Raw genomic sequence first — 132,007 nt, 5'->3', positions numbered from 1 at the left:
AGCAAATTTAATCTGATAAAAAATTACAGCAGATATTTGTGAACATAGCATTTTCCTCTTGACCCTAGAAGCAGAAAGGATGCTGTCACATAAAAGTTCATCCATTCCCCCTTGGCTTTGCAGACTATAGATATCGATCCAGACGAGTAGAATATTCTACCCACATGAATATTAATAAACTTGTGTGATTTTGGTTAAAGCTTTGACTTTCTGGTTACAGAATTCTGAATCGCTGCACAGTTTAAGAGGTCATCGCTGGTGGGTGGCTATCATCTCCTATTCACGGCTCTGTAAGTTTGCTCGGGGGTATTGTCGACCTCTGCGCTGACACAAACTTATTGCTGGTGTAAATCACGCTCTCGCCACACACACACACACACACACACACACACACACACACACACACACACACCACTCCTGCGCTCTCTCCATGAATATTTAAACAAGTGTACATACCACACTGCTATACATTTGTCTGCAATATCATTGCTTGCCTGCAGTTGTATCTGAATTACACCTTTTTGTCTAAAGACTTGCAACGCTGGACAGCTTTTATTTATATTTTCTCTACATTCCAGGCACATTTTTGCCCCCCGCGTACTGACAATATAGAGCATAACCAAAAGACACACCTGCATGTGCACTTAATGCCATTTTCTCTGTGAGGTTACTGGGGACACAGAAGTGACGGGGTGTATCCACACTAATGCATCTCTGCTCGCAGACAGATGACACACCTCCAGACCTATCTGTTCAGTTACCTCCACAATCAAGATTCACGGCTCTATTTTCCGCTGCCCTGTTTGCCAGGGGTGCTCTGTTTTTTTCAATGTTAAATGAATTAAATGGGCGGGCTGCCAAAAGTGCTGCTCATTTCACATACCAGATATAGCAGCATGTCCGGGTCTTGGGTATGTATAGAAAGAAATTTGGAGGGCGCTTTTGCCTGCGGCGGGTTCCAGGTGATGGATTTTGGTCTCACAGCTGCACACTGTGACCTCTATTTTTAAAGGTCAAGCTGTGGTAATGTCATGATAATAAGAAAAATTATTAATACCAGCTTTAAGTTATAATTACCAAAAGGATTACCTTTAAATGCCAGCGCAGATTCCACACTTGAGTGCACAGGAAAAGTTGCTAAAGAATGTCACTGCGATGAGCACAGTTGCTCTCACAAATGAGCTGCACTAAGCCTCGTGTCTGAGAAACAGCGAGCGGCAGACAGCCGAGCCTCTGCTCTGCATGACTGGCTCTGTCAACTGCAGCATACGGAGACCTGGCGCAGGCCAGGTGGCTCTTACATCTGGCCCATTAGCTCTCGACCACTGCAATGACTCTCCACGCCATTGAGGGCCTGTTGAAATAATGTCATCAGGACCTGTAAGTGCTGAAGGCCGCCTTGCCCATTGCCTGCTCAGAATAGCAAGCCATAGGCACACTATGAATCTGTCCTGTCAGCTCTAAGACTGAATCCACTCATGAGGAGAATATGGCAAAACTATTTGAGACATGCACTGCAAAACTTAACTCTGTTTTTTTTTTTTTTTTTACAAGTGCCTTTTAACTGTGTTACCATTTGTATGGGCTCAAAATGTGGTCATAAATATTTTGTACTTGTAAAAAAGATTTGTATGTGTAAAAAAGATTTGTGTGTGCGTAAAAAAGATTTGTATGTGTAAAAAGAATTTGTGTGTGCGTAAAAAAGATTTGTATGTGTAAAAAAGATGTGTAAAAAGAATTTGTGTGTGCGTAAAAAAGATTTGTATGTGTAAAAAAAATTTGTGTGTGCGTAAAAAAGATTTGTGTGTGCGTAAAAAAGATTTGTATGTGTAAAAAAGATTTGTGTGTGGACTTAGAAAAAAAACCCCTGCAAGTTACAAGTACGGATTTTTGACCCTATTTTTCTACCCTTCATCTGATTGGTCAATGTCATGTCAATCACAAATGTAACAATCCAATCAGAGAACAGATGGGTTTGGCTGTCGAGGGGCGCTTTTTTTGAACTGCAGGTCTTTGAAGGGAATAAATGCCCTTTTACATGCCAACCCAGCGTTTTCCTTCATCACCACGAAGGAAAACAGTCTGTGGTTGTCCGAGTTTGGTGATTTTTATGTCACAGGTCTACGTGTTTAATACAGGGACTTCCGCAGCCTTTTCAACAGCGCTGCGGACCGCGGGGTGGGGGCGGGCAGTGTTTTGGAAATGACAGTCTTCATTACAAAGCTTTCTTCGTTATGAATTAGCATACATGTTTTTATTGAACATTTGAAGAACTAGCAAAAAAAAACAAACTCTTGTAGAGGACATAAAGTCAGAGATAGAAAAGACAAGGAGCAGGTGCATCTAGTACAGGTAGAGCAGCTGCAAAAACCCACAGAGCCCAGCAGCCAGCGTAACAAATTCTGGATCCTTTGCTTTTAGTTAGCAGTTAGCATTAGCAGCGTATCCTGCATCCGATGTGAAAGGACTTTTATGCTGCCCACTGTGACTCACAGTAATGGTCCTGGGTCAGCCCTGACTTTGTGTTAAACTAATCCTAAAGTAATAATGTTATTTCTAACCACTGATATACCACAACTTTTTCCTTTCAACAGCTACTGAAAGTTAGGGGACCTAGCTGCTATCGGATATTTATATAGCGATCCTCCAGCTTCAAACGGTATCACCCTTCAAGGACCTGCAGTTCAAAAAAGCGCCCCTCTGACAGCCTAACCCATCTGTTCTCTGATTGGATTGTTACATGTGTGATTGACATGACATTGACCAATCAGATGAAGGGTAGAAAAATAGGGTCAAAAATCCGTACTTGTAACTTGCAGGGGTTTTTTTTCTAAGTCCACACACAAATCTTTTTTACGCACACACAAATCTTTTTTACGCACACACAAATCTTTTTTACGCACACACACAAATCTTTTTTACACATACAAATCTTTTTTACGCACACACAAATTCTTTTTACACATACAAATCTTTTTTACACATACAAATTCTTTTTACACATACAAATCTTTTTTACGCACACACAAATCTTTTTTACAAGTACAAAATATTTATGACCACATTTTGAGCCCATACATTTGTGCTAGAGACGAAATTCTAATGGTTTCAAGGAGAAGAGAAGACAAGCTTTAAGGGGATATTCAATGTATCATGGTGGCATAAAGCCTTCACAAGGTACTGCTGTCTGAACACAGATAGAGGTGGGCAGATTGATCCAAATTGACAATACTGATACCGACACTGGTGTTGTAATAGTAGCTCAGTAGAATCAACACCTCAGTTATTTCTATCCTCCAAATTCAGTACGTTGCTCCTGTAAAAGTGTTATTGATCTATGACTCACAGACTGAATATGTACTATATTCAGTATATATTATAGATTATATATAGACATTAAAATAAAAATATTCAGAACACTGAATTGTTGTTAGTAACATGAAAAAATATACCAGAAACATGAAAGATGAAAAATGCTTTGTGTTACTGTCAGGTTTATTTAATGACCCAAAGTGCTTTAGAGACAAACACATTAACACATTAATGCTCCAGGTCTCGAAAAAAAGAAAAAAAGAAAGAAAATCTATTTCAAATACCGTATTTTCTGCAGCATAATTTTCTCCTTTAATTTTCTCAAAAATCAACAGTGCACCTTATAATCCAGTGCACCCTATTTATTAATTCTGGTTGTGCTTACTGGCCTCCAACCAATTTTATTTGGTATGCGCTCAAAAATCTGTCAAAATGTTTTAGTAATACTTTGGTAAGCTACAAAGCCGGATTGTCGGAGCATTATGGCTACCGTAGTCAGGAGCATTGTGGAGTAATACGTACTGTGCTTCAACATAATATTATGGGTGTGTATAAGGACCCCAAAAATGGCACCTGTTAAGAGACATGCTTACGAAGCGGATTTCAAACTCAAGGCTATCAGTAGAACATGGGAATAGAGCAGCTGCGAGAGAATTCAACATTAATGGTACGGAAATGGAGGAAGCAAGAAGATGACCTGCGAAGTTATTGTGAATGAGTTTAATAAAGTTTGACTTATCTGTTTTGTTTGGCTTTATGTGACTTGTAATCCAAAAAAATGCGGTATATGAAAAGCTGAAACCTGCGTTTTCTCGTGTTAACTAATTATTATTGAAAGTACAAATCAATCACAATAAAATTCAGTGATTTAGTAGTTATTAAAATGTGTTGAGAATTTGCAAACTGACGAAGAGTCATCTCATAAATCTCTCCCCTATATAACCTGCCTTTATAAGTTATGAGTATCAGCACTGGTTTTTATATCGGTGATGCTGGCTATATTATATGCTTGGTATGGGATCAATGGAAATTTGCAGTATTGCACACCACTACCGCCTACATTTTACCATGTGAACTTCACATTGTGAAAAAGCGGTTAACATCAATGTGACTTTACACTACAGATTTACACTGATCAATGTACCATTTGTAGCTTGGGCCACAGAACGTGAAATGAATTTGACTATTTACTTTTATTCAAACAGAAATGACAGTTTCGGCTTCTTGTGTGAGAAGATAAGCAGTTTCTGAGAAACAGAACCAAATGTCTTTAAACTGAACCCTGATTTTCTTGGAAAGGTTTTTAGCTTTACAACATATATGAATTAATATAAATAGGTAACCTTTTTTTTTTCTAAATTTCAGCATTAATATAACCTACATCACATCATTCATACACTAGCCCTAAAGCCCTACTCTTGTAATTTAAATCACTAACAACACAACTTTGAAATGCACACTGTTGGTGTCCTCTTGAGACTGCACTGTAAGAAATGTACGTAAAAATTACCCTAAATAACTGTAAAATGGCAACGGTAAATTACCATTAAATCAAAAAGAGTAAATGATTGTAATATCTATATTAAATTTCTGTATATTGACAAACGGTGATTTGCTTTTATTTTTACACTGCTAATACGTTGAAAATATATAAATTTACAGTAATATGGCACATTGTCATTCATACAGAATTATTATGTACATTTTAGAGTGATGAATCTGTAAAAATATCTACAATTAATCACTCTAAAATGTACATAATAATTCTGTATGAATGACAATCTTTCCTGCTTTTTTCATTTGAATTTACAATTTACAACTGTATATTAATTACTCAAAACATACCGTTCTTTTAAATTTAACAAAATGTCAAAACATTGTTAGAATTATTGTGAAAATTACAGTGAATTTTTTTTTAAATATTAACAAGCTCAGACTGTTTGATAAAACATTATATCTTAACAGTAAATACGAGCAATTACTAAAAATAAAAAATATGCTTATTTCTTTAAGTTCTCCAGTCTCACCAAGTATATAAGACAGCTATTTACAATGAAAAAATATTTTGTGGCATAATTAATGGCAAAAGGCCATTTTCTATTGGAGAACCAATTACCCTAAAATCTTAACCTTCCATATCATTGTAAAAAATTACATTCAAATTTAGAATCTCAGGGATTCATCAGTTAACTTGGTTTGATCATTAAACATAATTTTTCTTATTAGTTAATTGCTTACTCCTCTCCTCGAACTTCCACCATTCATGTCTATCCGTTTATGACCACTGTGTACCCATCTTCTGATGACTACTTCCAGAGGGATGATGCACCATATCACGAAACTGTGATCATGTTAAACATCACAATGACTTAACTCCATCAACCTCCACATTCACCAGATCCCAAACCAAGGGCACCTTTGGGATGTGGTGGAACAGGAGATTTAAATCATGGATTTACCACTGTTCAATCTGTTTGAGTGTGATACCACCTGCTGAAATTAAAATTAATTGATAAAAATGAAATACCCCAAAAAAATAATGAAATATTGTTAATAAAATAATTGGTGTAGCTTGCAAGGTCAAAGAATGTATTATAAAAGCTGTAACAATCAGTTTCTTTAAAAAGTCTCATTTATATGCACGTTTTGGAGAGATTGCGTCACGTGTCTAAACCGTTACCTCTATATTACAAAAAAAACAAAACAAAAAAAAACAAACAAACAAAACTTAGACGAGACAGATAGCAGTCTGACTGTGAGGTACTGCAAGAGGGCACCAATACTCCTTGGTGGCGTGTAGTCCGCCAAACCAACGAAGAAGAAGATAGGGCCACTTCTAGTGGTGTGCGATACTGCATATTTTGGTATCGATCCGATACCAAGTAAATACGGGCCAGTATCGCAGATACCGATACCTTTCAATAAATAAGGTGGATGCCTCATTGAATTGCTAAATCGCAATTAATTTTCATGACCTTAATTGTTTTTTGTGATTTTTCCTTTTGTATTATTAATTACTTAAAACCCAGGACATAATTAGGAGAAATAATTTATTTATAATTAAATAAAAACTGCTTTATTATTGTGGCGGGCCTGGTCTGCGATGCTGCTGCAGATGAGATGGACTCACCTTCACTGCATCTACATCTACCCCTAACCCTATACTATCGATATTTGGATCGATCCGCCCACCACTATCCAGACTTACTCAGCTCAGCAAGGGAGTGCCAGCAGCACCCTGCACTGAACCAACAACCTTATATTTCAATGTAAGTATATCATTAGACATGAAACATATCAGCTATAACCATAGTTCGCTTGGGCAGTTTTCTTGTTGCGTTGAAAGCGTTCCTCTGTCACAGGCTTTGCCTTCAGTCCTGTTTAGTTTTCTGGAAAGTTCATGCTAATGCAGCAGGTTGAAGATTTTAGCTAGCTTTACTGTGAAACAAAAGCCAGTTTAATTTACCAGGAGCAGCTAAAGACAATGTTCCTTTTTGATTTATTTAGGGTTATTATTTCATTGCGACCTGCTTCTGCCATCCTTACCATTGTAGAGGAAATATAAAAAAATACATGAGTTGGGTCAGTCATATACTCTGAATAAGCTCACTACACTCCTAAAAACTGAAACAGCATTATCTGATAAGGGTATTGCCAAGCTTTGTGAGGCGGTCAAGGGGTCCAGGCTGTTTTCTGCATGTCATAAAGGGCCAGTGAGGACAAAATACTCCAGAACAAAGTTCTTCATACACATGTTGAACTATGTGGAGCCCAAGGAAATGTTTTTAGAACAAAGTAAGAATAGAACAGATCAGTTTGCATACTATGTACCTCTAAGAGAGACTTTGAAATATTTGTTAGACTCTGATTTGTGGCAGAGTTGTGTAACAGGTGAGCAATCGGCTGAGTCTTCATCAGATGTACTGTGACATTAGTGATGGTAAGATATTCAAAAGTTGTACTTTTTTTTAATCAAAATCCATCATGTTTCAAACTACTGCTATACCAAGATGCCTTTGAAGTTGTTAATCCTTTAGGTTATGGAAATAAATAGATAAAACTGTAGTTAAAGGAAGCTTGTTTTGCATGCTGGAGATAATTTGGGCTCACATTGCACTGGTGGCTTCTGCTTTAGTCGTACACATCATTTCTGTAGATACTGTTTAATGACGCAATCTGTTTTTCAGGGTGGTGATCCCAATCAGTGTGGAGCAGAATGCACCATAGAGATGTACTACTACTGTTGAACACCTCAAGACTGAAGGTACACCAGATATAGGAGGAGTAAAGTTTGAGTCAGTTTTCAACTGTTTAAAATATTTTCACATCTGTCAGTCAGGTCAAACCATTTTGATTAGGACACAACATTTTTAGGGCATTTTGTCATATGATGTTGCGCTGTTTCTTAAATTTTTTGTGGAAAAAAAAAAAAAAGAATGGTTCACCTACTCCATTCTGAATCGGAGCATTAAACAGTTTAAATACTCTGACTCTGATACCTCTTCAAAGCTATGTGAGGTCAGTCCTCAAACAAACTCTCAGGACAGTTAATACAAAACTGGAACTTTTTAAGGCTGTTGCCTCTCATAATTGCCTCTCAAAGATGGAACAGATGATTTTTACCCCACTGCATCCAGACTGCAAATGAATCGCACAGAAGAAAAGGACCTGTGAGGCTCAGTAACAGAGATTTAATTAGAAAAGTACAGAAATTTTGCTCCAAAAAATATTATTTTTTTCTGTATCGATACCTACTGAATGTTTTCAGTCGGTACTAAAAAGGTATCGTGTTTTGGTACCCAGCCCTACTTGCATTCAATTGCAATTTTCATGTCAACGATACAATTCAATATCCCAATACATCACGCTAACTTCATTTCAGTTTGTTTGTTTTCATCAACAAATAAAGGAGGTTACATATAAGCTACTTTTTTTATTGCTCAAAACTTGCCTGAACACAGGCTGCACTTGTTGGTCCACTGTGACGTATGTCGCTGAGGAAAACAAATTGCTGTTATTTTTAGGTTTTACAGTCCTGATCAAAAGTTTAAGACCATTTGAAAAATGGCAAAAAAAAAACCAAACATATTTTGCATGGTTGGATCTTAACAAGGTTCCAAGTAGAGCTTCAAGAGGCAACAAGAAGAAATGGGAGTGAGGCAAAACATTTTTTTTGAGTATGTAATTTATTAAAAAGAAAGATTAAACTGAAACAGGCTGTTTTACAGCTGATCAAAAGTTTAGGACCACACCTCCAAAAAACAGAAATCAAAGTTCCAAACTTGAACTCAGTAATGAATAGGTTCGCTGTTATTATTGATCACTTCATGCGAACGCTTCCATGAGGTGAGTGGGAACATTTCTCCAAGTGGTGAAGATGGCCACACGAAGGGCGTCTACTGTTTGGAACTGTTGTCCATTCTCAGTTGGATTTAGATCAGGGAAAGACACAGTTTGGTCCAATAGAGTGATGTTATTCTCCTGGAAGAAGTCCTTTGTCGTACGGTCATTGTGTACTGTAGCATTGTCCTGTTGAAAAACCCAGTCGTTACCACACAGAAGAGGGCCCTCAGTCATGAGGGATGCTCTCTGCATCATCTGGACATAGCCAGCAGCCGTTTGACGCCCCTGCACCTCTTGAAGCTCCATTGTTCCACTGAAGGAAAAAGCACCCCAGACCATTATGGTGCCCCCTCCACTGTGGCGCGCAGACAACATCTCAGGTGGGATCTGCTTGTCATGCCAGTAACGTTGGAAACCATCAGGACCATCAAGGTTACATTTTTTTCCTCATCAGAGAATTTGTTTTTGAAGCCCTTTAGGTTGAGGATTTTTTGGGGTCTTCCACTTGACTTTTTTGTTCCATAACCCTCAGAATCATTTAAGAAACTCCAAATGACTGTCTTACTGCGTCCCACCTCAGCAGCGATGGCACGCTGTGAGAGACCGTGCGTATGCAGTTCAACAAGCCGACCACGTTCAAAAAGGAACGGTTTTTTTTTTGCTTCTGCCATCAGAACGTCATGACAGTGTGACTACCTGACAGAAAATGACAATGAATCCACATTTTTGCACAGATTAGGCCTTTTAAAGGCATGTGGTCCTAAACTTTTAATCAGCTGTAAAACAGCCTGTCTCAGTTTAAGTTTGTCAAATGTAAGTTAAATGTTGTCTACCTCCCATTTTTGCTTGTTGCATGTTGTTGGAACCTTGTTAAGAACCAACCATGCAAAAGATGATTTTTTGACATTTTTCAAGTGGTCATAACTTTTGATCGGGACTGTATTAATAATAGATTAGTTTCTTCTGAATGGATTAAAAATGCTTTATGTCTGCACTGCAATGCATCACAATTGTAAATCATTATACGATTAATTGTGTCAGCTCTATTAAATGTAAGATTGTATATTTGCTTGATACATGTCCATTTGTTTTGGAAATGGGCAGTTTGCTTTATTGTGCTTTGTATTTGCTTTCAGACTGCAAGGAAAGAACACTAATCTACACCGAGCATCTGAAGAACAACATGCAAGTCCTCAACACATTGGATCCAAGACCTGTTCCAGTTCCTCAGACACCATCATACACCGTTTTGAAAGCCCTCTACTATCAAGTCTGGATAAAAAGAAACTTTGTCATCCACTGCAAGTATCAAGTGTTTTAAATTTGAGGGGGTAGGGACAAATAAGTAAATACTTCTGCCTACTCATTTTCAAACAAATGGAATGATATTTTGTAATGATTGTGAAGGCACATGTTTGAAATGTTTGAAATAAAAATGAACTGAACTGAAATTTTGTTTGACTGTTTATTATGTACTTATTTGTTTTTGGTTGTATTAAGTTTAATATTAATTAGATCAGTGCCTTTTTAGTCATTAATTTGGTTATTTAATAATTTAATCATTGTCTCTACTGGTTTTTCATTAATGTTTCTAGCAAATTATAACAAAAAGTCATAGAATGTAAATTTTATGCCAATTGGCCTTATGAGGTTTATTGCCTCATTTGTTGGAGCTTAATTTTTTAGACGACATTCTGGCTAAAACAGCTGCCAATATCCATCCAACCATCCATCTTCATCCGCTTTATCCGAGGCCGGGTCGCGGGGGCAGCAGCCTAAGCAAAGAGGCCCTCTCCTCCTTGAATCACTACCTTATCGTGGTGGAGGGGTTTGTGTGTCCCAGGGATTCCAGGGGCTATGCTGTCTGGGGGCTTTTGCCCCCTGGTAGGGTCTCCCGTGGCAAATTGGTCCTGGGTGAGGGACCAGACAAAGAGCGATTCAGAAGACCCTTATGAAAAGAATATCGAGGGAACAGTTTACCCTGCCCGGAATAGGGTTACCGGGGCCCCGCCCTGGAGCCAGGCCCGGGGAGGGTGCCCGAGGGCGAGCGTCTGGTGGCCGGGCCTTAGTCCATGGGGCCCGGCCGGGCACAGCCCGAAGAGGAGACATGGGCCCATCCTCCCGCAGGCCCACCACCCGCAGGAGGCGCCATAGGGGTTGGGTGCATTGTGTGCCGGGTGGCGGCCAGGAGCGGAGGCCCTGGCAGACTGACCCCCAGCTGCCAAGACTGGCAATAGGGACAGCTGCCAATAATTTACTGTAAATATGAACTTTTGAATAAAAAAAAACATGTTTTGTATTACACAGCTCTTCTGTGGTTTGTCAATAGGAGACGATAATCAAGCTTATTAAAAATGTATTTTAACAGGTTTAGATTATATTAGATTTTTATTTCAATGTAACTATTGTGCAAAAACCAAAGTTTACTGTAATTTTACATTTCTCAACAAAGTATACCGTTATGTTTTCTGCATTATCACTATATTTTCCACAGTGAAATTCTGGCAATCACAGCTGCCAGTACTTTACCGTAATATTCAACTTTTTACTATGATACCGTATTATTTTATACAGTTTCACTATATTTAACAAAGTAAGACTGTAATCAGGTTAACGGAATGTCTGTTGTTTTCACATGAATTACCCATAAACAATTTTACAATTTATTTTTGAATTCATAGTCATTTACTGTAAAAAATTATTTACTGTGAAATTTATGGTTATCAAAATAGTATACTGTTTTGTGTTCTACATTTACAGTTTATTTTTCACGGCAACCACAGCGGCCAGTAATTCACCGTAAATTCTACAACTTTTTTTATTTATTTTTTTTTTTTTACAGTGTGGTTTAGTTCTTTACAGATGATGTAGACTTCTACAGTGAATGTCTGTAAAGCTTATCATGCCTCTGCCAGCATTCCTGCTTATTCCTGCTTAGTGCCTTACAGCAGCGGTCCCCAACCTTTTTTGCGCCACGGACCGGCCTGTAAGGTGTCGCGGACAAATACAACAAAATAAAACTAGTACCGGTTAGAGATGGACCGATCCGATATTACGTATCGGTATCGGTCCGATACTGACCTAAATTACTGGATCGGATATCGGAGAAAAATAAAAAATGTAATCCGATCCATTAAATATCAGGAAAGCACCTCACAAAACTTGCAACACGCCGTAACTCACCTCAGAACGTTAGCACGTCGGAGCAGTATGCATCACGTGATAGAGCGGCTGTGGCATGCGGGACCTGTCGGTGGTCTGGATAGCATTTGGAGCTTCGCTAGCAACCCGGCATTTCATCTCCGACAAAGTTATCCCGAGAGAAGTAAAGCAAGTGTGTAAGTCCATCTCTGAATGTTTGTAAAGCATTCCTGCGTTAAGCTTAACAAGCGACTGCCTCTCCTGCTGCTACTTCAATCATGAAACTGCTTAACGATCAGCTGATCGGCTTTTCTGTCGCGAGTCCGTGTCTCTTGTTTGCTTTTGGCCCACTTTGCACCAGAAAGAGAAAACCAGCGGCTGAACAACAGCAGCACGTTTAAGCTTGATCAGCTGTTGTTAGAATGTATTTAATATTACTTTCTACTCGAGGATCTTTTTCTACGTAGCTGACGCTGATAACTGTGCAGGGGCGGATCTAGCAAAGTTTAGCCAGGGGGGGCGATAGGGCATGAACAGGGAAAAGGGGCACAAAGACATACTTTTCTTTCTTATTCTCATTTAAAATGTCGAGCTTTTAATAAATAATTATCTGACACCCAAAGTTTTAATTTGATGTAAAATGAATAGAAGTCAATTACTGTATATAGTAACTATTAAGTCTAATATATATACACCCTAGTAAGCTATAGTACTTTTTCCTTTGGGAAGGTACCATCTGTGCAGTCTGCAATTTTGTTGAAGAAAGATGTTGAATCTATTTAATATTTCTTGAAAAATAATTGATTTCTGTGCATTTTTTTTCACACTGCATCAAATTAAGGTTGATTACGTCGAGTAAGCATCATGAGGTGGAGCGTGAGGGGTGGTTCCCTATTTTTTATTTATTTATTTTTGTTGTTGCTGGGAGTTGGAACCCTATTAGTTAGGTTGCTTAATATTTATGCTAAGTACTCTTTAAAATACCAGAATAGGGAGGATGGTGTAGGTTTAAGTTTATTAGATTGATCAGTATTGCTGAACTATGAAATTTTTTTTTTGCATACAGGTATAACAGAATAGCTTTAGTGTAGTTGTTGTTTTAAACTTGAGTATGAACTTATACAAAATGCAGCAAGATATTTAAAAAACAGTTTTGTTGATTAAAAAACACTATATCGGATTCATATCGGTATCGGCAGATATCCAAATTTATGATATCGGTATCGGACATAAAAAAGTGGTATCGTGCCATCTCTAGTACCGGTACCGAAAATAAGAAGATTTATTCGCACACGTGAAAAGACCCAGGAAAACCGAGTTAACGATAAAAACGATAACAAAATAACGCTGAAAACCGATAAAAACGCTGAAAACCATACATTTCACACCTGAGCCTCAACTCTCGCGGCCCGGTACCAAACGACTCACGGACCGGTACCGGTCCGAGGCTCGGGGGTTGGGGACCGCTGCCTTACAGTATGTGTTAATTACCACGTTGTCGTCAGTGCCAGCTTTGATAGAAACAGATAAAATGACGAGCCTTTTTTCCCCTCCTCATTCTCATTTTATTACCACAAATCCATTCTAATAGTTTCAGCAGGACTATTGCTAACATCTGTGAGTCCTTAAATTGAGGCTAACGTTGTTATTCTCTTACTGATTCATTTAAAAACTGATATGAAAAAGTAGCTGGAAATGCACAGGAGGACTTTACTCTTCTGAAGAGGCCAATTATGTAATTGCATTTACACATTTACCTCTTGGGAGGTGTACATCAGGTACAAAGCATACCCACATGGAAAAGAAATAGAAAAAAAATTATAAAAGACTTGCATCAGATGTGGCCTACTTCATATAGTGAATCATATAAGGCTTGTATGATACTCATGAAAGTGGCCACTTTTATATATTGTTTTAGTAAGTATCCAAAACATACAAGTTTCATTTATATAATTTTTCCAGGGATCTTATATCTTTTTCCACTCTTGTATGCTTTTCATACAAGTTTCACACAAGACGATACAAACTTTATAAGATTTATATACATCTTTTCCATATGGGTAGGCTTTCAGGAGGATTTGCAACACACCTATAGTATAGATTTAAATCCCATGTCGCCAGGGCTTCTTTCTCACCTCTAACTCCTGGAGTCATCTTTGTTGATTGATCAGGTAAGGTAGAGGGTAAACATAATTTCTGGATTTCTTCCATTTGTGCACAGTTTATTTGACCGTGGATTGGTGTAATCTTTAGAGATGGTAATGTAATCTTTTCCAGCTTGATGAACATCAACAACTCTTGTCTCAGGACCTCAAGTGTCCCTTTTTTCACGCACTGATTCACTTCGTCAAATGTGAAGTGAAAAGAGGGGTATCACTCACCACTCATGTACATATTTTTTCCTTATCTACACTATCCAGTGTCAGAGCAGCTTGTGGTATAGTCACGACCTTTAGTCTATTAAATTGTGTGATCACGAATTTCCTATTTCTTTATGTTCCCCAACACGAAAAAAAGAGATGGAGGAAAAATCTAGGAAAGGACACGAAATGAAGGATAGATTATTAATATCATAATACCGTGTAGTTTAGTGGTTAGTCTGCGGTACTGTGATGAAGTTTACAGTGATGCACTGTGTTGGACTAGTGCAGACTGGCTGTGGTGCTCATAGTTCAATGCTAGGTTAAGTCAAGGATAGCAGACAGCTTGAATTCACCAATAACAGATATTTAGGCTGAACACATTCATTAGAATGAGAATTTAAACTAAATTTAAACTTGTATTCTCTTGTAATAACACTATTTTATTATTACATTGTTAACATTGCATGGGGTTCAGTTTCCTTTGCATAAAAATAGAAGGTAGAAATGTCTTCCAAAGAGCTACATTTTAACTTTATACTCTGAGGAGTGCTACTTTTTCCACTCTTACTTAAGTAAAGAACTTGAATTAGTGCTTTTACCTCTGCTGCTCTCATGCGTAGTCTACTCATTATTAAAAACCAAAAAGGTTGCACTTGTTGGATGAAGAGATCGTGGAGGAGTAACTCGTCTTGACTTTCATCTCAGAGACCCACTTCGAGTCAAATGCATCGATCCTATAGCAAGTAAATACAGGACCATTACTGTCAATACCAATACGACGAGATGAATAATCACCAATTTGCAAATTCTGAGCACTTTTATTCTAACGACTACTAAATCACAGATTTTTACTCATGTGATTTATTTATTATAATTAGTTAATACAACAAAAACACCTTTAAGTGTTTCATGCATTTTTAAACCATTCTTAGAAAAGTATTCACCCTACTGTTCTAGTATCGATACAATATTTTTACTTCCAACCCACCTCTTCTTCAGGTATTAAAAATGACTGGCTCAGCTTTATAAAATATAGGATTTTGTTTAAAATACAGCAATTGTCACATCTTTTAAAACTTTTGTTTGTATGTTTGACACAAGATGTTTCCTGTTTAAATGCATTCCTTGCAATGGCTAAGTGGCAAATTTTTCGTATTTCATGAACTGTCATGAGACGTGGCTGACCTACACGCATGCAATAATGGGTAATTTTCCTACTGGATAATTAAACATGGGTTATCCTTGTGTACTTTTTGGCAGATTTTTGTGAAAACCTGATATTTTAGGTCATATTTGTGCAGAAACATTAAAAGAAAACAAAACCCAAGCTGGTCACACACCATCAAACACGCCATTGTAGTGAATATAATATGCTAATGGTTTAATACGGCCCCTTAAATCTCTCAAATAAACCCCATAAAAGCAGCACCTGTGCAGACAAAAAAAAAAAAAGATTTTTAATTTTACAACTGAACTGCTGAAGCTTAGCATAAACACTTTACCATCAATCAGCCACAAAGCGAAGGCCTCATCTCTGGTCCTTGCATTTTCCACTCAGGTGAGCTTTTTGGGACCTCATTCGAGATAATCTACAAACATGTGCAGAGTTGTGTGCCCCTGTCAAGTCATGGTAGTTAACGCGAACAAAGCGGCCAGGTCTTTGGCCTTTGCTTTCCGGTCTCCTGACTCTCAGGGACAAACTCTGCCCCCCTCCACCTTCAAAAGCTTGCCTCTTGCCCTGAGCAATGCACTAGGTGACACATTCTATCCATCAACTGCTGTGCCGCAACATACGAGGCAAAAAAGTGCAGGGATGGCAAATTTTTCATGCATATGATATTCGGGCTACAGCGCATCCACCCACGATAACCCAGGAGAGCGAGAGAGGAGGGGGGAGAAGCTTTGAAGATGGATTACCAGATCACGTCATAAGAGAAGCTGCTACGAGCGAGCAGCAATTTCACAAGAAAGCACGCAGAGTGAGTGGAGAGTGTGGGGAGAGGAATACGGATACTCATTTGCTGCGAAGAGTTTATTTTCATGTCAACAGAAGAATACCGTGTATCAGCGGTGTCAGACACTTTAGTTCGCAGCTAACGGCGCTCTCCCGAAGACTAAAAATAAAGGCTACTCCTTTAAATCTGAAGTTGTAAAGGCACTCACATATTCAAAGATAAGTGGCGATAACGCAGATGAATTTTTGCTTTCCTGTATTTGGTTTTGGCAATCAATTTTCTTGCAGCTGGGCTGCATTTGGCATGTTAAAAATCTTCACTTCAGCACTGTGTTTTATGACTGTAATTCTATTGAGCGAGAAATTAAATGCATAATTCAGGGCTGAACAGGCTGCCCAATTCATTTTACAAAAGGGGATACAAGCCAAAGGAAGAAGGGGGGAAAAAAGGCAATTTGTGGACTGTTTCTTAATATATCATGACTGAAACCACAGTGACGAAGACGGCAAACTTCAGATGTTGCTCAGTTTATCTCCTGCTGGCAACTAGTCTTTAAAAAGCAAATAAAATTTAAGAGGGAAAAAAATACTTTTGTGCCCTTAAATGACAAGGCTATGCTGATGAAGTTGCTACTAAATAAAGAGGGACCAATATAATGAATGCACAGGTCTCCATCTTGCCAAAAGCTGCATTACAGTGCTCCTAATGCTTTCCCCTTGTCTGAATCCAACTATGTGCAGACGTGCTCTGAGCAAGAGCGATTTTAACTCCCATTGAGGAATTGTGGGAGGGAACTGGAGAAGGGGAGGGAAAAAAAGTCCAAGATACATGGCCCCATTCACAAACCATGGGCAGGGGCATTAATTATTATAAGCTCTCGGAAATGAATGACAGTCCATCAAATCCAAGGTCAGCAGCGCTCACTCAGCAGTGCTTTTTTTCATCGCAAGGACATCATGTGCTTAGATGGTTGTAACACCAGTACTATTATGTAACTTCATAATTTCACTACAGCTGATGCTTCACCTTCATGTCCTTTCAAACTGCATAAATTAAACACATAAATAGGGGGATACAGAAACACGTCACCATAACAGGCAGTTTCTAAGAAAGAAAAAAACCAAGTGGGTTATACGTCCATGTGTCGTGGGCACAAATAATCCCGACTATTAATGCGAGTGAAAATTACACCACTTAAACCTTAATGTTGCATAAATTAAAATTCAGTTATTCTTATCTAATACAGGCACAGACGAGGTTGAAGCCAGATAGTGACTAAAACACATTGATTCAACATATTAACAGCCAGAGGGCCTTTAGAGAGTAGGATGACCAACTAATGCTGGTTTTCTGGGCAGCCGAAAGTGAATTTCAGCAGTTGTGAGTTGCATAACTAACATCTACACAAACCATATGGAAATATGCTTTTGTTAATGTGAATTCCGTTTTTTTTTAAACCTGCTTTAGACAAGCCTTTTATGGCACATACACACACAAAGGCACAAAAATCCACCTGCAGCGGACTCTCTTAAGCATAAAGTATTGCTATGTTCTATTAGGAGTTGGCAGAACCCCGGTTTTCTACTGGAGTTTTGCATTAACAGACAAGTGGATGAAAAAGCTGAATTCAGTTTCACAAGCTACTGGTTTGGTGAGAAACTTCGCTAAATTTGAGGAAACACTGAGATTGTCCCTCAAGAGGATACAAAAGTATTAGTTCAGGCAGGCCACAAACTCATGATCAGCCTGCACTCCCATCACATCAGCTAAACACTGCTGATATCTATACCAGCCCAAATCAGCTGACCTTCCTACCAGTTTGTATATAGGATGCACTTTAAGCTGCTTTAACCTGCCTACATTTAATGATGCTTCTTAAAGCTGCTTTGCAACCCACGTCCACATGCTACTTTCACTGATGCCTGCTCTGCTCTGTATACTGGGGTTACTTACTGTAGAGTGGTCAGGTTACCTGCTCAATCCAGATCCCAACGGTTGTCATTGGTTTAGCTTGTATTAGAATTAAGCTAAGACCTGTAATGACCTCTTATCATGTTGTAGTGCTGAGCAAGGGCAGGAAAGTTGTCAGGTTTTATATTGAGACCCCTCAAGAATTTCTGACCTTAAACTGTTACCCAATGCCTCCAGTTTGAAGTGCTAACACTCATTTTTAACATCAACTAACATTCTAATTTAAAGAGTCCAATGTTTAGTTGTTTTCATTTGGAATTTAGTGTAAATATACTCAAGCCACTAAAGCCAGAGATTTAACTCAGAATGTTTTAGAAATATATACAGTCATTGTAAAAAGAAAGTGCCCCCTCTTTCAGTTCCAAGCTTCTTAGTCATTTGGTCCTTAGTAGCTCTAGAAATTAGGGAACTACAACCTCAGATGTACTATTAAAAAAAATAATGCAGTGTGTCTAGGGCTGCCACAAACGATTATTTTGATAGTCGACTAGTCACCGATTAATTTTGTGATTAGTCGACTAATCAGATCATGCATCCATTGGATGTAAAACGTACAGTTTATTGCACCAGCATGCATCTCTAACTATCATTAGCTTACAGCTTTAAGTGTTTCAGGTATGTGCTAACTAAAAATAAAGACAAGATGATAGTTTATTACATTTTAATGAAATTTGCAAATTGTTTCAGTGAAGTTTAATAAACTCCTTGCTATCTAAAATATAACGGGACACCGGAGTAAATTCTCGAGCATCTCACACTTCTGATAATCAGTTGTCTGCTTGACGTTTATTCAGCTGTGTAAAAACTATAACTTTGATCTCAGCCAAACCGATTTACTCAGGAACAATTAAAATACAAAAAAAAAACAAACAAACAATAACATTTGTAAGTTATCTAAGTGACTAATACATGTTTAACCTGAGTAGCGAAAGACGGCGGTGGGTTTGAAAATGATTTGCCGGGAGTCCGGTGTTCTCACGGGCTCTAGTGAGCCTTGCCCCCGGCTAGCTATCGTGCTAGTGGGTAACAGACGTCTCCGAAAAAGTCGGAGCGCTTTTGAAAATATGTGGTGTCTTGATAAACTGAGCAGATATTTGAGGTTTACACGGTTACATTCTCACCTGAACATATGTTAAATGTTTATTTTGTGACCCAGAAAGAATAATACGGGTAACATTAAAACTAACTAGCTGCCGCCATTGTTGGAAACTGAGCTGGGCTGCGCTATGAATTCTGAGACAGAGCTACTTCTTCTTCGGGGTTTAACGGCAGCTGGCATCCTTGTACATGCAGTGCTGCCATCTTCTGTTTCAGTCCGTTATTACACTCTTAAATCCTACTACTTATTCCTGCGTCTTTTGTGATCTTACAAAGCTTCAAACGACGCATAGACTATTAAATCAGTCGTCAACGATTTTGATAGTCAACGTAATCGTGACTAGTCGACTAATCGTGGCAGCCGTAAGTGTGTCATTATTCAAGAAAACCTAAGCCAAAATGCAGAAGCAGTGTGTTTAAGTACACACTGTCATACACATCAGCATAGTTATCAGCAATAACTTGAAATAATTGTTTTCTGTATGACTTTATCAATCTGTCACTTCATTGCAGTGGAATGTTGGTCCATTCTTTGCAGATTTGTGGGTATCAGTTTATGCACATTTCAATTTGGTTGAGGTCTGGACTTTGTCTAGGCCATTACAAAACCTCGATTCTTTCCTTTTTTCAGCCATTCTGGTAAAGACTGGCTGCGGTGCTTTGGATCTTTGTCCTTTTGCGTGACCTAATTCTATCCAGGCTTTAGCTGTCAAAAACAAGGGCTCACATTTTACCCTAGCATACTTTGGTTGACTCAGTGACTGTGAGGTGGCCAGATTCTGAGGCTCCAAAACAAGAACCAAGTCGTCATCCCTACAACACAGCTCTTAACAGGTGGTATGAGGCTGTGATTGCTTTTCACCAGCATGGCGCCGTGAATTATGGTCAAACATTTCCATTTTCATTATTGGAAGGACATTGTTCAGATCTGACTTGCAAACCGAAGCTATACTGCCGTGTAACTTTTAGAGAGAAAAGGCTTTGTCCTGGCAGGCCACATTTGATTGTCTTTTTCTAATTGTACTGTCATGAATTTAAACATTTAACATGCTGACTGAGGCTGTAGCTCCTGGGGGGGTTTATTTTACAGTTTCTCTTAGCATTGCTCAATCTAATCTTGGGGTGAATTTACTGGGGATGTCCACTCCCGGGAAGACTGGCAACTGTCTTGAATGTTTTCCACTTCTGAATAATATTTCTAACTTTTGGCAGTTTGGAGATTGTAAGACCTTTTCCAAACAATTTAGACTTTAGGCTCAATCAACCTTTGACTCATCACTATTTGATTTGCAGCAGATTGTTGCTACGTACCCTGTTAATTTATATGGAAGCAGTAAAGATATCCTTAGTTTTCCTCACACTGATTGTTCATTTTGGCTCCGTTTTTGTTAAATAAATAATTAAACAGTGGTAATATGACACGGTTATTGTTTATCTGAGGTTGTGTTTACGTAATTTTAAGAACCGCTAAGGACCAGAATATTTTTATTATGAACCAATACATAAAAGGGTGCACTTTTTCTTTTACCATGACTCTAAAGTATGCATTTATTGCTAATATTAGAAGTCGCTTTCCTGAGAACTACTAAGCTCTTCAATATATGACCCAAGATCAGGCGGCAGACTGTCTGGGACACTGACCTTACAACTTATTTTCAAGCAGGGCTTGAGCTGTATAAAGGAAGGATCAGTTTAAATCTGTGGGCTCATTTTAAATTGGGCGATATGAGAGATTTTTATATGTATATAACCTTGTGTGGCCTTGGTGTTGCTTTCTGGCTGCCTCTGGTTCTATCGTCATTCATGCTTCTGTCCTTTTTCCTATTGTGTGATAACAATGTGCCTGACATTTACATTTTGCCCTGCTGATGGAGCCTGGATATAGCCCACACTTCATTGGCGCCACTTTATTAAAGTTAAACTTCAATATAGCTCTTCCTCTCTGTTTCAAACATCAGCTTTTACAATTTTTGCATTTTTTCAGGATGACATTGTATGAGCCGTCTGATGCCAAAGATGAGAGTGGATGCCACAGAGCAATGACATCAAGGGAGATTTAACCTGACGAGTGGGAAGAGTTGGTAGAAGAAGACAATGTATTTGAAGGCCACCTCTGCCAGAGCCCAGCGGTTTGTCATTTGAGTTAGACAACCGCTGCAAGCTCAGCAAGTCAAGTCAAACCCCGCAGCTCATTATGGCACACCAGACCACTGTAGTTTGTCCACTGACTCAGACTGCTGTAACTCATTCTTTAAAATTGGCCTTTTGTTTTAAAAAAATGTCACCTGAAAATACACTTGAGTCAATACAGAGATCCAGAGAACTGAACATGCCTTTCTTTTGGGTCCTTTGGGACTTTGATCACTCATACCCCATCTCCCACGTTCTACATCCATTTCATTAGATTACCTCTATATACCCATCTGACTAATATAGCCCCATGGGAGCTTCAAGTGAGTTTGGGACTCACTGGCTGCACATCGTTCCCTCAGGTGAAATGCTGAAACAGCAGAGGTGGAGAGAGTCTTCTTTCCTTGCCTGCACCATCATCATTTCTATTCCCTGAGATGGACAAGAAGAGTATAATTAATGCTATGCTTGTCTTAATGCCTTTTCTTCATATTTTCTGAACAGCTCCATTAAAAATACCACAGGATATATATTGTAGTCCATGTTTCCATTTTAAAATCTTGCCTTTTAGATACCGGACTGCTTGAACAGCCAAAAATGTAACCATCTACACACACATACACATTTAACCCATATTCTGATTATTATAGCCTAACCCATTAATAGAGATCTGCACACGGCAGGCTGGCTTTTCCCCTCCATCAGACCAGCAACAGATGTTGGTAAAAATCTGTGTAATGTGAACCGCAAAAGCATCCAAATGCCATTTGTAAATGCCTCGCCGACAAACATAGCTCATAGTATTCACAAAGTACACTTTTAACATTTATTTTAGACTTACAGTTGATGTTTGCAAGTATTTATAACAGTTAGCTTGAGAGACAGAATAAAACGTTAAAAGACTGCTTACCTGATCATTAGGTAAGCTTACAGCTGGCAACATGAGTGCGGGATCAGACAGGCTGTTGTCAGACAAACGAGAAGGCAGATGCACCATCGGAAATAAGCTGGTAAACAGCCCTTCAAGGTAAAAGAGGTGGTTCAGCTGTCTGATAAGAGTTCTGTAGAGCTCTCCATCTACTAGTGAAGCTAAAGAGCAAATGAGGAACAGCTGTGGAGGCAGGTGCCATTCATGATGTGCAAATATAAAGTCAATGAGGGCACACAGTGGACAGGTGACATAATATTTACTGAAATTAAAGATGTGGACCCCCCGATATTGATTTGTTTCACCTGTTGGAAACACTTCTCCGGACGACATCAACGTGTATTCTTCTTTGGCAAACCTGCCAGGATCGGACAATTTAAGCTCGTCACAAAATTGTCTGGAACAAGTTGTTTTCCAGCAGTCTATTAAACTGGAATATGTCAAAACCCCTGCTTGTGTGCAGGGCCTTTTCATAAATAGCTCCACTCTTTCTCAGGGCCAAGGTTTTAGTCATTATCTGAGCTATTCTTCTGCTATGGGTCATTCAATCCAGCATTTAGAAGATCATCTAACACACAATTAGAGATATTGATAGAAATAATTGTTTTATTTCTCCATCTTGTGTACACATCTTGTGTAGCACTCCCCAATTGCGTCTTTCATGAAATGAATGAAATAATATACAATTATTGACATTTTATTCTAACATTCAGAGGATAATCATTTCCATCACACCACAAAGTGGTGATTTTTTTTTATTAAACACTGCGTGGAGAGAAGTCTACCAACAACTAGACAGAAACAGTAACAGCGTACATTACCAACTCAAACTGATCGGTAAAGAAATTATGAAGAAGCACAAGAAGCACAGCACCACCTCAGGCAACCTAAAAAAACCTGTTGTCTTTTTTATTTTTTTGCCATATCCAAGAAAATTTTAAAACATTTGTCATATAGTTGGGTTTTTTACACTACTTCTGATGTATAAAACAGTGTTGCCATTGACGTTTATCATAATTTCTCTTTATTTTTGGTCATTTTTTTTCCCTCGTGGTATCGAAAATAGTATTTAGCATGTTCCTGGTATCGTTGGATGTGCTATTTAACAAGCAATCAGAGTACAGCAGTTTAACTCGGGATTTAATCAATTGTATTTATACAGCTTGAAATTAATAACAAACACACTAAAATCTAACATTTCAGTGTGTTTGAAATTAAATTTTATTGCCTTGAGTGCTACTTATAAAAGAAGGGAGGGTGTAACTCTTAACTCCTGTAATAGAAAATTCTGAGTTCACTGGATATAAATTAAATATGATATAAGTTAGGTGACAAAGTAATGTGTGAAGTTTTTATCCCTTTTTTTACCAGCCATAGAAAAAGTCCACAAGAAAATTGGAAATTTTTCAGTTTTACATGCTGTATTGCAACTTTTTGGAGTATTTTAACTTCCTGTGCATTAATACAACCTTTATAGCCCAAATTTTATTAACATGTGTGTAATCAGGCTGATCCGATCGGATAGCATGTTCTGGGACATGTTGATTGCATGATAAGTAAGTATAACTCCTCCGATTTTCTATACAAAAAGAGTTATTGCTCTATCTTTGCTAGGTTGGAATTCTACCGCCATTTAAAAATAGATATGCAAATGGAAGTGTGGGCGCTCCCGTCGATCATAAACAGTTAATTTATTATACAATATTTTCAGTCATATGAGTGAAAAGCATTTACAACACTGGCACTGTCATTTCCATCACAGTATGTCGTTTCCTTCAAAACTGATGGAAAATGTCATGACACATTAGCCTGCTAATGCTCCTTTTAGAGTTAGCATTAAATATATACAAAATAAACAGTAAAAATGGTTTTTTTCTTCTTACTTGTACATTCAAAGAAAATATGAGCCGTTTGGAAATAACATCCAATAAACACATTACCTTAATTTTTTTTTAATTTCAGTTACTTTAGTGGAAGTAACTCTGTCCTCCAGCTATGTGTTCTGCATTTTAACGTTGGAATCTATAGGGACTGGCTCCCTTTTACAGCCAGATGGTTTTGCTTTTTAGCTCTTCAGCGTGTACAAGATTATAGCTGCAGTCCAAAAACTGAAAACTTACATGTAGATTATAACTATAACAAACACTTTCGCAATTAATTATGAAAAACCAACCCCCTTGTTGAGCTTTATGCAAAATTTAAAATGAGGTGCATCATTTCATCCCAAACTAGTGTACAACTAGCCTTAATAACATTTAGAGAAGAATCCAATCTAGTCTGATTACAGTTTTTCTGAAGGCTGAAGCTGGCAACAGAAAACAACAATGTACAGTTGACAACAACTATTGTAAAACAACTCTTGAATATATATAGACTATATATGTGTAAATGTCTTATCTAGTACATGTCACAGGCCTAAACCTGGCAATGTAAACTACTGTGTGGAAAGTTTCATTAACAAATGTATTTTTCCTGCAGATTATAGGTCTACAGGTCTACCCATAGTAAGTTCAGATCTTCTAAAATTCATGGTACACATAAATAAACTCTTTTGGGTTTAATAATAGTAGTAGAGTAGTCCAGCTTGTACCTTTCTCCTATAATAACTGTAATAATAAAAACACCTGGGGGAAAAATCTTTCACTTTGAGTACTAATTTTATCAGTTTCTCTGTTTTATGCCGCAGCAGATTCCACCACATTCGACGAAGGCAGATGTCAGAGTAATCATTAAATGTGGCGTGTACTCAAAACACAGCCTAATTTGGAGAGGATCTTTACTGTTATGCAATTCTCAGTGATCTAGTGTCATAATCAGACACCCCGAAAAAGCAGCGTGAAGCTGGTATATCTAGCTCCCAACAGAACATATCTAATCAAGTTTGCTCTGTCTGTTTGTCTCTGCATTGTTTTGCCAAAACAATAGAGCAGCGGGGCGTCATGGTGATTAAGAAGTGGTGGATGCTGTGCTCAGGCCCTCATGTTGGCAAGCATCTGTCCCACTTTTGTGCTCGCGCGTGTGTCTGAACGACACGGCGAACACCCCCCCCTCCCCAGCAAGCTCAAGGAGAGGTCTGTTGTCGTTACCACCTGGGGAGAATTTCCATCAGAGTCTTGCTAACTTTGAGGAAATGAGCTGGAATGTAGATTATGTGCAGCATTTTCTGTAAACACCATGCAGGAAAATCTCAATATATGCAGACTAGTCAGGGGGTTGTACCATATGCTAAAAACGTCACCAACAAATAAACTTTTATTGTGTGACATTTGGTGACTAATTAGCCACAATTTTCTTTCTGCTATCATCACGTGAAACTGCACCAGCATCGTCACGCCCAAATGATCCACCTGAGGCCGCTTGGCCTGCAAAATTAGACGCTTACTTTGAGTGATGAAATCATAAAAACAGATGGAAAAAAATCAGGCTGATTTGACAAGCAAAAGAGTGATGGTGGCTTGTTAATTCATAATCACCCTGAATTAATGATTGAGTGAGACTGAGAGGCGCGGGGCATATGGAAAAGAGAGGGCTGCAGATGCTCCCTGGCGCCTGGGGGAGCTTCGAGGAATGGGAGCAACTCAGTGCCGTGTCACACACAAACGCGCCTGTGTGCGTGCCCATAAGCACAAACACACATGGATTATCTCAACATGCAAACATCTCTGATATTGTTGCAGTTTTAGTCTGCATTCAGAGCACATCAGACATCTTTTTTTTAGTTTAAATCTTAGTGATTTGGATGCTGATAGCCTGAGGGAACTTGAATGATGAAAGAGAGATATTTTCTCATCCCTGGACAGTAAACTGCAGAGGGAATGTTTGACACAGGGTTGCTTTCCTTTTCCGTTCATCAATTAAACTAATTAAAAGAGAAGAAAGTTCATCCTTGAATATCATTTCCGCAGATTTACCTCAAGTGCCTTCTCTACTTGAGCTCCCCAGCCGTTCATCGCATATCTGTAAACTGGATCGCGGCGCGGTAAACAGACGCCACGAGTATAGGCCACAATTGAAATGAAAACCGCCTCCTTCGTGAATCCCCCTCTACCCACACGCCTCGAGCGAAAAGCAGAAGGTTTCTTTTTCTTTGACCAAAAGGATTATCTGGACAAGCCACAAAGAAAATCTCGGTGGATTCATTTCTTGGTCTGAGAATATTGCACATCCTATCTTCTGACGTACAATATAGCCAAGGGATGCTGGAATAAGTGTCCAGACTGTGGCACTGTGAGCAGCATCTAACTGTCTGCTATCAATATGTACAGCTGGCGTTAAAAAAGGCAGAAGAAAACCCTTCATCCCTTGACAATAAAGCAGGGGATGGATGCCGTGCTGGTATTTTGTAAAAATGAAAGATTGCAACCCAGAAGAAGCTGCCAGCATTTTTTCATGTTCATAAAATCAGCTATGCATAGGGATATAGGAATGACTGCTAGCTAGTTTTACTTCTTTTATTTCTAACTTGTTCTCCAGCATCAAAGAGTGGCCATATCATTAGAGTATCAGCTCATCTAAAAAAGAAAGAAAGAAAAGATGAATGGAATTCATAGCTTCCCACTTGAATGGAGGAGCTTATTTTAAAAGTATATTAAAGTTACCAATACATATCTTACGGATATGCTAGCTTAAAATCTCAATTTTACAGAGCATGTAAAGGAATAGTAGAAAGCTACTAAAGAACTGTGATGTTATTTTCAGTTGTTTTAATGCAGGTTTCATTTATGTAAGAATAACAGACATTTGTTTAAGAACTTAAAGGGAAAAAAATACATAGATTTCTGCCAAACACCTAGTTTTTGACTTTATTGTACAAGGCACATAAAGTACATAGTCATCCCTGAGTTTCCATACTGAACCTGGAAAATCCCTGATTTGGCACAGCAACTGGGTCCAAACGCCTAATTACCCATGATTCCACTGTTCTCCACTATCTCTACTCAATTCAAGGAATAAACTGGAAGCCTGGATGCCTGATTTCAGATTCTTTCCATTTGTATAAATTATCTAGTTTTAAACAGAGTTGGGTGTAACACGTTACAGTACTAAATTTAGTCATCAAACGATCACACTTTTTGCCTTCCTGTACACTTGCGCTGCAGTCTGCTGATTTCAGTTTATGTGCAAGAGGAGGAAAATGTTGTACTGGTCTACAACTTTTTATGAACATCAACATACTTTGAAAAAAATGCACAAAAGGACAAAAGCACAATGGTAGGGCACAAACTGCTTCCAAGACTGAAACTACCGCATTCAGGGGTAGGCAACTCCAGGCCTCGAGTGCCGGTGTCCCGCAGGTTTTAGATGTGTCCTTGATCCATCAACTTGCAGGATACCGGCACTAGAGGCCTGGAGTTGCACACCCGTAATGTCAAAGATGTCAACAAGTTTTATGTTTATTAATTATTTTTTTATATGTGGGTCCTTATTTGTCCCTTACATCATACACAGTCCTTTAAAGGGTTATAAACAGTCCTCTTATACAATGAATGGCTTTTTCCTTTGCTAATGAGGCGGAGGAAAAAGCCATTCAGTTTTGTTTTTGAGACATACTGTATCTGGCATGAATTCACAATATCTCCAAACTGCAAGTACAAAAAAATCAGGCATTACTACGGTAGCCCTGAGAGGTCAAATACACTGCAACTTAAGAAATACAAGCAAACAGGAAAATGCTCCAAAAGCACACAAAGCTAACCACCAGCAAAAGAAAGTTGAATGAAACAATAAAAATAGAAACAATATCAGATAAGCTCACAAAATAACTCCTTTTCACACCTTGACTCGTGTTATTAGGCAGAGGAACAATAGGGGGAACACAACCCTCTTAGTGACACTCCCAATAGGGCTTAAAAATCTGGGACTCTCCACCAATTGCTCTTAGAACTGAAGAAGCTTTTTGGATGAGAGGAGAAACATATAACACAATAACGTGACAGACTAGCTAGCTGTGACAAACTAACAGTCAAAGGCTACTTTTAGCTTTTATAACATGAAATATGCGATTAAAACTCTCCTTACCTTACATCATTTTCTCCATCATAACACAGATGGATCCTACGCTTCTTCTGAGTGTGTCTCAGTGAAATCCTCGGTTTTGGTTTCTGTTACTTGTTTCCGTACATTATCTTCTCTCCAAAAAAATGTCAGTTGCGTTTTGTGAAATTTTGTTTTATTTTTTCTTCTGTTGGATTTATTTAACATCTATTGCGTTTTCTGTGCTTTTGCTGTGTTTTTCTATTTGTTGGTGTTTTCTTAAGTCACAGCTTGTTTGACCTATCAGGGCCACCATACGCTAAGACAGGATACGTCCCATAAGAATCCGACCGGAGAAACTAAAACTCAGAAAATAAAACTGGACTTATGAACAGAATGTTACCTGACAAGAAAATAAAAGACCGGACTAAAAACACACTGAAAACTAAATGCCTAATAGAACATAGGTGGAAAAGGACAGGAAAAAGACAAAGACAGGAAGTAAAGAAACAACAAAAACAGTACAATGAAAACAATTACCAAAATAAAACACAAAAAGCATAGCTAGATATACAGAGGGAGAAACAAACAAGGAAGCACAGGAGACACTAAGGAAACAATCCTACCAAATGAAACTTTTGACAAAAATTGCTAAATTTACAAAAACCCCGACACACTCCTTCTCTTCACCACGTTCAGAAACCCATATTCTGACTTTTTTCCACTTGCACAGGAGCAGAGAGACGGTGGAGAGTTTGTTAATTCTACATCTCTGACTCGGACTTGCTGCTGTGCAGATATTAGGATCACGCTTTAAATAACTTTGACTTTTTTCTGGGCTAGGTCATGCTGATTAAAATAGGATGGCCTTCATCTTAATAGAATAAAGTCTCAGATGTTGCCTTAGACTATTAGCTACTGCCTGTGCTGCTCTAGTCTTGTAGGAAATGTCCCCCACCCTCAAACCTTTCCGTTTGATGATGACTTCTCTTACCATATTGCAATGTATATATTTGCAAAAATCTCTGCTCACCAGTGTGGACAGGGCTTCTTTTTATTTTTAGCTGGTTACTTTTTTATTTTCTAGTTGCACTCTTAAGTTATAATGAATTCAGTCAGTTACAATATTCTTTTACATGGTCTTTTCTGTGATGTGAATGCAATGAAGTATAAATCACATTATGCACAGCTAAGTCTTGGTTCAGTCTTCGTGTTGATTTAATATTAACAGCAATGGGAAGTCATATGTAGAGCATAAGAAACAGAAAAAAGTCTGGGCCTTTGTTATTTTGCCTCAGATGTCATAAAACAATTGTTTCAGGTTAAGGTATATTACATTTTACACTAAAACTCGCCTTTAAAAAAACAAATTCTATTGCTCCATTTCATATGAAGCAACCCATATAAAAGCCTGGTAAATACTGTCTAAAAAGGCCAAGAATAAAGCATAAATATTGACTTGTAATTTTAGAGTAGGTAGCAGCTCGCGCTATTTCTTTTATTATTTCTTCTTTGTTTTTGCTTTGGGGAGGCAATAACACTCCAGGTCCAATACAGTAATAATAGGTGGTTCTATAATTCATATTATATTACAAACAAACACCCACATCACTGTATAAGCACCATTTTTCATGAGCCAATTCCATCTCCAGCTTGGTCTTAGGCAGAAAAGCCACTTAACCCAAAACAGGCTGTGGGAATAACAGATAGGGCTCTGTCAATCTGGGAGGTATTTGTATTTGGATTCATTCACGGATCCCGTTGTATTACTGGAGGGATTTTATTACGTTTGCTTAAAGACCAGTTTTACTGCACTACCTATCTCTTGATACACACCGCAAGATGGAGCGTGGGGCACTCTGTCAGTCGAACTTGCATTAGACCAAAGTGTTTTAGAAGATTAAAAGGATGGTCAGGAGTATTAGCAGAAGTGTCTTCAGACATCAGAAGCTTGAGATTCCCTAATGCAGCATGTACACAGGCTGAGGTAAAGCTACTGGATCTTGAAAGCACAAGAGTAATTGCTATAGTTACGCCAGATAATGGAAATACATACAAATTTGTAACACTGTGTCAGAGATAGATGCAGAGAAAACCTGCCATTCCCAACAGCAGAATTGAGATTTTTACAATAGTGGGTGGATTCCTGAGGGTTTGCCCACTCGGACTTTGAAAAACAAATTACATGGCACTACATATAAGTGGAATGTATACTTTCTGGTGCCAGGGATGATGACATGAGGATATATTCTGTTCTTCCACCATTATACTCAAAGTCATTTTTCAGGTTTAAATACACTTTTACAACGTTGAACACATGTCAGACCATTCAATTCTCACATATGTCTTTTGCAATGATGTTGTTCCACTACTGGTGCCCAATTCTGAAGTGCTTTTCCCTGGAAGTCTTTTGAGAACCAGCCTACATTCAGGCAAATTTGAGAACTCAAAGTTACATCCATATGTAGACAGATATAGATATGCATATGTAGAGTTACTAGTGTTTGCAAAGGTTGGGGCCATTTGCTCTCAAAGCTGCAGCTATAAATTATCCATAACTTTTGGAAGGCAGCTCCATCCATAAACACTAACATAAGTGGTCTAAGTCTTAGGATCAGTAAGTTGGTATAATTGCATATTGGAAGTCGTTCTTGGCACCAGCATCATTATTTTCCTATTTTTTTTTAAATGAAAAATGAATTAAACCAGCTGTACACTGGGCACCAGCAAACATGAGGTTTCCTGTGTGCCAAGATTTGCCAGTTCTTAAGGTAACAACGCCATTGTAAATTTCAAGATTTGAACTTATTCACACAGTTCAATCATTTTGATATCCGGCTGTAACAATAAAAGCTCATGAGGCTATTTTCTGGGCAATGTCTGTCTTCAGTAATATATATGATTATCTAGTAGCAGCTGCAGTTTTACTGGCTTTTCAATGAGTCAATGACTGATTTTTTAAATTTATTTTATTGATTAAATATACACTTTCCAAACCGGTTCTACGACCGCAGTTGCTGTCATTGGTCTCGAATTCTCAACAGCTGAGCGAGTGCGCTGATCCCAGCTCATTATTACAGGAGTATGCTCTCCTCTGCTGAAGGGGTAAATATCAAACTGCTCGTTGGCGTTCCTTCGGAGAGGTAAACCCACAAGAGGTATGAGACCAAAGCTGCACCTCAGTGGTCATTTGGCTTGTTTTTTCACTGCCATTCCTGTTTGCCTCTGAACACAGATGGAGATTCATCTGTTGCCTGTTCCCTCTTGACTTGTTTTCCTTTTCTGTTCCCATCTTCTCCCCAGCCCCCAGTCCCCCCCTTCTCTCTCAAGAGCCCGCCTGCCAGCAGAAGCCCTGTACCTCACCGTGCGCTTATCAGACAGTTTATCCTTTTCCTGTGGGCGCCGTCCTCCATCTGTGGCTGTGACAGCCAATCGCCACACCGAGGGTCCATTCCAAACCGTGATTTAGACGCTCAGCCTTGCCAGCACTGCTCTATCAACACCCCCCCCCCCCCCCCCCCCCCCGTCTCTCATGTGAATTTTTCACACGCAAGGCACTCTGTCTTTACAATCCTCCATTGCCTGACTTGCACAAAGTTTACCAAATGCGCGAAAACAGACAATTAGCAGCCCTTCCTGTGTTTCCATACCTGTAGACAGATAGGTGGTTACAGCATGTACGTCTACTACATCTTTTCACAGATAGGAAACACGGATATACCGTATTAAATTCAAAGTGGAGGAATGATAGGAAGGGCCTAATGAATAGGCCCTGTGTTTACATCCCTCCAAGCTTAGGCTCTCACTCCCTTAATAGCCTAGCAACAGTTGTACCGCTCAGCACTTGCAAACATCCTCAAGAGGTATCTTCGTTAATATTTTACTCAGTAGAGATAGTAAATAACAAGCAAGGCACTTCCAGAGAGCGCGAGCAAACAGGACATGTCGAGAGAGGGAGAGAGAGCGAGCGAGGAAGAGACAGAGAGAGGGAGAGAGAGGATGGCTGTCTCCAGGGTGTCAGCCACAATTGCTTTCTCATTTTTAACTTGTCAGGAAGGCTTTATCTGTTTTATCGCCAGTGGAACTCCAAATGCACCAAAAGGCTAAGGCAGCTTGACAGAGCAAATATGGCTATTACAAATTTCAATGGGACGGAGGAAGGGGGAGGGGGGGGGGCACCAAACAACTGTTCTTTCAAAGAAATACAGTAAAATTCAAAACAGACACTAAACAAAGGACAGGTTGCTGTCTGCAATGTTTCATAATGTTTCATAGTGTCTCTCAGAAAAGTGTGTAAAATAAAAAGTATCATCGAGCATTCCCAAGATGCTAGAAAGCAAATTTAAAAGTGAGAGCTCCCTGTGACGAGCAAACAGAACTATATAAATAAAGTAAAACTCGAGCCAAGGTTGAAGTGCACCACCAATCCCCGCACAGCAGGTGAGTGAGAGAGAAACATTTGTGCAAAGTCGGCCGGGTCTAGTCAAGCGGCTGCTACTCCTGGTTCATTTGCAGTTGCCAGCGAAGTGTTAAATGGCCATCTGTGACGGGGTGAGAGCCCCTGTAATGACTTCCTGTCTGGGAAGGAAGACTGGCGTGTAGGGAGGGCTGAAAAACACAGTCCGTTTGAAAACATGAAAGGTGTGGTTGGAAGTGGCAAAACAGTGAATGTTCATGCTTTTTTAGGTGGTAAAAGTCCTGTCACTGTGGCTCTTTGAAGTAAAAATGGACAAATTTGTCAGAGTGAGCTGCTGAAAGTTTAAAAAGGGGAGGATGCTGATAAAAGGAATGAGTTATCGCCGGGACAATACAGCCAAAATGTTTCACATTATACTCCTAATGGACAAACAATGTTAAAGTAATTCTGTAGCTAAAGCGCTGGCTGCTGCTAATATAAAATATGCAAGCATAGCAATGCTGAAAACCCCCCACAATTATAGCACATTTTAATTATGATTAGTCTGTGTTTGCCAAGTACATCTTGATCAAAATATTATACACATTTCTCATCCAAGTATATAATATGTAATAAAAATTGTACACCACCTACAATTAAATGAGAGTGCCACTGCTCATGTTGAAGCTATATAGAGAATTTATTTTCCAGATTTCTTCGTTTTTTGTATATTTGTCACACTTAAATGTTTCTGATCACCAACCAAACTTTAACATTAGACAAAGATAACCCATAAGAATACAAAATGCAGTTTTCAAATGATGATTTCATTTATTAAGAGGCAAAAACACCATGTAAACCTACTTGGCCCTTTATCAAAAATGTGCTTAATCACAGTTAATTCATGATTTAACAAGGGGGGCAGTTGCTTTTTCACAAAGTGCAGTAAGATTTGAAAAAAGAAAATCTCAAAAAGCATCACGCAATGATCTAAAGAAAGTCACTGACATTTATCAGTCTGGAAAGACTCACAAAGCCATTTTTAAGAATTTAAGACTCCAGTGAACCACAGTGAGAGCACTCTAGGAGGCTCGTCCCACTTGGGTAAAAAAACATCTTGATGATCCCCAAGACGTTTGGGAATATATGCTGTGGAATGACGAGACAAAAGTTGAACTTTTTGGAAGGTTTGAGTCCTGTTACATCTGATGTAAAACTAACAACATTTTATAAAAAGATCATCATAGCAACAGGCAAACATGGTGGTGGTAGTGTGATGCTCTGGGGCTGTGTTGCTGCTGTGATTGATGGAACCATGAATTCTGCTCTCTACTGCAAAATCCTGAAGGAGAACGTACGACCATCAGTTCATGTCGTGAAGCTCAAGAGCGCTTTTAATTATGATGAAACAGATCCAAAACACAGCAGCTAGTCCACCTCTGATTAGAAGGTGGACTTGCTTATTAGAAAAAAAACACTAAAGGTTTTGGAGTGGCCTTGGCAAAGTCCAGACTTAAATCTGATGGCATGACCTTAAACAGCCTGTTCATGCTTGAAACCCCTCCAGTGTGGCTGAATTAAAATGCCTCTATAAAAAAGAGTGGGCCAGAATTCCTCCACAGTGAAAGATTGAATGAAAGTTCTTCAGTTCTGAAGAAGCTTCTCGGATGAAAGGTGAAACGTCTTCAAGCAACTTAAAGAAGTCCAGACGCTTTTCTTTGCAAGCTCCTTTGATGACCAGGAAGGTTTGTATGAACACTGGACTGCATTTTATATTTACTCAGGTTATCTTTGACTAAAAATAAAATTTCTTTGATGATTTAAAACATGTAAGTGTGACAAATATCCAAATATAACAAAGAAATCAGGAAAGGAACTTTCCTGAACACATTTTCATGAAACTGTATATGATAATACAGCTAACAAAACTAGCAACAAACAAAGCTATAACACTTCTCCAGCATATAACCCTGTCCTTCATCCCTTTTTATTGTTTACTGATTTCATTTGTTCATTTTTGGCCTTTTTTCTTAACATATCTATGAAAAATTCCCAGTTGATTACTAACATAAAAGCTATTTTTGTACAATGATATGAGGTAGGATTTTAAAGAAGGATACCAGGATAGCACATACATCCAAGTGAAGTCGGGTAAACGAGTAAATAAACAACTACCTACAGATTAATCTTTGTTCATAATTTTTCCTGATATAATAAAGTGATCAACATGATGCATTCATATATAACCACTCTGCTAGCACACACATGAAAATATTTAATTGGTCCATTTTAAGCTTAATGCCCTCAGTGAGCAACTGACATGCAATTGCATTCACACACATGAGACCGCACAGTTGTCATGAACAAACACAGCAGACGCTCAGCTGTATTGCTGTTTGTATGTCCATCCCATCCAACCTTTGAAATGCGGAAGGTCTCCCCTTGGAGGGCATTTGCGGCTGCATAATTGCCCGTAATCATCTTTTCACCCAGCTTGCTGTGTAATTTTATAGCTTGGCAGCTCTCTACTTTTGTGTTCCACTTTCAGCACCATCAACACTTCTGTGTTCAGGTTCTGTGGCAGTAATTTAGCTTTCACTCCAGATCTTGCACGCCTATCAGCGTGACTCATGATCTAAATTTAAATAGTATCGTCGCTACGACTGAGAAAAGACGGACAGCAGATGTAAACTCCATCTCCGATTGTGCTCTTTATTTACAAATCGGTTCAGCCGTCTTCAGCCTTTGTGCTGCTGATGTACAGTAGCTTAGATATGTTGAACGAACTCTAATAGGAGCAGATTAATGTAAACACTGATTGTTTTTATGCCTGAAAATTAAATTACCGCTGCCAGTTTTCCACACAACAACATGAAATTGTCAAAATAAGGTAATATGCACTCGTAATATGCATCTGGCAGTGCAGCTGAGGGAGTGGGAGGAATCTTCTGCTCGCCTGACACTGCCTGCGTGGAGCTTATTCCCTTGGAAAGAGGCAAAGTGAGGACAGGCGATGGCCGCGAGCGCTTTCCACTCAGCCATGAAAACAGCATCGCCGTCCCCGCTGCTTGGCTGTCCCGTAGTCTGCCACCAATTCAGACTGAGCTAATGACACATGACCCCAGGATGGGACCCCTCGGGGTTGATCAGCAGCTCGTCTCTGTCATTTTAAGACCCCACCACCCACCATTATACTTTCCATCGCAGTTGCCTCTCGCTCACTCTGTCACACACACAGCATTACCTCGGTGAACCCAGGTGCTCACCTGTCTAGCTGCTGCTATTAGAGCACTGCTCTGGATAACGTGTTGTCAGAGTTTTTAGGATTTTTGATGGGTTTTCTGATTTCGCTCTTTAATCATGCTTACAGTTTCTCTGGAAAGTAGGCGGAGTTCAAACTTTTCTCATTTATCGCACACCAAAAATTTGATTTGACTTCATTTAAAAGGGCAATTAGACGGTAACCGCTGCAGCTGAATTTTAACAACCTCCGTGTGATGCGTGTTCAAAATGGGGACCCAGATGCAGGACACAAAGTAGGAGTTGGGTTCAGCTTTAATATAACGCTGATTAAACTTTGAAACACAAGGCGAGTTTAGGCATGAGGAACACGAGGAGAATGGATGAGTAAATCGACAGACTAGAAATACACAAGCAACAGAGCTGAAATCATGAGACTGGGTCCTGTAATCCCAAACACTGGAAACATATAGTCTGCATACAAGGCATAACATACATTTATGCTCACTTTTCACTCTTATTTACAAAATAACCATCTCGTTATATTTAATGTGGTTTAAAACTAATGGCTGAGACCATCACCTACAAAGGTGACAAGCACTTGAACTTCAACACAACAAACTGGCTTCACTATTCAGACCTGGAGGCTATCCATCCATCTTTTATATGCAATCAACAGACAAAGATAAGGAAAAACAAAGTGAAACAGGAAATTATTATTAGGGAGACAAACATGGAAAGTCAGGAACCACTGAGAAAAGGTAAGGCTGAATAGTTTTCAGCCAATACAGTGGGGCAAAAAAGTATTTAGTCAGCCACCGATTGTGCAAGTTCCCCCACTTAAAATGATGACAGAGGTCAGTAATTTGCACCAGAGGTACACTTCAACTGTGAGAGACAGAATGTGAAAAAAAAATCCATGAATCCACATGGTAGGATTTGTAAAGAATTTATTCGTAAATTAGGGTGGAAAATAAGTATTTGGTCACCTCAAACATGGAAAATCTCTGGCTCTCACAGACCTGTAACGTCTTCTGTAAGACGCTTTTCTGTCCCCCACTCGTTACCTGTATGAATGGCACCTGTTTGAACTCATCATTTGTATAAAAGACACCTGTCCACAGCCTCAAACAGTCAGACTCCAAACTCCGCCATGGCCAAGACCAAAGAGCTTTCGAAGGACACCAGGAAAAGTATTGTAGACCTGCACCAGACTGGGAAGAGTGAATCTACAATAGGCAAGCAGCTTGGTGTGAAAAAATCAACTGTGGGAGCGATCATCAGAAAATGGAAGACATACAAGACCACTGATAATCTCCCTCGATCTGGGGCTCCACGCAAGATCTCATCCCGTGGGGTCAAAATGATCATGAGAACGGTGAGCAAAGATCCCAGAACCACACGGGGGGACCTGGTGAATGACCTGCAGAGAGCTGGGACCAAAGTAACAAAGGTCACCATCAGTAACACACTACAACGGCAGGGAATCAAATCCCGCAGTGCCAGACGTGTTCCGCTGCTGAAGCCAGTGCATGTCCAGGCCCGTCTGAAGTTTGCCAGAGAGCACATGGATGATACAGCAGAGGATTGGGAGAATGTCATGTGGTCAGATGAAACCAAAGTAGAACTTTTTGGTATGAACTCAACTCGTCGTGTTTGGAGGAAGAAGAATACTGAGTTGCATCCCAAGAACACCATACCTACTGTGAAGCATGGGGGTGGAAAGATCATGCTATGGGGCTGTTTTTCTGCCAAGGGGACAGGACGACTGATCCGTGTTAAGGACAGAATGAATGGGGCCATGTATCGTGAGATTTTGAGCCAAAACCTCCTTCCATCAGTGAGAACTTTGAAGATGAAACGAGGCTGGGTCTTCCAACATGACAATGATCCAAAACACACCGCCCGGGCAACAAAGGAGTGGCTCCGTAAGAAGCATTTGAAAGTCCTGGAGTGGCCTAGCCAGTCTCCAGACCTCAACCCCATAGAAAATCTGTGGCGGGAGTTGAAAGTCCATGTTGCTCAGCGACAGCCCCAAAACATCACTGCTCTCGAGAAGATCTGCATGGAGGAATGGGCAAAAATACCAGCTACTGTGTGTGCAAACCTGGTAAAGACCTATAGTAAACGTTTGACCTCTGTTATTGCCAACAAAGGTTATGTTACAAAGTATTGAGTTGTATTTTTGTTATTGACCAAATACTTATTTTCCACCCTGATTTACGAATAAATTCTTTACAAATCCTACCATGTGGATTCATGGATTTTTTTTTCACATTCTGTCTCTCACAGTTGAAGTGTACCTCTGGTGCAAATTACTGACCTCTGTCATCATTTTAGGTGGGGGAACTTGCACAATCGGTGGCTGACTAAATACTTTTTTGCCCCACTGTAAATAAAAAAAAACACAAAATAAAGACAAACCCAATGGGAGATGCTACACCTGAATTCGTGTAATTTAATAATGGAAGCTCTGATTCATTCCAAACCAGGTGAGACAGAGGACAGTGGACTCCTCTACATGTCTGAAAAAACAGAATGTCACTATCTTGATGTATTGAGGAAATACAGCTCTACAAACACACATGTACAATAGGCTAACATTTCAAATACTATGTGAATAAGTGATGAATTGATTCATATACTTTTGACAGTTTTTTGCAGAGATTTTCCCAGAAGCACCAACCTAGATTTGCTGGAAAGGTCTGACCGTGCTGAATCAAGCACCACATGATATGTGACTGTAACAGATGTGGTCGATTTTTTTTACATTAAAAAGACTGAAGAAGAAGAAAGAAGTGCATGTATCCAATGAGCCATTTAATGTACCCATTTAATCATTAGCTATTATTCATCCACAGCTGTCTTCCGTAGTGTCTTTTGTCCTGTCTCCCTCCTGTTGCCCCTAATCAGTCGCAGTAGACTGCCTGTGGCTGAGCTTGATTGTGGTGGTTTCTTCCTGTTAAAAGGGAGTTTTTCTTTTCCACTGTTGCCATGTGCTCATGGGCAATGTTCCCTCTAAGCTGCACACGTGCGCAATTGCGCACTGTTAGCACGGTCTCTGCGCAGAGAGATTCTGCGTTGGGCACACAACAAAAAAATCTAACCTGAATTGAAATTAAAGTAAATATGTGCTGACACCAGTGATTTAGCTAGCAAAGCGGCATGGCTGATGTGGAGTGAAGCCACGTTAATGACAACATGTACAACCACTGGAGATGTGAGCAGGACAGACGGAACAAGTGTGGACTTCATACCAGTTTTTAAATTGTGTTGATAGGCCACCAAAAACCAGAGTTATGATAAAAATATTTGCAATGTTTGGTTTTCTTCCTGAATACTATTGTTGTTCATATTTACTGCGGGAAGAAACGGTAATAACTGTGTTTTATAAGGAAAACGCTCAAAAGCACTCTCCGCCTGTGAGCAAAGACGAAAACAAAAAACCCCACCACACTTTCCCATTGGTCGAAAAAAATGTACCATGTCGACCAATCAACACATGGCATTTAGTTGTTAAGAAACGGGAGGAAGTTTTAGGAGTGACGGCGGTGTTTTGAGATGTGAGAGATTTACAACGTTTAGCGCAAATCTTGTGTAGTTAGTGTGTAGTGTAGTCAATAGTTTTGTTGTGTGTGTCACTGCTGAATGTTACAGGTGATACAGCAGTGATACAGCAGTGATACATCTCCTGTTGTCAGGCCTGCATGTATCAGGCTGTTGTTCTCCTTCATCTCATAGTGGACAGAAATTATTTTTTTGGAGTGGCACAAATAATTTGTGTGGCATCAGATTTGATGCAGAACAGCTGATTGTTCTGTAAATAGTTTGAAATGTTTATTTAAAAACGCCTTGGCTGCATTTTTAGGTAAACAGCTGCAGAAAACTTTGTTGTTTGCATAACTCAGTAACTTTTTTGAGTAACTATAGAATTAATTGCCTAACATTGGTCATTATATACTGTATTTTGTAGACAGAGAAACGTATAGTCTGCATACAAGGCATAACATACATTTATGTTACAGGACTCTCTCCCAGACCACAGACTCATAATACAAGTCAGTTTTATTTTAAAAAAATTTGGAGTTCAAGTTTTTTTTACTTCCAATAGTGTTGACATACTACACAGGTCATGAACAAGATTTTAAATTTTTTATTGTAAGTGGGCTAAAGCAGTTAATTAAAAGTAGTCTAACATAAATGTAAATGCTGTAATTTGATTATTTTAATAAACCATGTAACTTCGTCAGACGTGTGACCACAGTGCACACGTCTGATGTCGCTCACAGTGGTCCATGAGATCGCTCAGGGAGTTTGTGTGTTTGCTCAGACACATGAAAAATTAGAGGGAACATTGCTCATGCGAGTGTCTGATTGTTGTGTCTTTGCCTTATAATTGAAAGTACCACGAGGTGACTGTTATTGTGATTTGGTGCTATATAAGTAAAACTGAATTTTCCTTCTGTGGGCCAGTTCTGGCCTCCAGGCCTTATGTTCGACACTTCTGATTTAAAATATTCCAAAAGCAACAACATCAATCTAAATGCTATTATCAGGATATTTTCTATGGAAATGAAATCAGCATCCTGGTGTGTTGTGTTTTGTGCTCATGTCGTTACAATTATTCAGTATTATCATTACAGCCACATCTAACGCAACTTAGGACAGCAACCCAGCCTCACATTTATTAGTCAACTATAGCTGACCACACGATGAAATGTTAGACAGACTTTGAATAGTTCAGAAAGTTCTTTGTCTTTCTGGCCACATCTCTATCTCTGCTGTCACACCACCTTCAAATCCCAGTGTCCTGCCTTCTTCTGTTCCACTGGGATAGTTACATGTTCTCTCCCCTCTTTTGACGCCTTTTTATCTTTCAAAATTAACATATAGGCAAGAGATTTTAAAAAAGCAAGGTGTAGCTTTTAAGGTGGAATGTCTTCTTTTGTTTTACTCAGTGCAGGAGTTGGGGTTGTTAATCAATCAAAACACCTTAAAAATCATCAGCTTTGATCATTCCATTTAGTTGCTGTGGTGGTGAATGAATTTAAACCACATTAACCTTTTATTGAGTGAATATTCCATTTCTTGAGAAAAAAATGGTGGAGCATTTTTGTAGTGCGCTACAGCAACACCACACCAATGATTAGCATTATTGTCATCCTTCATTGAAAGTGAGCATTGACTCTTTAGGTCAGTACTGATAATTGTGACTGAGACATGCAGCAAAATATACTCACTTATCCAGTAAATCATGGACATAAATGTCGGCTAAACAGAGGAAATGCGAGAAACTTTGTTCAATGTCTTAAACAAAGGTCAGTAAAGAAAACCCTGACAATCCTTGGTGCAGCTGTTTTGAATGTGTCGTGGTGCATTTGCATCCTCATCTTATCATTTTAGCTTCAGGCACTAAACAAATGCTCCTCACTGACCGGCGCTGCATAAAACAGGAATAAGCTAAAACAGATTTTACAAAAATAATCACAGTTTGTGCCAAAGGAAAAGTCTGAGTGCCACTTTAGCACTGGGACATTGCATCTTTGTAGACCTGACAGCAGGCTGTAACCAGCTTCAAAAAGAAAAGGTGAGGGAGGAAGACAAGCCACACAAAAGGCACGAGAAGAAGAACTGTATTGACAACCGTGCCCGACTGGCCCAGGTGAAAATACAGAGACGCCTTGTAAAAATATCAGGCTTGTAATTAATAACTTCACGCATATTTACCATCCTCTTTATTCATGAGCACCTGCTTCCTTTGACCTGAGGGCTGCGCAGAATCAACCTGCATTTTAAACATTTGCAGTCGAGAGACTAGATGCGGGAGTCAAACATTTTAGAGATCTAAAACAGCTTGACATGATTCGTTTTGACAGTGCCATTACGTGGTCATTTATGCTCTCTGAAACACATCCTGCCAAATGATGCTCACTCTTTGTCAGTAGTCAAAGACATTTTAATATGCTTAGTGTTCGAGTCACGTAACCATCCGAGTCTTACATATAAGCCAAGTAAGCCTGAGCCTGAGCCTTACTACAAACAAGACTTTTGACCTTTGTTACATTCTTCATCCTCCTTTTTTTTGGTCTGCTTCTCTCTGCTGTGCAGACTCTTTAAAAGAAGAAATGTCAGAAAAACAATGTAAAACACAGCAGCAGATCTCTTTGTGAAGCTACATATTATTGCACATTCTTTCATTCCAAGTAGACTAATTTCTTTTGACCTTTTGCCACAAAAAAATTCTTCTCTAAAAAAAAATCGCATCGCATAAATACTGGGTTTACTATCTGGAAATAAAATAAATTGAATGCTTTGTACATGTGAGAAGAAAAAAAAGAACAAAAAATTTGACACCAAACACTTCAACAACAATAAAATCAAAATTAGCGTATTGCTTAAAAAAAAGAGTGATTCAAGTGCTCCATTGTGCTTTGAAGTGCAGTTGACAGAGAGGCTGCTGATTACATTTGCATGTTAATCTCAATGTTTGGACACCACACTGCAGTACCATTGGAAAAGATAAAAAAATGATGATATCTTTTTTTTTAAACGTGAAGTCATGATATTGTCATTCTATGGTAATTCTGACTTGATTAAAGAGGGAGTTTCATTCATTTTAAAGAAAAAAATGCTTGTTCACTCTCCTGTCATGAGTTAAACAAGGAGACTGATTCCATTATTATGTGTGTGTTTAGCCAGACACAAAGCTGGATAGCTTATCTTAGCAAGGACGTGTAAATAAAGGGGCTGTCTTGTGTAGCGACCTTAACGCATTCAGTGTTTCCCTAGTTTATGTGAGCTTGATTAATTTAACCACAGTTTGAAAGTCATCATTTGCAGATTCTAACTGATCTGAAATGACTGCAACCTGGGGGGCAGGGAAGTCAGTCCTGGCAAGAGTACTAGAAACTCTGGAAATCGACCTCTTTGATGCCATAATACACACCGTGTTTGGAGGTCAAAAGGCACTGCCTGTCACTCCAAAAGCACCACACCAAATATAAAAGCTGCTTCCATCAACTAGGATGATGAAGATGAAATGAGAGTGGACGTTTCAGCGAGAAGACGATCCTGAACACAGCCAAGGAAACTCAACTAGTTTCAGATAAAAAATAAAGCTGGCCGGGCCAATCATCTGACCAGAATCCAGCCAACGAGCTACAGAAGGAACTAAAGCTCGGAGTTCACAAAAGGGACCAATGAAAGACTGTTTGTGTGGAAGAACACCTGAACAATGCATTCAGCATTCTCAAAGCTGTCATCAGCAAAGGCTTTTGTACTAAGTAATAAATAAATCTCAGTAAGCGTGTTCTATACTATTTCCCTTATAGACATTTATGGTTTGATTTTTTTTTTTTTTTTGCATGTGTGGATTGGATGGGCTGTTACCAACGTTGCCTTTAAAATATATATTTACTTAGAAATTTGGTGACGTGTTCAATACTTTTTTTTACCTTCTGTAACTACACATTGCATCAACACAGCTCACACCAAGCTGACTGATTCTTCTGACTCCATGTTTCTAATTGACTGGAAGAGAATAAATTAACTCAAGCAGACAAAATCTACCAACAACTAGTGTTTTGGCAACAAAATTAATGAACAACAGAGGCGCACATCGTGTGAATGCTGGCAACAGTGTCAGCCACTTGTGTGAAGGCACATCTCATAATGATAAATTCAGCTTTATATCATAATCCAGGGCATGACGGCACACACGCTAAAGGACATCCTATATGTAAATGTGCCTTGTCAGTTGGTTTGACTATGTGGTGCTCATTTATGCCCCAGGGTTGAGCATGGTGCGGGATAATGGAATCCGAAGGGGTGTTATAGTGGGAGATTGATCCCGTATGTTGTAAAGAAGTGACTCATTAAGTCTGATCTCAGCTACCTGTAAAGTTTCATGACTGTATCCTTAACCGTTGCTATACTCTCCGACTGAAGTTACACCTAGTAGAAAGCTTTGCGACAGCAATGCTCTGTCTAGCATCAAAAAAGGTTGCTGTTGACAGCAATGGCAATAGGTCAACAATCAAGGATGTTGTTTTCTTCAAACAATTATTGATCATATTATTATGCTTTTTATGAAAACTGAGATGAAGCTGAGGGTAAGGTACATCAGAGATTGTTAGTTGTGAAGGATATTTTACAAACATTACGAGATGTCTAAAAATGGACAATCGCCCAAGAGATATTCACTGCCTAAATCTCTGATAGCTACAAACACGTGCCGAAGAACTCCACCAACAACCACCTTTGATGTAGTTCCCCTACAGTAGGTGTGCTCAGTTTTTGCTATGCTCACACATATACACGCACACACACACAGCAGTGTATGAAACTGCTTAAGTCTGCAAGCAAATTCTTCACCTGTCAGACTTGATGTTTCTCTTAGACCAGAAAGGGCATGTTTTTACTATCAGGTTAGTTTTTGATGCACTTGTATGTAGTTTAATTCTAAGCTACTTACCACCAAAGCACACACACACAAACTGACAAGGTAAGAAAATCAATACAAGCTTGACTCCAAAGGTAGCAAAACCTACTGGCAACTGTAATAAGCTCACTAATTCTCATACAGAATTTCATTTTTTTATTTTGTGTGCACACACAGACATCATGTACCACTGGCAGATAAAAGGAGTGGGTGATGTTGAAAAATCCTACTAGTGGCTTGGCAAAGCTGGACTGAAAGCCAGAACAAAGGCCCCAAACGTGGCAGCAAAGGATCAAGGTCCAAACACAAGTTCGATAGACACGGGGTCTAGATCTCAGATGCAGGCTGTGCAAAGATCCCTCTGAGACAGTCCGGACATAACAACAGGGTGCAAGATGCTAGCAGGCAGGGAACGCCATAACCAAGCAGCTGGCATAGTGTACAGGAACATTTGTACCGAGTATGGCCTGGAAGTTAAGATCCTGTGGGACTTCGAGATACAGACGGACAAACTGGTGATGGCTAACCAACCAGATACATTAAGAAGTAGGAACATGAGAAGCTTTAGAGATACCAAGGGTTGAGAGAGGAGCTAGAGAAGATGTATAGGCTGGAGGCAACAATGGTAATTAGAGTAGTCAGAGTACTCAGGGCTCCTAAGCTAGGCGAGTGGCTCCAGCAGATTCCAGGAACAACATCCAAGATCTCTGTCCAGAAGAGCTCAGTCCTAGAAACAGCTAAGATACTTCACAGGACCCTCCACGGGCCTCTCGTGGAGGAGCCAAGGTTAAAGACTATAGATATTTTTAATATATATCAGAACCCCATTTAGAATTATGTGTTATGCAACACAACAATATGTCATATGAAATCAGAGTAACACAGCAGGCATTGTCTTAAAAAAGACTTAACATTGCTGGAAAAGCACAATTAGCTTCCTGGGTAACTTCAATGGAATGAAACCCTGTTGTTGTTACCTGCACGTTCTCCTGCTGTGACATGTCAAAATATTTGCTGGGAGAAAGGTTTACCAGATAATTTAGACCAAAGATGAAAAAATAAATGTTTCAGGTGTCAGGATTCAGAGTTCACGCCATTTATAGAAAACGGTTTCGCTTATTTTTGTTCTATTTCAAACACCTTTGCCTGTGAGCGCTGCAGCCTCAGCGCTTTAAATCTTATCAGACAGAAATGATTAGCTTCAAATCCAAATCAACATTCAGTAAGAATTTCATTAAAATTCCGACAATCAATAATATTCCCCTGCAAACAGTAATTAGCGGCGATCTGTATTATACAATGCCAGATGACTTTTTAAATAGTTAAAGCAACAACTCATAGTTTCAAAAAAACTAAGAGAAAGAATTGACTGCCCCTGCCGGCCATGATAAAACCTTGATCTTGCATGTTTTGAGGTAGCCCATGGAAGATTCCAGGCTCTGTTTTGGATCATTATCACAATGAGATCCTTCCAGAATTTTGCTGGTTTTTAACTGAATCTATCCTTCTCTCTACCATTGCCACAGGCTGCAACTCAAGCCAGCAGCCCGACTGATTCAACCCCATGCTTAAACCTAGGAAAGATAATCTTTTCGTGACATTCGGCACCACTTGCTTTGAAACTTTCATAGCTTGGCCTTTCCTTATAATGATTGTTAACAAGCCATAGCCCTAACAGGCTAATTAGGGTCTGAAAACTTATCTTAAAGCTCAATTCTCATAGGGTTCTCAAAATTGTACATGGTGTTCCTTCCTTTTTTTCTTTTTTACCCATTGAGTTATTAACTTTTATCCCTTTCAGAGATTACTAGCAACAGGAAAAACTAGCTCATAGCTCTGCTAGCACGAAGAGAAAAAAAGACAATGTTTATTGTTTTGAAGGAGACTACACTTATACAGCATTATTAAAGTTGAACGGTGTAAGACTGTAAAGGGCATCTCTAGGACTGAGGCAGCAGGTTTTGTCCTTGCTTTTCTTATCACCGTCCTTGGTACCTGCTCAGGTCTTTGAAGCCATGTAGCTGGAATTATAATGATAAATCCAAAGTGCTCTTTCTCCCCCCCTTCCAGCTCTATTTGCCCAAGCTGAAGTGACAGATGTTTGAATGCGAGTGCAGATGTCTATGAGAGGAATTTAGCTATGTTAGGACTATTGAAGTCATGTGCAAACACTCTGTCACTGTGTTCGCTCATTCTGAGCCCCTTCTGTAACTCCTTGGGACTCACGGGTGTTGGTTTTCCATCCTCACAGCTAGTTAATTACTGTTAATTACACTCACCTGGCATCCCAGGTGTAAATCAGTCCCATATTAGACGGCTAGAGAGGAATGAAAAGAAGCTCTGCAAGAAGATAAAACCCACCAATGCAAACCTGACATTCTAGCAGCGGGAATTAGTCATTCCTTGGGTGCACAATCCATCTGTGATGTCCAGGGCATTGCAGGAGCTATTTTAGGATGAAGTGTTGTAGCTTTTTTTTCTTTTGGTACATTCAGTTTTCTTTATCCTGCGTATTTATTTTATGCTGCATTTCTTTTTATGGTTTACAAATTTGCTACTTGTTTTTCTAATTCAGGCGCTACATATAGCAAAAAGGTGTTAATCCTTAATAGGGATGGGTATCGTTTAGGTTTTATCCGATACCGGTGCCAAATCGGTACTTTTGAAACGGTGCCGGTGCTTAAACGGTGCTCGAACCGGTGCTTAAAGAATGGAGAACACAAACTTTGTCCAAAAACCTCTCATGTTCAGCTGTTTGTTTGTTTTTTGTAAAAAGATAACAATGTTAGCCTTTTCTGCAGCTATGGGGCATATATGGTATCACTCTTGGCTGGAAGCAGTGCTTAAACAATGGTAAAAAAACACAAACTTTGTCCAAAAACCTCTCATGTTCAGCTGTTTCCCACTTTTTCTTTGGTCATTTTAGCCTTTTTGTCCAGGGTGAAGGGAGTATCTGCCATCAAACAAGAGGACAGCCGCATGTAGCTATGATGATGTTTGCTAGTTCACCTCACATGCATTAATGTAATAACGTGGTTAGCCTACTCAACGTAAATTACACTCGAACAACATTAAGCGACTCACGCAGAGAAGAACGGCTGCTGCTGCATCAATATCCTCATCATTTCTGCTACACTGGCAGGGCTAGGGGCCAGGACTCTATTCTTCGGGTTTTTGGGGGATGTTGCTCCGGGTCCGATAACTGGCAACCCACCCAACGTGCACAGTGTGAGGTCTCGCAGCAAGCTATCAAATACGGCGCATTTCTCGGCTTTTAAAAAAAACGCTATGCGTCGCCAGGTGTTTCATCGGATTCGAGGTGTTACCTCCTTTGACAGTATCACAGTAGCAGCTTAAAGCACTTGTTGCAGGCTGCTGAGTTTGCATATTTTGCTGTGAAGTACAACCAGACTTTTGACCGCTTCGCCTTGGACATTTTTAATCTGTAGCTCTGCTCTAACAGAACGTACGTACCTGGCCCCGCCTACTATCCTGGGAAACGTAAAATGATTGGCTAGAAGTGTATCACAGCTCAGGAAAAAAAAAGCACCGGTTACTACCGTTTATGTCAGAACCGGTGCCATCATGGCACCGGACACCGGTACCCATCCCTAATCCTTAAGCTAATGAATGGTCCGTATTTAAAGGTCAGTTCAGGTAAATGTTGCTATCTAAAAATTTAAATAGCATATGGGTATCTTATTTCCAGATTGGCTACAAGTATGTGCTAGTATAAACAACAAGCCTTCCAATTTAAATAACAAATTGTGCTAGTACCTGCCATCCAGGATAACACGTTTATGCCACTCGGAGACCTGGAGCCTCACAGCTTTGGTTTGAATGTGCAGGTGGAAAGAACAAAAGTAGCAGCAATACTGGAGGAACTGCCTCTTCCATCTCATAAGCAGACACACTGTTTATTATGGCTCTATTATGTTTGAGCAGGTACTGTAAGAATTTTCTGTGTTAAATTACAACATTACATCTTTTTAATGTTAAAACAGTTACAGTACTCTGTTGTACAATACTGTTAGCTGTTTGTTAGCAGTGCTACTCCTACTTTAGTGTTGCTACCGTAGCCTCCATAAACGTTTTTTTATTTTAAAATATAACTGCACATCTTAACTCCTGTTACCTGATGGCCTGTACACACATACATGGGTATTTTTGTTAGCTTAGCTTTTCTGTGTGTTTTACACCTTTAACCTACATGGAAACATTTCTGTACAGTTAGGGATAAAAGACTTTTCTTTGTCAAGTTCTTGACATCATTATGGATGAAGATGGGTTTTTTTTTAAAGGAAAACTTCCTGTTTAAAAGACACCCATGCATGTGTAGAAATAAATTTATACACTAATTTGTGCTTCTTTTAAGACAGATATTTCAATATTTCACTGTTTTGTTTTAGCTTTATTATCTTTTGTAAGATGAGACACCAGAACCATGAAGACTAGGTACAGATAGTGTTTCAGGGTGGATGTTTCCTTTGCTGTGGAAAACAAAGTACTCTGCATTTCCAATTTGATATAAGAGACACACTGGAAACAGTTCAACATAAACATAAAAATCTTAGCTCCGTAGAGTAATGCGACTCCTTAAGCCCGAATTCGAAGGCAATAATTGAAAATGTGAAATATTCTTTCATTCCCTCTCGGACTAACCTCGAGTGACAGAATCTATTGGGGATATAAGCGGGCACTGTTTGGGGTGTTTATAGTGTGGAGATAAAATACAGAATTTACTGCTATGCAGAGAGGCAAGCAAACAGGGAGGTCTTTCTTTGTAGCTCAAACCTCTGTGATGCTGGCACTGTAGTGAAGACAACCTCAAAAACACATCCAAGGCACAGGGGAGCTGTAATGCACTGATAGTTGTTTTTGTGTGTGTGTGCACTGCATCGGTGTGGACTTCTTTAAACAATATTTCCTCTACAAGATCACAGAATATTACACACATTCAACATTGTGCATTTGATTCCAAGTTTCTGATCTCGCTAAGGATTTCATGGTGGCTTCTCCAGAGATCCTTTGAGACCCATTTTCTTGTAGTGCTAGTGAAAGGTGAGAACCCCATCATGCCTTTAGGGTATTTGTGAAAAAGCTCAACGCTTACAGATTGAACAAAATGCACAACATGAAATTTCTGTATTACTGCTAAGCTTTTCTTTTTTCTATCAGTGCAGTCTCTGAAAGCTAAATTGTTGGGATGGCACTGTTCTCTTCTTTGGTATTATTTGTTTTGTAGGTTGGAGGTCTGTATGTGGGCTATGTTAACAGAACCAGGACTATCGTGAGCCTAGCCATTTCACTTCCAGCCTACGGATAATAAATTAACACCAAAGTTACGTGAGTGGGTTAGCCACATTTGCATGAGTTGCCATAGGCAGTAATATTAATAGGTTCCACTCTGCAACACCATGGAGACAAATAATTGTATTAATCTTGGATTTTGTGATATCCTCTTACAAAAGCTGAAGATATAACAGGAGATCCAACTCTCCAAACAGAAATAACATTGCTGCAGCAGGAAGTCTGCTTGTCATCCAGCAGCCTCTCACCCTATCATCCGCCCATTCATTATCTCAAACCGTAAATAGCATTTAAAATTATTTAATATTCACTTTACAGAGTGCCATGGCAACAGCTGTTTCTCCAGTGGCATTAATATTGCCTCTCCTCTGAAGTCACAAGCCTGACTCTGGAAACACAAACACCTGTGGAGAATCGTGCTACATGGGCTCCACCTAGTGGTACAAAATGGGAACTCAAAGAGCACGACAACTCTGACACTGCCAAGATAGACTTACGATCAACTTATTGGTCAATTAATTCTATAATGGCCTATCTTTGAGAAACTGTTTCCAATCAACTTTACAAACTGAACAATACAAATCAACTCTCGGAGCCTACAAGCCACAGCCTATGATCCATTTCAGATAAAACTGTGGGCATAGAAACAGAGAGGTTGGGGGGGGGGGGAACCCCCAAAACAAAACAAAACAAAAAAAAAAAACCAAAAGAAACAAAAAAAACAAAACACACCACACTTAGAAACTTTAGAGTTCCTACATGAAAACAGCACTGTCCTCAGATCGTCTAGGTTCACAGTGCTTGGCATGCATGCAAAGCACTCGCACAAAACAAAGACACATGAGTGCAGTTTAAAGAACGTCTTTAATTAAATTAGGAGTCTTATCAAAATTGTTCAAGTTTTCAGGACAAACAACAGTGCAATCATTGACAGATGAGTATCTGTACACACAAGATAGATTACTATAGTCTAAGACAAAGGCCACAGCTTCAAGTAATGTAAACAGTAACAAGAACATATATACACTACCCTGCAAAAACAACAAGCAGGGGAAATTTCATACTTTTTATATTTAAGCCCTCGACACAGATGAAACTATATGATGTCTAAAAGTATACAAACATTTTAACAGTAAGCACCAAGTGGATGCTTTTCAGAATGTAAATGCTCCTTCTCCATTTTCATATAGGCTGGTAATGTATGAACAAACTGTTACATTAATTAATACTCTGCCATTGTGCAGTGCAACAACTCTTAAAATAACACTTTCCACATGCTGTTAAAATGCCATTTTCAGCCATTTAGGAAGTATTATTTATTACCCTTTGAAACCGGCATTATTCATTTTGTTCATTTTGCACTTGCCACCGTGCCCTTTGGAAGAATATTGTAGTGGTTTAACACAAACACTAATGTGTTCAATGTTTCTGGCCCATCACCACACATAAAGCACTTTTTTTTTTTTGGTCATCCACAGTTTGCACTCTTTTGCCGGTTTCTCCTTTCATTTTGTATCCATGGATGAGTCATCGAGACATTCCATTATCCTCTGCAACTCCTGTATGCAGGGAACAATTGACTGGCTATACAGCTGAGCCATCTTCATTCTAGAGACAAAAAGATTAGAGCCATCTGTTAGGGTTGATTGAAAAACATCTAGTCACACTTGCACTAATAACTCCCTGTTATATATTATTTTTTGCTCTTAAATAATCTTAAATCTATAAATAAAAGCTTTTTTGCACCAAGTTTATTTAGAGTCTACACAGTGCCAACAGAACATTAGCAAATGTTAGCAACAACCTCAGAACACAAAGTGAAGCTCAATTCACTTTAGCTGCTAAAATGACTGACAGGCGCATGGAAGAAAGTGGAGAGGCAAACACATTCGTGATCTGTGAATCGGTGTTGAAAGGTGTGTAAACTTGCACTCAACAGGTGACAGACTTCAGTAGGATGTCCATGATGCTTTGCTTAAACTTGATATTCAAGTCAATAGTTTGTTGCCAGCCCATCAGCAGAGAGGTTGCGGAAAGCCGTTGGTGTATATAAACACCACCCACATGCATGTACAAGTATTATGTTCTAACCAAACTGAGGTGTTTATAGTGCAATCCTCTGCCTAAACCTCACTACAAGGAAGGGGGCGGGTGGGTGCCGTGGCATCCCGCATCAGAGCAAAATGAGTGTTACCTTCTGAGCAGCTCGCGTCCTCTGTTGGGTTCGGGGGAATAGTGCTGGAGAGCGGTGAGGCTGTGAGCCACCAGGATGCTGTAACACTGCTCTCGAAGGGCGTTGTGGCTCGCAGTGTCCCACTGCGGCAGCTCACTGGTGTAACGCCACGCCATCAGTGAGTGCTCCAACACGGCGTCCCAATCTTTGTTCCTCAGCAGAACTTGGCCCCACTCCTGACACGAAACCTGAGGTGGAAGACGAGGAGGTGTTTAATGTGACATAAATGTACTTAAGAATAGCAAAAGGAGATCTCCACTGGACACAAATAGCAGCCTTAAAGAACCTACTTTTAAAGGCCTAAAAACACAACTGTGCATGACAAAGACTCACTTTGAATGCCACCAGGTGAGGGTATGCCTTTCTGTAACAGTGAGCGTCCCTGTTGGATCCAAACCGTGAGTAAGGTATGGACCTGTAAACATTGGCCTTCTTTAGCTGCAGGTCTTCCTGTAGATACTTCAGGTCTGATGCCATGACCCTGGGCTCTTGGCTCTAGGGTACAACAGGAATGCACGCCTTGTTAAATTATGTCAATCGCAGCGTTTCTTCAAAAACACTGCCGCATTAGCTTTACTATAAGCTCAATTGTCCACTGATGAATACCTGTTCGACCAAGATGAGGGATCTAATGAGCTGCACAAGCTGCTGTTTGGAGAGCGGTGTGTGGTGCTCATCCATCTTCTCACACTGCTCCTCTAGCCTTCCTCGCCACGCTCCACCAACTGCCAAGTCCACTGCAAAACCAGGGAACACCAAGCAAAGTTAGCCCTTAACTCCCTTTCTAATATCAAGCGCGTTTTGTTTTTTGCCATGTAGCTTCCAATAAGGTCAGATCACAAAATCAACCGCATATCAGCTCAGCAAGTATAGCTACAATTAACTTAAGGTTAACAGCGTAACTTACATGACTGCATACGCTTTGTGCTTGCGGCTGTGTTTCTTCCTCTTGGAAGTGGGGACGGGGTCGGGACCATACGTGAACTTAATATTTCCAAGTAGGACCTCCTCATTCGAGCTGTAAAGAATTTAATATTTTTAAAAGTTGCATTGTTAAAATATTTAACATAATTTTACACTCACAGCATGATACGAAACTACCAGAAATACTTTTAATTGTTTTTTTTGTTTTTTCAAATTTGGCGCTGTTATCGACATGTAGTGGGCGCGAGCGCCTCGATAGCTCGAGCAGGGTGGCGCCTCTCTCCAAACAACAAGTTACACATGTTAAATGAAAAGCTAAAAACTCACCGGCAATTTTGGGCTGTGGAGCAGGTATTTCCGCCAAGGCCCGTCGTGGCTGGCACACAGCTGCCATTGCGACTTAACTTACGGTTTATAACACTCGGGGCTTACAACCTGCTTCGGCCTGGGGCGCTTCTGTTAGCCGAAATTTAAACCCCACGGAGTGGCGAACAATAACTTCTCCACGCTGGTAGCAGTTTAAACTCGGCAGCCACGAGCTTGTTCCGAAGACGTCCTCGCAGTTCTTTGAGCTCTGCCTGAGTTTAACTTGCTACACAAAAAGTCCTCCTGTCAGGTAAACCTGCTGAAACGATGACAAAAAGACGCTTGTAACTTTTGGTTCTTTCACTTGCACACTAGTACAATGCTGATTGTGAAGCGCGCGACACGAGTTACCGCGCGGGCGTGGTTTGTGGGATTCGCTGACCTGATTGGTTAGACGTCACGACATGCTCAGAACAGGCGCCCAGTATGCAAATTAAACATACTTCTCCGTCCTGCACGTACTCTTCTCTACTTCTCTTTGGCTCTTGGGGAAAACATCACGTGAACGAACAGCCAGCTGTGGCTGAACCCAGAGCCCTTTAGGTAGTAAACTGCATGGCTTGAGACCCGCGTGCATGATACATCTCTACCATGGACGGAGAGAGGAAGTGCAGTACATATAGCATATGTGAGGCAATGCTTACTTGTAGGCCTGTAAGAATCTTGCAGATTCGAACATTTGATATGGGGATAGTTTTGCATGGCGACCCCGAACTTCCATTTGGTTATTATTATTATTGGTATTTTTAAATGTCATATCTCTTCTCTTACACACAGACATAGGGTTACAGAGACTATAGTACAAACAAAATAGGGTTTTTAAGGCTGACATCAATGCCGATATTTGGTGATTTAAAAATTGGATACTCCCATATATTGGCCGATTTTCTTTTTCTTTCCAATACACAAAACACAAGTAGATTTCCCGACTGTTCTTTATCTGTAGTTATTTACATACTGATCGCCTGGTTGTTGTTTTTGTAGTATTACAAACTTGTATTACCAACTAGGAAGTTGCAGAGTGACCTCTGGTGGACAAACTATGCAACAATTGGGGTCAACGCTCACCATATGTTTGACGGGTGTTTCTCCTGTCTCTTCTTTACTTTTTAATTTCCATTTATGGGTCAGTACCGATAACACCAGCTGCTGCTATGGGGTTCTAATAGAGACACTTGGTTAGCAGAGATCTCTTCATTTAGGATTGTGTATGATTGTCAGAAGTAGTTAGATACTTAATTTCTTACCTTACAGTTACAGTTACAAATCGCCAGATTTGTAGTTTTAAAACTAGCTAAACTATACTTGGATATCTTTTCATTTTAATGCTACTAGGCTGCTTTTGACCAAAGTCAAAGTGGACTAGAAGGATACTGCAGGCACATTAACCTGGGTTCTCTGCTGGAAGGTCCGTCTGTCTCAGCAGGATGACACTATCTCTCCTCTTCTCCCGAGTTGATTCTATTCATCTGGATGTAGTGTTTTCAGTGGGAGAAACGTTTCGTCACTCATCCAAGTGACTTCGTCAGTCTCAGCTGACTGCAGGTTTCCCCAATCTTATAAACAGTACATTTGCATAATGACTGAAACTAGCACCACTGAAGGAACAATGGGCAAATTCTCATGACCATTGATAAACAACCACTGATCAAAGCCCACTGATCAAAGCCCACTGATCAATGGCCATGAATACCATTCACAGAGAGTGGGGGAATTGCTGCAATCACAGCATTGCAAGATGGCAAAAGATGTACTCTTAAGCCCCCTCCTCGATTCAGAGATGGTCTTTCCCTTTTCACGTAAATGGCCTCTTTGACTCCCTGCTCAAACCAGCGTTCCTACCTGGAACAGAATCAACTTTTGGAGATTTACTTACCTGGATGATTGAGCATGCATTAAGATAACACTCCTCTTCTTCTTTTGGCTCCTCCCCTTAAGGGTAAACACAGCAAGCCATCTGCATCCATTCACCCTATCCCTAGCATCCTCTCCTGTCTGTACCAGTTGATTGTTGATGCATGTATGTCAAATTACCTGTAATATATAGCAATGTGCTTTAACACCCAATCCATACCTCCTCAACTGATATAAAGACTGAAATATTACTGTGAAAAGACAACTTAAAATTTCCACTGTGTGAGAGAAATATCAGGAAAATGAGTAGTTTTACACTAGACATTAGTTTAAATAGATTCACATTTCACTGTCAGTTTAAAAAGGGGGGTATTTTAATATATCCCCCAATAAATCGCATGTAAACTGACAGACAGTACCTTTTATGAAACAGACATTAAAATAAATGGCTGTTGATTTTAGGATGGCAAACTTTACAAAACAAATCACAGCATGATTGCATGTTGTAGTAACTCATTCAAACCAAAGCTGCATGGAATAAGACAAGTTTTTCTGCAAAATATCTTTTAATAGGTTGGTTGGTGGGTTGCTGAAAAAAAGCAGTGATTTCTTCTTTGTTGAGAGACATAACCACATCTTGATACACAGCGTGGTTTAGTAAATCATTCACGCACAAAACTCATTCCAAAAGCGATGGTAATAAAAAAACAAACTAAAAAAGTAATCGGATATAATCCACACAGTGTGTTCAATCTGAAATATGCCTTTAAACTTTGCTAAGTTATATATATATATATATATATATATATATATATATATATATATATATATATATATATATATATATATATATATATATGTTGATGTTGATGTTCCCCCAACATCAAATATAAGTCAAATATAAATTTATATTTGATGTTGGGGGAAATTATATATTTCTTTTTTTAAATATATATATAGCAAAATAATCTAAGTGGTAGTAGATTAGTGGTAGAATACAAAGTGGTTGTGTGAATGAAGTGCAATGTTTAGTGTAACCTGTATGTTCAACACTTTTACTGAATTTTCCAGTCATCTTGTAAAATAAACAAAAACCAAAGAAAGAAAAACAAGCATCATAATGTAATCTGTTAAAATCAGCTCACTGTTACACAGTCATTTTAGAGCATTTAAATATAACTATACCGCTTCCTCACTGGACTGACAATGAAACTTGTTTTTTTACTTACATGTCTAGAGGTACATTTTCTTTTAAAATAAATACAGTTATTGTAAAACTGCTGCTCGTGAACTGATTGAACTGAAAGTGAAGTCACCCCTAGCCCTGCACAGTATCAAAGCAAATTAACCCTCTCCAGGCAGGCGTTGCTGATTTGCAACATTTAAAAACTAACAACCTGATTACCCCACATACATATTTTATGAGTTTTTTTTTTTACTCAGATGTACCACTGCAGGACTTGGTTGTGCATTAGCAACAAAAAGTTTAATCTGAGCCTGAGAGGGTTAAACTGAATACTCGATGGCTTCTTGAAACTGCTACAGTAAATTTGATAATTAATTATGTACATTATATACACATTTTCTAAATAACTTACATAATGCACACTTAAAAGGGTATAATTTCTATTAGGTACATATCATATTACAAAGGTCTGTGACAGTATGGCTTTGTAAATATGCATTACAATATTGTCATCAGAAAAAAAGCAAGTGCAGTCAGAGGACTCTTTAAGCATCTTATACATCTATTCATTGTAAATGTTATGTAACTTTAATGTTTAGTCTAACTCCTGCCTTTTGCTTTTTAAACTTTGATATGGAGACAGCTCTAAACCTTTATGAAAAATACATGACTCTTACAGCTGACTCAAAGACGACAAGACGCTTAAAGACATACTCCCGCTGACAGCAGAGGCCACACTATAAATTATAAGGAGTAGCCTCTACTTGCTAAGCAGCGTTTTAAGGGAGCGGGTGAGTGCGTTAGCAATGGCTGACATGGTACTAGAGTGGCGGACCAGGGCTTTCATGCTGTGCTCCCCTGGCGCTCCAACAGTGGCAGCCTCAGCTGCTTTGAGCAAACAGATATAGTTCATAACAACCTCGTCAACCTTTGCCACGACTTCTCTCTGTTGGTGTGAGGCTGAGGCTCCGAGTCCCCTAACCAGACACATGCAAGCTTCGCAGAGACAACAAAGCACCTGAAAGCTACAAGTCACGGCTAGCAGCATTTCCTCTGGACTGCTGTGGGCCTGTGCCATCCTCCGGCACGCCCGGCCTAATTCTTTTGACTCAACGGAGAGGAGCTGTTTATACTGTGATACATCCTGGTTAGGCATCTGGATGCCGCGCTCACAGCGACCTATGCTGGATCTCACTAATGCGATGAGCTCGCTGGCATCACGGCGGGCATCAGTGAAGCCGGAAGGGAAACCGTACATGTGGTCTTTGAGGGCGTTGATTCGTGCCAGTCGGTCACTGAAGCTCATGTTATTAAGGACCTCGCCATACAGCTGCTCGCCAGCAGCGTCCAGTGCGGAACCGCAGGGGAATATGGCTGAAGCAGCACCGTTATCCTCGAAATCAGGTCCACTGCGACTTCGTCTGGGCCTCTCCCATTCGATCTCATCCTCTTCGCCCTCACTCTTACGTTTAAAGAAACAGTAACTAAAGGGCCCATTACATCTCCAGGGACTTGTGTCCAGTTTTTGAGAGCCCTTCATTTGTTTCGCATCTTTCTGCAATGGAAAAGCCACAGATGCCCTTCTACTGTCTACCCTACTGCCTGTGGACCAGCACGTGGTGTGGGAAGACACAGAGCCTTGGGAGTAGCTCTTGGAGAGCCTCTTCCTAGTTGGTCTCCGCTGGACTTTGGTGTCACCTTGCGGGGGCAGAGACAGTGACAGGGGCTGCTGGCTCCGGCTTCGGGTGGGCTTCTCAAATAGAGCTTCAACACTACCAGAACTTGCAGTTACATTGCTAGAGCTCCGTTTAAGCTCCCGGCCCCGTTGCAGGCTACTGAAGGGATCTGTGTGTGGTAGCGTCGGGGTGACAGCCTGAATGTGGTTCTGACTCGGCCGGGACTGGACAGAATGATTGGGGTCCTGTGTGCATCCTGAATTGCTGGAACTAGTGTTGACTTGAACAGGCTGGGAAAAAGAAGGAGGTGGTGGGGGAGGTGGTGGGGGAGGTGGATTCTGAGGATTGGGTGTTGGAGATGTAATGCAAGCTCTTGGACCAGCTGATGCCTGCCTGACAAAAGCAGAAGGGTGGTCTCCCCTTCCTAGTGAGATAGTGTTGAGGTCTGCTCTTTGACCACCGGGGGCAGCAGAGAAACAAAGAGAATCGTTAGGGCGGGACTGACGAACTGCATGCTTTGACTTCAGGTCTGATCTGAACCATTCCTCTTTGCTGCTAACTTGGCTTCTTGATCGAGGTGGATGACGGCTAGTGGTACCTCCCCCCTCACGGTTTCCGCCTGTAGCAAGTCCTCCGTCGCGGCTGTTACAGCCCTCTCTCTTATAGAGGGACAGAAAGTGCTCTGGGTCCAGACCACTCCTCTCTAGCTCACTTTCTAGGCCAGAAAAGGAGCTCCTCCTCTCAGAAGTAGCTTTCCTGAAATCTAAAGTCTCATTCCTTCTCTGAGCATGCATATCAGGACTTCTCTTGAGTTTGGTAGGAAGTGTTGCAGAATAGTATGACCGTGCATTTTTGTTTGCTGCCTGCATGGCAGCAGCATTAGGGTTAACTACATTTGGGCTGAGGAATGGAGATGATATGGATGAAGGCATACACGGGCAGCGAGCGATGGTGTTTCCCCTATTTTTAACCATTTCAACAAGCTGGGGGTTGCTAGTAATAAAACGCCTTGTGTCCTTTTTAACTCCTCCTCCCATGCCCGCACTCTGCAACTTCCCTCCCTGATGCATCTGGCTGACTGTTAGATAGTTAATCAATTGCCTGTAGGCCTCGCTGCCTTCCTTCTGGTTCAGCCCTTTCAGACAGGCCTGTTGTTTAGCATGCTGATCATTCTGGAGTCGCTTGTTTCCTAAAGGGTCTTTATGCTTAGATGGTGTGGCTGAGGACGGCCGGCCCGGTTCTGACCCAGGGGAAGGTTGGTGAATATTGGGCAGCATTTTCCGAAGGAGGGCAGGATCTGCATGAGGGTGGAGGTCTTTTCCCTGAGTACTCTGGGCAGGGGTGCCAAAGGGGGTTCCGGGTTTGTTATCTTCATAGTTTAACACCCTGAGTAACGAGGAGGAGGAACTAGAAAGCGGGTGCCTTTGCAGATGGTGGTGTTTTGATTCAATGGCACCAGGGCCAAGAGGTGAATCATTTGGGGTAGCACAAACGCTACTGTTCGTGCTGCCACCAGCATCCAGTGATGAGCACAGAGAGCCCTGCAGTGAACTGTGTGCTTCTCCTTGCAGATTTGAAATCCTTTTTGCTAGATGGTATTCACACAGCCGGGCCACACTCTGTTGTCTCGAAATGGGCTGATGGTCACTCTGTAGGTCTGATCCCTGGTCTGATCCCCCTGATCTAGATTTTTTGGTTGGGGATAGCAACGATGCTACAACTAGATGTTCATCTTGCTCAGCAGCTGAAGCTCCGTTATCTGCATCACAGCCCCCCAAGTTGACAACATCTGAGAAGCGGTCAGAGATAACGGAGGAAGGGCGGGGACTTCTATGATGATCACGAGGGAGGCTGTTGACTCCATGGCTCTCGGCTACAGAGTTTTCTGCTAAAAAAGAATCCTGCCTTCTTTGGCTGTCTTCTCGTTCGCAGAATGAGGTGCGCTGGTCCAAGTCAAGATGGCTGCGGCTCCCAATGCTCTCTCCTCGATATCCTTCCCTTGTGCTGAAGGTGTTATACTTTCCGCTGGAGTCTGCTGATTTTTTATGGTGCTTGCCTCCTGGTGTGGTGGAGCTTGGGCGCTGAAGAGTGGCTGAGAGATTAGTCTGGGGCCTTACTTCTGAGCTGTCCGGCCGTGATGATGTGGTGCTTAATTGAGGGCTCCGTCTTGGAGGAACTGCTGGAGGATGAAGGTGTCGTGTTGGACTGCGAGGTTTCTTTTGAATTGTTCCTCCGGTACTGGGGGAGACAGGAAATTCAGTTTTTTCTTCAATTAAAGGTTGGTATCCTTCCCTTGTGGCCACCAGAAGACGCATGTGGCTCTCGCTCAGTCGGTGAGTAGCAGCTAGTTCAGAGATCTCAGTCATCTCTGAGGAGTTGGTCTCATTACCAGAGTCTGAGGATGACTCTGGACTAAAGCCATGAGATATATAAACACCTAGGTGATAAGAGATACAAAGTTAAATGTAGATCATTCAATCTCAATTTATCTGCTGCTGAAAGCTTTGACAGTTAGAACTCTGAACATCTTTGGGGTTTTTTTCCATAGCTTATAGTGAATCCCAAATGAACTTGTGAATCTACACCAAAACAATTTTGTGCAGAAGTAGCAGTTAATATGAAATCTTAGACAGTAGTGACAGAGAACCAAGCTAAACATATTGTTAATTCTATTTAGCAGGCACAATGCACAACACATGTACCTGATATGGCTAACAGCTAACTCTGCTCCATAGACTCCTAAACAAAGGCCCTGACTGGCAGGTAGCATTAAAAGTTAGCAATTAATTGTCGTAAATCTAAATATGAAAGAAAAAAAAAGCAAGCAAATGGTAAAACATTTAAAATAGTTTGCACTGATATATGATGTAAATAGATACATAGTGGTCAAAAAGTAAGGAAAATGGTTGAAGTAGTTTGATGTAGTAGCTAAAAGTATAGTTAAAAAAATAAAATGCAAGCTAAATATACTAGAAATTGACATAGATGTCTGAAAATAGGAATATGATTGATTTTTAATTTTTAAGCCAAGGTATGGCTAACTGTCGAAATTCCTAGCTAAAAGTCTTGAGAGCTTGAAAAAGAAGGCAAGTGTACTTCTACAAGATGTTTCACCTCTCATCCCAGAACCTTTCTGAGTTCTATAAAATGGTGTAGAGTCTCAGGTATTTAACCCCTAGTGGGAGTTGTCCCCTTTGGAAGTAGTCCTGAGCACTGTAGATCATATGAGTCATCACATGAGCTGAGGTATGAAAAAGGGCATGAGTATCATCACATGGGGTTATGGGTGAAACCACTGCAAGACCTTGCCCCAATCCATCATGTGGCCTATGGAGATCACTGAGGCAACATATTGGGGTCGCTGAAGGTTGACACTCCATCATTTTTAAGAACTAATGAAACTGTCCAGTTGTCTTCTTTTTCAAGCTCTCAAGACTACTATGCCCTAGATGACTGGGAACCTAGAAAGACATAACTAGATATTTGTTTTTGCCAACTGGTTAGGGAATATGCATTTTTCCTTAGTGACAGGTGGATGCCAAGAGGTCATTGATCAGTCTTTAGGCTTGCGTGACTAGTACTTTAGCAATAATTTTCTCAGAGACTGCCATTAACTTCCAGCCGCTCCTTGTGACCAGTTGAGAATATAAACTTTTTCCTCATAATCGGTGGTTTTCAGAGGGTTGGACCAGTCTTTAGACCTTTGCGACTGTCTTACATGCTTGATCCCACAGTGTCATCATGGTTGTCACACATCCAAAATGGTGGGCAAGTTAATGTCACGTGGTCACTTGTCTGCAAAACCTTAATTAGCAAATGTGTAGCCAGCAGTTGAAACTGAGCTAAAACGGAAGATGAACATATGAAACTTTTAGCAACAAGTAATAGTTACACTTTTGAAAGTATCAGTAAACATAATTAACAGCTTAAATGGATGTTGAAGGTTAGGGTGGAACTGTAACTAAAACTAGTGGATTAATGTTTGAATTACTCCACTAGTTGCTACTCAATGTTGACCAAGCTAGTAGTTATGGTTAATGATTGAGGCAGTTTACAGACCATAGCTGCTAAATATGTAATTGTTAAGACTAAATTGTAAGCTGAAAGCAATTCAGATCTAGTTTAAAATGAGTTTAAAGTCCATTTGACAGAGCTAGGGAGGGAGAATTTAAGACAAAGAAAAGTTGGTAACCACTGGCTCAGTCAAGTTAAAGTGCTGTAAAATCAGTGCTAAATAAAGGCATCAACATTACTTTGCTGCATTAGTATTCAACAGACCTGGATTGTTACCGCTGGGTGGTGGCGGTGGTGGAGGCTTCTGTTCAGAGACAGAGAGAGCTTGCAGCGCTTGCAGTGTATTTATGACCGCATTTTCCAGTCCTCTCTCCCCTCCCCTGCTCCCTTCCCCCTCCCCATGCGTTGGAATGGCATCGATTAGTGAAACCGGAATATCGTCATTTTCACGTGTGCTTAGAGGCCTTCCCTCGGGTGCAACGTCCTCATCCAAACTGTCGCGAAAGCCTGGTGGTGGTGCTGCGATCGCAAGGTTGAGTGTCTGCAGCAGGGTGTCGTCTTCATCATCGTCAACACCATCATCGCCCTCGGGAGGAGGCAGCGACGTCAGGTCGATAATGTCGTCCGTAGAACCGGAAAGTGTGAGAAAGGTAGCTTTGCCGGCTGCTGTGGGTAGGCCCTCCCCTTGGATACCATCATGTGTCTCATCACCCACTGGCGTCCCCCCAGTGGAATCTTCTTCACAAGAATCCTCGTCTGGATCGCTTGTATTGCCACGATAAACTAGTTCCCTTAGCTCCTCACTACTTTCCTCGCTTATGATGTTACTATAGACGTGCTGAAATGGCTCTCTGTCCTGTTGCTGAAAGTATGTGTTGTTGTGCAAGTAGGGCGGTCCGTAGTTGGGTACCTCCGGGCTCTCTAACAGTCTTTCATAGCGTAAGTTCTTAAATTTATTGAGGGGTGGGTTCCCCTCAAAAATAAATGACACTTTGGCGCTCCGAGGTGAGTCTTGAGTTTTGTGTCTGGTAGCTGGAGGCAGAGGAGGGGGCAACGGACTCCTTCGGTTCTCAAGGTCTCTGTCAGGGTTTGGTGGTTCGTGGAAGTAAGGAGAAATGCTGTTTTCCCTTTGCCCATTGTCTGAGTACTCAGAGCCTCTGCTGTAGATCTCTACTTGACCAGGCTCCTCATTGTCCCCAAAAGATGTGCTGTAAGGCCACTCCAGGACACGTTCCTGACCTGCAAGGAACACAAGATTTTATCGCTTTACCTGTTTTGTATTTGATTTTGATTCAACTTTAAAGACCTGTTTCAGTTAAGCACTCTATTTCAAAGCAGGGTTTATGCAGCACTGTAAAACGTCAATTTTTAAATGTGTGACCTCGCAACAAGTTTTCATAGTTTCATGTGGAGTATTTTTCCAGACCATCAACATCTACTACTCAAGTGAAACTTTAGATATCCACCAATTTGTCCTAAACAGATGGCTTGTAATCCATATTATGTCACATACACACAGACAGGGCTGGGCCATATCATACCATACCATATCCTATTCACGGTAATACCGGTATAATGTTAGGCGATAAGAAAATGAAATATCGCAATGGAATATGGTTAAAACGCGCCTGCGCAGTGCCTTTGTTTTCAGACGCACATGGCAGAAAAAGCATGGCGGCAACGGAGAATGGTAAATGGCCTGTATTTATATAGCGCTTTACTAGTCCCTAAGGACCCCAAAGCGCTTTACATATCCAGTCATCCACCCATTCACACACACATTCACACACTGGTGATGGTAAGCTACATTGTAGCCACAGCCACCCTGGGGCGCACTGACAGAGGCGAGGCTGCCGGACACTGGCGCCACCGGGCCCTCTGACCACCACCAGTAGGCAACAGGTGAAGTGTCTTGCCCAAGGACACAACGACCGAGACTGTCCAAGAGAACCGGCAACCTTCCGATTACAAGGCGAACTCCCAACTCTTGAGCCACGATCGCTCAGAATGGGAAGGACAGAAGCGGTTTGTTGAACGAAACAGATGAACCAGGATTGGTTTGTTAAAATGGTGCAACTTCAGTGGTGTGGAACTGGTTTGGCTTTCGTCCATTAGATACACACCAAAGCACAATTTTTGGTAGCGCATGCAAGCGGGCCGTTGTTATCAGTGTTGGTACTAACGCGTTATTAAGTAACGCGTTACAGTAACTACGTTATTATTGTGGTAACGAGCACGGTAACTAGTTATTATGCCAAAACCAGGAACGCGTTACTCGTTACTGGGATTTAGATAGGGTCGTTACTCGTTACTTCGTGTGGTGGCTATCGCGGAGCTTCCACAGATTCAGTAACATTAGCAAGTGGTGGAGGCCAGCAGGTGGATGAAGGAAAGGGGACGCAGAAGGAAAAGAGACCCGAGGCGGCCGCCGGTCCAAGTGTGAACTGAACTTCAGGTAAGAAGTTATGACCTGCAGTCTATCTGGGTCAGATATAAACCAAGTTTAGGTGGAGTTTATTTTCGTTATTCTGACTTTTTCCGTACTGCGTGCTAGCTAGCATGACGGAGTTTCTATACAGCTGGGTGGGTGCTATGAAGTTAATGATGTTGAACTTTATTTTGTTCATAAGTTATTAGAGTTGCCAACCGTCCCGTCTGGTATTCAGAGAAAATATTACGCGTTTCGTATTGAGGTGAAAAGGAACAGTTTGTCCCGTAATTCAGCTACAATGAAAAAGGCACAAAGCTGGAGTTATTCTGTGTCTTTGCTGCACAGCTGCCTCTTCTTTCATTCTCCCCCTCCCTCTCCCGTTTCTACTTCAATCATGAAAACTGATCAATGATCAGCTGATCGTCTTTTCTCTCTTGTTTGTTTATCGCTCACTTTGCGCCGAAAGAGGAAACCAGCGGATGTCGCGCTAAACAACAGCAGCACGTTTAAGCTTGATCAGCTGTTGTTAGAATTTATTTAATATTAATTTCTAGTATCAGCTGATGTTTGCTGGAGCAACAGCTGCACAAAAGCTGCTGGTCATGATATGGTTTGGTTATCTGGTGAGAGGGAAACATGAAGATGAAACCAGGAGATGTCCTTACTGAATCATGAGAGCTGAACAGGTGATGGAGAAACAGGTTTACCTTTTAGGTGACATGAATGAGTTGAAGGGAAGTTATGAACTGTTTCTGAGAGACAAATAACCCCAGGATCCTTTTTTAGGTAGCTGACAGCTGGTAACTGTGCAGGTGCGGATCTAGTGAAGTGTTGCCAGGGGGGCAGGTAGGGCATTAACGGGGAAAGGGGGGCACAAAGAAATACTTTTCTTTCTTATTCTCATTTAAAATGTCTAGCTTTTAAAAAATAATTATCTGAATCTTACAACAAACGATTGATAGATTGATGCATACAGTGGGGCAAAAAAGTATTTAGTCAGCCACCGATTGTGTTAGTTCCCCCACTTAAAATGATGACAGAGGTCAGTAATTTGCACCAGAGGTACACTTCAACTGTGAGAGACAGAATGTGAAAAAAAAATCCATGAATCCACATGGTAGGATTTGTAAAGAATTTATTCGTAAATTAGGGTGGAAAATAAGTATTTGGTCACCTCAAACAAGGAAAATCTCTGGCTCTCACAGACCTGTAACGTCTTCTGTAAGAAGCTTTTCTGTCCCCCACTCGTTACCTGTATGAATGGCACCTGTTTGAACTCATCATCTGTATAAAAGACACCTGTCCACAGCCTCAAACAGTCAGACTCCAAACTCCGCCATGGCCAAGACCAAAGAGCTTTCGAAGGACACCAGGAAAAGTATTGTAGACCTGCACCAGACTGGGAAGAGTGAATCTACAATAGGCAAGCAGCTTGGTGTGAAAAAATCAACTGTGGGAGCAATCATCAGAAAATGGAAGACATACAAGACCACTGATAATCTCCCTCGATCTGGGGCTCCACGCAAGATCTCATCCCGTGGGGTCAAAATGATCATGAGAACGGTGAGCAAAGATCCCAGAACCACACGGGGGGACCTGGTGAATGACCTGCAGAGAGCTGGGACCAAAGTAACAAAGGTCACCATCAGTAACACACTACAACGGCAGGGAATCAAATCCCGCAGTGCCAGACGTGTTCCGCTGCTGAAGCCAGTGCATGTCCAGGCCCGTCTGAAGTTTGCCAGAGAGCACATGGATGATACAGCAGAGGATTGGGAGAATGTCATGTGGTCAGATGAAACCAAAGTAGAACTTTTTGGTATAAACTCAACTCGTCGTGTTTGGAGGAAGAAGAATACTGAGTTGCATCCCAAGAACACCATACCTACTGTGAAGCATGGGGGTGGAAACATCATGCTATGGGGCTGTTTTTCTGCCAAGGGGACAGGACGACTGATCCGTGTTAAGGACAGAATGAATGGGGCCGTGTATCGTGAGCTTTTGAGCCAAAACCTCCTTCCATCAGTGAGAACTTTGAAGATGAAACGAGGCTGGGTCTTCCAACATGACAATGATCCAAAACACACCGCCCGGGCAACAAAGGAGTGGCTCCGTAAGAAGCATTTGAAAGTCCTGGAGTGGCCTAGCCAGTCTCCAGACCTCAACCCCATAGAAAATCTGTGGCGGGAGTTGAAAGTCCGTGTTTCTCGGCGACAGCCCCAAAACATCACTGCTCTCGAGAAGATCTGCATGGAGGAATGGGCCAAAATACCAGCTACTGTGTGTGCAAACCTGGTAAAGACCTATAGTAAACGTTTGACCTCTGTTATTGCCAACAAAGGTTATGTTACAAAGTATTGAGTTGTATTTTTGTTATTGACCAAATACTTATTTTCCACCCTGATTTACGAATAAATTCTTTACAAATCCTACCATGTGGATTCATGGATTTTTTTTTCACATTCTGTCTCTCACAGTTGAAGTGTACCTCTGGTGCAAATTACTGACCTCTGTCATCATTTTAGGTGGGGGAACTTGCACAATCGGTGGCTGACTAAATACTTTTTTGCCCCACTGTATATACCATCAAAACAGTGTACATCACTGTCACAACAGTGTTTATTTTCATTCAAAGGCTTTATGATTTTTCCTATAATGGTGGGCTGGTCTCTAGTCAAAATGCCCGGGACGATTTTTTTGTCCCAGTCCAGCTCTGTATGCAGCTCATCTGCAGTCTGGTGTTACCTACATCTTCCTATTCAGAAGGCAGAATTTCCGAGTTCTGAGTACAATCGAAAGCACCACGACTGCAGTTTTTGTGTTGGATGTAAAAGGCGCACATGATGCTGTGACGTAGGCTAGAATCATGGCAGCAGTCAATGACGGTCCAGGCGTGGGATTTCTCTCGTGGAAATATGCACATTATCTTTTCCTTTCTATTGGTAGGTGGCACAGTGCACTTGTGGCAAGTAAGCAAGCTAGAAGACTGGCAAAGTTATGGAAGCAACACATTAACAAGAGAATTCTGAGTAAAACCAAAGTTACTTTCCCTAGTAACTAGTTACTTTGAAAGTAACGAGTAACTTGAAGTAACTGAGTTACTTTTGAGAGAAGTAACTAGTAATGTAACTAAGTTACTATTTTAAAGTAACTTACCCAACACTGGTTGTTATTACCGTATTTTTCGGAAAATAAGTTGCTCTTAAAATCCTTTGATTTTCTGAAAAAATCGACAGTGCCCCTTATAATTCTTCTGTATGAATTCTGGTTGTACTTACTGACCTCGAACCGATTTGTGGTACACGGCGCTCAAAAATCTGTAAAAAAATGTTTTAGTACGACTTTGCTAAGCTACGAAGCCACACCGCTTGATGGATTGTCGGAGCATTACAGCTATCGTAGTCGGGAACCTTGCAGAGTGATACGTACTGTGCTTCAATATTACCGTATTGTGTGTGTATAACCTCATTTTTAAGTTTTGTGGATATTATCCATGGTTATGCTGAGGATACGTCGGCCAATTTCCACTGGAAATGCCTTTTGGCTAAACTGCCAGCAAGGAATTTGCATTTTCACTGTTAAATTTTTATGTAGCTTTAATGCACATTAAAAAACAGCTGCTTGCTTTTTTTGTTGTTGTTGTTTTTTTGCACTAATAAAGTTGCAGAGTTGCAAAGTATTGTGTCTAGTGTCAATTATATCGTCAGTTATAAAGTTATCGCAAATTTTCAAATATATATCGTGATAAATATTTTTGGCCATATTGCCCTGCCCTACACACAGACATGGATCATACTTACTAAGGTCATCCACTCCTGTGCTATTGCAGTGGGCCATGCTGAAAATAGATCTTCTCGAGTCCACTAGGAGGCGATAGTATCCTGCTGTTAGACAAGCCAGGTTCATTGCATCACTTGACTCCATGATCAGTGTGATGGGCTGTGAAAACAAAAAAGGGAGGATGTGCAGAAAAAAAATAGTTAAAGAAAACAACAGATGCTAAAATTAATGCAAGGCATTTTTGGGGTGGGGGGAGACTTGTTTTCAAAGACAGCTGTGCTCTGCTCTCACCCTGACGTCCAGAACATGCAGCTCCAGCCGGACATTGGTCTCATCCTCAGTGAGGATCTCAATGCGATTCACATGGCTGAAGTCAGCCAATAGGGCCACCAGGTTTGTGCGGGCATTGATGACGTGGCTGATGCCGTAACGTGGGCCCACTAACAGCGTCACCTCTGTCTGTTTCTCACCTTGCTACGGATTTCAAAACAAACAAACAAATTAAAATCAGCGAAAAGCTCAAGAAGAACTGACATTTACTCTCAAATTTTTCACAAGGCTTCCTGGATCAAATGGGCTTACCAACAGTATTGATTTGAACTCCCTCCCTCCAAAGAGTCTGAGTTCACTGAGGTACCTCAGGTAATGCACCTTGGCCTGCAAAGCGGTCAACTGTGCAGAGAGGAGCAAGGACATTAGTAAGAATCTGAAAAGGAAATAGCTTCCACCACAAGCAAATGCAATTTGTCTTCTAATGTCAGGATGTAAAGCACTCTCAAAACTATTTTGATCTGGCCCGCTGATTTTCCATTATATCCCATCATGTCATTTATATCTGATAAGGTTCCAAAGAGCTGCTCCACAGCAGTGCCACTCTTTACACCCTGCTTTTGTGGAGTTGTGCCTCTCCTGTGAGTGTGATTTAAACTCGAGATGCCAAACATTACAGCTGCTTTCATTTTACTCCAGTGTTCATTCATTCATGACCTGAGGTTTTATCCCTTCACTCTTAATTCCAAAGTGTAGTCCAGCAATATTTTACTGTGCAGTCAGCCTCACATAGAAAATGCTAATGGGAACGTCTGATCTCTGTGAATACATTTGATTAGCTAGTGCCAATCGAGCCGCTTGGCCTTATGCACATGGGCTGAAGCTTTGGTGTGTTTCAACTGATATACATTCATCACCTACAACATAAAGCTGCATTACTTTGATTAAACTGGACAATTAAACTGGAGTAATATCAGTTTGCCTGCTGATAATTGATGTCGCCAGCATTCAGGTTCTTTGCCCACTTCTGCTTTAGAGTGGCTCTTTGTATATTATGATGTATAGACGTGTTATAAATCAAATAAGCACAGGCACTGTGCCTGGCTTGGTGCTTTTTGAGACCCAGCCCATGTTTCAACATGCTCGGGAAGTTGTACATGAGCTTATGATGTGTTCTGGAGTGGAGAATGGGGGTCATTTGAAAAAAAAAAAAATCATGGTGGACATAGCCTTTGCACCTTACTGTTGGTTCTTGATGGATTAGGTCAAGGGTGGTAAACATATGACCCAGGGGCTAAAATCAGCCCAGCAAAGACTCCAATCCAGGCCACTGGATAGCTTTAGGAAAATTTTTGTATTTGCTTAATTGAAGTTTTAAAGCATTTCCTGCTGATAAAGGTGGCCCACATCACCATTCATATTACAACAAAGTACCAGGACCTTTTCTACAATTTTACACATTTAGTTATTGCACTTTAAGCCCAAAGCTGTCAGAGTGCTTTCATTTACTACAGCATTTCTTTATCATGTAGAAAAACTGAGACATGCTGTTAAAATTGTACTTTTTTAGTTAAACTTCTGGAAAATGGGAGTTTCAGTGGTCTCACCCACTTAAGATCACATTGGGCTCCATACAGCCCATCGTGTAAAATGAGTTTGACATCCCTGGATTAAATGACGGATCCAGACAGATGACGCACTATTCTTCTAGGTATTGCCTCACTTTGTGTTTAGATAATGACAGTTGGGCCTAAAACGTTAGCACAAAATGATCCCATAGCACAAGACAGCCATTAAATCCCCTTCCTATAGGAGTCAAAGGCTCAGGTTTTGCTTTGATTTGTCTGTCAGATGCAAATGGTTTCATTTATTAGTTTAGAAAACTGAGAATCTGACTCTAAATATGCATCATATTTCATAGCAAATAACAGAAATGAATGATCAAGAGCTCGGCTGCAATATGAGACTTGTTTTGTGGGGTCGTAAAATGGTATGAAATATGTGTATCCTCGAGGAGAAACTTGCGCATACATAATATTCAGTCGGAATGAATACATGTTTGGTGCTCCAGTGAGCATTTGTGGAGACTCGACTATGCATGTGAGATCAGCTGTGAGCATTAGGGATATATGTTCATCGCAATAAATGAAAATTTCCATCAGTGCAATGCTGTGGTTCATCCATGTGTTTTTAATTGAATACATTTAGCTTTTGTTATTTATAGAAATGAGCTACAGCATGGCCTAGTTCAGTGTAACTTAAATGCTGCACACTATGTGAGATTTGTCCATTCTATGTGTAGAAGAGAAGCCATAGCCTGATATGGGTTAGTATCGAAATCAGCTGATCTGCTGGGATTGTGGCTGAACTTGAGCTGGTGGTCTGTCTGAACTAATGCCATGCTCAATTTGCTGTTTCACAGCATTGTTTTGGAGCTTTTTTAGAATTTAAGAAATAATATCTACTTCCTACATCATGCATCAAATACAACATGTCCAGAGTTGATTTACGCAGCGAGGCTCAGAAATGTGAGCCCATGGCCTATCCCATGACTCTATGGGACATTAAAGTCCGCAAGAACTCACAAACAAGTGCCGATGGCTTACCATGAATACACTCTATCTAACTCTGATTCACTAACAGAATTTGCATGACAGCTGATTGTAAATCACTGGGTGCCGCTGAAACTCTTGCAAGGGTCGGCTGCTGATTTGTACTTGTCAAAGTTAATATGGGTGCTGGAGAATGAGAAGACTGGCAGCTGCTTGCATCATTGAAACAGTTTTTGTTTGTTTGTTTGTTTTTTTAAAAAGCTAAAAAGTTCAGCCCAAGTTTGATTAGCTTCCCCTGACTGGAACATGTGTGCGCTTTTAAATTTAAATATCTTATTATGCATAAAGTTTGACAATCCATTGTTATTCACATTAGCATTCAAGGTCTAGCTTGACAAAGGGTCTTAGGTTGACAAGGGTGAGAACCTTTACAAGGTGGAGTATGGCAGCGATGCTATTTTAGGATATTGCGTCAGAAAACGGAGAGGCAGTGTGTTTGCGTGCATGTGTGTGTGTCAGAGTGTGTCAGCTTATTAACAAGGGCAAGGAAAGACAAAGAGAGCTGGTTACTTTTTTCCCTGGAGGCACGAGGTTCTGGTTGGTTTTGAGGATGTGTGTCAGAGCCTTCTTGACGTTTTTCTCCTTCATGCTGGACAGCACAGCAGGAGGCAGAAACAGTGACAAACCCCACTCTTTTCTGTCGAGAGAAGATTGATTTCAGCATAAAGCAGCCCTTAGAAAAAAAAATCCTTCCACAGTGGTTAAAAAACAGCTACAAATTGGGAGGGAAGCTGTTAGTAACAACAAAACGATGAATTGACTTTCAGGTGGACAGCTTTGTCAAAGGGGAAAGTGTTTCCTCAACAGGACCTTAAAAATGTGAGAGAGCTATATGCGCTGAGACCCTAATATTTACAGTGCTTTACTCAGTGCTGGAGGACAAGTTAAATAAGGGCAGCCAGGTGGATTCCCTTACTTACACTGGGACTGCACAGAAACAGATGTGTCAACATTATATTGCCATATAAAAGTACAATAACAGCATTTTCTTGTAACTCTCAATTGATTAAAAAACAAACAAACATCCTGACTGTTTGCTAAAGTCATGCTTCTTCTAAAGGTGACCGGTTATGCTCATTTACAACTCTATTTTTTTGTACTTAGACTCTACAAGGGTAGCTTTGCATATTTCATAATTCGAAGTACTCTTCATTTTTCTCATACTGAGCCACTGTCTCCTGTTTTAGCTCCTCTCCCTTTAATAATAATAATAATAATAATAATAATAATAATAATAATAATAATGATAATAATAATAATAATGGATTGGATTTATATGGCGCTTTTCAAGGCACCTAAAGTGCTTTACAATGCCACTATTCATTCACTCTCACATTCACACACTGGTGGCCTTTAAGGCCACCCTGCCTCTAACCCAGGTTTCTCTTAATTGGCTTTCTAATTGATGGGTGGGGCTTCCTTAAAACATTCATATTAGGGATATCCACACTGAGTGACATTAAATAAAGTGTGAAACAGAGTGAAAGGGCATATAAAATCCAGCCGCAACCTGACTTCAGCCCATTTGGGCAATATGATGATTTTATTATTTAATCCTTTGGCCATCTTTAATATGAGCATCCACCACTAAAAATAACGGTTTAACTGTTGTCAAAAAACAGGAAATTTACCATTTAAAAAGGTGTCTTTAGTGTTAAAATTTGTCTACGTGGGTAGTAGTTACAGTAGTTACTCCATGTAACCCCGCCTCTTCGAGTACTGAGCACTGATTTCTTTTACCTTTGCTTGTGTCGGGTGACTAAACTTTATTCTATCGTGGTTCCTTTGGCACTCCTTACCTGTGCCTCTGGATGCATCATCATCCTACTATTACAATGTATGTATGTATAATCGTTCCCAGACCTCCCAGAACTGGCTCAATCTTGATTAAACTTGGCCTAAAAACTACTTTGGGTACCAAGATTCATAAATGGTAAATGGCATGTATTTGTATAGCACTTTACTAGTCCCTAAGTACTCCAAAGCGCTTTACACAACCAGTCATTCACCCATTGATGATGGCAAGCTACATTGTAGCCACAGCCACCCTGGGACGCACTGACAGAGGTGAGGCTGCCGGACACTGGCGCCACCAGGCCCTCTGACCACCACCAGTAGGCAACAGGTGAAGTGTCTTGCCCAAGGACACAACGACCGAGACTGTCCAAGCCAGGGCTCAAACCGGCAACCTTCCGATTACAAGGCGAACTCCCAACTCTTGAGCCACGATCGCCCCATAACATCAACATGGTGATTGATTAAAGTATTTATCTCACATAAAAAGTAACTGTTTCTGTTTATCTGTATTTGGATATAGAAGTTACATGATTAGGGCAGGTTCAAGAATCTATGCCATTTTCAGGTATGCATTTAGCAGTCATTTAGTAGTAATTAAGCTCTTACGGTTTTATGGGTAGATCATGCAACAGAAAAGATATCTATAACAATCAACATAAATAGCTGACAATATTGGTTGTACCACATACACAATGGGGTATGACTACTATTAAGTTACATCTTCCTATTGTATTTCTAATGGGTCCAAATTGTTGGTAATTGAATGGACTTCGATTACAATTCTCAACTGTAACTGTATCAGGTTTTTACAAGATAACTTTTTTAGAGCAAAACTTGCATCAATGGTGATTATTAATGCTGATCACTTAATCACTGATGACGATTTAGAGGTGGGTTAATATCTCAACACTGAACTGCAGAATACTGAAAAAAACATAATTTAAGAAACTAGAAAATATTACCTTTTAAATTCAAGTCTCTTCATTATAGGCGAACATTTTCTAACCCTACACAGTGTGCTCACTGCTAGTCATATATTCATGTACAAAGATTATTCGAAAATATTTTTGTATTATTTGGAGTTTTATTTTACCCGTATCATATTCAAACTAATAATCAGCCATGAGTTTTGATGTAAGCACATCTGAGAATGCCATAAATTTTCTCAAGTTGCCATTAACAACAGTCTGACAGTGTCAGCAAACTATTCAAGGAAACATTTCTTTCTGTTATGTGATTTTTTTTGTTTAGCCAGAAAGATGCATTCATCCAAGAAGGGAACAAGGGCAACGAATTCGAATAATGCCAGATAAACTTTTGCAAAACCATCAGAAAACTTTTAGAAAAAAAACTGTTATTTATTATTAATGATGAGCTGCAGCCTGTACAAGAGTTTTACATTTACAGACATGTTAAGAGTGTCAAAAACACACTCGTACCCACAGCTGCATTTACATGCACACTTACTGGATGTATTTCAGGGAGACCTTCTGACTCTGTCTGGTTGTCATGGTGAGGATGTACATCTGCAATGCAGCCAATCGCAGCGCAGCATCATACTTGAGCTCCTGGCCAAACCGCTCTAAGACCACATCGTTACAACTCTGCAGCAAAGGAGAAAGTTACGTAAGAGTCCTTAAGTTTTTTGGGGCTTGTGAAGCGCATTTCATCTCTACAAAGAGCTATTCGAGCACCAGCGCATCCCCACTGAGCTGTAATAAGTTGTTCACAACCTCTGTGGCTAGAGATCCCTTCAAAGGGATGCGCTGTAGCTTCCAGTCCCAGATGAAGGACTCGGAAACACAAAATAGTGAACTCTGACAGAAAGAAAAAAAAGATGATTAACTTGGCTTCTCTCAGGCTATTTCACTTGACTAATTATCAAAGGAATCCTCAGGAAGCAATTTATTATTTCAGAGGGAAGTAGTTCATACAACAGTTGATATAAAGACTTTATTTGCAAATGAGGATTTTTGTCTTCAAAGGATTAATTCTCCACAAAACTAAGTAAGTCTGTAGATCATGAAAAATAATTTCCAAACCATCTGGCAGCAGAGGATTTGGATGTATTTATATTTAACAGTCGACAAGTCTCACCTCGTGCTCATGCTGCTACTGTTGCCACCGCTCACCTGAACATAGAGGTATTCAAACGCAACAGCGTCTCTCCGCAGCAGCTCCACTGGGTCCCTGGGAACAAAGCTGATTCTAAAGAAACACTTCATCTTGTCACAGCCGGGTCTCTGAGTCACCTGGGGTTGAAAAGCACAGACAAAGAGAAGTGTGAACATGTGAAAACACAGTAAACAAGCTATGTGTAAGTATATGCAGAAACTCAAGTTGTTCAAAAGTTCATGTTGGATCATTACGAGCTTTGAGAGTCATCGTACCAATCACTATCAGAGGTCATGTGGGGTTTTTCAGTAAGTGCAACACCCTAAATCATGTCCCATTTTATTGCCTTTTTTTTCTTTTACATGGGACAAAGATGAACATCATCCTTTAATTAAAAAAAAGACTTGAAGCTAGTTTGATTTAATAAGACTGGCTTCACGTCTTATTAAATAAGATCATAAACCCAAGAAGAAAAGTCTTATTGTTGTATTCATTCAAGTGAGAAGAAGGGTCATTTTTAAAAGGAGATTCAAAGGGTCAATCATTGGTTTCTAGGCCTGTGTGACTGGGGCCTAAGCTGCTCAAATATTCTTTCAATTTCAAAGAGAAGTAGTGAAAAAGTAGGATGACACTCCAATTAAGTCTACTTCCCGGATTTTGGGAATGCACGGACGTCCTGTTATCTTAGTGTTTGTATATGTATGTAGGTATGGGTGGGCCAATCTGAAGCAAGCCTTTCACAGACATCATCACACATACATTACTAAGATCTATATGTTCTTAAAAAAGAGTTATCATGAATCTCAGTCCTTTTGATTTTTAGTTTATTTCATCATCATAACCGAGTGAATGTTATGTTACTTTCCATATGATTCAAATGTCCTACTTATGTCACCTGTTCAAAACTTCACATTTACTAAAATTTGTATTTGCGATTAAATTTTTGTTCGAGTCACTACTAAATACAGAACGTAAAAAAATGGCATTTGTGTCTATGTAAAAAACTAACTCAAACTAATTCAAAGAAATGAAGTTAATAAATAGTTATATGAGAAAATAAGTTAATAATTAATAATGACTGCATGTCAGCTTAAAAGCTCAGGTTCATTTTGTGACAACCTATAGGGTAGTTAACTAGTTTTTACCAGGCGTCGTATTTTAAAAACCAATTAAACTAAATAAACTCTGAAAAATAACCACTTATTATGGGTGTCAAACCAGTGCAAAATCAAACTGCCAAAAATGTGAATCTTCAAGTAAAAGTCTTAAATTTATGAATACATTTATGACCAGTGGTGAACATATATAGCACTGGCTGCAGAAACATTAGTAATGGTACAAAAGCAACGACAGCAGCAGCGGCACTGTTTTGTTTTGTATATTCATAGCCATATTAGTTGTATTAAGACCACTTTGCAACCTAAAGACATGCTTGTGCAATCCAGCAGCAGTAACCTAGAAAAACCTCACTTTGCTTGCTGTGGTTGTTCATGCATTTGCTTCCATCCTCCATTCAAGACAAAACCACAAGACTGGCATCATCTTTTAAATATTGATCATATTTTGTAAATTATTTAATATTGCGTCGTGTAGAAAGGGCAAGAGTTTTTTTTTTCTTTTAATCTATACACTTCAAGAGTTACCAGCTTCCTCAAACACACCTGTCCTCAGTAGTGACACTCGGGTGTATTACAGTATAGAGAATGGTTTTCAGACTCTCAAAGAGTCTTCAGCCATTGTGTGTGCCACGTGCAGAGCTCTTCACATCTGAACTGTGTGGCATGAATATTAATATTGTCCTCCTGTGATGAACCCTATTAGAATATACTGGGCACTGTGTATGTGTGTGTGGTTGTGTAGGTGTAATGTGAGCTGTCGCCACTGCTGTGCAAGTGCTGATAAATGACACTGGGGTCTAAATGCTGCTTGAATACTGAGCAGGAATGTGTGTGTGTGTGTGTGTGCCAGTTGTTGTGTGTGAAAGACAGAAAAGAAGGCAAAGAAAGTGAAAAGAACAAGGCAACATCCCCGACCTGAGTAAGCATCTCCTGTTCGTGCAGGAGAAGCAGTTTACTCTCAGAGCCTTCGGTCCTCTGTTCCAACACCAGGGAGAAGTGCTCGATGCATTTGATTGACAGCTTCTCTTGCAGGGTCAGGATAACTTCCTGAAAGAATAATAGAAAAACTCACAATAACAGATTTTAACTGTTCTTGAAAACCTTCCTTAGGATACCTTTAAAATAAAAAAGACTTTTAAGCACACTTAAAAGGGACCTATTACGGTTATTTCCAACTTAATATTTTAAGTCTAGGGTTCTACTGAAGCTTTTTATTCTTCATTGGCTATCAAAAAAGCCTACTGCTCTTATACTGGGACTCTCATGGGCTTCACCCATGACAGTCAAACATAAGGCATGAGGGCCATAATCGGCCAGACAAAGACAGCAGTCCAACCCACTGGACTGTATTGCAAAATATGACAAAGGTGATCAAAGGTGTTCATAAATGTTGGACTTTTAATTGTGTTTTCATATGTTTTACACATACTATTGAATTTGCACTTCTTTTTCTTATATTATATTTCAGAATTTAAATGTGTTGTTAAACTTCTTCACACTGACAGAAAGAGAGGTTTCACTAATTTGGCGAGTCTGAAATATGTCTTTTTTTTTATCATCCTTCCCTTCAGGACAAATATCTTCCGATTTGCTGCCTGTTTGTGAGAGTCAGCCAATCAGACAATTTAAAGCAATTTAAAGGGTGAGGGTTCCACTCATACCCAAAACTATGTCTTATTGAGATTACTTTCTATGACATCATACATAGCCAAAAGAAGAAAAACAGTCTTAAACTGAGTGATGAAGAAAAGTCTGTAGAAAACTCTTCAACCTTCAGTAATTCTGTTATAGATTTATTGCCTTGCCTGGGTTTATTGTCCTGTTGCATGACCCAATTTGGCCAAGCTTTAGCTTTTGAACAGATACATATTTGACTCTAAAATACTTTGGTAGACAGAGACGTTCATGGCTGACTCAGTGACTGCAAGATACCCAGGTCCTGTAGTTCCAAAACAAGCCCAAATCATCACCACTCCACCACCGTGCTTGATAGTTGGTATGAGGTGTTTGTGCTGATGTGTTATGTTTGATTTCCACCAGACATGATGCTGTGCATTATGGTAAACATCTCCATTTTGGTCTCATCTGTCCGAAGGAAATTGCTGTTGAAGTCTTGTGCATGGTGAATCATTGCAAGGCCTGACTCTGGAGTGAATATATAGAAGTGCTCATACTTGGTGATGATTAGCATCTGATCAGCAACACTTATGCTGCTAATTACCCTCTTAATTCCTTAACATATTCTGCACTGGATTACAATATAAGCATGTCTAAGTGTTTAAGTAGGTCATGACTACAGTTCCATGCAGGGAAGATATGATGGCATTACGCCTGAATTTTATGCAAAACTGTTATTTTTCCTGTGTTTGTAACATAAACTAAATGACAGAAGCAACAAAGCGGTGTGGAGTGCAGGATAACTTATTCTGGTGGTAACTTTATATAAAAAGGTCAAAGCATGTTTTAGTAAGTAAGGTGTCTTGCTTCCAGCAGGCCTGTCACTCATCTGATTGCTGCTTGCTTTTGGAGCTTTGGTAGTAACACATTTGCATGAGGTGTACCTCAACAGCAGCAGTTCAAACAGTAGCAGTGTGCAGCGATCAAATAGGTGAGCTCAGGTTAAAAGAAAATGTAGCAGCTGTGACTGAGTTCATCAAAGAATCGTCCACTTTGACCAGGTGCAGCACCTCATTCTGATCCCGAAAATCTCTTTAGTCAGTAAATGCTGTCTCCTATTCACTGTCTACCCCAACTTGATCATTTGGCATCACCTGGCAGCTTTATTCTACTGGTCATTTCTGTCCCACCCACTGGAGAGCGGTGAATAAGAAAGATAAAAGGCAATTTCTGTCCAGGTTAGGATGACATCCTTTGCTGTGAGGTTGAGAGAAAAGAAAGTCATTATGCCTCTTGCTTTCTGAATTCGCTCTGGGAGTTTCAGAGGATCATAGCTGAATAAGAATTAACAAGTCAAAAAATGAGAATACGCTCTTTGTCGCCTTGACTGAATAACTAAAGAGCTCAAACAAATGGAAGTGAATTTCACAGTCCGCGCGTGTGTTAAGACTCACTAATTTGGACTCTTGATAACATCCCCCTACTGTAATTACAAATGCAGCAGAAGCTGCTTATTTCATGACGTAAGCCTTAAGTTGTTGCACACGCATACCTTGATGGAGGTACTACAGTCAAAGCGAAAGGACTTTGTCTGCCCGTTCTCCAGGTAGACCTTTAGGACATTTGGCATGAACAGAAGAGAGTTGTCCTTCATCGGGTTCTGCAAAGGAGGGACAGGATTAGTCTTTTCATTCTGTGCACGTGCCGTGGGTTCAATACATGGAAGGAATTCATAAAAGTGCCATGTCGTAACTCATTTATGTGACTGTCTTACATCCATTGAAATCGCTGTCTAAAGTGGAAACCAGCTGGCATTGCCTATATAGGTCATACAAGCTCGTGTGTATGCGCGAGTGCATGTGTTTGTGTGGGAGAACTGACCGGAACCTGGCCGTTTATAATGACCTCCTCAGCAAAGCGTACTTTGACCGGATTGGACTTGAGCATGGCTTTTTTGGCTGCACTGATGAACGCTGATTTAGGGGACTAGGAGGCAAGCGTCCAAAAAGTGATAGAGAGAAAGCAAGCAAGAGAGGAGAGGAAGGGAAGAAAGAGACAAACAGATGGAGAGAAAGAGATCAACAGGAAAATCGATGTTCAAACAAACAAAAAAAACTGTTTTCAGTCCCAGTTTATGGACTATAAGAGCTATGTTTGACTCTTCCCCCCCCCCCCCAAAATCAATCAAAAACAGCACTTTTACAGCAGACTCTTCATACTTTATTTAGCAGAAATGTAACCCAGGAGGAAATTCTGAAGTGTTAGGAAATACAGGATCATCACTTCCACTCCTTTAAACGATTAAACTTAAACTCCTTTGTTCGTGACAGTAACAAATGCCATGAAAACACTGACATCATAACCTTTCTGTTGCATTCCACCTAGAGCACATTTCCTCCAGTGGAAGGAGGAGGACATGTTTTCTTTAAAGAGAAAGAAATGGTGCAGCTGTTAGGAGCTACAGGGAGTGCAGAATTATTAGGCAAATGAGTATTTTGTCCACATCATCCTCTTCATGCATGTTGTCTTACTCCAAGCTGTATAGGCTCGAAAGCCTACTACCAATTAAGCATATTAGGTGATGTGCATCTCTGTAATGAGAAGGGGTGTGGTCTAATGACATCAACACCCTATATCAGGTGTGCATAATTATTAGGCAACTTCCTTTCCTTTGGCAAAATGGGTCAAAAGAAGGACTTGACAGGCTCAGAAAAGTCAAAAATAGTGAGATATCTTGCAGAGGGATGCAGCAGTCTCAAAATTGCAAAGCTTCTGAAGCGTGATCATCGAACAATCAAGCTTTTCATTCAAAATAGTCAACAGGGTCGCAAGAAGCGTGTGGAAAAACCAAGGCGCAAAATAACTGCCCATGAACTGAGAAAAGTCAAGCGTGCAGCTGCCAAGATGCCACTTGCCACCAGTTTGGCCATATTTCAGAGCTGCAACATCACTGGAGTGCCCAAAAGCACAAGGTGTGCAATACTCAGAGACATGGCCAAGGTAAGAAAGGCTGAAAGACGACCACCACTGAACAAGACACACAAGCTGAAACGTCAAGACTGGGCCAAGAAATATCTCAAGATTGATTTTTCTAAGGTTTTATGGACTGATGAAATGAGAGTGAGTCTTGATGGGCCAGATGGATGGGCCCGTGGCTGGATTGGTAAAGGGCAGAGAGCTCCAGTCCGACTCAGACGCCAGCAAGGTGGAGGTGGAGTACTGGTTTGGGCTGGTATCATCAAAGATGAGCTTGTGGGGCCTTTTCGGGTTGAGGATGGAGTCAAGCTCAACTCCCAGTCCTACTGCCAGTTTCTGGAAGACACCTTCTTCAAGCAGTGGTACAGGAAGAAGTCTGCATCCTTCAAGAAAAACATGATTTTCATGCAGGACAATGCTCCATCACACGCGTCCAAGTACTCCACAGCGTGGCTGGCAAGAAAGGGTATAAAAGAAGAAAAACTAATGACATGGCCTCCTTGTTCACCTGATCTGAACCCCATTGAGAACCTGTGGTCCATCATCAAATGTGAGATTTACAAGGAGGGAAAACAGTACACCTCTCTGAACAGTGTCTGGGAGGCTGTGGTTGCTGCTGCACGCAATGTTGATGGTGAACAGATCAAAACACTGACAGAATCCATGGATGGCAGGCTTTTGAGTGTCCTTGCAAAGAAAGGTGGCTATATTGGTCGCTGATTTGTTTTTGTTTCGTTTTTGAATGTCAGAAATGTATATTTGTGAATGTGGAGATGTTATATTGGTTTCACTGGTAAAAATAAATAATTGAAATGGGTATATATTTGTTTTTTGTTAAGTTGCCTAATAATTATGCACAGTAATAGTCACCTGCACACACAGATATCCCCCTAAAATAGCTAAAACTAAAAACAAACTAAAAACTACTTCCAAAAACATTCATACACTGTATTTACAGGACTTTTTCTCTATAGTGGCTGAAAGCTGAAGTTTATTCTTGCCATTAGGTAGTGGAATTAAAAAACTATGGGCCAGATTTACTGTTTTAAAAAAGTTGCACTAAACCCAGGTGCAGTCCCAGCACACCAAAAAACAAAACAAAACAAAAAAAACCCACGTTAAATAGCAGTAAATTATTCTCTAAATGATTTAGATCTTGAAAGAGAAACTCCCAGAAATACACATAGAACAGGGTAAGTTGCAAAAATCTCGCACAAAAATTTGATTTTCTTCCACAAGTCTCACTTTTATTTCCTCTTGGAAGACTCCTGAACTTTATAGGCCTACTTAACTGCTAGCTTGTAAGCTGTTAGCTTGCAGAGCGACTCCTCTTCTCTACTTGGTTATAAAATACTACCATTTTGTCAATGCTAGTGACACTTTAGACAACTAAAAACACATCTTTTTAGAATTTACATTTTGTTAACTTTTGTCTGTTTTTGCTTTATACTCTGTCATTCCTTGTGAAGCACTTTGTGATCTTTTTTGTAAATACCAGCAACTTTTTTTAGTACCAAAGCCCAGTTTGTGCTGGTGCAAGACATTTGTAAATGTGGCCCTAAGCAATCACAGACAAATGGGATGACTTCATTTTCTGATTATGCTGAGGTAACACACTGGAAACCTCTACTGTTAAAGACAAGGTTTGACTGACCTGGGGCCAGAAGAAAAAAGCACATCAGGCTAGTTCGCTTGTCATTCCTGTTTGAGTCAGTGATGCTGTTTCTACCAATGACAATTAAAATAAATTGCTTTAAAGGGAACAAAGCCCTTCTGGAAAAAGTCTAGAAGGCGGTAGTCAGTACTTGAGCCATGATAATTTCTTTATAGTTTGCTTCCAACAACTAAGGTGGTCTTGGGCAATAGTTCTCCAGGCTTTCTCAAAGTCTATCAAAGTTTGTCTTTGGACATTTTCAGAGGAATGTTTTTCTTGATTTGCTTTTAAGCTACGTAACACTGACCTATGAATCACTGAAGAAACACTTAACTCAAAGTATGAAACAATGCTGTGTCTACATGTATCAGACAACTTGCCAGAAAGAGCATATCTGGGTGTCCTAAAAGAATTGAGGGTGTGTTAAAGAAGAAAGTTGCTCATACCAAATAGTGACTTTGTAACTCGTTAGACAAAAACTATACTTGCATTCATGACAGCGCATGTTTGAATAAACTGGTGCAGGATCATTCAGTCTCAAAAATGTTATGGTACAAAGTCTGATTATATATAATATCTGCTGTGAACTTTTAGCTTCATATATCAGATAGTTTCCATGATATATTCTTTTGGAAAAAATGGTCAGAATCTGTGATGGTAGAATCTTTTTTTTTCTGTAATACAACTTGTTATATTTGCTCAATTCATGAACTCCAAGCATGAAAGTTGAATGACACATTTTTTTCTTTCATATTTTAACCAGCTGATGCGTAAACATTTCTATCTATCTGTTTCAAGTTCCATTTTCTGACTCATTTTGTTGGTAAGAAAGAAAGAATTTTCAGGCTTTTATGTTTTATATTCACTGCTTATATTCATATTTAAGCAGTGCCTCAGATTTCAATGTGCAAAAAAGAAGAAAAAGTCCTGAAAGTGTGTTACCGGACCATACTTCAAAAATATCTTAAAAAGTATAAAGATTTCCTACCATGAAATTTGTATGCACATTAGAGACAGAAGGTTTGGTTGATTTGAGACAGAATGACCCTGCATCAAAAGAAATGATGGGTGGCTCAAGACTTTTGCACAGTATTGCCGATTTTAGGCATTTTTCTGCATTCATTCCAATTAATTGAAGACTATCTTCTGAGCAACTCTTCTATGCCCTTGGCTGAATTGTAGCCAATTTTGGTAAAATTGGATGAATAAGAAATAGAATGGCTCTCTTAATTTGGCTCTGCACACACACAGTGGGCAGCAGAGAGACCTTCATGGGGAAAAGAGCCAATAACAGCCAATCTTCTCTCCCGGTACCATCCAACATTGCGTTGTTTTGCATAGCAACAACACATCTGAATCAGGAACACACTAAAGTAGCACTTAAATTACTCATAATCATACTGTAATGGGTGTTTATAATTATATACAGGAGCTGGTTTCACTGTGTTGTCGTTTCACTGTTGATTTTGGTCTCTTTATGTAATTTGTTGTCAGCAATAAAAATATTGTATATCACTATCACCTTATTGTTTAAACGCAGGTGAGTTTTAGAGGCCTGCAGAAGGATGTCTTGTGTGATTTTAAATATTTTTTTTATTTGGTTGAACAAAGTAAACAAAAAGTCCTTCAAAAATAAAATGCAGAAACCACATTTCATGTTCTACTATTACATATACAGTGTGTATATATATATATATATATATATATATATTTATATATATGAAAACAATAAAAAAATTTAACACATGATAAAGTAACACATTTTTAAAATACGAATGTATTCATATATATAAATATATATATATATATATATATATATATATATTTATATATATGAAAACAATAAAAAAATTTAACACATGATAAAGTAACACATTTTTAAAATACGAATGGATGGAAAAAGTGGTTTGTGTATGTGTCACCAAAAACAGAACATTTTTCTAGATTTATAAATCATCCCAACACATTTTGACAAATGTATCTGTATATATTGCGAGATCTACTCACAGGATAAGGTTGGACAACAGTCAACATGATGGATTCTTTGCAGCTCCTGGAACAAGAAGACAGAAAACCGTAAAGTCATCAAAATCATGAAAAAAGAAATAAACAACAACAAAAACCCAATGATTCCACTCAACAATAACGGCAAATAAACAACACGATCTTGATTAGCCTGGGTGAAATGGAATTGAACGCCTCGGGCAAACACTGCTTACAACAGACACAGTTAAAACCAAAAGCACACAGACACTCATTACTTTCCCCATTTAATTACAAAAAAAGGGGTTGTACTTCCTGTGAAGTGAAACACGATTTGTTTCGTTGCGCACTGTTTTCAATGAAAGAGCAAAAGGATTCTCATTTTTCTTGTTATTTATTCAGAATATGTTGGGGTGACAAGCAGAACTGAGTTAACTAACTACTGAGCAGGCGAGTGGAAAGCATCGCTAACACTTGGAAATAAACTTCATAATTTTAAAAGCAAATGAATGATTATGACTTTCGTTTCACTAATGTTGTTGTGTTTTTGTAATTAACTTTTTAGTTTTTTCAACCTGCCATTTAAAGGGACCCTAAACACTTTACCTGGAGCTTATTTATCTTTTTGTTTCAATTACTTTTTTTGGGCAATCTAGTGCACAGATTGTTGCTTAATGTGACATTATGTTACGCTACTCTGTGTGACTCTGTCACATGTCTGCAGTATAAATTCTCCCATACTGTACTCACTTTATCCAACAATGTGATCTATCTATCTGTCTATGTACATATTGACATAAGACTGCACATTTGTTGACTGCACATCCATACCTCCATCTATACACTGGATTGAGATTTGGTGACTGTGGAGGCCATTTGAGTTTAATTAACTTGTTATCAGATACCAGTTTGAGATGATCTGACTTTTGTGACATGGTGCGTTATCCAGCTGGAAGCAGATGGGTGGTCATAACACAATGGACATGGTGAGCAACAGGCAATTTGTGGTCCTCAAATGGTACTAAGATACCCAAAGTTTGCCGAGAAAATAATCCCCACCCCATTAAACTACCAGCAGCAGCCTGAATATTTAACACAAACCCACATGGATCCATGCTTTCATGTTGTTTATGCTGAATTCTGACACTACAACCTGAATGTCACAGAAATTGAGATTTATTTTCCAATTTTGGTGATCTTGTACAGATTTCAGTTTCCTATTCTTAGCTGACACTGACTGGGGCCCGATGTGGTCTTCTGCTGCTGTAGCCCATCTACTTCAAGGTTCAACATGTTTTATGTTCAGAGACGCTCTTCTTAGAGCTGGAGTTACCGTTGCCTTCCTGTCAGCTCAAAGCAGCCTGGCCATATCCAGTGAGCTACAGAACTGTGGCTCACTGGATATTTAATCTTTTTTGGAGCTATTTTCCATACAAAGTGGCTGGTGAGACTATATACACTATTACCCTGGTTGATGCTCATATAAATTATTCAAAAAACATGAGCAATTTTTCAAACAGCAAGTCCCACATCGCAAAAAGTCATCCCAGTCTACTCTAAACACTGGTTTCAGACAATATTTTCTACTGGTGTATCTGTGTGATGTCAAATAGAGAAGTCATCCAATGAAAACCGCTCGAACTTTGGGCTCAACAGCCCCACCCACTGGCTGTTCAGACTTGTCATTTAAGAGGGGCGGCCAATCAGAAGAAGCAAGGGAAAGCAGCAGTGGATAAAGTGTGAGGGGGAAAAGTGTTCTCTAAATGTTATTTTTCACCAATCTGGATTTTGTATCTACCTGACGAGATCGATGACTCGTTCTCTAGGAGCCGAACTGACGGGTTCGTCGTTTATCATGATGATCTCATCACCTGGCAGCAGCTTCCCCTCTGATGGACCACCTACCAACATACAAACACACGCAAACAAGCAACAGCTGATCAAAGCGCTCCATGAAAGCAGCAGGCAGACAGATGTCGTCTAGCCAGCCAAAGATTACCTGCAAATAAAATCAAGAGTAATTACAGCTAAATTGACAAGGCGAATGAGTGTGTGTGTGATTTTTGCAGATGTGAAATATGCAGCTAATTTGCAAATACTTTGTTGTTTGTGCTCGTCTAGACACGTGTAATAGGTGTAAGCATTAATCTACTCTCTGCTAGCACATGCGTTTCCTTCCTTGGCCAACCATTGTAAATAGAATATTCATCAGTTCAATTGTCTGCTTAGGATTCAGCACTGATTGATTATTGAGATGCCTAATCACTGTCTGTGTCCGTGCAGCCAATGAAGCTGACACTTAATAAGGGTTTGTGAACTGTTTGTTTGGCAGCAATGTGGCAAGCTGCCAGTCAAATCAAAGTTTTAGTGGAAAATAGACTTCCAAACATGAATTTGTGTTCATGCTTTTTCTTGCCTGTGGCTGCTTACTTGAGGCAAACACAGCCCAACAGAGTGCACGGTTTCCTACAGCAGCAGCTATTTGATGTGCTGATCAGAACCAATCAGATGGGGAGAAAGAACTAACAAAATAAGTCAATCTGCACACTACACTAGCTTAGCTGGATGGCTCATTTTCCTATTTTGTTTCTAAGTTATATTATTGGCCTTCTTATCAAATCTTAGCAGAGGCAGATTTGCTTTCAGTAAGTAGTGACTCTGAGGACTACTCTCCTGGCTTTCCATCACTGGACTTCTGACTTTGCACTGTGAATGAAGTTTTTGTTGCTCTAAATGCTTTATTGTGATTTTATTTTTATATTCTTATTTATTATAATATTAAATCAATTATTTAGACCACTTTAAGCTGAGACAAGTGGTAAAATCCAATCAAAACTGACTCAAATATTCCAAAATAAAAAGACATATCGTATTGTCTCTGATTATTTGACAGGCATGCCGAAAAAGTGAGAGAGAGTCAAAACTCCCACACGGAATAAAGCTGTACTTGTGTAGTAGAGGTGTATCACTGACTACTGTGTTAGGGGTAGGCAAGTGTACAGTTAGTTTGCAACTAAATAAAATTATAACAGTTGCCCAAATGAATAAATAAAAGTATTCATTTTAAAGATTGTTAGTTTAAGCCAATCTTGACACCCACCTGGTGTAACAGAGCGGACTACCACCGGTTTCTCACTGCCTGCCACAAAGCCGAAGCCCAGGACAGGGTCCCGTCTCATCTCCACCAGACGAGGGGCAGGAGGGACCCCATCTAGGTGGACCTCCTCCAGGGAGCTGCTCTGTGATACTTGGCTAGAAAATACAGAGCGCAAGGAAATTCAAGTAAAATTCCAACACTAATAAACAGTTTTCTGATTGATGTATAGTACTGTGCAAATGATCTTGAGCTTTCTGAAGGTCTTTCAGAGTTTTTCTTTGGACTTTCCAACTCACTATTCCCATTTCCCAATTCGTTCCCATTTCTTCAGTTTAATCTATAAACATGTCAAAAACAACGCAGTTTGACAAACATAAAATACTATTTTTATATCTACAAAAGTATTTTCAAAGAGCTATTTACTGAAACTTGGTATATGTCTGCATGGTGCAAAAGTTAAAAAGCGCCCTAAAAACTGAAATTTTATCTTAAAGGAAGTTGCTATGGTCTGATTGTTGGAGTTTTCTCTCTCTTACCTTACCATTTAAAGCACCTTGAGGTGACAGTTGTTGTGATTTGGTGCTATATACAGTAAATAAAAGTGAACTGAACTGAATTATAGCAGACATACAGCTGCTGGCTGGTTTTCAGCCTGAGAAGCAAAAAATCCAATTGAGTCAAGGCTCATGGGTACTGTATTTTAGTACTAAGTGCTATTATGACATAATAAACATTACTTCTAAATTTTCTAACAGTTAGAAGCCATGGTCAGTGCCAGGGGCGTCACCAAGGTGGGGCTGGGGGGGGGGGCACTGGCCATCCCCCAAAATTTGCCCCCCCCCCGCAAGACTATACCAAAACCAGTAAATGGTTGGTTTTGAAACACAAGAAGGTCTCTGTGTGCTGTTTGAAGTTTCAAAAGTCTTATTTCCACTGAAAGCACTACTGAGCTAAGTAATTGATAGCATTTGTTTGCCATGTTATTTATAGTTATTTGATCAGGTTGCAGAAAAGCTTGTTTGTTCTTAACATTAACTCCATTCTCAGAGAGTGAATCTTTGGCTTCTTCTGGTCAGCTCTGCTGAGAATCATTAAAGCATGGTTGGGACCTTCAATCAATCAATCAATCAATCAAAATAGATTATTATGGGTTTCAAAATCTTATTTGGTTTTCATATGTACTTTTTCAACAGTGTGTGAATGGATGGATGACTGAGTGTGTAAAGCGCTTTGGGGTCCTTAGGGACTAGTAAAGCGCTATACAAATACAGGCCATTTACCATTTTCTCAGTGATATCAATTTATATTAATAGCAGGAAATCAACTAGGCATATATTTTTTCTTTCTCTCTTTCTTCACATATTTTTCAAGTAACCTATATTTGACAACAGCATAATAAAACTGGAAATTTTGTTTTTGGTGTGCCACCCCAATATTTTTAGTGGCCTCCATCCAGGCACCCTATGGAAAAATTCTAGAGCTGCCCCTGGTCATTGCATGAGATAATAGAATAGAGCATTTATTCAAGAGACTCCAGTCAATTCTATGTTCAGCATTATTAGAAATTCCATGTAGAAAAAAGCGATGGGGAAATTGTTCTGCTACCCACGAAGCTGCCTGCTTTGCAATTATATTGAGTAAATAAAGGAAGGTTACTGTTTGTTGTTTGGGTGTAAAAAGATTGGATGGGATTATGTAAATCTACCCCACAAAAAACACAAGCTTAGGAATATCATTTTGTATAATATAATTTTCAATATCTCAAATTACACTATTTAAAAAGGCAAAAAAAAAAAAAAAAAAAGGACGCCTTTCCTTTAACTTTGTGTCAGGATGAGGTCGTGGACGAAAGAAGGAGGACCCAAACGCTGGACTCACAGGTAGGTGAAGATTGGTGTTTTATTGTCAACGGAGTGAACAAACAGAACAGAAGTAGGAAACGGCTGGCCGGCTGGACGACTGACTGAATGGATGAATGAAAGACTGACTGACAACTGACCGGCTGACTTGACGGAACTGAACAGAGGACAACCTAACAGCGGCGAGAACAACATCACAATAACATCAATGACAAGACATTGGACTGGTTGAACTGAGGGACATAAATACACAGGCTGAGTGATGAGAGATTAGAACCTGGTGAGTACACAGCTGAACATAATGACCTAATGATAAACGGGAAGAGGACGGAACATAATGCACATGGACCAAGGCTAACACAATAAAACAGGAGGTGAAGCAGACAGAATATAAACAGTGAACATGAACTAAGAATACTGGGTCAAAGACCCAGAAACCCTGACAGTACCCCCCCCGCAAAGGCCGGCACCCGACGGCCAAAAGAACGAAAAACCAGGACAGGGCGGGCGGAGGGGGCCCAGGACGGAGGGACGGAGTCCACACAGAGGCAGTTCAGGGGGCCGACCGTGCGGACGGCGACGGCGACGATGACAGCGCTGGTCCGGGGGCCGACCGTGCGGAAGGCGACGGCGACGATGACAGCGCTGGTCCGGGGGCCGACCGTGCGGAAGGCGACGGCGGCCACCCAGGAGAAGAGGGTCCGGGGGCCGACCGTGCGGAAGGCGACGGCGGCGATGACAGCGTTGGTCGGGGGGCTGGCCGTGCGGAAGGCAGCGGCGGCCACTCAGGCGATGGCGGTCCGGGGGCCGGCCGTGCGGAAGGCAGCGGCGGCCACTCAGGCGATGGCGGTCCGGGGGCCGGCCGTGCGGAAGGCAACGGCGGCGGCTCTCTAGTGTCAGGCGTACTGGCCGAGGCCCGGTGGGCACAGGACCAGTCGAGGCGGGACCAGTCAAGGCGGGACCAGGCGAAGCACAGGCTGAGGCTGCAGCAGACGAAGGCTCTGAGGCTGCAGCAGACGAAGGCTCTGAGGCTGCAGCAGACGAAGGCTCTGAGGCTGAAGCCGGGCCGGGCGTGGGTGCAGCTGAGGCAGAGGCCAGGCCGGGCGTGGGTGCAGCTGAGGCAGAGGCCAGGCCGGGCGTGGGTGCAGCTGAGGCAGAGGCCGGGCCGGGCGTGGGTGCAGCTGAGGCAGAGGCCGGGCCGGGCGTGGGTGCAGCTGAGGCAGAGGCCGGGCCGGGCGATGCAGGCGCGGAGGCCTCTGGCCGGAGACAGGCAGGGCCAGTAGGCGCGGAGGCCTCTGGCTGGAGAGCGGCCGGGCCAGTAGGCGCGGAGGCCCCTGGCTGGAGAGCGGCCGGGCCAGCGGGTGCGGAAACCCCTGGCTGAGAAGCAGGAAGGCTCACAGCTGGCTCTGGGTGCTGTGGCTGCAGGTCCGGGGACTGGACGGGATGGTGGACAGGTGACTGGGAAACAGGAGGCGACTGGACTACAGGGCACTGGGCGGCAGACTGGACTACAGAAGAGTGGAGGACAGGTGGAGACTGGACTACAGGTGACTGGAGGACAGGTGGAGACTGAGCTACAGGTGACTGGAGGACAGGTGGAGACTGAGCTACAGGTGACTGGAGGACAGGTGGAGACTGAGCTACAGGAGGTGACTGGAGGACAGGAGGGGACTGAGCTACAGGAGGTGAGGGAACTGACTGGAGGGAAAGCTGAACAGCAGGTGAGGGAACTGACTGGAGGGAAAGCTGAACAGCAGGTGAGGGAACTGACTGGAGGGAAAGCTGAACAGCAGGTGAGGGAACTGACTGGAGTGGAGATGCTAAGGGAGGAACAGAGGCAGGCGTGGCTGCTGGCCGAGCTACAGATTGAGCTAGTGACGGAGATAAAATTACGGCTTGGGCTCGTAAGGCTGGTGCCTGGGCGGGGGACAGTTCAGCTAATCTAACTAGGGATAGTGCGAGGGCGTGAAAGGCTGGGTCAGGAGGTGGATGAAGTGGTGGAGTAGCAGGTGGACCGGTTAGCTCCTCCAAGCCTCCAGGGAGGTCGAGCTGGGTTCTGGTTGCCCTCAACCTGGGCGCTGGGACGGGCACGGAAGGTGGCTGGACACCAGTCACCCCCACCTGAGAAACAGAAGCGGGTGTGGAGGTAGACCGGGTCGCAGCTGCCCTCCTCCTGGGAGCTGGCACTGGTGTGGGCGTAGACTGGGCCCCTGTGCTGGTGGGAAATGGCTGAATACTGGGTGTGGAAATAGTGACGGTGTGTGTGTTACTGGCAGGTTTATTGGAGATTGTTCTGATTTTTCTGCCACCACTATTTACAGTCTTTAACTGAGCTGTCTTTGGGGAAACAGAGCAGAAAAAGTCTACCCAGTCCACATTGTCGTCCAAGAGGGACGTTCCCCATGAATCGGAGAGGCGTCTATTATTTATCTTATGTGAAGAGTCAACTGAGGAAGGTGGCAAACAGTCACTGGGACTCACCGCCGGGAGTGGCTGGAAATAGTCCATGTTACGGTGGCGTGTGTGCCGCTTTCTCCGGGTAGAGGAAGCGGGCGGGGTAAACAGATGAGCCTCTGGCACGGGAGCCTCCATTGAGCCGAGGTGGTAGGTGGAGCCGCTGTGCCATGGCGAGGTTGAAGGTCCGGTGAGTAGAACGGCTGGCGGGTGAGCGAGGAGCGGAGCAGCGGGAGAGCGAGCGGCCGAAGCTTGGCCTGTGACGCCCACTCTCCGCGGCGAATGCTCCGCTGCAGGTGAGGCAGCAGGTGGAGGACCGCGGCGTCTCCGAGGCCCGCCCAGAGCCAGACGAGTCCCCTCGAAGACGAGCTCCCTCTCTGAGAAGAGCCGCTGTTTCCACCTGAGCTTCTCCTCCCAAATGGAGAGCGCTGCGTCCTGCCGCTCGAAGAGGTCCGAGTCCGCTGGGTCCACATCGTGTCTTCGTGGCACGGGTCTTGTCATTCTGTCAGGATGAGGTCGTGGACGAAAGAAGGAGGACCCAAACGCTGGACTCACAGGTAGGTGAAGATTGGTGTTTTATTGTCAACGGAGTGAACAAACAGAACAGAAGTAGGAAACGGCTGGCCGGCTGGACGACTGACTGAATGGATGAATGAAAGACTGACTGACAACTGACCGGCTGACTTGACGGAACTGAACAGAGGACAACCTAACAGCGGCGAGAACAACATCACAATAACATCAATGACAAGACATTGGACTGGTTGAACTGAGGGACATAAATACACAGGCTGAGTGATGAGAGATTAGAACCTGGTGAGTACACAGCTGAACATAATGACCTAATGATAAACGGGAAGAGGACGGAACATAATGCACATGGACCAAGGCTAACACAATAAAACAGGAGGTGAAGCAGACAGAATATAAACAGTGAATATGAACTAAGAATACTGGGTCAAAGACCCAGAAACCCTGACACTTTGGCTTCAATTCACTTTCAGTTCAGACAATTTGCTGACCTACTTACGAAGAGTGACATAAAATAAGTTGCCAAATAGTTTCTCTTCTCGATGACATAATGGGCACAATGACTATTACAGGGATCAAATCTGTCCCGCAGGATAAAGAAGGTTTTCTAGGAGAATATGACTAAATGCACATTAGAATTCAATCACTAAATTTCAGTTGTACAGAAGAAATCATTTTAGCTGAGACAGAGATCCTTAAACTTGGAATGAATGATATGAGCTGTGCAGTCAGCTGGTCATAAATCAGTGCTCTGGCTCAGGTTTCAAACATTTTATGCTTAAAAGCCACTTATAGAAGAGAGTACAGGTCTTCTGTTCACTTAATCGCTCAGATTTGCAGTCTGGAGGCAATTTGTCTTTTGAAGCTGTATGAAAGTCTGCAGGCTGTTCAGGATAAGAACAGTTGGCAGATCTCTTTCATAGATGACCTAAGCCTTCCTGAATCCTTCTGAGGAGTGGGAAACACCAGTTCCAAACTAACATAAGCAACAGGGACACACGGATGCAGCTCAAGAGATAACTGAGGTGGAAAACTGTTTGGAAGTAAGGAAATATAAGTGTTGCAAAGAAGGGATCAAATGTATCTTTCTTTGTTTTATTTTGAAGCAACGATAACTAATGTGGTTAGTAGATGGTTGTGACCACACATACACAGACTAAATGGTAAAATGGTAAATGGCCTGTATTTATATAGCGCTTTACTAGTCCCTAAGGACCCCAAAGCGCTTTACATATCCAGTCATCCACCCATTCACACACCGGTGATGGCAGGCTACATTGTAGCCACAGCCACCCTGGGGCACACTGACAGAGGCGAGGCGGCCGGACACTGGAGCCACCGGGCCCTCTGACCACCACCAGTAGGCAACGGGTGAAGTGTCTTGCCCAAGGACACAACGACCGAGACTGTCCAAGCCGGGGCTCAAACCGGTAACCTTCCGATTACAAGGCGAACTCCCAACTCTTGAGCCACGATCGCCCATCATCGACTAGCATTACAAAAACACACTTTTAAGCTATTTATATTTTTTGTAAATGTAAATTTCATCTGTTGCGTGACTTTTATAATTATAGCATCTGTAAGCGATGCTAGCATCACAAACTCAAAATGCTTTTGTTTAAAGATAAAAGTCATTAGCTCAGGAAGATAAGTGGTGGACCCAAAAGTTTGAAGTTTTGACTCTGATTTTCATTTCTTCTCATTCTTTTTAATCAGGAAATGTTTTATTTGATTTTATTCCAATCAGTAATGAGATAGCATAAAACAGTTCTTTAACACAGTGCATGTTAGCTTTCTATTGCTAACAATGACATCCAGGAGATATTAAAGGAGCAACTTGAACCGATGTCAGTTCAGCTTTTATTTTGGGATCTTTCAACCGTGCCAAGACATCTAGAAAAGGCAGCGGGCCAATGGGTATTTAACATCAAAATATTTCCTAAGAAGATAATAAAATACTAGCTTTTACTCACCAAAACTAGCATACAAACTTCTTAGACTGTCTGCTCCACATATAAAGCATATTTTTTATTGGATAATTATATTAAAAATGCTCTTAAAACATGCCAACAACACAATCTCAATGGAGCGGTCCAGTTCAATGAGTTAATTAGGCAGAAACACCCTGGATTTTAAGCCATAAGAAAATCCCAACAAATAAGCTATACAAAAATGTGGCCATTAGGTTTAGTTTTTCAGTACTGGAAGTGAGTACTTAGTCATACCCTTACTCCTTTCTCACATTTACTGTGAAATAAAAGGATTTAATTCTCTCCAAAAAGCTTGAAAATGGAAACAACCAGAAAAAAAAAGAGAAATTATTAAGAAACTTGCCCTGTGTGTTTAGCAGCAGTCAGCAGCCACGTGCCCCCCAGGACCAATACTACTTCTAAGGAGGGCTTTAGTGCATGTTTTGGCGCTTGGAGAGGAATCCAGTGGAAGCACGAGAACATGCAAATAGAAACACCCTGCATCAGCCAGATCTTCTTGCTGTGAATCAATAGTTCTCTGCTGTTGGCGGCTATATGCGGTCACCTCTATTAAATATAGGTTAATATTAAATTTTTCACATCGCCATTTTCTTTGTCTTATTGCAAGTCATTGCACTCGGGGTGAAAGCACCACTAAAATGTAAATGTACTGTATTAAATTACTTCTTGCCCGCTGAACCTCAGACGTCTGTCTCAGCTGAGACACTGAGAATGCAGACTGCCTGTTAATTAAGAGCTGATACACACTTTCAGTGGGGTTAACTCATTCTCTCTGTCTCTATCCTAGCTTCCTTTCTCTTTTGCAGCTTAAAAGGCTCCCTTGGCAGCTGCTGCTTCCTGTCTGCACATAAAGTCCAGTGCAGGGTGTCTATTGTTGCCTGGCCAGCATCCATCCCATTGTTCAGTGCCTACAATCCATACAGTAGATCATGTGAAATTTCTGCCTCGTGCATACTGACATTTATGTGCAACTATATGAATACTCACAAAAATAATTTATTTTACTGTCTCAGGTGGTTTGAGACTTTTATTTAGGAACCAGTGAAATATATCTATTTATTATAGTATATTTACAGCTTTGCCTAAATCTGCTCAGAGCATGAAACATGTTCCAAGCATCCACAGTATACCTTCATCTCTGACCAATCAATCTGAATCTCTGCCCCACTTCTTTTATGCCATTTATTCCACATTCTCATTCCCTAGCCCATTATCACATTGATCTCTATTGTACATTCGGCACAGAAATCTCAGAGTAAATCTGTCCGTGACAGAGCATGTTCCAATCTGCAATGCCGGTTCATATTCCCCGTCAGGATCGGTGGGATTTAATCCCGCAGAAGGAAAGACGAGGGCATCACGGGGTCAAGGGAAAGCTGGAAACAAAAGGTCAGATCCTGGTAATGTTTCAGAAATTCCAGGTTCTTGCCTTACTGGCGCGGTAGCCATTACTGAGGTTTCTACCACTAGGCCTCAGCCTAGTGTGACACATGGTAATAGATGCTAGAGAAATAACTGAACGATTGAGCAAAAAAATAATAATAATAATTTAAGAAGTTTATTAAAAAACAAAACACGATTCCTGGAAGCAATGGTTGGCTCTCTTCCTTTCAAGCGCAGATTTAAGTGAGTGCATTTAAACAATAGAGTCATCTTTCATCAGTTAATTTCAATAGATACCCAACAACTGGGCAAAAAAATTTAATACAGTCAAGAACAAAGCAGAGCATATTAGAGTTATATAACAGGCTTAACAGACCCAGCTAACCTAGTATTGACTATCAGGTTCCACACAGTTTAAAGGTGTATGCTGCTATAAAGACGTGTAATTATTGATTCAGTTTTTCTGCTCTGTTTAAATGATTAGGATCGAGTCATTGGACATATGACTTATTGATTACTGAAAAAAAGAAACCTCTTGTCCAAAGAAAGCAAATTAATATTGGAAGTTAATAGAAAATGCTATGGTTTGTAAAATACACACTATCGCAAAACCAGTTCAAAAATATGGCAAGTATATACTGGCTAATAGAGACAAACTCATTTGTTATTTGGATTTTTGACATTATTTATAATTGTTTTGGGGAAACACAAAGGAAAGGACAGCAGGGATGGGTGAGTGATGGGTATATCTGCAACTTGGCAGCTCATCTCAGAGCAAGCCATGGCTCTTCTCTTCTCTTGACAGGCTGCGCTTCATGAAAGCAAAGTTTGTGGCGAGCTTTTGACTTACTTCCAATTTACTTCCAATGCCTCATACTATAAATGAATCAAGGAAAGGGCAAAAGGCCAGTGTGATGGGCAAGATTTGATTAAAAACAATATGAAATGTAATTAAGAAATAGTTTAGCTTGCTATTTATATATTATAGTATTTAATGGTTCTTGGGCAACAACTGTAATAATCTAAGTTTTCAAAATCCTGAAAACTAAAGCCCTCGTAAGACAGGCCTAGAGACCAGTCAGTGATCCCACGGCAACTATCAGTTCAAATCAATTCATTTTTATTTATATAGTGTCAAATCACAGCAGTCAACAGCAGTGATCTCGAGGCACTTAATGCTGGAAAGTAAAGACCCAAAAATAATACAGAGAAAACCCCAAAAATCAAACAACCCCCCTTTGATCAATAACTTGGTGACAGTGGGAAGGAAGAACTCCCTTTTAACAGGAAGGAACCTCTGATAGATCCAGACTCAGGTCTGCTGTCTGGGGTGATGGGAAGATGACAGTATATAAGACACACTGTAGAAGAGAGCCAAAGATTCATAATAACCAATGATTAAATTGATTGTTAAACTAGAACTACAGGTTGCTATGGAAAAATGTATTGCCACGGTTGCCTGTGAAGTCGCCAAGTTATCTGCAAACACTTGCCAACTGCTAGCTTACCGGTGGTAAATTTGTGAAGGGTATGATGCAAACAACAAACAGAGACTGTTCACCTTAAAAGTAAAAGCTGGGCCTTTTGAAATGTGTTGGCAGCAGTAATAAGGCACAGTTTTACTATGAAGAAAGACTTGTGTTTTCTGTTTCTGCTTTGCTTCACACTTTTTATCATTCACTGAATAGTTGACAAGTATTTGCAGATAACATCTTCTACACAAGCACCGTTTTACCACCAATTTCAGCCAGCGACAGGCACCAACCTCCAGTAACCAGTCCCTAGCCAGTTGGGAAAATATACATTCTTCCCTAGTGAATGGAGGTTAAAAGATGGTTACAGAGACCGGTCTCTAGGTCTGTGAGACCGAAGGGACTCGTCTCATGTTAATAGAGAAATCAGAAATCTTAACAGAATCCCACAGACTCTACACGCAGCTGAGCATGTGCATAGTGTTCTTTATGCCAGCACCTCGCATGTCCTTATGGCAGGAGGTGTTTTCCTGCATGACAAATTTGCAGAGACAACAGCCTGCATATGCACTGATGGAATGCAAACTACCTCAAACAATGGCTACTTTTGTAGGCCGCTGAAACAATGCCCACCCCACTGCTTTGGGACTGTTACACTGCTTCATGCATACTGCATTTCCACTGTTGTTTATATTCCTTTTTGACAGCTATTTAAATATATAACTGTTCATATATATATATTAGTGCTGCCAGTGTTAATCTTGTTAAAATGACGTTAACGCCATAACCGCATTAACGCGGCAAATTTCCATTAACGGGTTAACGCTAATGGTTTATATATACAGGATGGGCCATTTATATGGATACACCGTAATAACATGGGAATGGTTGGTGATATTAAAGTCCTGTTTTTGGCACATTAGTATATGTGAGGGTGCAAACTCCTCAAGATGGGTGGTGACCATGGTGGCCATTTAGAAGTCGGCCATCTTGGATACAACTTTTGTTTTTTCAATAGGAAGAGGACCATGTGACACATCAAACTTATTGGTAATGTCACAAGAAAAACAATGGTGTGCTTGGTTTCAACGCAACTTTATTCTTTCATGAGTTATTTACAAGTTTCTCTTTGTTCACAGCCATTGACATGTTGAAGAGGTTAACACGTGAGGAGCGGATCGAAATTGTGTTGATATCTGGTGAACGCAGTAACCGGGTCATTGCAGCAGATTTCAATGCTTGTTCAGTGATGAGGCAAACTTTTATGTGAATGGTGAAGTTAACAAACAAAACCACCGCTATTGGTCTGACACTAACCCACATTGGATGGATCCCTCCAAGACTGCTAGAACAACAAAAGTGATGGTTTGGTGTGGTATATGGGGTACAACGATAGTGGGCCCATTCTTCATCAATGGAAACCTCAAGGCTACTGGATATTTGAAATTGCTACATGATGATGTGTTTCCCTCTTTATGCACTGAAGCTTGCACGTTCCCTGATTTATTCCAGCAAGATGGTGCACCACCACATTATGGGTGCCAGGTCCGAGCATTCTCAGATGAACAGTTTCCTGGAAAGTGGATTGGTCGTCGTGGGCCAGTTGAATGGCGCCCAAGGTCTCCCAATCTGACCACCTTAGACTTTTATCTTTGGGGTGATCTGAAAGCAATTGTCTATGGTGTGAAGATACGAGATGTGCAGCACTTGAAACTACGGATACTGGATGCCTGTGCTGGCATTTCTCCTGCGGTGTTGCTATCAGTGTGTGAAAAGTGGGAGAAGAGGGTTGCATTGACAATCCAACACAATGGGCAGCACATTGTACACATTTTATAAGTGGTCAGAAACTTGTAAATAACTCATGAAAGAATAAAGTTACGTTGAAGCACACCATTGTTTTTCTTGTGACATTACCAATCAGTTTGATGTGTCACATGGTCCTCTTCCTATTGAAAAAACAAAAGTTGTATCCAAGATGGCCGGTTTCTAAATGGCCACCATGGTCACCACCCATCTTGAGGAGTTTGCCCCCTCACATATACTAATGTGCCACAAACAGGACTTTAATATCACCAACCATTCCCATTTTATTACGGTGTATCCATATAAATGGCCCACCCTGTACTATAAATTCCACATACTAGTCTTTTTTTCTCACAATTGGGATGTTTTTTTTTATATTAATGATTCTGTTCACAACTCTTGGTAAACTACTCTAAAACTGTTACATTGTGATGTTGTATATCAGCATTACCAAAGTAGCCTACTATCCATTTCCACTTATTCAATTAAACCTATCCCAACTGCCATAGGGCGAGAGGCGGGGTACACCCAGGACAGGTCAGATTCACATTCACACCTATGGCCAACATAGGATCATCTGTTAACCTAATCACATTAACCACAGTGTAAGTCATCAAAGCAACTAGCCATATAAAGATAATTGCACTGCAAAAACCTTAAACATTTAGACTTCACTGAACATGACTTTTTTCACACTTATGGTTCATATACTGTAGTTTTTCCATGATGCATCCACATGTGATGCACTCATGCAATAATTTATGCACAATTATTGCATGAGTGCATAACTGTGCATAAACAGAATGACAACACACATTTAAACACATGCATGCCAGTGCTTATCATCATACATACTTGGTGAGGCATTCCCGTCCCTCCCTGGCGCTGTTCATGCTGTCCCAACTGTATGGGGGCCCCTGCAGTCCTCCCCAGGAGCCTGGGCCAGGAGGCGGCCAGCCTGATGTTTTGTTCTTATGGCTAAAGAAATGGAGCAAAGGAAAAGCAAGCACATTTTAAGAGAGAATTAAAGCAAATAATGTATTCCAGACTAAAAATAACTGTTCGATTAAGTATCGATTGGCCTTTTGTTTTGGGTAATAAAGACAAACAGCGACCGTCATCTTTAATCAAGACAGTGAAAACCTGGTAAGATGGATAGCATTACTGGATTTCAAGACTACAGTGTAACAATTTTACCCATATTTTACTCCATTTGGAAAATGCGATCATCATACAGCATTTAAATAAAACTAGTATATTCAAAATAAACTCTCAGAGACACTTTGTGCACCTCTAGTTTGATTTTTGCTCATTCCAATTAGTAAGACTTCTTCTCTCCCGGTGTGAGATCGCACTGCTTAGTGCAATCGACCGCAGTCAAATAACAGCTCATCGACTCCGCAGATAGGCAATCGATGGCTGCACGCACGAGCGGCTCCGCGGTGGTCGCTCAGCAGAACGGTACGCACACGGTGAGGGAACACACCGATGTGACAGCTGATTCTCTTATTGCAGATTAAGCTAACAATGCCATTATGGGTTTCAGGAGGGTGGGAGTCCACGGAGTCAAAGGGGAAGAGATGGGAGAAGAGCCACTGTGGCACCTCAGTGGGAATTATACCAGAAAAGAAAATGATGAGAACTGGATGTATCATCCTAGTGACTCAGTGACTTTACAGTAAGTCTCACATGCTACAGTGACTAATCGCACACAGATCATTAAGCACCCATCCCCTAACTCTCCACGGAAATAATGTGCAGCATCTGCATGTGCTCATCTTTACTGTTTGATTTGTTTTGTTTAGACTACTCCCTCTGCCGCAAACCAGGAGAAGTTTATGCCTGCCGGAGCATAGCTACGGTAAGAATTAGTCTTAGCGGCATTTCAGTGGCAAAATGCAGACTTGTATTTGATCGAACAGCTGATTCTCCAGTGCTTTCTGCACATTTAATGTTCCCGCTCTTGCTTTTCTCAAAAGTGACTGAGGCAAGCTGTTCAGTCACTATCTGACACACATTTTTAAAGCAGGTGAAATTGCATACTAGATGAGGACATCATCGCCGTACGAATCCAGCCAATCCATTCCCATATTGTGCTCTTGATGGGTTGAATACATCAGTCAGTCATATCATAGCGTGCTGTATATGAAACAGAAAACTGTCCTTTGACTCAAAGTGTATGCTGGCCTTAAATAAAGTCTAAAAGGGATGTTTCAGCTGTCTCCCGACAAATATTTTGCATTTTGCAGAGCTTAAAAAGATGAACAGCTGATTTTGGAGTTATCCTTAGAAGCAACAGATCCATTTCAACACTTTCCGGCTTTTGAGTTCCACTCCTCTCTATTCGGTTTCCTTCCACGGATTACGCTTAGATGCTTCTGTTTCTGCTGATCTTCAGTCATCTGGAAGAAAAACATATCCACTCTCCACTTTAGAATCCCAATCAGAAGCTCTTGCACCCAGAAGACACACTGGCCATGGCGTTAACGGCTGTGCAGATCTCCAGTGTGCAGCCAGACATTCATCTATTTGTCTTTGTGCTGCTGCTGGTGCTGCTGCTGCTGAGAGCAGCTTTGGTCCAACCTGAACTAAACTGCTGTGGCCTCGTCTCCTTTATCCCATAATCCCTCTCATCACAGAGAAAACAAATCCACGCTGTGTGTGTCTGCGAGTGTGAGCATGAGTGTTTCTGTGTGTGAGCGTGTTCAGCTGTATATAACTATGTGAGGATGTGTGTGTGTGTGTGTGTGTGTGTGTGTGGAGGGGGGAAGTAAGAGGATTTTGGGAGACCAGCACCGCGTGTATGGAAACGCCGCTCCAGCTGAGAGCTGGAGTCACACGGCAGGAAGCAGGAAGAGGAAACTGAAAGTTCACCTGGACGCCATCGCTGCTTTACTTGCCACTTTTGGTCTTTTTGCAGAAAAGGGGAAAAAAAACCAAGAACTTTCCCTAAGTAGACAGGAATGTCGTACAATAAAACTAAAAAGATGAGCGAGTTATAAAATAAATGCTAGTGTTAGCATAAGAAGTTAAATGTGCTTAGAATGACAATGCTAGCATGCAACCCCTCAAAAGATAATGATTTAGCAATTGTAATTTGATTACTTAGTGTCAAACCTCTGGTAATACACAGTGGCCAAAGTACAGCCAAGACTTAAGGGGGTGCATGAGGAGTTTTAATGGCTCAAAAGCAGCATTAGCTTTACAAAAAGTGATATGTGTAAAAAAACAAACAAAAAAACCCCACTAGTATCATTTCTGTATTATCTGTCCTGTTGTATTAAACATGTCAAACATACATACTGTGAATGAGTACTTGCCCCATTTCTTATTCCTTGTAGTTTTGATATGTCATATCAAACATATTTTTAATATTTGTCAAAGATAACCTGAGTAGATACAAAATGCAGTTTCTTACTGCTGATTTCATTCATTTAATCCAAGCCTATCCAGGCCTGTGTGAAAAAGTAATTGCTCTCTAAACGTAATAACTGGTTATGCCGCGCTTTGGCAGGAGGAACTGCAATCAGGTGTTTGCTCTAACTGGCAATGAGTCTTTTACATCACCGTGGAGGAATTTTGGCTCCCTTTTCTTTAAAGTATTGTTTTAATTCAACCACACTGGAGCTTATTCTTTTTTAAAAATCATGAACAGCCTGTTTGAAGTCATGCTAAAGCGTCTCATTCAGATTTAAGTCTGTAATTTGATAGTCCACTCCAAAACCTTTATTTTATTGTTTGTTTACTTTTCATAAACCTTTCCAGACTGATCGATGTCAGTGACTTTGTTTCTCAGCTGTTTCTTTAGATAGTCGCTTGATGTGTTGCTTTTTGAGATCCTTTAGCTTATTTCTCTTTCATTCAACAGGGCCTGAGTGTAGCTGGTGAAACTGAACTTTGCTTCCCCAAAAAATTTGATTAATCACTGTAACGTCGGACCCAAGAAACATAAGCCGGGCGAATATGGCGACAGCAGAACTTTTATTCAATACTGTGGTTTTGCATCGGGACACAGACACTCCCGCTCTCTCCCACTGCTGTCACGTCCGCTCTTCTCTCCGACTGTCACTGCCAACATATAGAGAGAGACAATCAGTGACAGGTCCCCAGCACACCTGTTCACCCCGCCCCTGCGCCGCCCTGGGAGCTCACTGCATCACCCCTCTTCTGCAGCTGGCCAGAGACCACACCCACGCCACAATCACAAAGGGGACAATTGCTTTTTTATACAGGGTTAGGTGGGTTTGGATAGCTTTTGTCCCTTCTACTCCTCCTAATATTGAAATTTTGTCAACACTAGTGACACCTTTTCAGTAACTGTTACAGTAACTTACATTTTACGCTGTTACTTTACAACTAACTTTGTACGTATGGACAACATGGACAGTTATAAATGACCCTTGGGAATTTGGGTATTTTTTAACACATATTCTTAATGCCACGAAAGGGAAACTCTAACCCAAATGAACCGTTTTATAGCTAACCAAGCAGTTCATAGCACCTACAATTAACCTGGGGGTAAAAATGAAAATAAAACAATCACTAAGGAGGTGTCCAAGTGGAATTATACGTACTGTCAACTGCTGCTAAATGAGTCTTTCAGATCCTTCAAAGATGAAAAATGTCAACTTGCTGGGAAAGGTAAAGCCAGAGTTACTGAAATTAAGGACCATATATCTGTATAATATAAAAAAACTTCATAGTTACTGTATATCAGACAGTTTTGTAGACATTTAGGTTTATAACCAAACTCTAACATGGAAAATAAAGCCAGCAATCTTATTCAGTCCAGCCTGGGTAACACCTGGACCATTACTGCTCTGCAGTGTTGGTCAAGTTACTTGAAAAAAGTAATCAGTAACTAATTACTGATTACTTCCCCAAAAAATTAATCCCGTTACTTTACTGATTACTTATTTTCAAAAGTAATTAATTACTTAGTTACTTAGTTACTTAGTTACTTTTTAAAAACACGATTTACAACCTGACGAGGTGATAAAGCGATAGATCTTTCAGCCCAATTCTACTTTTTCTACATAATCCATCATACAAAATGTAATCAAATAGAAAAGTCTCTTTTTAAAACTTTTATAGTTTTATCAGTTTTAATCTTTTAACTTTATGCAATCAAGCAAAAATTTAATTATATGCACCATTCTCTGACTTGAATAAATTAGTTTAACATTTAAACCTATTTTCTACACATTCCAGCTCATAAAATAAAATATTTTTTGTGTTTACACTCACTCTTTCAAATAGATGCAAGTAAAACACAGCAGAAAATAAATAAAGTCAAAGACTCAGCGGTCCTGTTGCTCTATTTTCACCTGTAAAGCAGGACTGCGGTAGGCGGAGGTTTACCCTGGTGCAGGTGTGCCACGGTCAGTTGAAGAATCCGCGAGTTTCTCTGTGAGTTTCCCATTACGTCGTTGCGCACTCGGTGCTTGCTCGGAAGTTTAGGGGTTTTTTCGCTGTAAAAAGAAGTTTTCTTCCCACGCACGATGGACGCTAATGTTTTTGTCACTTTTTATGGAATCAAACTCAAACTAAGGTCAGTACTTCCACGCTTTAAACGCTCGCTCATACTCTCTCCCACAATCGATATGTGATCCATTGTTGGTCTGCACACAGCTGTTGTCACTAACGGCGCACTCGCTTACGTCACTGTCGTGAGACATTCTCGCAAAAAATCACGGTTTTAGTAACGCAGTAACGCAGCATTCCTACGGGAAAGTAACGGTAATCTAATTACCGTTTTTGCAATAGTAATCCCTTACTTTACTCGTTACTCGAAAAAGTAATCAGATTACAGTAACGCGTTACTGCCCATCTCTGCTGCTCTGTATCAAAATCTGTCAAAATAATTTTTCAAAATGGAAAATTATAACCCTTTAATTCTATGTTCAATCACTAAATTACCATTCGTAACTTTGTTCGGCATCACAAGTGTTACAGCAGCATGTTTAAGATAACATTTTTATTATTAACCGCACTGAAATGTTTTCTATCCCTACATATGATTCAGGCTTCTTTATTGCTTCTCTCAATAATTCCTAATATTTCCAAAATGGAAGGTATTTCTTACTAAATAACGTCTGTGGAGAAACGTACAAACTTACATAAAAATTAACCCTGAAACCACACCATGTCTCTGTCTAATTGAAGTGGTAAAGCTTAGTTTGTGTACACAAGCCCCCACTCATTCCTGTTTCCTCCTTTGAAGAGTTTTACTTCAACCTGCGGTCAATCCAATATGCATTCAAAAGAGACAGCAGGGTCCTTTGTTCATAGGTTTGCCTTTGCTGAAAAGGACAGTGTATTGACTTCAAAAAGGTGTCTTTTATTTTAAATTGATCAACTCGTGTTTCTCTCCAAAACTTTATCCAAGGGATTGATTTCTCTCAGTCATTCACACCACTCCTCAAAGTCATTTTACAAACTCCATCAAAGTCTTTCTCAGTCTTTCAAAAATGTGTACAGGCAAAAACTGTATTTAGCGAAAGAGTGTTAGCCACAACTGAGTGAAAAGATAACTTTCAGACTTTATCACGATAAGACCATTAAGCATGGATTAAAACGGTATTAAACTGTAACAATATTTTATTGATTAAATCATTTTAGGCTGAGTAAAATGTTTATAAATGGACCACCTTTATGCTAGAGCTAAATGCTACAATTAGCTTGTTTTCTAGATATTCCATTTGAGAATCTCTTCAGAAATGTATCACTTTCTAAATTTTGTATTTACATCAAAATGGAAACAAATATTAGCTGTCTGAATGCATTTAGCTTTTCTGATAACCATGAGCTTTTTTGTTTTTGTTTTAAGTTTTGACTTTTTCAACACCCAATGAAAAATGTTACCTACAAAGGTTTTTGAAATCCATCATGTGGGAGATTATGAATATCATATTTGGTGACAAATTTAACCAATTTATCTTAAATAAATATTTTACCAAGAAGGTTAACCCACTTTTGATGCTAAAAATAACAACTTTTTTTGTTTTTTTTACATATTAAGCTCCTGAATTTTATAACATCAGTAAAGTTTAAGGCAAATTATAAAGTTAGTTGCCTGTTAAAAAAAATCACACTAGAAAGACAAAACCTACAGATTTTAACAGAGGAAAACAATATTTTTCATCTGCTGCCTAACGTTTAGATGACTGTGAGTTTTAACTTACATCAGTTTTATCTCAAGGTAATCTGTTAAAAACTAACATGAACAACCCATGATAACACATGAAGTGTTGCTAGCTAGATAACATGAATGCCATATTTAGCAGGAGTTCTACTGTATAGAATTACAGCTACCTTTTACTCTACTGATAACATATTTTACTATTAGAAAAAAAAGAATACATTTACATTTAAAATAACACTGAAAATGAAAATAAAACAGTGTTTTTTATGTATTAAAAACATCAGCCTACATATTGATATATATTAATATATCATTCAGTTTAAATTTTAACACTCTTGCTAAAATGAACATTGTATTTTTGTTCTAATAACTTGTGCTGTTAGTAAATATATATGTTACTTTTATCAATGACTAATATAGTTCACGTCATCTGTGAGTTACGAAAAAATTAAAAAAATATTAAAAGTGCCCCCACTCTTCTGTACTTAAAAGGACTTTACATAGAATATTTCTTAATTAGTTGTTTGTAATTTGGCATTAAGTAATCGACACATGATTATGGTGGTATTTTTGAGTGCATTAGAATCCCCTTGCTTTCTTCCTGTAGTTAATCTCTGCTGCCAGTGATTTGTTATGGCCGGTCTTTCATTGACTCTCATTAAAGATATCGATCCTCTCAGTCTTTACATTAGCCTGTTTTAAACACTAAGAACAAAGAGTGATTTATTAGACTCAGTCTATATCCTCGTACATATACAAAGGCACAGTATCAGTTTGTGGGACCTTATTACACCTGTATATATTTGCAGACATGGTGAATAAATGTCTGTGCTTGCAAAGTAACAAAGACTGCGGTTGGTCAGATTGCTTTTTGCTGTATCATATGTCAAACCCCCACGGAAAACGGTAGAGCCAGCTGGCACGGACTTTGCTCCTCGGCCACATGCTCCAGTCAGCAATAACGCACAGCCCCAAACACTGTGCTCAACAAATGTTTCATTTCTTATGTCCTGCAGCGATTATTTGGGCTGTTACTGTCCAGTAAAATAATCCTTAAGGGTCAGACAGCACGTATGCCTTATATACAGTAGTCTATCAGATTGGATTAAAATGCTTCTTTTTTTTCTCCAGTATGATTGTTGAAGAGTTCGTATAATATTGTGCAAATCAAAAATCACTAGAAAATAGCTTGAATGATTATTGACTATTGGAATCTGTGATAGTGGTAACCTGAAACTGAAGGCTTAGGCTTGGGGTTAGAGTCGAGCTAGTCTAAGAAATTTATGACATTCAATATTGTGTCAAAGTTTTAGACGCTTCAAAGGTTTTGATTCTTATCCATCAAGCAATGCTATGATAGAGCTCTCTGGTCAGCATCAAATTCATCCAGCATCATGACAGCAACCCCAAACAATCAGTCATAAAAAACCATTTCAGCGACAAAAAGAACAAGAAATTCTACAACAGATGGTATGGCCCCCACACAGCTCTGATCTTAACATCCTGAAGGCAGTCTGGGATTATATGAAGAGAAACAGCTAAGACCAGCTAAGTCCACAGAATCGTAAGACATTTAAAGGCATTACTTTAAGATCAGAGATCAGCCATACTGTTATTTTCTTTTCTTTTTTGTCCTCTTCGATTCTCAATTACGTTATGCTTATGTGCCGTGTCTAAGCGGGTTCTCTGCTATTCGCTCTTACCTTATATGTCTGCTTTGAACCACTAAACCCTGACATTATTGGTCTCTATGTGACACTCTTTGAAGGAAAATGGGGTACAAAGAAGGGTCTGAGTCACTGAGCCATTTCTGCATTGGCCTTTACTGACACACAGTTTCAGCTCTGACTTCGAATCAGCAGAATTGTGATTCAAACAAGATGCTGTAACATTTCAATGATCCAGCCTCAAGAATGAGGCCATTTGAAGGACCGTCTCTGCCAGTGGCCTGTCTACTTATTACTGCATGGAGTGAAAATAATTTTGTTTGACCTCCCTTTTTTGAATAGACTATAGACACACAACACGCACAACCACAAGGGGAGATATTACATTTTCAAATCCCCTCAAGATCTTTAGGCAGACTGAGTGAAACTGCACAAAGGCAAAGCTCTCCCAAGATGCTTTAGCCTACATTATAACAATACTTACTGCAGTCAGTAGGGTAAAATCCACCTCCCCCATCTTGAGTGGCCTTGCCAATTCCCACCACTTTACACTCTATAGAACAACTAGGGTAATTTCAGATCAAGCACACTTCTGTGGGAGACTTGTTTTCTTTCTTTTACAAGCTAAGCAGGATGCATCTCAGAATACAAGGATGTGTAGGTCAAGTGGTTGGGAGGAGCTTTGTGAGTTCCCTTCATCTTCAGTTCCCTCACGTTATAACATGCCAGTCGAGTCTTCAATAAAAATTGTTCGTCACAATCTATCTTTCATAGACAGAGAATTATTAAAGTGATTTAGGAAAAAATCTGGTCGTAGGTATTTCACCTGAATGGACTTGAGATGGCATGCAAAGAGAATGTATTTTTACTTTCTGTGATTTCACACTACCAAACACGCAAAGGCTCCTTTGCAAAAGCTTCACAATTAGCCTGAAGTAACGGTGTGCATGTTTCGAGAACACCTTCTTTTAACTCAGCAGGAGGCTCCATTAACAACACCCTGGCTCTGGTTTAGAGGTCCCGCAGAAAAGCATGGGATGAAGGCTGGCTGTCTTTCTTCTGGTTTAAAGTTTCAGAAATAAAGAGGAGTGCGGGACGCAGACTTAAATCCCATACAGACTGTGATAACAGCTTGTGGGTTCGTTGCGTTTTACACTGTGCAAGCAAGCACCGTGTAATAAAATCTTGGTCACAATCTGTGCCGTGTTGTGCTATAAATTTTGGAGCGTGTCAGATTGTGTGATGGATGCCTGGGAAATTGGAGCTTGACAGCATCACTTAGAAAAATTGCAAACAGAGACGTATCATAATATCATCATCCTAAATCATCCTTTGGCTCAGTAGTCTATCAAAAGGGAACTTTTAACCATCGCAGCTACATTACTATATGTATTCACATACAGTGGCTTGGAAAAGTATACACGTGAGAAGTGGAACAAAAATCATACATGATTCCAAACATTTTTTTTACAAATAACTGCAAAGTGGGGTGTGCATAATTATTCAGCCCCCTTTGGTCTGAGTGCAGTCAGTTGCCCATAGACGTTGCCTGATGAGTGTTATAGACTAAATAGAGTGCACCTGTGTGTAATCTAATATCAGTAGAAATACAGCTGCTCTGTGACGGCCTCAGAGGTTGTCTAAGAGAATATTGGGAGCAACAACATCATGAAGTCCAAAGAACACACCAGACAGGTCAGGGATAAAGTTATTGAGACATTTAAAGCAGGCTTAGGCTACAAAAAGATTTCCCAAGCCTTGAACATCCCACGGAGCACTGTTCAAGCGATCATTCAGAAATGGAAGGAGTATGGCACAACCGTAAACCTACCAAGACAAAGCCGTCCACCTAAACTCACAGGCCGAACAAGGAGAGCGCTGATCAGAAATGCAGCCAAGAGGCCCATGGTGACTCTGGCCGAGCTGCAGAGATCTACAGCTCATCACTCTGAACACACCATCGCCACTGTCAAATATGGTGGTGGCAGCATCATGCTCTGGGGGGGCTTCTCTTCAGCAGGGAGAGGAAGCTGGTCAGAGTTAATGGGACGATGGATGGAGCTAAATACAGGGCAATCTTGGAAGAAAACCTCTTCAAGTCTGCAAAAGACTTGAGACTGGGGCGGAGGTTCACCTTCCAGCAGGACAACGACCCTAAACATAAAGCCAGGGCAACAATGGGATGGTTTAAAACAAAACATATCCATGTGTTAGAATGGCCCAGTCAAAGTCCAGATCTAAATCCAATCGAGGATCTGTGGCAAGATCTGAAAACTGCTGTTCACAAACGCTGTCCATCTAATCTGACTGAGCTGGAGCTGTTTTGCAAAGAAGAATGGGCAAGAATTTCAGTCGCTAGATGTGCAAAGCTGGTAGAGACAGACCCTAAAGGACTGGCAGCTGTAATTGCAGCAAAAGGTGGTTCTACAAAGTATTGACTCAGGGGGCTGAATAATTACACACACACCACTTTTCAGTTATTTATTTGTAAAAAATGTTTGGAATCATGTATGATTTTCGTTCCACTTCTGTACACCACTTTGTGTTGGTATTTCATGTGGAATTCCAATAAAACTGATTCATGTTTGTGGCTGTAATGTGACAAAATGTGGAAAAGTTCAAGGGGGCCGAATACTTTTGCAAGCCACTGTATAAGCTGTGTATCGGTGCTCGTTTTGGTTGATCTGTCTGTTTTTAATGTCAATCAGCATTAATCAAACTGTTCAACTGTTAATGGAACAGCAACTCAAACAAACACTCATCACAACCAGTGTATGCAGAAGAGCATCTCTAAATGTATAACATGTCAGAAGAGCACACAGCCAGAACTGACCATATTTGGATAAGACGGTGGCGTGCCAAGTTATCAGTTAACGTTAGCAAGCTAGGTTAGTACGGTGAATCAATAGTGTATGATTACATCTCAGAGACATAGATACCTGCTAATTAGTACTAAGCAACATACTATACTAATAAAATGGTAGAATTTCTCTCACTTCTTGGATGGTCTGTTTGTAGAATTAGCAGGCATAAACACAGAAAAAGGTCCAGGTCAGTGATTTGAATTAGCTGTGAGTAATCACTCCCTGTTTCTGCTCCCACTTGTTGTTCCATTAGTTAGGTCTACTTTTAAGCCTTAAACCATCTAAATGAGGTAGTTGTCATGAAATTCACCCCCCATACTTTTGTTCTAAACAGATGAAATAGCTACAGAGATGACAATCAGGCAGTAACCATGTAACTTGAATTTAGAAAATGTGTATTTCAACATAGGAGCATATGAGGATTGAGTGGCTTTTGAAGGCAGCCTCAAGTGGCCATTTGAGGAACCACAGGTAACATTTTATCCCCGATAGCTGTACCCTCGTTCGTTGCATTATATCATATCTACCTTTAGTGCAAAGCAGAAAACTTAACCTCCTGATCTAAGATGCTATTGCACAATATACAGTGTAAGTCTGGTGAGAGCTGCCAGTCTCATCAAAGATGATGTGTTTGCACGAGGGCTGCAAACACATCATCTCATAAAATTCCGCATTCGTCGATGTGGAATTTTATTGTCGGCACGTCACGTAAATGTGTTTTTGTAAACTGCAATAGACTACAGGAAGTTATGTTGGCAGCAATGCCTATATGGTCTACCAAGACTGCACTCTCGCTACATTCTGCTACTAACGAAGCAGAGTGTAGCGAGAACGGCAAAACAGAAGAATGGAAAAATATGGAAATGAAGATTTGAAAAACTGTTAAAAGCATTCCTCACAAAACAAACAAAGTTAAATGCAGACTGTGTAAGGCGAAGCTTTCCTTCCACGACAGCACTACTGCAGTGCATGAGTATTTAAATGCCGGCACCCTGGAGCTGTGACGTCCATTACAACCATTAAAGAGGAGTAGCTACACTGCTTCCTAGGTGTTTTTTTCCTCGCATTAATATTAGTGTTTATTCTGAATAGTAAACCTCTGCCACTTAACATTAGGTAGTTGATTAGTAACAGTCTTCTCTAATTTTGTTTTGTTCTGTTTTACTAGTGTTAACAATGAGCGTATAGATGAGTTTGACCTGCTCATGAACCTCTCAAAGGGCTGAAGTCATGACAGAGAGCATCTTTACCATGGCTACCAGCTGCTGGGATCATCATCCAAAAAATAAGAGCAAGCCTCACTCCAGAGCATGTCCACTGCAATCTTGGATTCATGAACTGAACCGTATTACCTAATATTTTGACTTGTTTCATTTTTATCCTGACAGTCCCATTGAATAAAGTTAAAAATGCATTTGCTTATTTTCAAATTCCCGGGTTATTATTTTCATTTGGTGTGGGATGAGGTAACAGGGTGATATTCACAGGTGGGCAGGCTGGAGCCTAGAACAGGAAGTTTGCCCACAGGAAGCGGAGATGAGAGTTATTGAAATAATAGTTGACCAATCGACTAATCGAAGAAAAATTAGGCAGATTAGACCACTATCAAAATAATCGTTAGCTGCAGTCACGCTTTGCACACTGCAGTCAAGTTAACATCTCATCTAAATTAACTGGATTTGCACTACTGTCAGTAAAACAGGAGCGTCCATTGATCTGGCATCGATCTGTCACTTGAAATTTCTTAATTGGCTTGCTAATATGGCTTCTCCCTCTTCCTGATTGTACTCATTAAAACTCTGAGTTTGCACAGTCTCGGGTCCTAACCAGATAACTCCAGCTCCTGAATGTCCTCCCGCGCCGTCCTCACCCCCCTCTCCTCTCTCATTCCATTTGCTGCCTTTCCCCTCATCTCTCCTACTTATTCGGTCTTCCCGCTGTTCATAAATGAAACATTGATGAACGCTGTTAAAAGTTGCCCTAGAAGTGCTCTCACTTTATACAGCTTTACTATCTGAACACGACATGCTTCGGCTCTCAGCGCATTTTCCACACACGTGCGCACACAAATGCCTTCTTTTTGTGTGAGCCGTTGAATATTAAATCTCCATTCAGAAAGCTCCCCCAGTATCTTTCAGAGTTTGCTTAAACAAGCATAACAGAAATAAAAATAAAAAAAAAACAAAGCACACAGACACACAAAACACTGCAAGAGTTTCACAAAGTTGCTAATTTGCAGCAAAGGCTTTGGAAACTCATAGAAGTTACACATATGCAAATTCAATGAATGCAGGAAGAAGTATTTTATTGACTCATCAACTCCACGGTTAATGAATTAATACATCCAGATGATCCCTGCTTACCTTCCAACCAACAACTTTACAACCATCCAACATCACAACCTCCCAATCATGCTTATCATCTATCCCCAGATAAACTGTAGCCTGACCATGTTTTTGTGCATCTCGCTTAGAACAGCCCAACCTGGCCTAGACCTGTCACCTTTACACGTTGGTTGCTACTACCTTTCATACCAGTGTCTGGAACAGGAAGCTGCTGTCACAATTTGCAGTTACACAAACAAATAAGCTATAATATGACTGTTTTGCTGTTTGTGAGCAACAACACCAGAGCTACATAAATCACTGAAAAATAATCTGCAGCAATTTTCAGTGGACTGGAAGAGGCTGGTGTTAAAGCCATTTATCAAAATGTTTTTTTCTCTAACAATAAGGTGATTTATTTCGTTTTGACCATGTCCTCTCAGGCTGCCATGACTCTAAACGACCAGATACAATCATTTGTATTTCCCCGTCAGCCAACCAAGCTGCTCGGTCTGTAGCCTAGCCGCACTAACTGCCGAAGCAGTGAGTCACTGCTCTTCTGCTGTTTTATGGTTGCGGGTGACCATTGGATTTCGGGTGCCATGCCGTGCCGCAGTGGTGCACAATAAAGCCATCCCTCTGCAAACAAATTGTCCCCGCCGATCATAATAAATGCTGAACTTTACTTGCAGTTATCAGTTTGATTCGCATCATTCTGTCCTTCGGAGATGAAACCGGGCTCGTTACAAACCCTCATTAGTCTCACTGATGTGGAAACATGCCAACAGCCTGTGATGATGGAATCAATTAATAGCTCGCCATAAAAAAATGCTACTCCAAACAAAGACATCAAAGCAGGCAGGCGGGGGAGCTGCTCCTATTCAGGCTTGCCACTCAGACAACTTCAGGACCAGGGACAGCTCCCGTCTTATTCCACGGCGCCTACAGAATGTGAATGCTCGCCGTTCAAGTCGATGCACATACGCGTTGTATAAGCAGACAGAGATGTCAGGGTTATGTCAATATGTACACAGTCAGCTGCATCAATCACAGCTGTCCGGCTGCCTCATTTAACAATGAAGCTTGTGCTGGAAAGCAGGCCACGGGTATCACCTCAGAAAGCGTGACAGCAGCCTCAACAAATGCCACATTGGGTAAACTCTTTTTAAGGGCTTCACGGCTATTTGTTTGCTCATTCTTTATCTTTTCTGCGTCTTTGCAGCTTTAGTCAAAGCGAGGACGCCCCGTCCTCTCCCTGTGTAAAGATTAACTGCAATAAAAAACACGCATTTATACACAGATCTCTGCTCAGGGACTGCCTTTAACTGCACTGCCAAATGTCATTTTACAGCATTTGGCAAGCGTCAGTTTGTGGAAATGTCACATTTCTACAAGGGAGTGTCCAGTTATAAGACATGAGGAGATCACTGATGAAAGCTCAAGATCCCAGTGAGGGAGTTAAGATGGAAAGCATATGGTGGGTGAACACCCATGTGCACTTTTTAGTTACTCATATCTAGGAGGATGCCTTACTAGCATCCTCCTAGATATGAGTATCAAACGTAAGGTCCTTAAATGACCTGGCAAAGTCTGGCCCACTGGACAGTTTTCGAAAATGTGAAGGAGGGCATAGATTTTTTAGACTTTTAACTATATTTTCACAAGTTTTGCAGCTTTTCCTGTTGATAAAGACCTCACTCATTGTCATTAATACTATACCAAAGTAGTTGATGATGAATAAACAAGGAAGGTGGAGTTCTGCTGGTCGTTCAGCCCACTTAAGATCAAAGTGGGCTGTATGTGGCCCATGCTGTAAAATGGGTTTGTCATCCTGCCCTAACAGTTCTCTGATGACAGAGTCACACTCAGGACAACAGTGGTTGAAGACCACAGCATGATCACAGTAATTATTGAAATTGAAACATTGTTTCCAGTGAGATGATTGTTTTGAAAAATGGGGACCAAGTCTGCAACCACTCACAGTCAGTTGCCATCTTCAAATGAGAACAACTCAGAGCCATCAGTCTGCTGAAAGTTGGCAATCTGTGGTAATACAGCAATGAGCTATAATGAATACTTGAGAATCACAAATCAGTTGCTGTCTTATTAAACAGAAGTAAGATAAGACAGGACGTAAAGCTTTAGTTTCTAAAAAGGGGCTGAAAGCTCACCTGGGCTTTTCTTTACGTTTTAACAAAACATGCCCTATAATGTTCCCCCTCAGGGTCCCATGAGAATTTTTATATTTTTGCGTTGTGTTAATGATTCTTTTATTGGATTTTAATGCGTCTACTCCATGTACAACACTTACACAGGAAGTGCTGTAAATAAAACATGAAGTTTGCTTGGTTTTAACATGCCAACCCCATACCTGTGTAAATATACATTTTGAATTCTTGCGAAGTAATATAAATGTAAAAGGGCATCTGCACTATGGGCTCTGTGTAAGCCAAAGCTTGATGAGCTAACAGGGTCATCTTAGTGTGTTGAAAATGGGAGCTGAAACAAAGATCAATAGGCAGCATGACTCCTACAGCTCAACAGGAGGTCTTCCTTCTCTCACCCCAACCGGTCGCAGCAGATGGCCGCCCCTCCCTGAGCCTGGTTCTGCCGGAGGTTTCTTCCTGTTAAAAGGGAGTTTTTCCTTCCCACTGTTGCCAAAGTGCCTGCTCATAGGGGGTCATATGATTGTTGGGTTTTTCTCTGTATCTATGAAGCGCCTTGAGGCGACTTATGTTGTGATTTGGCGCTATATAAATAAAATTGAATTGAATTGAATGCCTGTTTAGCAACAAGTATAGCTTTAGATCATATATTACCTCAAATGTTCCGATATAGATGGTTCCCCTTTATTCATTAACCACTCATTCTGGACCAAATAAAGTCAGTAGTCAATAAGTAAAACTGTGATTAGGAAAGACTTATTACTGTTCTTCAGTAATAAGTCTGAAGAACAAAAACAGAGCAACTACAAGGACAACAGAGAACAAGTGTAATGCCTTAAGTTGTTTCTGGACAAGATAACGGTGATGCTTGTTCTTGTGTCTACACTGTGTCAAAGTGTGGCACGCAGATAGCGTCCTCTGTATCAGCAGCAGACCCAAAACACTTTACAGCGTCGCTTTTCAACCTTTGCGGCACAGCGGTGCGTCTCTGTTGGACAACAGAGTCCACAACACAACACCTCATTGATTCTCTGTAAATGTCACGTAGAGCTCTGTGGAATCAAGGGGCAGAAAATACAAAAGGGTAGCAGAGCAAGTTAGAAATGATAGTTTTTAACATGATATTTCTTTTTTTTTTTTTTTTTCTAAATGACATCAGAAACAGCAGTATGCGGCATTACGTGATGGCAGAGCTTCAGTTCATCCTTTGTCTTTTTTTTTTTTTTTAATAAATAGGACAGGGGGAATGAATGAGAGAAAGAAAGAAAACCAAAGGGGAGAAGAGACGGTGAGAAGGGGGGGGGGAAGAGAGAGAAAAAAAAAAAAAGAACTCCTGGGTCACCTGTATGGAGAAAAAAAAAAAAACAAACAAAAACAAACAAACAGAGGAGACAGCAAACAACAAAGAGCAACATAATAATAGAGAAAACAAAGCACCATCACAATAAACTAGCTAGTCATAGATATCAATATTTACTAAATAATAAACGATATTGTGCAGCACGCAAGATAGACAGCGCACAGTGTGCTTTGAGGCAGCAGCCAAGAAAGCTTTAGTCCGCGTCTGTGAATACCCATGTGTGCATACCTGTGTGGATCAGCATGCTTGCATTCCAAAGGTTTCTCCATGTAATGATCTGCTAGGGAGTGTGGGGGGGCCACAGCCCTGTCCTCCAGGGTGTGAAGCGGGTATGGAGGAGATCAAAACTCCAGACATCCAGAGGCCCCCAGAACACAAGAGACCATGGAAGACCAACAGAGGGGCAGCCGCGCCACTGTTCCAGTAAGAGCTGAGGAGAGTCCCAGATGAGGGCTCGCCCAGCAGCCGCGGAGCAGAAGTCAGGGGGAGCTGCAGTGACGCACCCGTGAGCTCCGCCGGCCCCCAGCTGTGCCTGAGTGACCGAGCCCCAGGCCGAGAGGCCGGGGGCACCCCACCTCCAAAGGGGCCCGAGCGAGCCCCAGGCCCCAGGCCCCGACAAGCGGCCGCCAAGGAGTGAGCCGGTGTGTACCCGGACGCCCACCCCCAGACACAAAGAACCACCAACACACCGACACCTGAGGGAGTCCGCCACCGGCAGGGGAAGTGGTGGTGGGTGGAGATAGGCCTCCAAACCTTGGAGGGCCTGAGGTGTCCCCAGAGAGGTGGCGTCTGATACCCAACCTGACATATAGACACAGACATACAGGCACACACAGACACAAACATCCATTCCCACCCTCATGCTCTCATATGCACTTACTCCACACTCAACCAACGTGGAGACAGACATAAAGAGACGTTGTACACACAATCACACTCCCCAAGCGTACTCTACAAACCGGGTCTAGGTACCCTTGCCCCTGGAGGGGGGAATTGCACCCAGACCCAGGTGGTGTTACCCTTTTCCCTGCGGTGGGGAGAGGCAGACCACCCCGACTCCGCAGCAGCAGGGAGGCCCCACACCCCAGACCGCAGTCGGACGGCCAACTCCTCCTACTAGCCCTCCCGCTCCAGCAGGCCGCAGAGAATGGGGGTGAGAGAAGACTCCAAACCTCCCTCCACCCGCTCATTGTAGTGTTGATGCATATGTGTTCTAAGGTGCAATTAAAACCCAGGAGGGCATGGAGCTACCTGCCAAGGAGCAGCAGGTAAGCGCATAGTCCCTCCTGCTAGCCCTCAATGACTAAGTGTATTTAAAATTGAGAGGTGGGCAACGACGTCAGGGGTGAGGTATACACCCTGATGGTAATTTGGACTCCGTGATTGTGCCCACCCCCAAGATCCTATATGTATGTGTAATGAGAGTGTGAGTAATGTGAATGTCTAAGTTGTGGGATAAAATTGAGGCAGAGGCAGCCAGAAGGGGGGGGGGGGGGGGACATACCCCCACTCCAAGGCCCTGCATGTGTGGGTGGTTGTGGAGGAGCGGGAAGAGGGAGGCAGCTGGAGATGGGGAGGGAAGGAAGGGAGGGGCAGGTAACCCCTCCCTGGGGCCAGCTCCCCCGCTGACCCCAGTAGGCACTCCCACCCTTCGCGACCCGCCAGGGAAGGGGGGCCCAGGCCCATCAGACCGGGGCCCAGTGCAGTAGCGCCCTCCGGCTCCACAGAGCCCTGGACAGTCCACCCAACCCCACCACAGAGAAAACTGCACCCACCCCACCATCCACACATCTTCCAGACTACATAAGACGGTAAACGCCCAGGCTGAGATCTTCCTCCACCTCTCCTGTATCTCCCCCTCCTGATATTTCTGCCGGTGGATCAATGATTTCTGCATTTGGCCGAAACACCCTCTGGAGTATCACTTGAACTCACCGAGGGCAAAACTAGGATGATTACAGAGATTTTATTCCACATCACAAAGCGCCGGTGTTGTCTGAAGTTAGAATAATTGCCAAAGCCTTAATTTAACTTTAATTGCTTTAACTTTACTGTATGTGTTGAGCTAGAAGAGAAAACCAAAACCTGTAATGAGATTCAGCATTTTGATGGCAGTTTGCACCCTTATGGCTGCCGAACCAAGAGTAAGAAGATGCTTAAACACTGGGGCAGAGGTAATTATACTCACCAGTCAGCTTATTTTCACACTTTGTGACGACCAAAGCCCTTGAAATGTTTTATAAGCCTTAGTATATCAATGTTATTCGGTTTTTGAGACTTCTAGATGACCAGTCTGATTCCTCCCAGATTGGACAATATATTTTTAAGCAAAAAATTTGTAAATATGATACAATTTAAAACTCATATATAAAAATACATTTTTAATGTTTCTTTTTGCTATGGCAGAAGGTTCAAGAAATACTCCACATTTAAAACAATTGAATATTCTGGAAATTAAAAGTCAAGTGAAACTGGTTTGCTCTTAGATTCTCAGAAAACCACACGTATGAAATAATTATGTACGTTTCTGTAATTGTAATAACTGCATCATTTCTGTAAGTATGCATTTCCTAAAATTGGTTTTAATCATTTGTATTTGTTCTAGATCTTCTTAAAATCCATTCCGCCCTGTGTCAGAGCTCTTTATGCTCTTAACTGAGGCCATGCCTGTGGGGAGTTTCACTATCACTATGTTTCTGGTTGGTTGGCGGCTCTCGCGTGATGCAAAGCCTCGACTACTCTCCGTCTATTTGGTTCAAGTCAATTGGAAAGGTTAGAGGGAGAGCGAGCGAGGGAGCGTGTGTGAAAAGAATCCATAGCTGCAGAATGTGCAAATGTACGGCGCTAAATACGATCGAGCAAAGCCGTTCGTCACCGGGTGCATTCAGTCCACGTCAAAACACACGCGGGCTGCAAAACATTATATCTGACTGGAACATCTGCACCCAACAATGAAGCATAATTCCACAGGCTAAAAATACCCTCGAACGCTCCCTAAATAAGATTACTCGGGAGAATGGGGATCATTAGGATGAATAAGGAACACTTATGGTCATGTCTCGCTTCTTGAATCATAATTTCCGAAAGAAAATCTCTCTCCACTCTCAGATTGTATTTACACAAAAAAAATGGCACAAAAAAACCCCCCAGACAGAGACAGAAAATAAAAACTGCAATCAAGTAGTTTATGCCGTTGATAATAACGTAACGGATGAATCCCATCACAGTGATGAAGCCACAAGTGCTCCCATCAAAAATCTTTTCTTAACAAAAATGGCAAAAATGCAACAAGTTTTTACAGACAAAAGAGTTGCTCCCCTATATTTATGATCTAATGCTAAACTATGTTGAAAGAATTCTAACTCCACATATTGAGAATCTGCTGTGTAATGAGGTGCAGTGAGCTTTCATTCTTCTCTTAAATCCAGATGCTGTTGGAGTGTTACATGCTTTTCTGGTCAACTGGGAACACAATGCCCAGAAAACCATGCGCTTATTATTGTGCCAGGTGGAACAAAGGACCTGGAGAACATGACTGTCTGATGAAACGGCAACTTATATATTTCACACATGACGACATGTCAAGTCACAAATGACGATAAAGCTACTTGATCTCTGTTTAACTCATTTCCAGTCTCCAGCGTGTACCTGACTATTTTCAGAGGACTGTTTTTTCTTTGTAATGTCTGACCTACAAATCACTCAAGCATAAAAAGCCACCTAACTAAAGGGATGAACCAGTGTTGTGGTTACACACAGCAGGCGACTTAGCAATGAACCAATTTTAAATTGTATCTTTAGGCACTTTGTTACTATCAGCCTGTCACAGAACAGATGTTTCCCCATTTCTAATTGATGCCAAAGACAGCCTAGTTTGACAGGTGAGTCCCAGAGAGCTACTAGCCGAAAACTTGGCATATCTCGGCACTGTGTGCAGTGTGCCCTTAAATAAATTTGAGGGCACTGAACAAATGAGAGACAAAAGAAGAAGTGACAGGCCTAAAAGCTATCTACAGCAGATGAGCAGTACCTGAAAGTCCTTTCCTTAAGAAATAGGAAATAATCCAGCAAAGATTTGACACAGGATCTGTGTCACATGTGACCTTTCAGTTGATCCATCTACTGTTTATACTTCATCAGTAATGTCTCAGTGGAAGGGTGGCTGTCATGAAGCCATTCTTGAGAAAGGAAACACATTTTGGGGCCGCATTTCAGCCAGTAGTGCTTGGGATCTTATGAAAATGGATGGAATAATGAACACAGAAAAGTACCATCAGATATTGATCCAGCATCTAGCAATTTTTCTGTCTGAAAATAATCTTAAAATGTATTAAAGCATACCTGGATAGAAAAAAAACACTATCAGTCATGGATTGGGCTCCCAAGAGCTTGGGCGTCAACATTATTGCAGCGGTGTGGAATCATCTTGAGAGAGAACGCCAGCCAACATCTAAAAAAGAGCTTTAAATGTCCTCAAGAAGCCTGGACAACTATTTCTGATGACTACAGAAACTGTGTGCGTATTTTATAATGTATATGCAGAAGTCATAGAAGTGTAAGCAACAAAAAATACAATAAACTCAGTAATATCAGTTTGCGCCTCGAGGCAACTGTTGTTGTGATTTGGTTTCTATATAAATAAAACTGAATTGAAGCACCAGTCTGGTCTTATGTGGAATCATTTTTCATAACAGTTGCCATTTGTGATAGTTGACCCATAAAAAGGGGTAAAAGAGGGTCTGTAATACCTTATAACACCACAGATTTTGATTGAGTGCCTTGCTAGGAGTTTGCTTTGCGGTTTGTTTCGGGTTTCACGTGTCAGCTGTTCTGAACCCAACATTATGGAGTTTTCCTCGGCTTCCAGTTTGTTGCAGGGACACGTGAAAAAATTTAACTCCACAGTAACTTTGATACATTTTCAACCAGCCTCGCACTGACACGATTAAAATGTTTGGTTCGGTTTTTCAATTTACCTGAAATTCAATTAGTCAATTCATTTAAAGCTAATTAGGGGAAATAATAGCGGTGCTCAGTCAGTAGGGAAAGGACTGTGTGTTTATACCATCACACGAGGCTGTGTGATGTGAGGGCTCATGTGTGCGAACTGTACGGCAGGCTTACAGTACATTTGGTGTGCTGCTCTGAGAGTACACATTGGCACTTATGTATTATGTGTCAGTATTTGGAGCAGAACTAATGCTTCCACTAGCCTCTTTTTTGAAAACACACGTATTAGCAAACAAACAACTGGCTGAACTCAGGGTTTGGTTTATCTTTAGCTTCTGTTTTACTCACTGACTGTAACAGGATTTTTTAAAATTCCATTTAACCTTCACTGAATCGGATTCTTTGACTAAATGAATTAGCAGATGAACGAATTGAGTCAAATTACAGTATGTGACACTGACGTAGGAAACCCCTCATCATAATAGGAAACGACACGCTCAATGCAAGTGCATAACAAGTTTATGTAACTTCATAAAAACATTTCCCCACTTGTACATTTGACGTTAAAGATAAACGACAAGCACTCGTCAAGTGCACATTTTGCTGTCATGTTTGATTTATTTGTTTCCCGGTGCTTGACTGAGACAGGAATTTGAAAACATGCAACATACAAGATGTTTTGCACTTTGCTTTTCCTGCTAGGGCCTCAGAATCGCTCAGTGCACGGAGTAAAACCAAAGCCAAAGTGATGAATTATTAACCGTCCGCTCGGAAAAAAGGATGTGTTGTTCTACTTTTTAAAAATGTATTTGCAAAAAGAGAATTTATGGAAAAAGAACAGAAAGATAAGTTATTAAGATTGTGAAAACTGTGTTGTGTGCTGGTGTATATCTGTGTGTCTGAGGTGGGATTATTTGTTGTTTTGAGTTGACGTATCTGCCTGAGCGAAGCGGCGTGGAGAGAAATCAGCTGCCAGGATGGAGATCAGGTGGGAGATTGTCCTTTAGAGCTGACGAGAGCTATGTGTACGGCCTGTAAACATATCAGGGCGGTAGCTTATAGATAACTTTGTTCTGTCTTTCCAGTTGAGTAATATGTTTTGGGGTTTGTTTGTTTTTTCCCTCGGCCACTGCTGAAGCTGAAGTTGAAGATTTGTAGATGCTGTGGGATTGTAAATGAGGAAATATTGACTGAAAGGAAGACTGAAGGTGAGAGGGGAATACTAAGCATGTGCAGAGCCAGAATGCATGGAAGCAGTAGTAGCAGTAGTCCACTGCAGTGGAACATTCTGTACAAGTGCTGTGGTCTATGAAGCTCAGAAGCTTACAACTCACAACATGACTCATGACTGCTTTAGTTTCTGGTTGTCAGAGAGGAGTGAAGCAAAAATATACTAGTCAAAGTTTTTGTTTTATATAGCTTAAAATAGATTTTTATAGAAGAACAATATCTGTATTTACGTGATGCAAGCAGTCATTCCTGTTGCTCTCATAGACATGCAAGGACACACACGCCATTATCAAGTTGGCGTGAGGCACTGATGGTCACAATGTGCATACACTGTTTTTTTGTGTGTGTAGGTTCAAAGGCCACAGGCTTAAGAATAGAGTAAATGCTCAGAAGCTCAGAAGCAATTCTGAGGTGTACAAGTGAGTTCATTTGTGTTTGGTAAAGGTCAGAAGGAGCTGCTTTGTGTCTTTGTGGATCTAGAGAACGCATATGATGGGGTGCCAGGAGATGAACTGCGGTGCTGTACAAGGAAGTCGGGTGGATGAGTTTTGGGAGTAATTTGTGACAGGATAGCAGCAGGGATGGTTTAAAAGATCGTGGTGAGACCCACTATGGTGGATAGGTTGGATTTACACTGACAAAAAGACAGGAAGCTGAGCTGGAGGTGACAAAGTTGAAGACACTAAGATTTTAATTGGGAGTGAGCAGGATGGACAAGATTAGAAACCAGTACATCAGAGAGACAGCTCGGGTTGAGTTGTTTTGGAGACAAAGCTAAAGAGGATGGTTTAGTTTCCAGTGGTTTACAGATGTGCAAACGAAGGCTATATTGGACAAAGGAGCTCCCAGGAAGAAGGAAAAGTGCATGACCACAGAGAAGATTCATGGATGTAGTGAAGGAGCACATGGCTGAGGGATTCAAGAGATGGGGTGAGATGGAGGCAGATGATTCAGGTGACCATGAAAGGAAGCTGCTGAGAAAAGAAGAAAAAGAAGAAGAAACAAAGAACCAGTATGGCCACTGAATAAACCCAATCAGCTTGAAGATTGAGAACTATTCACAGAATATATCTGGGTTTATTATAAGGGTTAAAATGACTTGCTGAGAAGTGTATTTAAAAAACACATTTTCTTCTTAAAATAGTAGATCTAAAAGTGACAATATTGGGCTATGCTGTATGCATGCTTAAGTAAGGTCAAAGGTCACGACAGAGCTAGCACTGGAAAGGGGGCCTATAATGGTCACCCCCCTCCATTTCCATGCAGGGACGTTAATGAGCTCTTTATTGATTTTAAACAGAAAGCATAAGTAGAAGGCCATACTTTCAGGTTAAGTATGCAATTTGCTTCCAGCAGGCAGTGAAGGGTGTGTTTATAGTGTAAATCTGAAGCAGCTGTGGGAGTTAATTGATTAATACAGAAATGCATTATGCTGAATGGAGAGACACTTGCAGATGGTGTGTTCAATGTCAATCCAAGGAGTAATAGAGATGTTTATCCAGTGGGAAATGTAGTTAAGTTGGTGGACAGGAAAGTAGTAAAAATTCAGTGTCATACTGTTTTAGAGTGTAGTTATTTTAATCGTAGATTGTTTGTCTTTTCAATGCAGTTTATGTCCTGGTGGATTAACAAACGGTGGAGTCAGTTTAAAGGGAGTGACGGTAAAGTAAACTGAGTTAAACTGAGTTTAAATTTTTACTTTTGGTCATGTTAAAATATAGATTCTGAGATAAATAAATGGATTGGGTTGTATGGTTATTGTTATGATTAGGTAGTATACAAATGGTCGACTTGCTATATATAACAAGATATCATTGGCATATAGGCTGATTTTAAGATAATGTGGAGTGGTTTTATGCTAAATGTTTTTCATAGCTACACTTAAAATAATGCCAAGATGTGTAATCATTGTGCACATTTCTGTTTCAACTGTGATGACCAATCTTTGCATATTTCTAACTAATGTTTAACTATGGTTAAGAGTTTATTATTCACCTAACACACCTCACTTATCACCTGAGTATTGCAAACTGGCGTTAGGGAAATGAGAAGGTGGTCTCAGCAAATAGGCTGGCAAAAAGGCCGTTATCCACTGATACAGCAGAGACCTATGTGCCCATGTGTCATTAAATAACACGCCAAGCATCCTTATCAAGGCTTCCATGCAGAACACATAACACATGAAAGAGCTAAAAGAGAAACAGATGCTTCTGCATCACATCTGCAAAATGCATGACGCACATCTCTGGGCGAAACTCAATGAAAACGTCACTTTTTGCGTCACTGATGCGCGCTGCATGTTATTTTTCAGTTTCAATGTGATTTGAAAATAAAAGTGTAACTGCTTGCTCTGAAAACCATTTGTTTTTGTGAGGCAGAGACGGGGGAAATTACAATCTGAAAAAAAAGAGAGAGAGAGTTAAACTTCATTTGCATAACAGATCGAATTTGGGGGCTCACGTCAAAGAGGGGCGGAAGCTGACGCGCATCACTACAGCCATTCAGTATTATCTGCTGTGAGAAATGAATGGAATTATGGGAAAGAAAATGTGGTAATCACGGCACAAGAGAACATTAGTGTTCACCAGGAAATGAATCCCTGCAGAAGACACTGTTCGGAATGCAGGACTGATTAAAGCATTTCATTTCAGAGCTTGTATCTTTTATCAAATAAGCACTGACAGATAACTAATGTGTAATAGACCGGGATGAAATTAAACGTCTGAAATAGGGGGAAAAGAAAAACATCACAACATCACATGTTAAGATAAACAAAAAACATCTTAAAGTAGATGTCAACACACTGATAAACTCAGAAACAACCTCACTTTCAATTTGAAAGGTGCAGGTCACCTGCGAAGCCGACCTGTGCCTGGTTTAAATTACAAGCTGGTAAAGTACATGGATAAGTGGATGGATGGGCTGCGATATGAAGCAGACAGAGAGGTAAGAGAAAGAGAGAGATATGTGGCACAGCCCCTCACCACCCCCACCCCACGCAGTGATCACCGACCAAATCCCTTAGGAGGATTATCCAGACTCAAATCAAGAAAAACGTGCAACTTTAAGGGTTATAGGCAGAGAGTGAGAAAGGGAGAAATTGAGTGGGGGTGGTTGCCCTGTAGTTTGGTGTTATTTTTCCTTCTCCAGTATTTGATTTTTTTGTGTGAGATACTGTACAGTATGTGCTCTGTGCCATCCAACAAACACCTCTGAATTTTAGGAAGCAAACACTGTAAGCTTTGTGCCTCAATCACACAGAAGTAAAAATAAATAAGAGTTTTTTGCATTCTGCGACTAAGACAGCATAACATTCTACGGCTGGAACTCAGACACAGAAAAACTGATGAGTATTTTAACCTGCTTTGTAAATCCACTTTAGATTCATCTGCACCTTTTAAGCCAAGGACTAGACATGGTACTCAGCCGTTACCTCGAATTAATAAGACAATGCTGGAGGGCAGGAAGGAGGTGGAAGAAAACAAATGATTAAAAACTGAAACCGGTAATGCTTTCAATGAACAGGTTAAAGAGGAAAGGACCAACTAATTTTCTCAACTTGAATTCATTCTGATAAGCACAGCCACAAGCTCACAGTGGATTCTCTTCTAAATCCTGTATGTTAAAATCAGATTATGGCAGCAAGTAGGAAATGCCTTCACATTCTATACTTTTTTTAAGGACAATGACATAAAATCCAAATCAATAATCTCTTACTCCATGATATTTTATCTTTTTTCTTTCTATGGATTAGCTTTTTAAGTGCTGCACAAATAAACTTTATTTTTATCATTATTTTATGATTAATATATAGCCATAAGTCTTTTTGCAATCACAGGACTTGTGCCCTTCTGGTCAACAGAAACGGTTCAGGGCTGGTGTGCATTGGCTTTTTATAGCTCCAGCATGACTGCTCTCCAGTCCACAAAACAAGCTTTACCAGAAGAGTTGAAGTGGTTAAGTTCATATGTGAGCTTGGGTAGACAAGCAAATAATTTTGGCAACATAGTGGATGTTTGAAAATATGTCAGCCCACACTGTCATGAACTAAGTCGTGCTACCAGTTTCTAGTCTTTATGCTAAACTAAGCTATATTTTCATGATTTTAGTTTATTTTTTGCCCCAATATCTCTCAGAAAAGAAATGTTGCATATATGTTATACATATAATAAACATTTCAACTTTTTTTTCCAATTTATATGTGCTTGGAGTCTGAAACACACTGCTCAGTAATGCTGACAGTCGGGCTCTGGGGAGGCCAATCCAGGACTGATAGTGCCCCACTGTGTGTTTTTCTATCCAGTTATACTTTTACCTCATAGGCAGTGTTTTGGAATTGTTGTCATACCGAAAACCATCGATCTCTGCCCAAGCCACACACTTTCCATTTGTTATTACATAGTGGATCAAAATCTAATTGTACTTTTCAGCAAGAAAAAGTCTGGCCTCTTGGAAGCTAAACATAAAGAGATGAGGCATGGCTCGAGACTTTTGCACAGTACCATACAAAGGAATAAGGCTGATACTAAATAAGACAATATTTCATATGCAGACAACTATGTGTGGGTGAATGAGTGGAATTATAAACAGAAATTCCAAAGATGCAATCGAGATTGTTAATAGTTAAAGGATTATGGGTCATTTTATGTAATGAAGCCCTTGAATTACTGAAAAATGAATAAACAATTAGGGTGCCATGACTTGTCAGATGGCTCTCTGTACAATGGAACTATGCCCTCTGAAGAAGCAGCATGTACTGGCATAAAGCAGACGGCAATTTGGCACGGATAACTGTAATCTGATATTCAGAGCACAAACAAGCACTGCTGGCTAGTTTCACTGCCAAATTCCAACACACTAAAGCCAAGATTTTCCCACCCTATAAACACTGATAAAGGTCCTGTGTTTGTCTTCACAATGCATGCATTGGATTTGATAAGACAGACTGGGTTAATGTTCCTGAGATAGAGCCAGATGTGTGACGACAAAACTCTCATTAGTTCCTAATTAGAATGAAGACAACAAACAGAAACAGAAAGATCTCCGATCCCCTCACCTGCTGCAGCTGTTTTACTGCCTGTCTTACAATGAATGATTTATAACAAGCATTCAAAGGTGATGAAAGATCCACGACTCATTAAAGTTTATGGAGCAAATTTAGCTTGTGCGCCATCTGCAAACAGAACGGTCTGACACTGTATTGTGGCAGATCATGGATACACACCAGCCATCTGGGTATACGCAAAGTGCAGCACTCTCTTGATGCCTGTTAGTGTTATGCTTTTATTAATTTCTTGCTATTTTACCTTCTGTCTACAATATATGAGCCCAATGTGTAAAAATAGATGTGCCATACATTGCGACTGGCTGACAAAACAGTCAAACATAAGGAGTTGTGCAATTGGCTGCTCTGGTGAAAAACACGGGGAGGGGAAATTGAAGCTATTTATTTAAATTAGACACCATATTAAGATGAAAATGCAATGGCGTGCAAAACATGCACTCTGTAGACAGTTGCTTCTGCATTGCATCCATTCATATAAATGCGCCAAATATATGTTTTTCATTTTATTTATAAAAAGCACATTTTGAATGTGTTGAGCTCTCAGGATTTACAAGGATAGTTTAATACTGTGTTTTGGAAAAGTCTGCAGGAGCACGGTGCCTTCACTTAAAGGGTACATCTTTCACCATCTTACAATGCTGTGATTGCAGCCATTCCCCAACTCTCTGTGAATGGTACTCATGGCCATTGATCAGTGTTCTTTGATCAGTGGGCTTTGATCAGTAGTTGTTGATCAATGGTCAAGACAATTTGCATATAAATGATCAAGGAACTGACCTCACAGGCCATTGCTCATTAAGTGGGCTAGTTTCAGTTATTGTGCAAATGTACTGTTTATAAGATTGGGGAAACCTGCAGTCAGCTGAGACTGAAGAAGTCACTTGGATGAGTGATGAAACATTTATCCCACCGAAAAGGCTACGTCCAGATGAACAGAATCAACCTTTTGGTTTGGATTGAATTGGTTGCTAGTAAATTGCCGCTGTCTCCCATAGTTTGTATGGAAGACACAGATTTGTCTGCAAACACTTGCCAACTATATAGTGTAACAAGTGAGTTGCAGTGGCCCTGAGAGGTCAAATACACTGCAACTTGAGAAAAATGCTGCAAAAGCACACAAAACACAGCAGTGGAAATGTTTTTTAAAATTGCACAGTAGCTCATGGAAAAAAGACGTAAAAGACAACAGAAGTGTTTTTGGAGAAAAAATAACATGATGGACCAGCTGCAGAAGGGACGAGCTAACGGTAAACGTATGAAACATTTTACTACAGCATTTTGAGAATCATGCAATTAAAACACCAGTTACCGATGTAAACAGGGAAAAGTTGTACATTTTAAAATATGTTAAAACATTTGTACAAGATGTCAAAACACTACAGGCAACCACATCTACTGAAGCAATCAAAAAGGGGTTTACATCTTTACCTTGTGACCAGAGTTTGCCACAGGGTTGCTGACCAGTCTCTACACCTGTGTGACTGAAGCCTTAGATTTTAAACCTTTGGTATATTTCTTGTACAAAGTGTCAAAGATTTAATGTTACCTTGCAATGCTTTAGAACAGTAGCTAGCAGTGTGTAGTATTTCCTTTCAGACACTTGCTAAAGTAGACTTAGCAAGTATCTTAGCAAGTGTTTGTTTACCAAATGACTTAGCAGCATATTTAAAAAAAACAACAACTTTTCCTTAAGTTTATACTCCAGCTTCTCTAGATGTAAGATCTTTTCCATCATTCATGTACTTCTGATGCTAAACACAGAAAAACTTTGCATATTAGTTGAAAAGACTGGTCATAAGCCACATTTGGTGGACTTAGTGATGTGACGACACATGAATCAAGGATCATGTGTATCAGTGAGTGTGAGCAACGGACACACAGTGAGTCACATTAAGCAAAGAGTTGGCTTTCTAATGTTTCCTCACACATTAGCTCAATTCAAACAGCTTGATACCTGCAGATACTCAGTTCAAATATCACTCACATCAAAGACCAAAGATATATTTGCCTTAAGGTGGAACTTTTAAAACAACTTAATGCTTTCTTTCTTTTTTAATTGATAAAAGTCATTGCATTTGCAGACACTGCAAATTCATCCTCCTGTTAGTAAGATCAAAATGTGAGACTGCATGAAACCTTTTTCCAAACAGATTTCCCATATGAGGTCTGACTCTTCTACCTGTGAACTCCCAAATACATGCAGCAAGTATGCACATTTAAGGGGATCCAAAACCCGTGCTTCTTTTTTAAGTACTTGCCAGTCTCGTTTCAGCTCTTTCTTTGCCTCACACACCTGGCTCACCATCCTTCCTTTTTAGTAAGTGTCTGTCCTCTCTTGCTTATCTCTTCCCTAATCCTTTCAAACATCCGGTGACTCCTTGTACTGTAGTCTGTGATCCTATTCCTGCTCTCATTTTCCACATTTCCCCAAACCTTTTTTTTTTTTATCACTGAATATTAAAACAAGTCAGAGGCTACCTTGGAGAGTCCCAAATAAGGACTGCTTAGTCACTCAAACTCAAATAATAGAAGAACAGAAGAAGGAGAAAAAAAGACCTCTCTCAAAGACACAGCAACCTCCATTAGTTATCCCCTCTTGTTTTTAGCTTTGATACCAAGCTGTACTTCACTGTAAAGGTCCAGAAAGTTTTTTCTAAACAAACCAAAAATTGAATGCAAGGCTGACTTTTTTAGGTGCAAACTTGAATAAGAACGGAGACATGCTTTTTTGAAGAAGTCCATCTTTCACAAAATTTGAAAAAAGGCTATTTGTATGATAACCTGCAGCCATGTGAAAGCAAACGTGTGAATTCCAGGTGTAAAACTCCAAACGCGCACTCACCCAGACAGCTTTGGCATCTTGGAGAAACCAAACATGTCCCAGAAGGTTTACGTCCCAAAGCTCAGGTGCTCCACATCAGTATTCTAATCCACACCCAATTCCCCTCACAGTTAAAACCAGGACAATCCAGCGTCAACCTGGATCCATGTCCGGAGTCGGCAAAAGTCTGTTGAATACCTCGCAGTTACAGGAAACAAGCGGCAGCAAGTATCACCCTTGCTGAATGCCCCATCCGGGGTAGAGTCTTAAGTGACTGCAGAGACAGCAAGGGTCACCCTGCACCTCTCTCCTGCTCTCTTTAGGACGAGTCAGTCCGTTCTGCAGCTTTCCACCTGGATCGGTTGGGCTGCAATGAGCCCTCTGTGTGTGCTTCCCATCTCAGCGCACGCAGGAGTGCAGTGATCGTAACCGCGGCGAGGGAGGGAGAGAGAACAGGAGAGGGAGATGAGAGGGAGGGAGAGAGCAAATGGATGATGGAGCCTCTCTGGTTCTGGTTTTGCCCCCCCGTTCATCGGGGCTGTGCGTCTCTTCGCCAGGCAAAGCAGAGGACGCATGGGGGGGTACAAGAGGAGGAAAACAAGATGAGAGATGGAGGCGGGACAGAAAGGAGAGTTAAAGTGCATTGGTTGTAAAGAGAAAACAAGTGATGGAGACAGAAGAAGGGGGGCTAGAGTGGTGACGGGCAGAGGAAAGCTGACTCTGCAGAACAGGACGCTGATGGGAGCGGGACCCCATCGCTCACGGTTTGCCTGTTAGGTTTCACAATGTGAGTTAATGCATGGGCACTCTCATCCGGAGCGCCATCACCATGACGCAGAACACAGACGGCTTCCTGGTTACTCATCAGATTAAACATTTGGCTTTCCATCGATTTTAAGGCGTGTCGCAAAATGTTTTTCAATTTAGCCTTTTTTATTAAAAGAATGCAAATTATGTGGAAAAGTTAGTCGATCATTGATTGTCTCTGACAGGAACAATAAAAGGCTCTTGTTACGTTACATCGCATCATGTAATGAAAACCTGAAATGAAAATCGAGTCAGGTCTAACAAGTGTGTGTGTGTGTGTGTGTGTGTGTTAAACGCACACAGATGGCTCAGTTTTAACAAGATGCTCGACCTGATGGCCCCACGTCACAAGAGGTGAAAGAACAAACAAGTGAGATAGTGACGAATGAGCTGAATGCAAACAAGTGCCGGGGGGGGAGACTTTTTAGCATCATATGCAGTATAACATGCATGTTTTTTGTTTAGTTGAAGATAATAAGGAAACGGTTCTTTCAGACCATTATTTCTCTCTGTGCCGACTGTAGTAAGACTTGCAAAGATAAGGCGGAAGTCACTACGTCAGCTGGTGACCAACTTCTCATTTCTTTTTCATTTTTTTTCATTTCTTTTTCATTTCTTCTGCTCTTCTTCATCTACTTGGGTGCTAGTCTTTTCTTTTAATGGGTTCTTTGAATTCACTACTCAGCTTTGAGGCTCAAGTAGTTCACAAGTACCATCCTGAAAAGCGCAAGAAGTGTGAAAAAGTGCTTGCTGCTTTCCTGATTTCCTATGTCTTTGTGTTTGTCATGCTTGTTTTGTGTTTCAGATCATT

At 40.7% G+C, this 132,007-nt stretch overlaps 2 protein-coding genes across 2 annotated transcripts; both read right to left on the bottom strand.

Annotated features, from left to right (window-relative positions):
* Positions 1-50,445: 50,445 nt before the first annotated feature.
* Positions 50,446-53,486, bottom strand: LOC146681674 (uncharacterized). Its single transcript, XM_085449483.1, has 6 exons — positions 53,085-53,486; positions 52,741-52,851; positions 52,440-52,570; positions 52,167-52,328; positions 51,795-52,021; positions 50,446-51,208 (listed from the first exon to the last, which is right to left on the bottom strand). Exons 1-6 carry the CDS (start codon positions 53,149-53,151, stop codon positions 51,106-51,108), a joined length of 801 nt encoding a protein of 266 aa, XP_085305609.1. The 5' UTR covers positions 53,152-53,486; the 3' UTR covers positions 50,446-51,105.
* A 2,399-nt stretch (positions 53,487-55,885) lies between these two features.
* Positions 55,886-131,052, bottom strand: LOC146681673 (FERM and PDZ domain-containing protein 4-like). The gene is made up of 16 exons (XM_085448107.1): positions 130,411-131,052; positions 99,655-99,777; positions 87,307-87,458; positions 86,005-86,107; positions 84,231-84,276; positions 79,475-79,579; positions 79,146-79,253; positions 76,892-77,023; positions 74,876-74,995; positions 74,211-74,347; positions 71,457-71,583; positions 68,647-68,736; positions 68,356-68,538; positions 68,085-68,223; positions 62,118-63,092; positions 55,886-60,276 (listed from the first exon to the last, which is right to left on the bottom strand). Exons 1-16 carry the CDS (start codon positions 130,443-130,445, stop codon positions 56,924-56,926), a joined length of 5,928 nt encoding a protein of 1,975 aa, XP_085304233.1. The 5' UTR covers positions 130,446-131,052; the 3' UTR covers positions 55,886-56,923.
* Between the last annotated feature and the right edge of the window lie 955 nt (positions 131,053-132,007).

This window comes from Copadichromis virginalis, linkage group LG23, assembly GCF_057382275.1.
Source record: "Copadichromis virginalis isolate Kocher_CV1m ecotype Utaka linkage group LG23, C_Virginalis_male_GT1.1, whole genome shotgun sequence".
Classification (NCBI taxonomy): Eukaryota; Metazoa; Chordata; class Actinopteri; order Cichliformes; family Cichlidae; genus Copadichromis; species Copadichromis virginalis.
The sequence above is the reverse complement of the archived record's forward strand: the minus strand, read 5'-3'. Positions and strand labels throughout refer to the sequence as shown.

Bases quoted from the DNA above. Each gene is read 5' to 3' on its own strand.
- LOC146681674 (XM_085449483.1), bottom strand. From the start codon at position 53,151: ATGGCAGCTGTGTGCCAGCCACGACGGGCCTTGGCGGAAATACCTGCT. The intron at 52,329-52,439 runs GTATTCATCAGT...GTTGTACCCTAG, and splicing joins CCCTCATCTTGGTCGAACAG to AGCCAAGAGCCCAGGGTCAT. The intron at 51,209-51,794 runs GTAACACTCATT...TTTTGTCTCTAG, and splicing joins GGACGCGAGCTGCTCAGAAG to AATGAAGATGGCTCAGCTGT.
- LOC146681673 (XM_085448107.1), bottom strand. From the start codon at position 130,445: ATGTTTGGTTTCTCCAAGATGCCAAAGCTGTCTGG. The intron at 99,778-130,410 runs GTGAGTGCGCGT...CCATTTCTTTAG, and splicing joins AAGATGCCAAAGCTGTCTGG to CCATAAGAACAAAACATCAG. The intron at 79,580-84,230 runs GTGAGTAGATCT...CTTGCCTCCTAG, and splicing joins CTGTTGTCCAACCTTATCCT to TCCCCTAAATCAGCGTTCAT.